The 140,935-nt window shown below is 43.1% G+C and overlaps 3 protein-coding genes, 1 long non-coding RNA gene and 1 pseudogene across 6 annotated transcripts; 4 read left to right on the top strand and 1 right to left on the bottom strand.

Annotated features, from left to right (window-relative positions):
* The first annotated feature begins 3,865 nt into the window (after positions 1–3,865).
* LOC115208372 (ubiquitin-conjugating enzyme E2 C) lies at positions 3,866–6,133 on the top strand. 2 transcript variants are annotated; one of them, XM_029776379.1, is made up of 7 exons: positions 3,866–4,021; positions 4,596–4,703; positions 4,898–4,925; positions 5,042–5,128; positions 5,326–5,530; positions 5,730–5,789; positions 5,957–6,133. In XM_029776379.1, exons 2-7 carry the CDS (start codon positions 4,603–4,605, stop codon positions 5,992–5,994), a joined length of 519 nt encoding a protein of 172 aa, XP_029632239.1. In that variant the 5' UTR covers positions 3,866–4,021; positions 4,596–4,602; the 3' UTR covers positions 5,995–6,133. The 2 variants fall into 2 exon arrangements, with proteins under 2 accessions (XP_029632239.1, XP_029632240.1); XM_029776380.1 differs by having other exon boundaries at positions 3,887–4,021; positions 4,599–4,703.
* A 14,089-nt stretch (positions 6,134–20,222) lies between these two features.
* On the bottom strand, positions 20,223–92,521 carry LOC115208370 (E3 ubiquitin-protein ligase RNF182). 2 transcript variants are annotated; one of them, XM_029776378.1, is made up of 2 exons: positions 92,432–92,521; positions 20,223–22,341 (listed from the first exon to the last, which is right to left on the bottom strand). In XM_029776378.1, exon 2 carries the CDS (start codon positions 21,337–21,339, stop codon positions 20,527–20,529), a length of 813 nt encoding a protein of 270 aa, XP_029632238.1. In that variant the 5' UTR covers positions 21,340–22,341; positions 92,432–92,521; the 3' UTR covers positions 20,223–20,526. The 2 variants fall into 2 exon arrangements, with proteins under 2 accessions (XP_029632238.1, XP_029632237.1); XM_029776377.1 differs by lacking the exon at positions 92,432–92,521 and adding an exon at positions 50,908–51,223.
* On the top strand, positions 58,384–76,012 carry LOC115147834 (probable ATP-dependent RNA helicase DDX27; annotated as a pseudogene).
* On the top strand, positions 80,499–84,095 carry LOC115208371 (uncharacterized). The gene is made up of 3 exons (XR_003881154.1): positions 80,499–81,004; positions 83,887–83,980; positions 84,073–84,095. It is a non-coding gene; the product is annotated as an uncharacterized LOC115208371 (long non-coding RNA).
* On the top strand, positions 84,369–101,540 carry LOC115208369 (NFX1-type zinc finger-containing protein 1; the record flags this gene model as incomplete). Its single annotated transcript, XM_029776376.1, has 13 exons — positions 84,369–85,334; positions 85,522–85,808; positions 86,144–86,382; positions 87,853–87,978; positions 88,201–88,349; positions 88,567–88,710; positions 92,452–92,569; positions 92,966–93,195; positions 93,414–93,553; positions 94,140–94,440; positions 98,058–98,168; positions 98,281–98,376; positions 98,579–101,540. Coding segments are annotated over 13 exons (5,298 nt in total), but the record flags the coding sequence as incomplete, so codon positions are not given.
* Positions 101,541–140,935: the final 39,395 nt, after the last annotated feature.

Here is a 140,935-nt window from a genome sequence, read left to right as displayed (position 1 = left end):
AACTTTAAGTGTCTCTGTCCCTCTCTCTCTTTCTAGCACTCTCTGTCGTTTGTAACAAGCAGTCATATCATTGTCAGTCCGCTAGGGACCTGTTTGTAATGTATTAAGTGTGTATGTTTATCCTGTGTTACCATTTAGTTAGCTAGTAAATAAATAATTAAACCAATTTGTGTAGGACTGAATCATAAGTAAGGCTCAGGGTTTTGCAGATGCAAGGTTATAACTGTTCAGAATGATGATATGATACAAGGTTATAATTAATAAGTTTACTGTTTATGGATGTGATAATTATGCAGTGTATTATCTATAGGGAAAGAGGGATACCTAGTAAGTTGTACAACTGAATGCATTCAACTGAAATGTGTCTTCTGCATTTAATCCAACCCCTCTGAATCAGAGAGGTGAGGAGGGCTGCCTTAATCAACATCCACGGCGCCCGGGGAACAGTGGGTTAACTGCCTTGCTCAGGGGTAGAACGACAGATTTGTACCTTGTCAGCTCAGGGATTCGTTCCTACTCGCCAGGCTACCTGCCACCCCCATACTGTCTTTAGCTGCAATTTAGGTGCTATTTATGAACTTTTTAATAAACATTACACATCAAAAAGCCTAACAATGAGGAAACAAGTAGTTGGCTTGAGGATAAATTCAGCCACTATTTAGGCATATTCTTGTCTGGCTAATAGCCTACATAAATGGCCTGCAAATTTCAAGGTTAATTAAAATGGGCCTAAATCAAATTCCATCAAATTCAAGTCCAACTTGAGAGACTCCCCTTGTGTCCTGAAGTACTCATTTTTTGTGTGCAAATGTTTTCACCACAATCTGTAGGTCCAGGTTGTGGGCCCAAATGTTTTCTATACTGTGTATTGCCAACCCAGGCAGTCTTTCCTGAGACATTGGGCATTATATGTTCATTGCACTGCAGATGTAGTCTTGAAAGATGCATGCCAAGATATACCAGAGATAAGGGACTTGATATTGCAACCACACAACTTAAAGCCGGTTCACCAGTATGCATAGTCACTTTACCCCTACCTACATGTACAAATTACCTCTAATAACCTGTACCCCCGCACATTGACTCGGTACCGGTACCCCCTGTATACAGCCTCATTATTGTTATTTTATTGTGTTACTTTATTTTTTAAAAATGTAAAAATGTTTTACTTTAGTTTATTTTGTAAACATTTTCTTAACTCTATTTTCTTAAAACTGCATTGTTGGTAAGGGCTTGTAAGTAAGCATTTCACTGTAAGGTCTACGCCTGTTGTATTTGGCGCATGTGACAAATAAAATTTGATTTGATTTGAACGGAAATCGCAAACCGCTATTTTTGTTCAAGCCCTCAAAAACTGTTATATGCTAAATATGATCATTTGTTTGCATATGCCACTTTATTGTCTGTCCAGTATCCAGACGACCTGTCCCTGGAGCTTCTTATACAGTTAATCTCTTTCTGTAACATGTTGAGGCTGGCAATTAAGGAGAATGAGAGGCTCAATTAAAGATGTTGCTGAACTGTTGTATTTGACGCACTCCTCCTTTCTTCCCAGTTTCCCTGATGTTGCTACGGCACTCAAGCTGTTTGTAACCTTCCCTGTAACTGTCGCTTTTGCAGTGAGATCATTTTCTAAACTAAAGAACTATACTTAACGCAACATGCAGCAATTTCAAAGATTTTACAGTTACAGTTCATATGAGAAAATCAGTCAATTGAAATAAATTCATTAGGCCCTAATCAATAGATTTCACATGACTGGGCTAGGGTGCAGCCATGGGTGGGCCTGGGAGGGCATAGGCCCACCCACTTGGGAGACAGGCCCACCCACTCGGGAGCCAGGCCTAGCCAATCAGAATTAGTTTTTCCCCACAAAAAGGCTTTTACCCCACAGTTTCATCAGCTGTCCGGGTGGCTGGTCTTAGACGATCCCGCAGGTGAAGAAGCCGAATTTGGAGGTGCTGGCCTGGTGTGGTTACAGGTGGTCTGCTATTGTGAGGTCGTTTGGACGTACTGCCAAATTCTCTAAAACGATGTTGGAGGTGGCTTATGGTATAGAAATTAACATTCAATTATCTGGCAACAGCTCCGGTGGGCATTCCTGCAGTCAGCATGCTAATTGGACACTCCCTCAAAACTTGAGACATTTGTTGTTGTGTGACAAAATTGCACATTTTAGAGTGGCCTTTATTGTCCCCAGCACATCTGTGTAATGGATGGATTCTTTTGGCAAAGGAAAAATGCTCACCAACAGAGATGTCAAACAAATTTGGGGACAAGATTTGAGAGAAATAAGGTTTTTGGCCATATGGAACATTTCTGGGATCTTTTATTTCAGCTCATGAAACATGGGACCAACACTACATGTTGCATTTATATTTTTGTTCAGTAAACATAAGAAGCATTAGGCTCGCGGTCTGATATGAACGTTGAACACCTGCGCAAGCTCCACTCATCGCACTGGCGCCGTTGTAGCCTTGACCATGGCATTTATTCGCCGATATCCCCGGTTGCCGGACATACACTACATGACTTCGCCACGAATTTGTAACGTTTTTTTGACGTCCCAGACAACTTTTCATGATCGGGTTGAAATTCTATGAACATGTGCTAGGATCAGTACGCTGGGATTCGCGTAGTTTGAGCAGGGTCAGGACGCACCGATGACGGCCTTTCTGTTCTCCAGACCCCTGTCAGATGTCCTGATATTTTTCTGGCAGAAATGTTGGTCGTGCATCTTGTAAGAGCATTGCTATGACGCGATTGGACAAGGACTACTGCCAAGAGCCAATGAGCACTCAGCATTTGAGACGAAAACAAGTATGGCTAAGAGGAAAGCAACAACATGCAGGTTGTCACTAGTTTAAGACAGCCACAATGTCAAAATAGGCTATATCGTAAAAATGTCTGAAAACTTTAATTTAAGGTTAGGGTTAGGCATACTGTCAGCAGTGTGGTTAAGGTTAGGGTACAATTTAAAATGAGATTTTAAGAAGATAAATTGTAGAAATAGGCAGGGTTTAGCCACAATGATGACAGATTGGTGGAGTTGTGGAGAGAATGCAGCTGCCTTTTCAATATTAAAAGTTTTCACCTCCAATTCCCTCTGTAGAAAATAAATCCATATTCTCCATGTCTGCCGAATCATCTGCTGGTGCATTTCTGCGCCTAAGTCTTTTTTTTGGTGATGTTTCTGCACATAATAATGTGCACACTTATAAAGCAGCATGCTGTTTTGCGTGTCAGAATTTTTCCCCTAAAACAACCGAGAAGAGCAGGGCAGGATCAACTAGAAATCATTGTGTAACGTGAGCACCCATGTCCTGGGGTTGAGGATTTGGGACAAGGAAATAGAGAAATGTGAGTACATCCAAGTTGTTAAAATTTAAGAAATCATGTAGTGTATGCCCAGCATTATACTTTCAATCAGATTTTTTTTTTTTGGGGGGGGGGGTTCATGTCCTGGGGCACTTTTTCAGTCACACTATGAAGCCCAATAAACAAACACTTAAAAAATAAATGTAAAAAAAAACCACTTCGCTTACTAGTACATATATGGAATTTAAAAAAGGTTTATGAAAAATAACTTTTTGGAGGGTTACTGTCATGAACTATTAAATTTAATGAATTATTAATTTAAAACAATTTGACATCGGTGACAGGCGCATGGCCCCCCAGTACGATATACCAGTGGGTAGACAGAGGTTAAGATTAGAGTCGTCCCAAGGATTCCGAATAGCACAGACCTGTACAAATGAATTCGGACCAACCATTTGGCAAATCTGTCACTTCCGAATGATCTTTCCCCCAATCACATCGAAGTATTTAGTAGGCGCATTCTTTCAAATGGTTGCTACGGAGTTGCTTTGTTTTAAACATGACGTTGCGATTGGTCATGTTTGCAAACAGAGCGGTGACACCCTTTGAGAAATAACATTTAAACGGGGGCGGGATATCTACACAGTTTGAAAATCTCAGTAACAGAAAATCTGAGTTGGTGAAGACAGAACAGACACATCAGGTAAATTACATTATGGCAATATTTGAGTCTTATTTTTGTTGGGGGCGGGTGGGTTGGTTGTTCTAAGTTGGTTATTTAGCTAACGTTAGCTGGCTAAAGAAGTCATTCAACCTGTTAGCACTGTTATGCTGCAACAAGATAACACTCACTCAGCTAACCGTTAGCTTGCTAGCTAATGTAGCTTGCATTTGCGCTTTAATATAGTTTAGCTAGCTAACATTATTAGCAAACATACTCATGTGTTATTAGTTTACCGTGGTAAGTTGTGTTATGCCTAGCCCAGGATATGTGGGCTACGTTAGCCAATGCAAACATTTCTAACGTTAGCCATTTCAGCTAGCAAGGCATAGCTAACGTTAAGAGGTTAACTAGGCAATTTAAAAACCCAGCTAGCTAGCTAACTTGTTTAGCTAACTAACGTCATGACAACACCCTGGTTAGTTGCTTGCAGGCGCGAAGCAAAATGCCATGCACGACGTGCACTTGAGTATTTTCAAGTAGGTAATATTTGTTTACTAGCAAGCTAGTTTAGTTTCCAACGTTAGCTAATTATCGTCCTCGAATGTTCTTCCAGTAGAAGTATGGCCTCTCAAAATATGGACCCTGCAGCAGCTTCATCCACAGCAGCTCTGAAAGGCACTGAGACCGGTGGGAGTGCAGCAAAGGGCTCAGTCACAAAAAGGTTTGACATTTAGTTTTGGTCATCTAGATATAAGCCCATTTTAGTTCCCAGCTTTAGTAGGAAAGTAACGTTAACATATAAGTGGAGGAACGAAACAGTGTTCTGTAATTTGATTGGTGCCACTATTTGGGCATAGGCTAGTCAGGGTACAAAGTTTGGGCATCATTTCTGAATCTTTGCTTTTTACACCCTAGACTTCAACAAGAACTGATGACACTAATGGTAAGTGTTCCCCATGTAGGACCATCTCTTTATAATCACAATTGGAGATATCAATCAACATATTTTGTTAAATTGCTATTTCCTTTAGATCTGATGTTTATTTCTTCATCATGTAGATGTCTGGAGATAAAGGGATCTCCGCTTTCCCGGAGTCTGACAACCTTTTTAAGTGGATAGGAACGATAGACGGAGCTCAGGGAACAGTAAGTCGTGTTTACTTTCTACTCCGGCATGAAAAGTACAGCCTCAGTAGTTGCTCAGACTTTAAGAACAGTAACCCTATACCATATGAACATGGCCAACAAGGTCTACGGTATAACTCCTTTGAAACGCTTGCTGTGTAGTGCTTTTGCGCACACAAAAAACAGTAACAAAAATCTTCCATCGTTCATTCTCTTAGGTTTACGAAGGCCTGAGGTACAAGCTGTCGTTGGAGTTCCCCAGTGGCTACCCGTACAAAGCCCCCCGAGTTAAGTTCATCACGCCATGTTTTCACCCTAACGTCGATGATCAGGGCTTCATCTGTCTGGATATCTTGAAAGACAAATGGTCAGCCCTGTACGACGTACGGTCCATTCTTCTGTCCATCCAGAGTTTATTAGGAGGTAAGGCACTTCCCACAGAAATTAATAAATGGCACTCAGTTCATCAAGTTGACTGGAACTCACCCAACCAACTAGGTTTAACAGTGCTCTGCGATCAAATGACTGTCCAAGTTGTCACCTGTTTTTATTACATTTTTATTGTTTGGAGAGTTTCTGAACACTGTCCAATTTGTTAACTTTGTACTACACTCTGTCTTAGAGCCCAACATTGAGAGTCCATTGAACACTGCTGCTGCTGAGCTTTGGGATAACCAGGAAGGTTAGTATATGGACACGTCTGTCCCAACATGGTGCACTTCTTCTGACCAGGACCCATAGGTCATTTGGGACGCACCCTATTAATACTCGTGTCGTGAGTCAAGTTGTATGATGATAAACAAACTTGCACTGTATTAAACAAAGGATTTTTTTTTTAAAAATTTTCAGCCTTCAAAGCCCATTTGAACACAACCTACAAGAACTGACTCAAGCTCCTACAATCCTGCCATGTGTTTTATTTCTACGTGTTTTTCTATGCTTCTAATTATGTACATTTCAATACTGGGTATGTCTGTACAATGTTTGTATGACCTCTATGTGAATAAAGATGTCTAGGTTTGTTAATTGTTGCTCTATTGGTTACTTTCCACTCAACATTTGGCTTTATTTCATTTAGATAAATATATTTTTCAATCACTAACTTGAATACTTATGAAATATCACTAAGATGGATATAATGACCTTAAACATCTATCCTCTGCATAGTTCATAATGCCTTCAAAGGCTACTTGTAAATTTAGATGGGGTAACTCCTGATGATATCCAAGTATTCTACACAAAGGTGCCTTTTCTTTTTCATCTATGTGGGCTGGCACCTGTGTCTCACTGGGCCATGGCTCTGGTGGACTTGCTCACACTTGGGGCCAAAGCCAAGCCACTGGTACTTTTAAGATGACATTTTAAACTAACACCTCACAAACCAACTTTTATGTGAAGGTTGACCATTCTGCTCTTCACAAGTCCTCACTGTCAGCCCTAACTATGGAAGCAATTTCCCTTAACACGTTAGGGAGCAGTTATGCAGCTTTGACTACCTAAAGACATATCTACCAGTCATTTTATTAGCCAAATGACTTATGCCTGCATGTGTTCAACAGTTTTCTCTGCATCACTGACAACATTCAGTAACCAAGTGTTCAAGATTACACCCCAAATTTGTCAGGTACATAGAAAAGTTTGGGGAATGATACCATTTTGGGACACCACCTCTATCTCGTCCTGAGACTGGGCACCCGCCACCCAGGCTTCTTCAGTACTCCACTGCTAGCCGGGGGGGTTTGGACCGACGCCACCCTAGAGACACCATCAGAAGCCCCTGTTTTCACCAGGGCCCAGTGGTCATTCCTTTGTTTCAAGGGGAAGTGGTCTATTACGTCACTGGTTTTGACAGGTCCTGTTGGCGCTTCTCCGTGTGTGGTGTATTTGATACCCTTCCACCTATTCCGCTCCAGCCATTATCACAAGCCCGTCCTCCCCAAATGAAGATGCCACCAACCTCATGTGATTTGAACCTGAACAGAGAAACCATATAATACTTCCATAATTGGGCCATTTTCACAGATATTCTTTATTTTTTGCTGTCTCATTACCCAACCTTACACACATCTAAAGTGCCTTGCTCAAGAGCACAAAAGTAGGTATTATATGGGATATTGAAGCCGTTAACCCTCCAGCTGCCAGCTCACTTCCTGTAGGATCCCTACCAAGCATCTTGGGGATAAAATCCGGCAACCCTCTGGTTACCGGCTCACATCTCTAACCTTAAGGCTATCAAGCCATAGCATATTCATGGTACAGACTAAGTAAATGACAGTAATAAATATAAAAAAATTCACACAACTTCACTAAACCAGGGGAATGTATTGGAATTATAAAACCAATATAGCCCTGAATATTGATAGTCATCTCTGATGATGATTGGCATTTAATGTTCACTTTAAAAGTGTCAGGAAGTTGTATTTTCTTTAAGGGTTCAAGTCAAGATAGAAAATATCACTCATCTTCTCCCTTTATATTTCAATAAAAAATATTCTTAGCATTACTATCAGTATTCCAAAATCTACAATCCAAATCTATACTGTGCCACCACTAATAACTCCACCAATTTCCACCAACTTTACCATGACCACATATGAAACACAAAATACAGGAATTTGGAATCAAGAGTTATTAGCTACTTACCAATTTACCAATCACCAAACGTCAACAGACAAATAGCTAACCCACCTTCGTTTTGAAAAGACTCCTCAGGGTCTCATGCTTTCTTATAGCCTATAGCCAAGTTGACAGCCTTCGACACAAGACTGAATACAACTGAGGAACTTCAGGATTAACCCTCAGTATTCGGCTCCTCCTCCACACCCCCCTGCTTAGTCTTTCCTCGCTGGCACTGGCAGGAACTGGTCTTCAGGGAAACACTTTTCAATTAGGCCAACCCAAGGAGCTGAGGCCCATGGAACCATTTGGGCTCTTGCTCTTCTTCCAAAATAAAAGTAGTTTACATCAGTTGGGGTCAGACAACTGAATAGTTTATTTACAAAACACTTTATCCACCAATTCTTCCATTTGTATTTTTTAATCAGAAATTATTACTTGTGGGTACTTTCATGTGTGTGTAATGTGTGTTTAAAATGTTACGTTCTCAGATTTTTAATTCATACTCTAGATTTGAAATGTACATGAAAATGTTGTTGTTTTACAAAATGCTATATAGTGCAGTGCCTTGCAAAAGTATTCTGACCCCTTGGATTTCTTCCAATTTTATTGTGTTACAAAGTGGGATTAAAATTGATTTAATTGTCATTTTTTGTCAATGATACTCTGTGATGCCAAAGTGGAAGAAAGATGTGATTTAAAAAAAAGTTGAATAAGAAATTAAATAACTGTCATGAATGTGTGTAGGAACGACCAAGGCGCAGCGGAATATCGTTCCACATATTTTATAATGTGAAACTATGCAAGAGATACAATAAACAAAACAAACCGTGACGACAGAGGTGCAACATGCACTACAGTGAGGGAAAAAAGTATTTGATCCCCTGCTGATTTTGTACGTTTGCCCACTTACAAAGAAATGTTCAGTCTATAAAGACGGCTACATAGCCGTCTTTGTATCAAAGATAATTGTGTAGTTTAGAGTAATTAGAGTAATTATCGAGGTTAGCTAGCCAGCTATTTTCGTCCTCCTAACTTAGTCAACACTGCTAGCTAGCCAACTAGCCAACTTCTACCGACTAGCAGCACTGTAGAAACTATTACATTACAACGGAACGACTTGATTAGTGTAGTGTTAGCTAGCTACATAGTTGTCTTTGCTGTCTTTGTATCTAAGATAATTGTGTAGTTTAGAGTAATTATCGAGGTTAGCTAGCCAGCCACGACGTGACGCGACGCCGTTGTCCAGACTTCCAGACTTAGTCAACACACCTATGTAGCTAGCTACATAGTTGTCTTTGCTGTCTTTGTATCTAAGATAATTGTGTAGTTTAGAGTAATTATCGAGGTTAGCTAGCCAGCCGCGCCGCGACGCCGTTGTCCAGACTCCAGACTTAGTCTCAACACACCTAGTCATCACCAAACCCACTGTTAGCTAGCCAACCTTTACCGACTAGCAGCACTGTAGAAACTAATACATTACAACGGAACGATTTGACTAGTGCAGTGTTAGCTAGCTACATAGTTGTCTTTGTCATAGTTTGATAATTGTGTAGTTTAGAGTAATTATCGAGGTTAGCTAGCCAGCTATTTTCGTCCCCCGCGCAGCCATTTTTCCAAACCTAGCCAACTATTACCGACGAGCAGCATTGTAGAAACTAAATACATTACAAAGGAACGTCTTGATTAGTGCTATGTTAGCTAGCTACATAGTTGCTTATGTATCATGATAAGGTGTAGTACTGAAACTATCGAGGTTACCTAGCCAGCTACACGTTGAAACAAAGTCAACAACGCAGCCACTGCTAGCTAGCCTACTTCACCAGCCAGCAGTACTGTATTCTTTTCATCATTTTAGTCAATAAGATTTTTGCAACGTAAGCTTAACTTTCTGAACATTCGAGATGTGTAGTCCACTTGTCATTCCAATCTCCTTTGCATTAGCGTAGCCTCTTCTGTAGCCTGTCAACTATGTGTCTGTCTATCCCTGTTCTCTCCTCTCTGCACAGGCCATACAAACGCTTCACACCGCGTGGCCGCTGCCACTCTAACCTGGTGGTCCCAGCGCGCACGACCCACGTGGAGTTCCAGGTCTCCGGCAGCCTCTGGAACTGCCGGTCTGCGGCCAACAAGGCAGAGTTCATCTCAGCCTATGCTACCCTCCAGTCCCTCGACTTCTTGGCGCTGACGGAAACATGGATTACCACAGAAAACACTGCTACTCCTACTGCTCTCTCCTCGTCTGCCCACGTGTTCTCGCATACCCCGAGAGCATCTGGCCAGCGGGGTGGTGGCACTGGAATCCTCATCTCTCCCAAGTGGACATTCTCTCTTTCTCCCCTGACCCATCTGTCTATCTCCTCATTTGAATTCCATGCTGTCACAGTTACCAGCCCTTTCAAGCTTAACATCCTTATCATTTATCGCCCTCCAGGTTCCCTTGGAGAGTTCATCAATGAGCTTGACGCCTTGATAAGTTCCTTTCCTGAGGATGGCTCACCTCTCACAGTTCTGGGTGACTTTAACCTCCCCACGTCTACCTTTGACTCATTCCTCTCTGCCTCCTTCTTTCCACTCCTCTCCTCTTTTGACCTCACCCTCTCACCTTCCCCCCTACTCACAAGGCAGGCAATACGCTTGACCTCATCTTTACTAGATGCTGTTCTTCCACTAATCTCATTGCAACTCCCCTCCAAGTCTCCGACCACTACCTTGTATCCTTTTCCCTCTCGCTCTCATCCAACACTTCTCACTCTGCCCCTACTCGGATGGTATTGCGCCGTCCCAACCTTCGCTCTCTCTCTCCCGCTACTCTCTCCTTTTCCATCCTATCATCTCTTCCCTCTGCTCAAACCTATCTCCTGATTCTGCCTCCTCAACCCTCCTCTCCTCCCTTTCTGCATCCTTTGATTCTCTATGTCCCCTATCCTCCAGGCTGGCTCGGTCCTCCACCCCTGCTCCGTGGCTCGACGACTCATTGCGAGCTCACAGAACAGGGCTCCGGGCAGCCGAGCGGAAATGGAGGAAAACTCGCCTCCCTGCGGACCTGGCATCCTTTCACTCCCTTCTCTCTACATTTTCCTCTTCTGTCTCTGTCTAAAGCCACTTTCTACCACTCTAAATTCCAAGCATCTGCCTCTAACCCTAGGAAGCTCTTTGCCACCTTCTCCTCCCTCCTGAATCCTCCTCCCCCCCCCTCCTCCCTCTCTGCGGATGACTTCGTCAACCATTTTGAAAAGAAGGTCGACGACATCCGATCCTCGTTTGCTAAGTCAAACGACACCGCTGGTCCTGCTCACACTGCCCTACCCTGTGCTTTGACCTCTTTCTCCCCTCTCTCTCCAGATGAAATCTCGCGTCTTGTGACGGCCGGCCGGCCGCCCAACAACCTGCCCGCTTGACCCTATCCCCTCCTCTCTTCTCCAGACCATTTCCGGAGACCTTCTCCCTTACCTCACCTCGCTCATCAACTCATCCTTGACCGCTGGCTACGTCCCTTCCGTCTTCAAGAGAGCGAGAGTTGCACCCCTTCTGAAAAAACCTACACTCGATCCCTCCGATGTCAACAACTACAGACCAGTATCCCTTCTTTCTTTTCTCTCCAAAACTCTTGAACGTGCCGTCCTTGGCCAGCTCTCCTGCTATCTCTCTCAGAATGACCTTCTTGATCCAAATCAGTCAGGTTTCAAGACTGGTCATTCAACTGAGACTGCTCTTCTCTGTGTCACGGAGGCTCTCCGCACTACTAAAGCTAACTCTCTCTCCTCTGCTCTCATCCTTCTAGACCTATCTGCTGCCTTTGATACTGTGAACCATCAGATCCTCCTCTCCACCCTCTCCGAGTTGGGCATCTCCGGCGCGGCCCACGCTTGGATTGCGTCCTACCTGACAGGTCGCTCCTACCAGGTGGCGTGGCGAGAATCTGTCTCCGCACCACGTGCTCTCACCACTGGTGTCCCCCAGGGCTCTGTTCTAGGCCCTCTCCTATTCTCGCTATACACAAAGTCACTTGGCTCTGTCATATCCTCACATGGTCTCTCCTATCATTGCTATGCAGACGACACACAATTAATCTTCTCCTTTCCCCCTTCTGATAACCAGGTGGCGAATCGCATCTCTGCATGTCTGGCAGACATATCAGTGTGGATGACGGATCACCACCTCAAGCTGAACCTCGGCAAGACGGAGCTGCTCTTCCTCCCGGGGAAGGACTGCCCGTTCCATGATCTCGCCATCACGGTTGACAACTCCCTTGTGTCCTCCTCCCAGAGTGCTAAGAACCTTGGCGTGACCCTGGACAACACTCTGTCGTTCTCCACTAACATCAAGGCGGTGACCCGATCCTGTAGGTTCATGCTCTACAACATTCGCAGAGTACGACCCTGCCTCACACAGGAAGCGGCGCAGGTCCTAATCCAGGCACTTGTCATCTCCCGTCTGGATTACTGCAACTCGCTGTTGGCTGGGCTCCCTGCCTGTGCCATTAAACCCCTACAACTCATCCAGAACGCCGCAGCCCGTCTGGTGTTCAACCTTCCCAAGTTCTCTCACGTCACCCCGCTCCTCCGCTCTCTCCATTGGCTTCCAGTTGAAGCTCGCATCCGCTACAAGACCATGGTGCTTGCCTACGGAGCTGTGAGGGGAACGGCACCTCCGTACCTTCAGGCTCTGATCAGGCCCTACACCCAAACAAGGGCACTGCGTTCATCCACCTCTGGCCTGCTCGCCTCCCTACCTCTGAGGAAGCACAGTTCCCACTCAGCCCAGTCAAAACTGTTCACTGCTCTGGCACCCCAATGGTGGAACAAGCTCCCTCACGACGCCAGGACAGCGGAGTGAATCACCACCTTCCGGAGACACCTGAAACCCCACCTCTTTAAGGAATACCTAGGATAGGATAAAGTAATCCTTCTAACCACCCCCCACCCCTTAAAAGATTTAGATGCACTATTGTAAAGTGGTTGTTCCACTGGATATCATAAGGTGAATGCACCAATTTGTAAATCGTTCTGGATAAGAGCGTCTGCTAAATGACTTAAATGTAAATGTAAATAATTTTAATGGTAGGTTTATTTGAACAGTGAGAGACAGAATAACAACAAAAAAAACAGAAAAACGCATGTGAAAAATGTTAGGTTTGCACACATCTCAGGAGGGATTTTGTCCCACTCCTCTTTGCAGATCTTCTCCAAGTCATTAAGGTTTCGAGGCTGACATTTGGCAACTCGAACCTTCAGCTCCCTCCACAGATTTTCTATGGGATTAAGGTCTAGAGACTGGCTAGGCCACTCCAGGACCTTAATGTGCTTCTTCTTGAGCCACTCCTTTGTTGCCTTGGCCGTGTGTTTTGGGTCATTGTCATGCTGGAATACCCATCCACGACCCATTTTCAATGCCCTGGCTGAGGGAAGGATGTTCTCACCCAAGATTTGACGGTACATGGCCCCATCCATTGTCCCTTTGATGCGGTGAAGTTGTCCTGTCCCCTTAGCAGAAAAACACCCCCAAAGCATAATGTTTCCACCTCCATGTTTGACGGTGGGGATGGTGTTCTTGGGGTCATAGGCAGCATTCCTCCTCTTCCAAACATGGCGAGTTGAGTTGATGCCAAATAGGTCCATTTTGGTCTCATCTGACCACAACACTTTCACCAGTTGTCCTCTGAATCATTCAGATGTTCATTGGCAAACTTCAAACGGGCATGTATATGTATTCTTGAGCAGGTGGACCTTGCGTGCGCTGCAGGATTTCAGTCCTTCACGGCGTAGTGTGTTACCAATTGTTTTCTTGTTGACTATGGTCCCAGCTGCCTTGAGATCATTGACAAGATCCTCCCGTGTAGTTCTGGGCTGATTCCTCACCGTTCTCATGATCATTGCAACCCCACGAGGTGAGATCTTGCATGGAGCCCCAGGCCGAGGGATATTGACAGTTCTTTTGTGTTTCTTCCATTTGCGAATAATCGCACCAAATGTTGTCACCTTCTCACCAAGCTGCTTGGCGATGGTCTTGTAGCCCATTCCAGCCTTGTGTAGGTCTACAATCTTGTCCCTGACATCCTTGGAGAGCTCTTTGGTCTTGGCCATGGTGGAGAGTTTGGAATCTGATTGATTGATTGCTTCTGTGGACAGGTGTCTTTTTTACAGGTAACAAGCTGCGGTTAGGAGCACTCCCTTTAAGAGTGTGCTCCTAATCTCAGCTCGTTACCTGTATAAAAGACACCTGGGAGCCAGAAATCTTTTAGATTGAGAGGGGGTCAAATACTTCTTTCCCTCATTAAAATGCAAATCAATTTATAACATTTTTCACATGCGTTTTTCTGGATTTTTTTGTTGTTATTCTGTCTCTCACTTTTCAAATAAACCTACCATTAAAATTATAAACTGATCATTTCTTTGTCAGTGGGCAAACGTACAAAATCAACAGGGGATCAAATACTTTTTCCCTCACTGTAACTCAAAATAATCTCCCACAAACAAAGGTAGGAAAAACAACTACTTAAATATGATCCCCAATTAGAGACAACGATGACCAGCTGCCTCTAATTGGGGATCATCCAAAACCCCAACATAGAAAAACAGAAACTAGAACCAAACATAGAAAAATAAAACTAGAATAAACGTCCCCAGTCACACCCTGACCTACTCTACCATAGAAAATAAGAGCTCTCTATGGTCAGGACGTGACAGTACCCCCCCCCCCCCAAAGGTGCGGACTCCGGCCGCAAAACCTGAAACCAAAAGGGAGGGTTGGGGGGGTGTCTAGTGTTGGTGGCGGTTCTGGTGCAGGACGAAGAAGCTTCTCATCCCGCGGATCCTCCCGCATCGGAGGCGGTTCTGGTGCGGGACGAAGAACCCTCTCATCCTGCGGATCCGCCAGCATAGGAGGCGGCTCTGGTGCAGGACGAAGAAGCTTCTCATCCCGCGGATCCTCCCGTATCGGAGGCGGTTCTGGTGCGGGACGAAGAACCCTCTCATCCTGCGTATCCGCCAGCATAGGAGGCGGCTCTGGTGCAGGACGAAGAACCCTCTCATCCTGCAAACCCGCCAGCATCGGTGGAGGCTCTGGACCGCAGACCGTCGCAGGAAATTCTGGACCACAGACCGTCGCAGGAGGTTCCGGACCGCAGGCCGTCGCAGGAGGTTCCGATCCGCAGGCCGTCTCAGGAGGTTCCGGACTGTAAAACGTCGCCGGAAGCTCTGGACTGGGAACTGTCGCCGGAAGCTCTGGACTGGGAACTGTCGTCGGAAGCTCTGGACTGGGAACTGTCGCCGGAAGCTCTGGAACGGGAAGGCGCACTGGAGGCCTAATGCGTGGGGCTGGCACAGGTGGCGCCAGACTGGTAACACGCACCTCAGGGCGAGTGCGGAGAGTAGGCACAGGACGCACCAGACTGGGCAGGTGCACTGGAGGCCTAGTGCGTGGAGCCGGGACAGGTGGCACCAGACTGGTGACACGCACTTCAGGGCGAGTGCAAGGAGAAGGCACAGGACGTACCTGACTGAGGACACGCACTCCAGGGAGAGTACGAGGAGGAGGCATAGGACGTACTGGGCTGTGGAGGCGCACTGGAGACCTGGTGTGTAGAACCGGTGCAGGATATACTGGACCGTGGAGGTGCACTGGAGGTCTGGAGCGTAGAGCTGGCACAACCCGTCCTGGCTGAACGCTCACTTTAGCCTGGCAAATGCGGGGCGCTGGCACAGGACGAACAGGGCTGTGAATGCGCACTGGCGACACAGTGCGTAGAGCTGGCGCAGGATATCCTGGACCGAGGAGGCGTACTGGAGACCAGGAGCGCTGAGCCGACACAACCCGCCCTGGCTGAATGCTCACTTTAGCCCGGCAAATGCGGGGCGCAGGCACAGTGCGCACCGGGCTATGAATGCGCACTGGAGATACAGTGCGCATCACCGCATAACACGGTGCCTGACTGGTCACACGCTCCTCAGGGTAAGCACGCCCGCTCTGCAGCGCTTTCAACACCAACACCTCTCTCCGGAATCTTTCGTCGAGTTCCTCACTCGACTCCCTGACTGGCTCACCCCTCGGCTCCGCCGACCACTCCGTGTGTCCCACCCCCAATTTTTTTGTTGGAGCTGCCTCTCGGGCTTCCGTTGTTGCCGTGCTAAATCCTCGTAGCGTTGCCGTTCTGCTCTCGTTGCCTCTTATCTCCTCCTTTGGACGACGATACTCCCCTTCCTGCCTCCAGGGTCCTTTCCCGTCCAAGATCTCCTCCCAGATCCATTCCTCTTGACCACACTGCTTGGTCCTCTGGTGGTGGGAGATTCTGTCACGAATGTGTGTAGGAACGGACCAAGGCGCAGCGTGAATATCGTTCCACATATTTTATTATAATGTGAAATTATGCAAGACATACAATAAACAAAACAACAAACCGTGACGACAGAGGTGCAACATGCACTAACTCAAAATAATCTCCCACAAACAAAGGTGGGAAAAACAACTACTTAAATATGATCCCCAATTAGAGACAATGATGACCAGCTGCCTCTAATTGGGGATCATCCAAAACCCCAACATAGAAAAACAGAAACTAGAACCAAACAACATAGAAAAATAAAACTAGAATAAACCCCCCCAGTCACGCCCTAACCTACTCTACCATAGAAAATAAGAGCTCTCTATGGTCAGGACCTGACAATAACTAAAATATAGTCGTTGCATAAGTATTCAGCCTCTTTGTTTAGGCAAGCCTAAATTATTTCAGGAGTAAAATTTGCCTTAACAAATAACATAACAAGTTACATGGACTCACTCAGTGTGAAATAATTGGGGCTGACATTATTCTTTAAATGAAAGGGAAACTGCCTTGCTCAGTGGCAGAATGACATATTTTTACCTTGCCAGCTCAGAGATTCAATCCAGAAACCTTTCAGTTACTGACCCAACGCTCTAACCACTAGGCTGACTAACCCTTCTTATGTCCCGCATACATACAACCTCTGTAAGGTCCCTCAGTACTGAATTTCAAGCACAGATTCAACTACAAAGACCAGGGAGCTTTTTGAAAGTCTCGTAAAAAAGGGCAGTGATTGGTAGATGGGTAACAATAACAAATCAGACACTGAATATCTCTTAAAGCATGGTCTAGTTAATAATTATGCTGTGCATTATCTATTAAACCACCCAGACACCCCAAAGATACAGTCATCCTCCTGAACTGAGCTGCAGGACAGGAATGAAACTTCTCAGGGATGTTACCATGAGGCCATTGTTGATTTTAAAACAGCTACAGGGTTCAATGGCTGTGATGGAGGGGAACTGAGGATGGATCAACAACATTGTAGTGAAAATACAAATATTCCAAAACAACAATTCACTAAAGTAATACTGCAACAAAAAAAAACATGTCAAAGGAATACACTTGTTGGTCTAAATGCAAAGCCCTATGTTTGGAGCAAATCCAACACAACACCACTGAGTAACTGCTTCCTTATGTTCAAGAATGGTGGTGGTTGCATCATGGTATGGATATGCTTGACATTGGAAATTACTGGGGAGTTTTCAGGATAAAAAGAAATGGGCACAGGCAAAATCCTAGAGCAAAACCTTCTTCAATCTGCTTTAAACCAGACACTGGAAGAGGAATTCACCTTTCAGCAGGTCAATAACCTACAACACAAGGCCACATCTACACTGGAGTTGCTTACCAAGAAGACAGGGAATGTTCCTAAGTGGCCAAGTTACAGTTTTGACTTAAATCGGCTTGAAATATGATGGAAAGATTTGAAAATGGCTGTTTAGCCATGATCCCCAACATCTTGACAGAACTTGAAGAATTTTTCAAGAATAATAGGCAAATATTTCACACACCAGGTGTGCAAAGGTCTTACACTTACCCAAGAAGTCTCTCAGCTGTAATTGCTGTCAAATGTGTTTCTAACATGTATGGAGTCAGGGGTGTGAATACTTAGGCAACAATTATATTTTATGTATTAAATGTATGTTAATACTAATAAAAAACGATTTCTTCCACTTTGACATTACTGAGTATTTTGTGTAGATTGTTGACAAAAAAAATACAATTAAATCCATTTTAATCATACTTTGTAACAACAAAATGTGAAGAAATCCAAGGGTTCTGAATACTTTTGCAAGCCATTGTTTAGCTGACATGGAATGTTCGTATCCTGTATATTGGACTGTGATATGTGGTTGTCTCACCTAGCTATCTTAAGATGAATGCACTTACTTACTAGCAGTACTACTTATTTCACTGAGTGAGGCGGATATATAGCATTTTGCATTAAAATAACATGGTTCTTTGTCTCTCTGAAATTAAACCATCAAGTAATAGATTTTAAACAAATGCATGTCTGTCATTGAACATGTCTGCCATGCCATGATAAGATAGTGAAAAAACACACCAATCTTTAACTAAAAAAAGCTAATTTACTAAGATTTCGGAAAAACTGATATATAGCGTTGTGGAATAAAACTCTGTCTGTTTGCCTCAACTTTTGACAGAGGTTCATTATGTTTCCCTAATCAAATCTAAAATTGTGTTTTTGGAAAGTGTTTAATTGAAACAGTAAAAGTGGTAACGTAAAGGTAGAAAGATCAAGAGGGGAGAGTAGAAAGGATGGACACGGAGAACGAACCCCCGGTCTCCAAGGTTGACATAATCTAATGCTATGTGAGGTTTCTTATAATTAGCAGCATATGATCGTGCTAGACAGGTATTCCTTCAAGTTGCGCTCCAGTGATAACTAACTATAAGCTTTGAAGAGCTGAGGACTTTCGATGCCACACGGGTGTTTCCATGTGCCAAGGTCTTTGGAGCAAGGTCATAAAAATTAGCTCATCGAGTTAGCAAAATGTCAGGAATTTAGCAAAATGGGTCTGTGGGTCTGGAACTGAATCCAGTGATTCACACATCACCAAATGGTACACTTTTCACTGGGGGTAAATCTTCAGCATAAACAGCTACACCTACTGTGGGATAATCTTTTGATTTCTCCAGTCTCCTGAGGGTAGTTTAATTCAAGCAATGTATGTAGCTATGTCTTGTCTTCCATGTCTAAATAAATGACGCAAGAACCAACATATATTGAATTTTTTTTTTGGTGCTTTTTATATAATACTTATTCCATTTTAATTTTGAAGTATAAGTAATGTGATTGTAGCCTATTAAAACTGCAGATTGGATAGTTGCCCATGAAGTGTGGGTTATGGGAGAAATGTAAAAAATAATGGCAAAGATCACAAAAGTGTCTTTAATCTTTATTGAAATATCTAGTAACAGTTTAGGCGTTAGGCGGTTTGTCCATTCCAAATGCAATAACACAGACAAGTTCATATTACAACGTTAAGTTACTGCAGGGGCACAGACAGACATGCCTTACAAAGGCAACTAGGAACTTCAACAGTATACATGGAGACTGTGCTGTATGTCTGAATACATCCTTAAAACTATGGGTTTTCATAGTCCGTTGCCCATAGGTCGAGCAGATAGGTATTCTACCACGATAAGGTTAACAGTGTATGTGCAGTCACTGCCATAATAGAACATGAGAGGGTCATATTATTTTTGAACAATACAGTTTAGTGATCGTCACAATAACTAAAGCCCATTCCGGTGAGCCGTATGAACACAAACAACAGAAATCTGATGCAGGTTGAGCTGTGTAATTAGAAAACCATTCATCAGGCTGTGGGCGTTGCACAGGTTGGCTTGTCTCGAATGTTCCAGTGGAAAGCCCTACATCCAAATCCAAGTGATCACTCTGAATTTTTCGTTTTAGTGCTGGTATTATCTGAAGTGGGAAATAAGAAAGAAAGGGGTGGGTAGGGGTGTATTTTACAAAGGAGAGGGGATATACACTGCAGTGAAAAAGTATTTGCCCCCTTACACTTTTGAATCATCTGTCCATAGAACATTATTCTAAGAGTCTTGATCATCCATCTTCCAGGTGCTTTTTGCCAAACTTGAGTCAACTTTTTGGACGACATGGGTCCAATTATGCCTGGCAAAAACCAAACACTGCATTCCACCGTAAGAACCTCATACCAACGGCCAAGCATGGTAGTGTGATGGTTTGGGGATGCTTTGCTGCGTCAGGACCTGGATGACTTGCCTTAAAAGAAGGAATCATGAATTCTGTTCTGTATCAGATAATTCTAGAGGAGAATGTCAGGCCATCTGTCTGTGAGCTGAAGCTGAAGAGCAGCTGGGCCATGGGGCAAGACAATGATCCAAAACACACAATCAAGTCTACATGAAAATGGCTAAAAGCAATACATTTGAAGTTTTGGAATGACCTAGTCAAAGTCCAGACCTAATCCCAATTGAGATGTGGCAGGACTTTAAACAAGCAGTTCATGCTTGAAAACCCACATATGATGTCACTGAGTTACAGCAGTTCTGCATGGAAGAGTGGGCCAAAATTCCTCCACAGCGATGTGAGAAACTGATCAACAACTACAGGAAGCGTTTAGTTGGAGTCATTGCAGCTAAAGGTGGCACGACCAGTTATTGAGTGTAAAGGGGCAATTACATTGTTTATGAAATAAATATGTAATTGTTGTGTTATTTTTTCACTCAGATTCCCTTTATGTAATTTTAGGTTTTGGTTGTAGATCTGATAACATTCAGTATCAAAAATATGCAAAAGTAGGGTTAAATCAGAAAGGGAGAAAATACTTTTTCACGGCACTGTAGATATGCATCAGTGATTTGGTTTAGTCTTTTACAGGTCTCGCTGTCATATCCACAGGTAGACAGACATACATTGGTATTAGGGGGTCGAGTAGGGGAGGGGAGTAAAGTGGGGGCGTGACTATGTAGCTATGGACTGCATGATCTCATGGCAAAGGCATTGACAGAAGCCGTAGAACACACACAGAACTAGGGTGGAGGGCACCAGGCTGACCAGGATGACACCCAGGGTGAGCTGCTGGATCATCAGCAGGTAGATGCCCAGCGGCAGCGACGAGAAGAAGACCAGACACAGGACACCGATTAGGAAGCTGGGAAAGTTGCGCGAGGTCCAAGCGCTGCACTTCTGCAAGGGCATGTTGCAGGGCAGCGAGGCCAGGCTTGCGGGCCGGTACAGGCGCACCATATTGAGCATGCTCATGGAGTCCGATGACTGCGATTCGCCCGGCACCTCCATGATGGTGATGACCAGGCAGTCGGAGGAGCTATGCGACTGCTCACCGGTTGTGACGCAGTCACCCCCAGAATCACCACCACAGCCGTCCCCTCCACCTCCGCTCCCGTTCAGGCTGCTTGGGGTGAGCAGTACCTCCCCGCCAGGGGTGATGGAACCGCCACTCTTCCTGGCCCGGTCCTGATAGGTGAGGATGGCCAGAATGTTGCTGTCGTCCTGCAGCAGCCAGATCTCCTCGTAGGGCACGTGCGTCTCGTGGCGGCAGAAGGGGCAGCTGACGATGCTGGGGGACGAGTTCTCCACAATCTTCTTCAGGCATTTGGCGCAGACGCGGTGGAGGCAGCCCAGCACCTTGGGCTTGCGGGTGCGTGTGTCGTAGCGGTTATAGCAAATCTTGCACTCCAGCTCCTCCACGGTGTAGACCAGAGGCTGGCAGCACTGGTCCGTCTCCAAGTCCAACTTCTCCAACTTCTGGTTCATCCTGAGAGAGGCAAGGGAGGGCGGAATGCCCAGATTGCCAGGAATGCAGGTGCTGATGCAGCAGCGCTAGCCAGGAATGGTGAGTCTAAATGTTCCAAGGCGTCACCCTGCACTGATTCAACAGCAGCTGCCCGGTAAAGTTTTGTCCCTGATTCAAGATTTGTATTATTTTTTCTCAAGTGTGAAGATAGTGAATGTTATTTTTAGACTGTTATTTGTTATTGTCCACATTATAGCTCACAAGAAGTTGGGTAAGAATAATGATTTAAGACACCGATATGATGGCACAAATATACTTTTTTTTACACCTTTTCACAGTAAAAATACATTCACATATGGTATTACTTCGCAAATATTGACACCTACGTTGCACAGAGAACAATCAGGCCCTGATATATATTTTTGTCTGGTCCTGAATACCCTAAATAACTGAGTTCGTATAGTCACAGTTGAGCATGCTGATTGGTTTTACTTTCACAACGATGTACAGTATAGTGCTAAATTAGTGTTTGAGGGCATAGGATTGGGGAAGACAGGTTTGGACTGGTCCCTACCCTAACATAGTGCAGGCAGACTTCGGATCAGAGGGGTTCTTTTGCAGTTATCTACTGCTATCACACAATGCAATGCGCTCATGGTTACCCTGCACATACAATGTCTGTCTGCAGATTTGGTACAAATTCAGATCTGCAGAAGAGTTTCCAATGACAAAACCATTCCAACAATTTACTGAGAGAACCTACTGGTTTTGAAAGTTCCTGTGATGTGTAAAGTGCGTAAACAGAAAACATACACAAGTGGACAGGGAGCTGGAACCATTTTCAAATTTCCCTGTGCCACTATTGCCTCGATCGGAATATCCAAAATATGGAGGGATGAATTGGATTATATCCGTCAGGAAATCTTGTGTGAGTGGTCGTTGAACAATCAAGCTAGAGAGGGTTAGTGGTATTGCCAGTATTGGTATTCTCAGGACACTGGTACAGCAGCACGGTCACTCCTCTGTGGAAAGAACACAAAGGAATATTTGTCAGTGAACATTTGGGAAACAAAAACAAGTATAAAAACCACACAGTAGAGGCCTAGGACGATCTAGCGGTCTAAGCTGTTGCCTCCTGTGCACATACAGTACCAGTCAAAAGTTTGGACACGCCTACTCATTCCAGGGTTTTTTCTTTACTATTTACTATTTTCTACATTGTATAATAATAGTGAAGACATCAAAACTATGAAATAACATATGGAATCATGTAGTGACCAAAAAAGTGTTAAACTTCTTCGGGATCGGTGTCCCTTCCACGGGACGGTTGAGCTAACGTAGGCTAATGCGATTAGCATGAGGTTGTAAGTAACAAGAACATCTCCCAGGACATAGACATATCTGATACTGTCAGAAAGCTTAAATTCTTGTTAATCTAACTGCACTTTCCAATTTACAGTAGCTATTATGGTGAAAGAATACCATGCTATTGTTTGAGGAGAGTGCACAATTTTGAACATGAAAAGTTATTAATAAACAAATTAGGCACATTTGGGCAATCTTGATACAAAACATTGATCAGAAATGCAATGGTTCATTGGAGCAGTCTAAAACTTTGCACATAGACTGATGCCATCTAGTGGCCAAAATCGAAATTGCACCTGGGCTGGAATAATACATTATGTCCTTTCTCTTGCATTTCAAAGATGATGGTACAAAATAATTACAAAAGAACAGTTGGTTTTTTCTATGTATTATCTTTTACCAGATCTATCGTGTTATATTCTACTACATTCCTTTCACATTTCCATAAACTTCAAAGTGTTTCCTTTCAAATGGTACTAAGAATATGCATATCCTTGCTTCAGGGCCTGAGCTACAGGCAGTTAGATTTGGGTATGTCATTTTAGGCGAACATTTAAAAAAAAGGGGCTAATCCTTAAGAGTGCTTAAACAAATCAAAATATATTTTATATTTGATATTCTTCAAAGTAGCCACCTTTTGCCTTGATGACAGCTTTGCACAGTCTTGGCATTCTCTTAACCAGCTTCATGAGATAGTCACCTGGAATGCATTTCAATTAACAGGTGTGCCTTGTTAAAGTTAATTTGTGGAATTTCTTTCCTTCTTCATTTGTTTGAGCCAATCAGTTGTGTTGTGACAAGGTAGGGGTGGTGTACAGAAGATAGCCCTATATGGTAAAAGACCAAGTACATATTATGGCAAGAACAGCTCAAATAAGCAAAGAGAAATGACAGTCCATCATTACTTTAAGACATGAAGGTCAGTCAATGCGGAAAATTTCAAGAATTTTGAAAGTTTCTTCAAGTTCAGTTGCAAAAAAACATCAAGAGCTATGATGAAACTGGCTCTCATGAGGACCGCCACAGGAAAGGAAGACCCAGAGTTACCTATGTTGCAGAGGATAAGTTCATTAGAGTTACCAGCCTCAGAAATTGCAGCCCAAATAAATACTTCACTGAGTTCAAGTAACAGACACATCTCAACATCAACTGTTCAGAGGAGACTGAGTGAATCAGGGCTTCATGGTCGAATTGATGGAAAGAAACTCCTACTAAAGGACACCAATGAGAAGAAAAGACTTGCTTGGGCCAAGAAACACGAGCAATGTACAGTACATTAGACCGTTGGTAATCTGTCCTTTGGTCTGATGAGTCCAAACTGGGTGCGTTCCCAGTCATCAGCACTATCTGTGTCTGTATTGCCTCTATTCAAATGACTCTCTCCTAACACACACACACCAGTATGTTGCTGCTACTATTAGTATTTTTTGATCCTGCATATAACTACCTCATTGTCAGGTCTACTCCAGCTCTTCCCCTCCGGCGTTCAACGTCGCCGGTATACTAACCACCGGTCCTGGGATCCATCATGATACTCACCTGGACTCCATTACCTTCCTGATTACCTCCCCTATATCTGTTACTCAATTGGATTCCTTCCTCATTAAGTATTGTTCCTGTGTTCATGTGTAAACGCCACTGTTATGTTGTCTCGTTTCATGTTTGTTGTTTTATTAAACGTTTCATCTGCACCTGCTTCTCGACTCACAGCGTCTCCGATACAGAATACTGACTCAAACAATGGAAGCTGCAGGAAAACCGAAAATCTCTCAGACGGTCGACGAGCAGGGTTACCTTCTACGTCAACACCATGACCAGCAGGCACAACTGGGGACGGATATGGAAGAGGTTCTTCGCAGCTTGCAATGTTTCGAACACACCCGGGAGGTGTTGCCTTCAACTAACGGAGGATACTCTACAACCAGCCGATCCAGCGAGCCAGCACAACAGCCCATTCAGCAACCTGCTCAGGTCAGCGATGCCCGTTTGTCCCTCCCAGATAAATATGACAGTACCTCATCCAAATGCCATGGCTTCCTACTTCATGTGCTCCCTCTTCTTTACGCATCAGATGGGAGCTCCCACCACAGACAGGACCAAGGTTGCCACGGTTATTTCTCTGATGACTGGGCGGGCGTTGGAACGGGCTACGGCCGTATGGGAGAGAGGAGGAGCTAGAATCCTATGAAGGGTTCATGGCTCTATTTGAATGTATCTTCGATCATCCCCCGGAGGGCAGAGAGGGGGATGAGCATCTACTTCTATTACAGCAGGGGCACCAGACGGCTGCCGAGTATGCGCTCACCTTCCGGACAGTAGCAGCATCCAGTGGATGGAATGAGCTGGTGCTTCATACGCTATTCAGAAGAGGTCTGCACGAGGAGGTCCAGACAAAACTGGCCTGTCGAGACGACGACCTCACCTTGAAACAAACTCATTGCGATGGTCATCCGTCTGGATAACCCACTTCGTGAGTGTCGGTACTCGCATCACATCTCATCACTCTCATCTTATCAGCTAACCTTTAGCTCGGAAAGCTCTCGCCAGTTGGAACAACGTGACTCAAACCAGAGCATAACGGACCTATTCTTCTTATTTCCCCCCCCCCCCCCCCCCCATATCCCCAGATTCCTACCTCAAACTCTGAACATTTTCATCTGGATCTTCGCAACTAGCTAACCGCAATCCCGGGTGACTACTCCTGGCTAGCGTTTCCATCCTGGAGCAAGCACCAATTAGCCTGAAGCTAGCTCGGCCAGGGCTCCTGTGCTACCACCGAAGCCCACTCCTGGGCTACAATATCCGGACCCCTTCTACTGCCGGTACGGGGCACGGGACCCCGCCGATCCTCTACGACTGGAATACCGACATATTCTGCCCGAGGATTCCAACAGGCCCCTCAGGCGCGACGTCCGCTGAAGGCCTATTCTGCTAACCGGCATGCAAGCTATCTAGAGCAACTTGGAACCCTAGCCCCGGGCTGCCAACTGCTTGCTTGCTAACCGGCTAGCTTGCCAGCCCCGGTCTGCTAATTGCTAGCTTGTTTAGCCCCGGCCTACTAACTGTTAGCTTGTTAGCATCGGCCTGCTAACTGTCTGAATCACCGTGTCCCCAGTCAGGCTAACCAATCACTGGACCCATATGTTCACTTGGCTACGCATGCCTCGCTCTAATATCAATATGCCTCGTCCATTACTGTCCTGGTTAGTGATTACTGTCTTATTTCACTGTAGAGCCTCTAGCCCTGCTCAATATGCCTTAACCAACCATGTTGTTCCACCTCTTACATATGCGATGACATCACCTGGTTTAAACATCTCCAGAGACAATATCTCTCTCATCATTACTCAATGCCTAGGTTTACCTCCAATGTACTCACATCCTACCTTACCTTTATCTGTACACTATGCCTTGAATCTATGCTATCGTGCCCAGAAACCTGCTCCTTTTACTCTCTGTTCCAAACGTGCTAGACGGCCAGTTCGTATAGCCTTTAGCCGTACCCTTATCCTACTTCTCCTCTGTTCTTCTGGTGATGTGGAGGTTAATCCAGGTCCTGCGTTGCCTAGCTCCACTCCCACTCCCCAGATGCTCTCATTTGTTGACTTCTGTAACCGTAAAAGCCTTGGTTTCATTTATATTAACATTAGAAGCCTACTCCCTAAGTTTGTTTTACTCACTGCTTTAGCACACTCTGCCAACCCGGATGTCTTAGCCGTGTCTGAATCCTGGCTTAGGAAAACCACCAAAAACTGCAAAGATAGCCTGCAGAGTTCTGTATTACTATCCAAGTCTGTACCCAAACAATTCACGCTTCTACTTCTAAAAATTCACCTTTCCAGAAACAAGTCTCTCACTGTTGCCGCTGTTGCCGCTTGCTCTAGCAAGACCGCTTGCTAGAGCACCTCCTCCCAGCTGCCAACAGCTCTGAGGCTAGGAAATACTGTTACCACCGATAAATACACTATAATTGAGAATTTCAATAAGCATTTCTCTACGGCTGGCCATGCTTTCCACCTGGCTACCCCTACCCCGGTCAACTGCCCGGCACCCTCCACAGCAACCCGCCAAAGCCCCCACCATTTCTCCTTCACCCAAATCCAGATAGCTGATGTTCTGAAAGAGCTGCAAAATCTGGACCCACACATATTAGCCGGGCTAGACAATCTGGACCCTCTCTTTCTAAAATGATCTGCCGAAATTGTTGCAACCCCTATTACTTGCCTGTTCAACCTCTCTTTCATATCGTCTGAGATTCCCAAAGATTGGAAAGCTGCTGCGGTCATCCCCCTCTTCAAAGGGGGTGACACTCTAGACCCAAACTGCTAAAGACCTATATCTATCCTACCCTGTCTTTCTAAGCTCTTCGAAAGCCAAGTTAACAAACAGATTACCGACCATTTCGAATCCGCTATGCTCCGCTATGCAATCTGGTTTCAGAGCTGGTCATGGGTGCACCTCAGCCACGCTCAAGGTCCTAAACGACATCCTAATCGCCATCGATAAGAGACATTACTGTGCAGCCGTATTCATCGACCTGGCCAAGGCTTTCGACTCTGTCAATCACCACATTCTTATTGGCAGACTCGACAGCCTTGGTTTCTCAAATGATTGCCTCACCTGGTTTACCAACTACTTCTCTGATAGAGTTCAGTGTGTCAAATCGGAGGGCCTGTTGTCCGGACCTCTGGCAGTCTCTATGGGTGTGCCACAGGGTTCAATTCTTGGGCTGGCTCTTCTCTGTATACATCAATGATGTTGCTCTTGCTGCTGGTGATTCTCTGATCCACCTCTACGCAGACGACACCATTCTGTATACTTCTGGCCCCTCTTTGGACACTGTGTTAACTAACCTCCAGACAAGCTTCAATGCCATACAACTCTCCTTCCGTGGCCTCCAACATCTCTTAAACGCAGGTAAAACTAAGTGCATGCTATTCAATCGATCACTGCCCACACCTGCTCGCCCGTCCAGCATCACTACTCTGGACGGCTCTGACTTAGAATACGTGGACAACTACAAATACCTGGGTGTCTGGTTAGACTGTAAACTCTCCTTCCAGACTCACATTAAGCATCTCCAATCCAAAATTAAATCTAGAATCGGCTTCCTATATCGCAACAAAGCATCCTTCACTCATGCTGCCAAACATACCCTCGTAAAACTGACCATCCTACCGATCCTTGACTTCGGGGATGTCATTTATAAAATAGCCTCCAACACTCTACTCAACAAACTGGATGCAGTCTATCACAGTGCCATCCGTTTTGTCACCAAAGCCCCATACACTACCCACCATTGTGACCTGTATGCTCTCGTTTGTTGGCCCTCGCTTCATACTCGTCGCCAAACCCACTGGCTACAGGTTATCTACAAGTCTCTGCTAGGTAAAGCCCCGCCTTATCTCAGCTCACTGGTCACCATAGCAGCACCCATTCGTAGCATGCGCTCCAGCAGGTATATCTCACTGGTCACCCCCAAAGCCAATTCCTCCTTTGGCTGCCTTTCCTTCCAGTTCTCTGCTGCCATTGACTGGAACGAACTGCAAAAATCTCTGAAGCTGAAGACTCATATCTCCCTCACTAGCTTTAAGCACCAGCTGTCAGAGCAGCTCACAGATCACTGCACCTGTACATAGCTCATCTGTAAACAGCCCATCTATCTATCTACCTCATCCCCATACTGTATTTATTTATTTATTTATCTTGCTCCATTCATCTTCGGAACATCTACCATTCCAGTGTTTAATTGCTATATTGTAATTACTTCGCCACCATGGCCTATTTATTGCCTTAACTTACCTCATTTGCACTCACTGTATATAGACTTTTTGTTTTCTTTTGTTCTACTGTATTATTGACTGTATGTTTTGTTTATCCATGTGTAACTCTGTGTTGTTGTATATGTCGAATTGCTACGCTTTATCTTGGCCAGGTCGCAGTTGCAAATGAGAACTTGTTCTCAACTAGCCTACCTGGTTAAATAAAAGTGAAATAAAAAAAAATAATAATAATAATTGCTCCCTCCCTCAGCGAACACTCGGGATCTGAGCCTGAACCCTTGGAGGTAGGGGTCACACGCCTCCCCGCGGCAGAGCACAGCAGACGGATACAGGTGGGGCTCTGTCTGCACTGTGGGCAAGGAGGGCACAAGCTCCAGCTTGTTCCGGGATCCACAAGAGCAGAGGGACGGTCACGTGATCTTCCACCCCCTGGGGCAGCAGTGAGTATTCCATCTTCATCACTTTCTGCTAGGCTAATTTTGGTGTCCATCACACTAATTGACTGTCCCTCATGTACTGTGTCTACAGCATTAGTGGATTCCAGGGAGATGCGGCTAACTTTATTGACCAGACCCTTGCCTCCTCTCTTAATATCATCTCATACACGCTCTCCTCTCCTTTTCTGGTTCAAGCCCTCAATAGTCGACCATTAAGATCTGGAACCATCACACACATTACCCAACCACTCACCCTCACCGTGGAGTCCATTCATCACGAGAACATCCCCTTCTGCATTACCAGTGAACCAGTTCACAAGATCATCCTTAGCCTCCCTTGGCTTCAACGCCATAACCCTACCATCTTATGGTCGAGGATGAGAATCACAGACTGATCACCCGAATGCCGGAGCACCTGCTTCCCTGTCCCCTGTGGTTCCACGTCGGTTGAGAGTCCTGTGGTTGCCCTGCAGCCCAACATCCTGGAGGTATACCAAGACCTGCGGGAGGTATTCTCAAAGACCTGCGCCACCTGTCTTCCTCCTCATTGCCCCTGGGACTGTGCCATCGACCTGCTTGCAGGTTCAGCACCTCCGTGCAGACACCTCTACCCTCTGTCAGTGGCTGAGACCCAGGCCATGGAGGATTACATCCAAGAGGGGCTCAAACAAGGTTTCATCCACACAACCACTTCTCCTGCGTCGGCTGGTTTCTTCTTCGTGTCCATGCATTGACTACAGTGGACTCAATGAGATTACCACAACGTATCGGTACCCTCTCGGGTTGGTGTCAGCAGCCATCGGACAGCTCCGCGGGACCCGGTTTATTACCAAACTGGGCCTGTGGAGTGCTCACAATCCCATCCGTATCCGGAAGGGGGATGAGTGGAAGACTGCGTTTAGCACGATGTGTGGTCACTACGAGTACTTGGTGATGCCATTTGGCTTAGCCAATGCTCCGTCAGTGTTCCAGGCATTCATTAACAAGGTGTTCAGGGACATGCTTGGACTCTAGCTGGTTATGTATATCAAAGACATCTTGATCTACTCAGCTACCCTGGAGGATCACATCACTCACGTTCGAGCAGTCCTGGAACGCCTCATGACTAACCACCTGTAGGTCAAGGCTGAGAAGTGCCAATTTCATCAGAGGGCTGTCTCCATCTTAGGCTAATCAGCACACAGGAAATGAGGATGGACGACAAGAAGGTAGATGCGGTCAGGTCATGGCCAGTCCCAACCTCCATGAAGGGGTTACAATGGTTTTTTGCGTTTGCCAACTTCTACCGCCATTTCATCAGGAACTTCAGCTCTGTCGCCAGTCCTCTCACCTCTCTCCTTAACCTCTCTAGGGTATGGGGCAGTATTTGCACGTCCGGATAAAAAACGTACCCGATTTAATCTGGTTATTACTACTGCCCAGAAACTAGAATATGCATATAATTATTGGCTTTGGATAGAAAACACCCTAAAATTTCTAAAACTGTTTGAATGGTGTCTGTGAGTATAACAGAACTCATATGGCAGGCAAAAACCTGAGAAGATTCCTTACAGGAAGTGGCCTCTGACCATTTCTTAGGCTTCTACACTCTCTTTATTGAAAACTGAGGATCTCTGCTGTAACGTGACACTTCCTACCGCTCCCATAGGCTCTCAGAAGGCGGCAAACCGGTGAATGATGCCTTTGGAGCCCCTGGCTGAAAAACAGTAGCGCATTTGGATAGTGGTCGATCAGAGAACAATGAGACTGAGGCGCGTGCACGAGGCGACACCATGTTTTTATTTTTTCATCTTTGAACTAAAACAGGGTTTCCCGGTCGGAATATTATCGTTTTTTTACGAGAAAAATCCATAAAAATTGATTTTAAACAGCGGTTGACATGCTTCGAAGTACGTTAATGGAATATTTAGATTTTTTTTGTCACGAAACGCGTCGGGCGCGTCACCCTTCTTTACCCTTCGGATAGTGTCTTGAACGCACGAACAAAACAGAGGATATTTGAACATAACTATGGATTATTTTGAACCAAACCAACATTTGTTATTGAAGTAGAAGTCCTGGGAGTGCATTCTGACGAAGAACAGCAAAGGTAATCAAATTTTTCTAATATTAAATCGGAGTTTGGTGAGGGCCAAACTTGGTGGGTGTCAAATTAGCTAGCCGTGATGGCTGGGCTATCTACTCAGAACATTGCAAAATGTGCTTTTGCCGAAAAGCTATTTTAAAATCGGACATAGCGATTGCATAAAGGAGTTCTGTATCTATAATTCTTAAAATAATTTTTTTTTTTTTGTGAACGTTTATCGTGAGTAATTTAGTAAATTCACCGGAAGTTTGCGGTGGGTATGCTAGTTCTGAACGTCACATGCTAATGTAAAAAGCTGGTTTTTGATATAAATATGAACTTGATTGAACAAAACATGCATGTATTGTATAACATAATGTCCTAGGATTGTCATCTGATGAAGATCATCAAAGGTTAGTGCTGCATTTAGCTGTGGTTTGGGTTTATGTGACATTATATGCTAGCTTGAAAAATGGGTGTCTGATTATTTCTGGCTGGGTACTCTGCTGACATAATCTAATGTTTTGCTTTCGTTGTAAAGCCTTTTTGAAATCGGACAGTGTGGTTAGATTAACGAGAGTCTTGTCTTTAAAATGGTGTAAAATAGTCATATGTTTGAGAAATTGAAGTAATAGCATTTCTAAGGTATTTGAATAACGCGCCACGGGATTTCACTGGCTGTTGAGTAGGTGGGACGATTTCGTCCCACATACCCTAGAGAGGTTAAGTGAGGCCCCCGTAGGTTGGTGTGGAGTCCAGCAGCCGACGAGGCCTTCTGTCTACTCAAGGGATGTTTCATCTCCGCCCCATTGCTCAAACATCCAGATCCCACAATATCCTTTGTGGTGGAGGTGGACACTTCAGAGGTAGGCATGTGGGCAGTTCTGTCTCAACGACAGGGTAATCCATAGAAGTTGTACCCGTGTGCTTTTTACTCTAAGAAACTGTCCCCTGCAGAGAGGAATTATGACGTCGGTGATCGTGAGCGCCTGGCGGTGAAGTTGGCAATAGAGGAGTGGAGACACTGGCTGGAGGGCGCCGAGGAACCATTTGTCATTCTCACCGACCATCAGAACCTGGAGGACATACGGACAGCGAGAAGGCTGAATCCACACCATGCAAGGTGGGCCCTTTTCTTCACAAAGTTTGATTCACACTGACCTATCACCCAGGTTCAAAGAACACCAAGGCCGATGCCCTGTCCCGCCTCTACGATTCGGGAGAGGGTCCTGTCCAGAAGGTGCCTATAATCCCATCCTCTAGAGTTGTAGCTCCTGTGTTCTGGGATGTAGATGTGGACATGGTAAACCAGGCTCTGGAGAGGGAGCCCGCATCCAACTGTCCTCCCGAGCGCATTTACATTCCTACAGGGATAAGGGTCCGGCTGCTGACCTGGGCACACACAGCTGTTGTCACTGGACATCCATGTATTTCTTGCACTACCCAATCCATCTCTGGGAAATACTGGTGGCCACCTTAGCAGAGGATGTCACTCACTACGTCAACTCCTGTTCCGTCCGTGCCCAAACCAAATCCCCCCGGAACGCTCCAGCAGGAAAGCTCTTTCCCATTCCTGCGCCTCAGCGTCCCTGGTCCCATCTATCCATTGACTTTGTTACTGATCTCCCCTCCTCTAATGGTTTCACCACCATTTTGGTGGTTGTGGATAGATTTTCAAAATCCTGTCGTTTAATCGCTCTTACTGGTCTCCCTACTGCTCTCCAGGTCACTGAGGCACTCTTCCAGCAGGTCTTCCAGCATTATGGCCTTCCCGGAGGACATTTTCTCTGACCGTGGCCCCTAATTCACATCACGGATATGGAAAGCCTTTATGGAGAAGCTCTGTATCACGGTCAGCCTCACTTCCGGGTACCGACTTCAGTCCAACGGGCAGGTGGTGAGGATAAACCTGGAGCTGGGGAGGTTCCTGAGGAGTCACTGTCAGGACTGGTAGGGAGAGTGGGCATGATTCCTTCCAAGGGCAGAGTACACCCAGAACTCGCTACGTCATTCCTCCACTGGGTTGACCCCCTTGCAGTGTGTTCTGGGCCCTGGCTCCATGGACCCTGGGCCAGACCGACACTACTGCGGTTGATGAGTGGTTCCGGCAAGCAGAATAAGTGTGGAGCGATGGTCACGTGAGAATCCAGTGCGCTGTCCACCATCAAAAGGAGCAGGCAGAACGCCACTGCAGTGCGACCCCTGTGTTCCACCCTGGGGATCGTGTCTGGCTTTCTACCAGGAACCTGGAACCCTGCAAGAAACTGAGCCCCCGGTTTGTGGGGTCATTCAAGGTTCTCCGGAGGGTCAACGTGGTGACTACCGTATCTCACCTTCTTTTCATGTCTCCCTTCTCAGGCCGGTGGTTCCTGGTCCCCTAGCTGATGCTGTCCCCCACGACACCCCTCCACACCCCGGGACATCGAGGGGAGTCCGGCATATGCCGTCAGATCCCGACTGGACTCCCGGCGTCATGTAGGGCGGGTCCATTACCTGGTGGACTGGGAGGGGTTTCGCCTAGAGGAGCGGTGTTGTGTTCCAGTGGAGGACATTCTGGATCCCAAAATTATCCATGATTTTTACCTTCGCCGCACAGACCGGGCCGCTCCTCATCCTTGGGGTTGTCCCTCTGGCTGGTGTCATCCTGCGGCAGGAGCCGCACGTCGGGGGGGTACTGTCACGTCTGCTCCTGCTCCTCCCCTCCGGCGTTTGATATCGCCGGTATACTAACCACCGGTCCTGGGATCCATCATTACGCACACATGGCATCCATCATTACGCGCACCTGCAGATCATCATGATACTCAACTGGGTTAGAAACGGGTTAGAAAGGATGCACCTGAAAGGGTACACACAGTTTTGGCTGCACATATGTAAAATCTCTTGATAAGAAATCTTTAAATGTCTGCGTTACAAGGAAAGAAAAGGGAAATATACTCACTTAATGGGGTTGAATGACCTCTGACCTCTGTTCTGACTTTCTGGTAAGGCCTGATCATCCTCAATAGAAGGGCTAGAGACATTGGGTGAGATTTAAATGTAATATGTAAACACTAATAATTAGGAAGAAGTTCATAATTTATCAGATAGTCCTATGTGTGATTTGGACCACAAGAAGGACAGAGAGAGCTCTGCCCCTGAATGAGGGACACCTGTCTCTAGTCTAATTCCTTATGGATTTATCAAGGGTGTATTTGTTATTCTGATTTGTTTATTATTTATTTAATCAGAAGTGTTGTTGTTTTTTGGAACGCATGAATCATGATATGAGTCATGTGTCCAAAGGAGGATAACGAGTTTTGTATGAAGAAGTGTAATGCTGTTGTTGTTTTGTTTTGTTATTGTCTTGCTTCAATACAAATCTCACCAGATTGGGTCTGCTAAGTGGTCGGGATTTCTCCCTAAGTATTAGCCCTCTAACTTCCTGACCCTGTAACTCTGCGGTGAGATCGCCAAGATGATAGGGGAGTATTAGCCAATTTTTAAAAAAGGGTTTCAACTGTGTGTTGTTATTCTCTTTGACGTTTGTCTTACAAATCTGTTTTAAGAATATTGGTAGTAGTAATCATTTGTCATACAGTGAATAATTTGTCTGGACTTCCTGAATCAGAAATGCCATAAACTAAACTGTTCTGGTCTGTCCACTCTCAAGGTTATGGCGAAGGTGACCACAGATGGTATCTAGATGCATGGAAGGGTTCATTTGACCAAGAACAGTTTGAGCCTCACGCCCTCTAACCGGCTGAAGTAATGGCGACAATGGCGTTCACTATGGTCCTTCACCACTTCTACATTGAAACCTGAGTCCGAGCCATTAACCTGTACACAGCATCCAGTCGAAGCTATCAACTGCCTTTTCTCTTATGCCATTTCTATCAGCAGTGCAACATGAGTCCACATGGAGTGAGCATGGAGAGAGATCCCGTACAAACTTCTCTCATGCTGCAGATGTACTGGTCGGAAAATGGACAAGACATGATGGACCATAAAAGATGGTGGCGATTCAGGTGAGAGATTCATGTGCTTGTGAAAATCTAATTATTCCCCAGATATTGAAATTGGGACATTATCAAGGGCCATCCACTTTGAACATGTGCCTATTTAAACGGTTTAGACAGTTATTGTATTTTCATGACGGTCTTCATCAATAACCGTCAGTTACATGGTTATTCAATTACCATCACACCCCTAGTGCCTAGTCCTATCCGGCAGGACAGACAGGACAGATCGGCAGAGCAGCGATACAAGGTGGGATCCAGTCCTTGCGTTGGTCTGGCCGAACTACAGGGGGAGCTGATAGCCAGTGTCACTTTAGAGGATAATGGGGGCCAGGATGGTGACAGATCCAGTGCATGTAAAGGGGTTAAAACCTCTTGCCGCTCCGATCCCGTTAGCGGGATCAACAGCCAGTGAAAAAATCAGAGTGCCATATTCAAAACCAAATCTAATAATTTCTATTTCTCAAACATAGGACTATTTTACACCATTTTATAGATACACTTCTCCTGAATCGAACCACGTTGTCCGATTTCAAAAAGGCTTTACAGCGAAAGAAAAACATTATATTATGTTAGGAGAGTACATCGACAAAAATAACCACATTTTCCAAGCAACTAGCATGCATCACAAATACCCAAAACACAGCTAAATGCAGCACTAACCTTTGACGATCTTCATCAGATGACACTCCTAGGACATCATGTTACACAATACATCCATTTTTTGTTCGATAAAGTTCATATTTATATATAAAAACAGCATTTTACATCGACGCGTGACGTTCAGAAAATATTTTCCCTCAAATACTGCCAGTGAATCAGCGCCACAATTTACAAAAATACTTGTCATAAACGTTGATAGAAAATTAAACTGTCATTCAAAGAATTATAGATGAACATCTCCTTTATGCAAACGCTATGAAAGATTTCAAAAAAGCTTTACATGGAAAGCACTCTTTGTAATAATCTGAGTACTGAGCTCAGAAAAAAACACTAGGCTATACAGATAGCAGCCATCTTGGAGTCATCTAAAATCATACATTGCATTAGAAATATTCCCTTACCTTTAATGATCTTCATCAGAAGGCACTTCCAGGAATCCCAGGTCCACAACAAATGTTGCTTTGTTCGATAAAGTCCATAATTTATGTCCAAATAACTCCTTGTTGTTCGCGCGTTCAGTAAGCTACTCCAAATGTAGGAAGCGCGCGGACGATGTCGCGACGAAAAGTTAAAAAAAGTTGTATTTGCGTTCGTTCAAACATGTCAAACGTTGTAAAACATCAATCTTTAGGGCCTTCAGAATGTGAAGATTCAGTAATATTTCAACCGGACGGTTCCTGTGTCTTGAAAAAGGTTTTGGAACGGAGGATCCACTCTCATGAACGCGCGCCAAGAAGTGATGTCATCCCCTGCCTCAACAACTTCCCCTCCTTCTCATTCGGTCTCTGTTCATCATAGACGCTTCAAACAACTTTGTAAAGACTGTCGACATCTAGTGGAAGCCGTAGGAAGTGCACAATTATTACTACGTCACTGTGTATTCAATAGGAAACGACTTGAAGAGAGCCCATGCGTCCAGATTTCCACTTCCTGGTAGGATTTCTCTCAGGTTTTTGCTTGCCATATGAGTTCTGTTATACTCACAGACACCAATCAAACGGTTTAGAAACTTCAGAGTGTTTTCTATCCAAATCTACTAATAATATGCATATCCTAGCTTCTGAGTTTGAGTAGGAGGCAGTTTAATATGGGCACATATTTTTTCCGAAATTGTCAATACTGCCCCCTATCCTTAAGGAGCTGTAAGAACTGACTTGCCTAGTTAAATAAAGGTTAAATAAATAAAATAAAAAACATGCCACGGGTGTGGCAGAGGATTCTCAAACTCAGTTACTGTAGGGCCAGTGGGGCCCTTTCGTGGGCGATGAGTACGATGCCGGAGGATGGCCAAGGCTGGAGACGGTGGCTCGCATGCTGTGGCGGAGGATTGTGGCATGCCGGCCACAACTTTCGTTAGCAGCTCATTGGCCTCTGCTGAGGTTGGTGACTCATTCACCACTGCTGAAAGCAATGGCTCCCATTGGTGGAGCAGATGGGGACCCTTGGGTGAGGCTCATCAGAGTTCTGGAGGCAGGGGCCGGCTGGGGCCCAGAGACGAGATCAGGTGGTTTCCCAGGTGCAAGAGCCGGAGTGCAGGAGGCGGGCGGCCTCCCAGAACTGAAGACAGCAGGCCCCCTGGGTCAGGGAACAATGGGTCCCCCAGGTCAGGGGGCTGAGGGCCTAGCAGTGCAGGAAGCCAAGAGCCTGACAGGGCAGGGGACTTGGAACCTACTACTAAGGCTGAGGACTGCAAGCCAGGTATGGCGGGATGCTGCAAACCTAGCTGAGCAGGGAACTTGTAGCCCAGCACTAGTATAGCCTTCTGTGATATCAACATTGTGAACAGAGTGCCCCATGGTGGCGGTTGGGTTATGGTATGGGCAGCCATACACTACGGACAACGAACACAATGGCTTTGTTAACAAAGGCAATTTGAATGCACAAAGATACCGTGACGAGATCCTGAGGCCCATTGTCGTGCCCTTCAGCCGCTGCCATCACCTCATGTTTCAGCATGATAATGCACGGCCCCATGTCATAAGGATCTGTACACAATTCCTGTAAACTCAAAATGTCCCAGTTCTTCCATGGCCTGCATACTCAGACATGTCACCCATTGAGCGTGTTTGGGATGCTCTGGATTGATGTGTAAGACAGCGTGTTCCAGTTCCGGACAATATCCAGCAACTTCGCACAGCCATTGAAGTAGACAACAACATTCCACAGGCCACAATCAACAGACTGATCAACTCTATGCTAAGGAAATGTGTCGTGCTGCATAAGACAAATGGTGGTCACACCAGATACTGACTGGTTTTCTAATCCACGCCCCTACCTTTTTTTAAAGGTATCTGTGACCAACAGATGCATATCTGTGTCAAGGCTCAGAAGCAGACCCAGAAGCAGACAGTTTCGAAGTAACAAAAGTTTATTACAAAAACGGGGGTGCAGGCAAACGACAGGTCAAGGGCAGGCAGATGTCAGTAATCCAGAGCAGAGTCCGAAAGGTACAGAACGGCAGGCAGGCTCAGGGCAGGCAGAGGTCAGTAATCCAGGGTGGTGTGACATGGTACAGAACGGCAGGCAGGATCAGGGTCAGGGCAGGCAGAATGGTCAAAACCGGGAAAACTAGAAAACAGGAAATAGAGAAAGACAGGAGCATGGGAAAAAAACTGCTTGACAAAACAAAACGAACTGGCAACAGACAAACAGAGAACACAGGTATAAATACACTGGGGATAATGGGGGAGATGGGCGACACCTGGAGGTGGGTGGAGACATGCACAAAGACAGGTAAAACAGATCAGGATGTGACAATCTGCATTCCCAATAATTTGAAATTCATAGATTAGGGCCTATTGAATTTATTTCAATTGACTGATTTCCTTAAATGAACTGTAGCTCAGTAAAATCTTTGAAATTGTTGCGTTTATATTTTTGTTCAGTATAGAACGGCTGAGGGCTGGGAGCCTAGTGCTGATAATTTAGGGCCTGACAGGAAAGCGACTCTGAACCTGACAGGGAAACTGGCTCTGGGCCTGACAGGGAAACTGGCTGAGAGTTAGGAGAGTGGTAGAGCTCTGGGCCTACAGGAGGAACTGGTAACTCTGAGCCTAGCCGGGCAGGACCCACCTGGGCTAGGGACTGAGGAACGCGTAGTGCTGGAGACAGCAGACCTAGTATAGCTGGAGACTGAGGACCTAGTGCTAGGGACTAAGGGCCTAAAAGGGCTGAGGACTGAGAACCTAGCACATGTAACTTGCCTAGTAGAGCAGGAGGCTGAAAGCCTGGCAGGCTAGGGGCTGCAGGTTTACTATGTCTGGAGACAATGAGTCTAGTGCAGCGAACTCTGGGCCTTGTAGGGCAGGAGGCCCTAAATCTGTTGGGCTAGGCAACTGTCTACCAACTATTGCAGAGGTCTGAGATCTGAGCAGGGCAAGAGACTGCAGACCTGCAAAAACGGGGCAGGTAATTTAGGGCCTAGCCTGGCGGGATAGGGAGCTGTATACCCGATAATCCATGAGGCCGCGATCCGAGCAGGGCTGGGTGGGACACCTATGGCCTGACAGAGCAGCAAACTTAGAGGTTGCTAGTGCAGGGGACTGTGGACTTAGTACTAGGGCCCCAGTTCTCTGCTGTTCTAAGGCAGCAGTCCAGGTACCAGAACCAAGGAGTGGCACTCTGACCCTACCGGGAAGGAAGGGAACTCTGAGCCAACCGGAAAGAAAGGGAAATCTGACCCTACTGGGAAGGAAGGAATATTGACCCTACTGTGGTGCAGTGTTCATTTTGGCAGTCTTTTTAGATTTAGTCTAGTCTTAGTCAATAGCTAGATTTTCATTCAATTCGAGAAGGATTTTCATGCGAATATTCTATAATCTGTCTAAAACAATATGTGCATTTTCTCACCAGAGATGTGTTTCCATAAAACGGACATATTGCGGATAAAAGGCTGTGCGTAAACGACGTAGTGCACATAAAAATAACTTTTGCAGTTAAATTCCTATGTACCGAATGAAAAATAAAAGTTTCGATAGCATTTTCATATGCGCTCTAGCCAACGGTTTGCAGCTACGTTGTGGGTAGGCTACCTACGTGATGAGATTATTATGGATAAGAGTAAGATTATTTTTATTTGTCAAACGGAAGCTAGGTATCATTCATCAGGTCACCAGAATAAGACCCTGGATATTTATTGGAAAGGAGCATCAAGCGTGTCACCATGCACTTTCACCACCCTGTGAAGTTCATCATAATTTATTTAATCTGTAGCCTAATAAACTGCATGCTTTCCACAAGTGATAGTGGGAGGACCACACAACATATCGTTGCATGACTCCAAGTTTACTTCGACATGATGGTTATTATATCAATACTTCCTTATCATCGCCATTTCTCGCATAATTAATTTAATTGACACAAAAAGGTCCGACCATGTCGAACAAACAAACTGTCTCTCTGCATTTGTATATTTGTAGTGGCATATCCTGTTTCCATCAGCCCGGTCGTTACTTTTTTCATTCTTCAGGAAATACGTCCACATTAAATGGTTGGATAGAAACCTGGTTATTTTTACAAAAATGTCATCAAGTCTTAGTCACATTTTTGTCATTTCAATAAACATTTAGTCTAGTTATTGTCAAAATGAAAACAGTGGGCCATTTTAGTCAACTAAATGTAGTTTTATTTTAGTCACATCACATTTGTATTGCCTCATTAATCTATAGTAAACATAAATAGCTGACTTCCATGTGCACAAACATACATAGCCGTGTCCTACCAAGATATTTTTCTGCATGACATCTTGTTCTCTTCCCAACAGCAAAAATATAACATATACTATATATACAAAAGCATATGGGCACCCCTTCAAATGAGTGGATTCGGCTATTTCTGACAGGTGTATACAATCAAGCACACAGCCATGCAATCTTCATAGACAAGCATTGGCAGTAGGATGGGTTTACTTAAGAGCTCAGTGACTTTCAACGTGGCGCAGTCATAGGATGCCACCTTTCCAACAAGCCAGTTCGTCAAATTTCTGCCCTGCTAGAGTTGCCCCGGTCAACTTTAAGTGCTGTTGTCTTTGAGAATTTTTAGGGCCTTCCTCTGACCGCCTGATGTAGAGGTCCTGGATGGCATGGAGCTTGGCCCAAGTGATGTACTGGGCAGAACGCACTACCCTCTGAAGTGCCTTGCGGTCCAAGGCTGAGCAGTTGCCATACCAGGCAGTGATGCAACCAGTCAGGATGCTCTCGATGGTGAAGCTGTAGAACTTTTTGAGGATCTGGGGACCCATGTCAAATCTTTTCAGGCTCCTGAGTGGGAATAGGCTTTGTCGTGCCCTCTTCATGACTGTCTTGGTGTGTTTGGACCATGTTAGTTAGTTGGTGATGTGGACACCAAGGAACTTGACGCTCTCAACCTGCTCAACTACAGCCTTTTCGATGAGAATGGGGGTGGGCTTGGTCCTCATTTTCCTGTAGTCCACAATCATCTCCTTTGTCTTGATCACGCTGAGGCAGAGGTTGTTATCCTGGCACCACACGGCCAAGTCTCTGACCTCCTCCCTATAGGCTGTCTCATCATTGTCGGTGATCAGTAACTTTCACTGTTGTGCCGTTGGCAAAATGAATGCTGGTGTTGGAGTCGTGCCTGGCCATGCAGTCATGGGTGAACAGGGAGTACAGGAGGGGACTGAGCATGCTTTGCTGAGGGGCCCTCGTGTTGAGGATCAGCATGGCAGATGTGTTGTTACCTACCCTTACCACCTGGGGGCAGGCCCGTCAGGAAGTCCAGGATCCAGTTGCAGAGGGAGGTGTTTAGTCCCAGGGTCCTTAGCTTAGTGATGAGCTTTGAGGGCACTATGGTGTTGTACGCTGAGCTGTAGTCAATGAATAGCACTCTCATGTAGGTTTTCCTTTTGCCCAGCTGGGAAAGGGCAGTGTAGAGTGCAATAGAGATTGCATCAGCTGTGGATCTGTTGGGGCGGTATGAAAATTGGAGTGGGTCTAGGGTTTCTGGGATAATGGTGTTAATGTGAGTCATGACCAGCCTTTCAAAGCACTTCATGGCTACAGACATGAGTGCTACGGGTCAGTCGTCATTTAGTCAGGTTACCTTAGTGTTCTTGGGCACAGAGACAATGGTGGTCTGCTTGAAACATGTTAGTATTACAGACTCAGTCAGGGACAGGTTGAACATGTCAGTGAAGACACTTGCCAGTTGGTCAGCGCATGCTCGGAGTACACATTCTGGTAATGCGTCTGGCTCCACGGCCTTGGGAACGTTGACCTGTTTAAAGGTCTTACATCGGCTGTGGAGAGCGTGATCACACAATCGTCCGGAAAAGCTGATGCTCTTATGCATGCTTCAGTGTTGCTTGCCTCGAAGCGAGCATAGAAGTAATTTAGCTTGTCTGGTATGCTCGTGTCACTGGGCAGCTCACGGCTGTGCTTCCCTTTGTAGTCTGTAATAGTTTGCAAGCCCTGACACATCCGATGAGCATCGGAGCCGGTGTAGTATGATTCAATCTTAGTCCTGTATTGCCGCTTTGCCTGTTTGATGGTTCATCTGAGTGCATAGCGGGATTTCTCATAAGCGTCCAGGTTAGAGTCCCGCTCCTTGAAAGCAGCAGATCTAACCTTTAGCTCAGTGAGGATGTTGCCTGTAATCTATGGCTTCTGGTTGAGGTATGTACGTACGGTCACTGTGGGGACGACGTCATTGATGCACTTATTGATGAAGCCAGTGACTGATGTGGTGCACTCCTCAATGCCATTGGAAGAATCACGGAACATATTCCAGTCTGTGTTAGCAAAACAGTCCTGTAGCTTAGCATCTGCGTCATCTGACCACTTCTTTATTGACAGAGTCACTAGTGCTACCTGCTTTAGATTTAGCTCGTAAACAGGAATCAGGAGGATATAATTATGATCAGATTTGCCAAATGTAGGGCGAGGGAGAGCTTTGTACGCGTCTCTGTGTGTAGAGTAAAGGTGGTCTAGAATTTTTTTCCTTTGGTTGCACATTTAACATGCTGGTAGAAATGATGTAAAACGGATTTAAGTTTTCCTGCATTAAAGTCCCCAGCCTCTAGGAGCGCCGCCTCTGGATAAGCGTTTTCCTGTTTCCTTATGGCCTCATTGAGTGCTTGGTCTTGTAAGTTAACCTTAGGATCTACAGTATATGCCTAGAATGATGCTTTGTTATTGTCAGTGCTGCCTTGTAACTTAAGCTTTATCGCTTGTATTTGAATCCATTAATTTAAAAAAAGTTAAATAATACATTTAAAAAAAAAATAATACTTGCTTTGATATTTGCTTCTCATGACCATCCCTTGATCTTAGTCAGCTAAACGCAAAATACTTGATTGCACATGGTTTTACTATAATGCTAAATGGAGTCAGATAATTTAATATACTTTGTTTGAACATATTAATTGCATAGTCTTATCACAAGTCGCATGTGAGGTATATATAATATACATATCAAAGATTACCCCACTACACTTACATGCTGACCACACCGCTCGCGTGAGTTACAAAATAGTGTTACAAAATAGATTTACACATACATGTTATTCAATTATTGCACCCACACTGCTCACGAGCGTCTGCGTAGCCAAGCGCTAAAGCAGAACTTGGTTCTATTTGTGATGCTTGACGCGCTACAAGTCCCGCCTCTCCCATCTCATCATTGGTTTTTAGGAGCATATACCTATGTGCCATCTCCTCGTTGGTTTTTAGGAGCATATACCTATGTGGGTGATTGAAAGATGAACTGAGGTCCACAGTCCAGTCGGTAATGGTAATGCACCTTAAAGTTGGTTGCCAACCGCGATATAAAGTCCAAAGAAGAAGAAGCCTGAAGGAGGAGACATTACTAGAAACAAACTTTACCCTTTTATCTGTGGATTAATTGTTGGAGTAGAGGACCTTGTGCATTTCAGGAAAAATTTGCTAGCAACAGCAAGCTTGCTAGCTAAATTGCCATGAATATTTAATGCTTTTTGACCTGTCCCCAAATTAATATAGCTGGTTATAAGTTTTCTTTATATTTCAACCTGGGTGTCCTGATCGCGTCTGGTGTGGGTGGACAAAATCAACATGCTCGCGATGGCAAACGCACGTGCGCGAGCGGTCTGGTCAGCATGTAAGAATGTGGACTAAGAGTATATATATTAAGATTGTTTCACAAACACACTGGGAGTAGGCTATATGTATTTTTATTTTTTTTTAATCAAAACTGAAATCAAATCCTCTAGGCCACTGAAATTCAGTCTCACTAGGCCATTATTGTATCCCACCAGAGCTCTTTGTGAAACAGAGAAACTCAGCGACAAACAACAACAGTTAACTCTGCCCAATGCTGTGGGAACTGTGAATATCATGCTACCACACAGAGACAGATACTACTGTTTGAGGTACCCAGAGAAAATAGACCACTGGTGTTGTGTGCATATCCCCAGGATTTCTATTGACTTCAACTCAGTAGAAAATGGAGCTCTTCTCGTGGCCTTTAACGATTTCCACTTGGTGTCAGTTTGGTTCTTTGCATAATCATTAACACGCTTGCTGACATAGCATAGTGTGTTTCCCTATCTGATCAGCAACAATAAATCCAGGGTGGGTTGGAAATTAACTGGTGGGTAAGGCATCACTGTTCACCAGAGATAGAACTATAAGCAAGACAATAGCCAACAGACACATTTGATGGATATCGATAACGAAAGTAAACAGGCTATCATATGGCAAAGCTAATAAACCCATAAGCAGGTCAGGCCTACCATTTCCTTAATTGAATGTCAACCTGTCGAGCAGTATTGCTTTTAATGCTAGCCTATTTATGCCTTTTGTAGTAGACAAAGAAACAGCAAATAATCTGCTAGAACATTTCACACTCGTATGCTGTCACGTCCTGGCCAGTAAAAGGGGTTATTTGTTATTGTAGTTTGGTCAGGACGTGGCAGGGGGTGTTTGTTTAGAGTGTCTCGGGGTTTGTTGTTCTATGTGCTTATGTAAGAGGGGTGTTTGTTTAGAGTGTTCCGGAGTTTTTGGTCTACGTCCTATGTTAGTGTATTTCCATGTTCAGTCAAGTCTTTCTATTTCTATGTTTAGGGTTTGTTGATTGACCTTCAATTGGAGGCAGCTGTTCCTCGTTGCCTCTGATTGAAGGTCCTTTGTATAGGGGTGTTTGTGCTATGGGGGTTTGTGGGTAGTTGTCTCCTGTTTTGTGTCTGTGCACCTGACAGGACTGTTTAGTGTCGTCCATTGTTTTGTATATGTGATTTGTTTGTTTTTCCTTCTTTTAAATTAATAAAGAAGATGAGTATACACGTTCCCGCTGCACCTTGGTTCAAGCCTTACGACGCCCGTTACATATGCATTGACTTTTTTCAAATGTTGTTGTGTTACAGCCTGAATTTAAAATGGATTAAATGTAGTATTTTTTTCACTGGCCTACACACTAATACCCCATAATGTCAAAATGGAATTATGTTTTTCATATTTTTTTACAGATTTATTAAAAATGAAAAGCTGAAATGTCTTGAGTCAATAAGTATTCCAGCCCTTCGTTATGGCAAGCCTAAATAAGTTCAAGAGTACAAATTTGCTTAAGTCACATAAGTTGCATGGACTCATTCTGTGTGCATATATAGTGTTTAACATGATTTTTGAATGACTACCTCTGCACCCCACACATACAATTATCTGTAAGGTCCCTCAGTTCAGCAATGAATTTGAAACACAGATTCAACCACAAAGGCTAGGGAGGTTTTCCAATGTCTTTCAAAGAAAAGCACCTATTGGTAGTAATGTAATATCCCTTTGAGCATGGTGAAGTTATTAACTACACTTTTGATGGTGTATGAATACAACCTGTCACTACAAAGATATACGAGTCTTTCCTAACTCAGCTGCCGGAAAGGAAGGAAACCACTCAGGGATTTCACCATGAGGCCAATGGTGACTTTAAAACAGTGGCTGTGACAGGAGAAAACTGAGGATGGATCAAAAACATCGTAGTTACTCCACAATACTAACCTAATTGGCAGAGTGAAAATATTCCAAAACATGTATCCTGTTAGTAACAAGGTACTAAAGTAATACTGCAAAAAATGTGGCAAAGCAATTAACTTTTTGTCCTAAATACAAAGTGGTTATAAAGATGTTATACTGTTGGGCATTGTTTTCTAGGAAATGTAGGATTAGCTAACATATGGAATTGTTATATATCATTTAGCTATTTGATTTAGAGTTTTAGGACCCCTTTAGGTGTAAAAAAAATATTTTAAAGTATAAAATATTGAATTTGGCCTTCAGTAATAATCTGTCCAGTGTCTGTGTTCATTTGCCCATCTTAATCTTTTCTTTTTATTGGCCAGTCTGAGATATGGGTTTTTCTTTGCGACTCTGCCTAGAAGGCCAGAATCCCGGAGTCGCCTCTTCACTGTTGACGTTGAGACTGGTGTTTTGCGGGTACTATTTAATGAAGCTGCTAGTTGAGGACTTGTGAGGCGTCTGATTCTCAAACTAGACACTAATGTACTTGTTCTGTTGCTCAGTTTTGCACCGGGGTCTCCCACTCTTTCTATTCTGGTTCGAGACAGTTTGCGCTGTTCTGTGAAGGGAGAACTACACAGTGGTGTACCAGATCTTCAGTTTCTTGGCAATTTCTTGCATGGAATAGCTTTCATTTCTCAGAACAAGAATAGACTGACGAGTTTCAGAAGAAAGTTCTTTGTTTCTGGTCATTTTGAGCCTGTAATCGAACCCACAAATGCTGATGCTCCAGATACTCAACTAGTCTAAAGAAGGCCAGTTTTGTTGCTTCTTTAATCAGAACAACAGTTTTCAGCTGTGCTAACATAATTTCAAAAGGTTTTTCTAATGATCAATTAGCCTTTTAAAATTATAAACTTGGATTAGCTAACACAACGTGCCATTGGAACACAGGAGGGATGGTTGCTGATAATGGGCATCTGTACACCTATGTAGGTATTCCATAAAAAATCTTCCGTTTCCAGCTACAATAGTCATTTATAACATTAAGAATGTCTACACTGTATTTCTGATCAATTTGATGTTATTTTAATGGACATAAAATGTGCTTTTCTTTCAAAAACAAGGACATTTCTAAGTGACCGCAAACTTTTGAACGGTAGTGTATGTATCTTTTTTTACCCCCTTTTTCTCCCGAATTTCGATCTTGTCTCATTGCCGCAACAGACTTGGGAGGCAAAGGTCGAGTCATGCGTCCTCCGAAACATGACCTGCCAAACCGCGCTTCTTAACACCTGTGCGCTTAACCCGGAAGCCAGCTGCACCAATGTGTCGGAGGAAACACCGTTCACCTGATGACCAGGGTCAGCCTGCAGGCGCCCGGCCCGCCACAAGGAGTCGCTAGAGCGCGATGAGCCAAGTAAAGCCCCCCTGGCCAAACCCTCCCCTTATTCGGACGACGCTGGGCCAATTGTGCATCACCCTATGGGACCCCCAATCACGGCCAGTTGTGATACAGCCCTGGATCAATCCCGGGTCTGTAGTAACATATCTAGCACTGCGATGCAGTGCCTTAGACCGCTGCGCCACTCGGGAGGCCCTAGCGGAGCAATGCTTAATATTATCAGCTGAGAAATAAATATAGTAGCAGTAGAAGGCTGGGATCCTCCTCTTTTTAATGGCAACCATCAAGACTCTGCTTTCACACAGGATTGCATATAGGAATGTTTGGGCTTATAAGAACACTTATTTCACTCCATGCATCGACCACTGTTTGAGGTGCATGCAGCCTCATGGATAGAACGTTTGGAGTGTAGCATAAGGTAACCAGTCCATCCAGTATGCATGATACTGTCCACACTCAAAGGCGATTGCTCTACCAAAGACATCTTAAATCTAGGTTGATATTTTTGTAATGTTTTTCTGCCATGTGTAATATGCGGTAGGCTATTAAATCAAAATTAAATCACATTTTATTGGTCATGTACACATTTTGTAGATGTTATCGCAGGTGCAGCGAAATGCTTATGTTTCTAGCTCCAACAGCAGTAATAACTAACAATACAAACAATACACAACTTAAAAAATGTAAAGAAAAAAGGCTAAAAAGACTATACTATCGACTACACTACTTTGGATTTTCAGGCAGTTAGATCGCATATTTTATCACAAATAACTACACTCAGACTAGCCTACTACACTTTTATACACTGTCCTACTAGAATACCACAGTATATGCAAGCTGTAATAATAGAGCACAGAAGACAATGAGGCATAGTTGAAGTTGAAAACACATTTAAAAACATTATTTTATCCCAAGTGTTTATCCCTTCAACCATACTTAAATTTCTTAATAAAAAAATATAGCTATAAATGATCTTATGACTGGATAGATAAATAAATAGGATATAGAAATATATGGATATATTAACAGGGATGGAAGTCCTAATAGATGTAGGGATTAAAGAAGGTTAAATTGGACAGATTGGTATGATAAAGGAATGATGGGAGGTTCAAGGTGGATGGGTGTGTGTCTGTATTCGGGTTGATTATTTTCCCTGTATTTTACAAATGGTCTATCCTGAGAATCAATCACTTTTCTCCCAGTTAACCAAGGAATTTCCCACAAAAACCGGATGTGTCATTCAAAAGCATTATATGTGTGGATTTGATTAGGGCTTTGATCTGCATGAAAATTCAAACCTGATGCTACCTGAGCCTGATTAACCATATATTAAATACATCTTATGAGCCCTACATTAACAACATTTAATGAGCCCAAATGATTGTGACATTACATATATACAGGTACAGTATTCTGTAACAAGTGTTGTTTTTGCGCTCAATGGTGGATCTATTCATAATTATTTAAGAGATGCTTAATATAGGGGGTTTATATACACTATCTATTAATAAATGCGCTACAAAATGTTGTCGTCAGGTAAATAAGCCCAAATCTATGCAATGCCTAGACAGCATATTTATGCACAACATATTTACGCAGATTACGCACAACAAAAAACCTGCGAGGACCCAAAAGATCAGGTTACAGTGGATCAGCTCTGCAAAGCTGGAATGCTGGATGTGCTGTTTGTAGAGAGAGGCTCTTGTCTAAAAACTTTAACATCAAACAATGGACATTGAAACAATATTTCTAACAAAGAATGTTGAGAATGGCTTTCAACCCATACCAAAGACCATAACTAAATCGACAAAATATACATAACCTAACTATAAAACGTGGGCGAGCATCCACGAGTATCCACACTGGAAAAATGTTTATCGTTCTACAGTAGGCCTACATCTGTCAATCAACTGATGTCCTAAATCAATTTAGCCAGGGAAACACAAACAAATCAAATAAAAAAATCTAATCAAATTATTCACATGCACCAAATAAAACAGGTGTAGACCTTACCGTGAAATGCTTACTTACAAGCCCTTAATCACACCTTTATTTTGTGACAATGGATAGGCTAATGGGTACCCTACAGAATGTAGCCTGTTGGAATATAGTCAAATAACATGGGGCTTATTGCAAACATCGATGGTGCTAGATTAATGCCAGCTGATGTCTCGTTAAACCATCAATCCCCGCTAAATTCACCCGCACAGCTGATCTCCATTGCAACCATTATTGGTCACCTCATTACTGCTCCCTAAAAGATGTCGGTGTTGCCTAGCCCTGCTTGCGTACCGGATATGAGTCGATCATGGTCACGTGATGAGGTAACCCCACTTGCGAACTTCAAAACCAGTGTCTGCCCTCGGCCCAAGAGTCTAATGGTCTAAGATGCTGAGACCCGGGTTAATATCCTGCGTGTTACACTTGCAACCGAAGTCTGTCAAGAAATGTTCGCCCTCTGGTTGGTGTTGTCATCAGAACAACTTAGTCCTTTTTGAACAGACTAAAAGCGATTGACAAGCATTCCGTACAATAGAAAAAATGATTTCCTCGTATACCACGGTAAATCTATTGTGGCAATTTACCAGACACTTTCATGAATGGAAACTCATATTGTTATTATGGGACAGAATCTAACCCACGCCTACATGGTAGCCCTATACTGTATGTGCGCACTGAACGTAGCGTGCCTAATCGCTAGATCACCCCAGGCCGCATTTGAATTTCCTGGTGCAGCAGGAAAATCCTCAGCAACAAAAGAGTGATCAAGTTAAGAGCCGACATCTGTAGATGCGTGTTGATTCACAACATTGTGAGACATGTACTGTTGGACCTGTATACATTCATCAAATTCACTTGTTGTATATAATGCTGCTATATATAAAATAATCAATAATTCAGTGATTTACTGAGTCCACCCTCTCCTCCAACACATTGTTTTACGGTTTTAGATACTCTAGTTATTGGGGATACATTTTTCAAACCTGTCCAAGTATTTACATAAATACCAGTTGACATTTCTCTAAGACATTGAACTTTTTATATTTAACCATGTTAAAACAATTTAGGCACTAATGAAACTACTACTTTGTGATTGAAAACATGTCCAATGAAGGCTTATGAAGATTTAAAACAATAACCTATTCCAATTAGGTGGGCATGTGTGTCAAAATTGTACAATCCGACACCCAGTTTTGATCAGAAGCAAGCTTCTGGAACTCCTGTTGCAATATAATTTCACTATATTTACTTCAGGAGATTTTAAAACGCCTTTTAAAATGGACCCCATATTTAGTTTTGGCAACTAAACTGACCAGGCTGATTCTAACCTATTGATAGGCTACATATTTATTTCAGCATAAACATGTTTTACAGAAGTTGTTGTTGCTGTGGTTCTTTTTATTAGCCTGTTGTGTTGCATAAATTAATGCATTATAATTCCCAGCAAGAAAAACAAATGGCAGCCCTGTTTATTTGGAGTAGGCTGTATTTGAAAAGCCTCGTTTGAATTCAGTCTTAATATCATTCACATAGTGGTCCTTTGTAGCTCAGTTGGTATAGCATGGTGCTAGTAACGTTAGGGTAGTGGGTTCGATTCCTGTGAACACCCTTCGTAAAATATATGCACATATGACTTTAAGTCACTGGATAAAAGCACCTGATAAATGACAGATATTATGTAACCTATACTCATGTATAATAACCTATAGGCCTATAATAGAAAATGTAAATGTATTTGTTAGATAGAACATAGGCCTATACTACGTGTGACAATTTGTTATGCATATTGAAATTGAATATAACCTAGTTGCAACAAGCCTCATTTACATTCAGTAGCCTACATTAGACTAATCCAACAATCACATATCGCCGCAGTCATGTGCACTCGCCTTTGATAGGAAAGTGTAGGACGAAAAACCTGGCTCACCGTATGACGGTCTTCCCAGTGTCTTCCCGTCAAGGTCCAAGGTAACCGAGGATTATCGCCATCACATTTCTTCTTCCCTTGTTATCTAGTGTCGCGCCCTGTCGGTGAGTCACTGTGGATCTTGAGGTCCCATCTGCCCGTGTCGGACTGCTATCTCCCCTTCAATGCAGTAGCGCGAGCACCGTAGCATCAAGACTTGCACAGATTTATCTTCAGTGGTTGCTGTGGCAACAACACCAAGTGCAAGCTGCATGCAGCTGAGCTGCGCAAGATTCAACGGTCAAGCGTGGCTGTGGTCTGTTATGGCTGGAGACAGCAGAATCTGTGGCAGAACCATTCAATTTCAATGTCAATCAGTGGTAGGCTGTATAAATCTCTGCAATCAAATATATGTTCTGTTTGCAATTTAAATGCTCATATCACAATTTGTTTTTGTCCAGGATATGTATATTGATGAATAAGCCTGTACACCAATAGCCTACACAGGGCAGTAACCAGGGTAAAAGTTTTTGGAAGTTGAAGCTCATTTACTGCATTTCTATACAATTAATGAGTCATGACCTCAGTACAATTACACGTGACTGTTTGAGTCACATATCTCCTCTTATGCCCCCTGGACATACGTTGGTAGTACCCAACTCTCTAACGACCAGTGCATCATTTGTAAAACGGGAGGGGGGTTCCCAAACACAATGTAGCAGCGCAGCAGACAGATTAAACAGTCGAATAGTCTACTGTCTATGGTGGTGAAATGGACAGCACTCTCCAAGGTGCTGATTCAATCAAAACACTTTAGACGACACTGCAGTATGCCCAAATACTTGAGTGTAGCTGCGGGGCTTACACAAGTCCGCATTTCTTATAGCTTAATTTTCTAGACACTAGTGTACAGCAACAATTTCAGATGCCACTGCAGAACACCCTCCATTTGCCAATGCACACATACTCAGCTGTTGGGCTTACAAGACCTGAATTTCATATCATTTTCAAGACATCAATGTAGAAGTAGAACAAATATCACAACATTTGAATATAACTTCAAATAAAATAAATAAATGTAGGCTACACCAGAACACACATATGATAATATATAGGCCTCCTGCCTATGTGATAATATGAGGCACATATTCCGATTAACTTCACAGTACATAGGTTTTCAAAACCTCCCACAATGACTCTCCCCATGCCAAGTCCATTTTACTCCTGACAGTCACTTTCTTGCTCATAGCCATGAACGGGCTTGTGGCTGTGACGTTTAGTCTCCTAAGGCTGTCCGGAAGACTCTGGCTTTTTCCTAAGAGCTCTTCGTTTTTTTTTATGTCGGAGGCAGAGGATGAGGTGGCAGGTAGCCTAGGAGTTAAAGTGTTGGACTAGCAACCAAGAGGTTGCAAGATCAAATCCCTGAGCTGACAAGGTAAAAATCTATTGTTCTGCCCCTGACCAAGGCAATTAATCCACTGTTCCTAGGCTGTCATTGAAAATAAGAATTTGTTCTTAACTGACTTGCCTAGGTTAATAAATATAAAAAAAATGTTACTGTACATTCCACCCACACCTTTGATCCCTCCCGTTGTTTCTAGACCCAAGCTCCCTACCTTTTTGCATGTTGAATTCTGCATGACTAGCCAGGGGTTATATGTTTGCTTGTTCTTGAACTGTAAAGTGCACCTGCTCCGAGCACTTCGTCGGTGGATGCACTGTCCCCTGTCTCAAATCAAATCAAATTTTATTGGTCACATACACGTTTAGCAGATGTTACTGCGGGTGTAGCGAAATGCTTGTGTTTCTAGCTCCAACAGTGCAGTAATATCTAACAAGTAATATCTAACAATTCACAACAATACACACAATACACAAAAATCTAAAGTAAAGGAATGGAATTAAGAATATATAAATATTTGGACCAGCAATGTTGGAGCGGCATAGACAAAAATTCAGTAGAATAGAATAAAGTACATACATATGAGATGAGTAATGCAAAATATGTAAACATTATTAAAGTGACTAGTGTTCCATTATTCAAGTGGCCAGTGATTTCAAGTATATGTATATAGGGCAGTAGCCTCTAAGGTGCTAGTGATGGCTATTTAACAGTCTGATGGCCTAGTGATAGCTGTTTTTCAGTCTCTCGGTCTCAGCTTTGATGCACCTGTACTGACCTTGCCGTCTGGAAGATAACGGGTTGAACAGGCAGTGGCTCCGGTGGTTGTTGTCCTTGATGATCTTTTTGGCCTTCCTGTGACATCGGGTGCTGTAGGTGTCCTGGAGGGCAGGTAGTTTGCCCCCGGTGATGTGTTGGGCAGACCGTACCTTCCTCTGGAGAGCCCTACAGTTGAGGGCAGTGCAGTTTCCGTACCAGGCGGTGATACAGCCCGACCGGATGCTCTCAATTGTGCACCTGTAAAGGTTTGTGAGGGTTTTAGGTGCCAAGACAAATTTCTTCAGCCTCCTGAGGTTGAAGAGGTGCTGACGCGCCTTCTTCACCACACTGTTTGTGTGGGTGGACCATTTCAGTTTGTCAGTGATGTGTATACCAAGGAACTTGAAGCTTTCCAACTTCTCCACTGCGGTCTCGTCAATGTGGATAGGGGGTGCTCCCTCTGCTTTCTCCTGAAGTCCACGATCAGCTTGTTTGTTTTGTTGACGTTAAGTGAGAGGTTATTATCCTGGCACAGTGCCCTCACCTCCTCCCTGTAGGCTGTCACGTCATTGTTGGTGATCAAGCCTACAACTGTTGTGTTGTCTGCAAACTGGATGATTGAGTTGGAGGCATGCGTGGCCACACAGCCATGGGTGAACAGGGAGTACAGGAGAGGGCTGAGCAAGCCCCCTTGTGGGGCCACTGTGTTGACGATCAGCGAAGTGGAGGTGTTGTTTCCTACCTTCACCACCTGGGGGCGGCCCGTCAGGAAGTACAGGACCCAGTTGCACAGGTCGGGGTTCAGACCCAGGGCCCCAAGCTTAATGATGAGCTTGGAGGGTACTATGGTGTTGAATACTGAACTAAGAACAGATACAGATATAGCCCTATAACTCCAGACTTGACTGCCCTTGACCAGCACAAAAACATCCTGTGATGTACTGCATTAACATTGAACAGCCCCCGTGATATGCAACTTTTTTTTTATCTTGGCCAGGCCGCAGTTGTAAATGAGAACTTGTTCCCAACTGGCCTACCTGGTTAAATAAAGGTAAAATAAAAAATAAAATAAAAATGTCAGGGTAGGCAACCCTGTTCCTGGAGTGCCGCAGGTATGGGAGGCATAGCAGGGAATATAAATATGATTCAAATGTATTTAGCCTGTTGTGCATGTTATTTGGGCATTCATACATATCACATATCAGTTTGTAAACAATATAATAAAAAAATTATAATTTAGTTAATAAAGCCGCACACAAACATGGTCTATTTTTTGCTTTCTTGAGTAAGGCATCTCCAAAATGCAGGTGTTTCAGCCTAGCTTTGTGTGCTGGTGGGGCAGCCAGCGGAAAATACAGAGCATAGGGGTTGGTAATGTTCTCTAATTGCGCCATGATTGGCTCAGTGTTCTGGCACTCATGGGGACATTACGTGCAAAATCTACGGGAGAGCTCGAAAATTCAAGCTCCTTGGGTGCTGCCATAGACTTACATTAGAAGTGCTCATCAAAGAAGTCTCAAGGTCATTGGGCACAGATAAAATAACATCAAATCACATTATCTACTGTAGCTTGATTGGACTGATCATGTCAAAATCATACTTTCAAAATCTTAGCTAGCGAGCTAGCAGTCATCATCATGAATCAAGTCGATAATCTACAGGCAAATCCTTCTCAATTCTTGTCATATGAAGAGAAATTATGAAGAGAAATTATAGATAAAATGTGTCGGTGCTCATCTGCAATTGGACATAAACAAATTCAACAATGAGTTGTTTGGAATGAATCAGTGGCTAACTGCAAGCATTGCAAAGCAATTACTAGCCTGCTATTTAGTGGAGTGGTGTGTGGTCCAAGTCTGGGTTTAAGGGTCTCTTTCCAAGTGTCGTGTCTTGACTATCATTAAAAGTGAAGACTGATATATTATCAAATCAATTCTCTAGGTTTAATTATTACGTGATTAAACTAATCATGTAAACATTAACTAGAAATTCAGGGCACCACGGGAAAATGTCGTTACAGAGTTACTATTTCCTGAAAATAACTGTCACGATATTCTCCTTCGTCTGAGGATATCTCAAAATCACTGTCAGAAAAAGTGGACCAATACGCAGTGGATTGCGTGCTCAACATCATTTTTAATAAATTATGATGTACACGGACAAAACAATAAACACGAATGAAACGGTGACAGTTTTACAGGCTATACATAAATCTAGCAGTGTAAAATAAAACAACCCACAACCCCAAGAGAAAAACACACACCTAATATATGACTCCCAATCAGGAACAACGATATCCAGCTGTTCCTGATCGGGAGTCACAAGACTAACACAGAAACAGAACAACTAGAAACTACATACAAACACACAACTTCTGCCACGTCCTGACCAAATACTAAACAACTACTCCCTCTGCTGGTCAGGACGTGACAATAACTCTTCTGATATTTTTGTATCTTATCAAAACAGTCGCTTGTTAATTAATTTTTCCTCGATCAGTTTCGTTCTTGAACATCGTAATTCCTTCGTCTGCACGAATGCAGACTTTACTTGATGAATCATCCATACACAAATTGGCTCAATTATTTATTTACTAGCTAATTAAACAATGACAGAAGATATAAAACATCCTAACATTATACAGTAAATACTGTCCCTAGAGGACTTAACAAAACATGACAGTTTGGTTATAACATGATAGATACAGAGAGAAAAGGGGGTGGAAGGAAGGGAGACAAATAATTTGGTCTTTAGGACAATGGGGAAGCTACTCTCACGGAAATGCAAATACATATGCCACTAATAAATCACTAATTCGAAAAAGTAATGAAATGTTTTTATGTGAAGCTGGCTTCGATAGTTGGTCGATGAGGTAAGATTCTGGTTTGTCCAGTAGAGATCGCCATTGTCCTTTGTAGAATCTTCCAGGTCGTAGTGGTGTGAGAGGTTCATCTCACTTTTTAGATGCTTTCATGATGTTGTCAGTGTTCTCGGACTAGACTTGCACAAATTTTCAGCTCCAGATTGATATAGGCTGTAGTCTAGGATTCACTTCTTTTGTGATCAATAGTTCAGAGTTCATACCATTTCCAGCCGTGTAGCTCATGCTCCACGCTGTCTGGTCTTTTGGTAGAGTTGTAGTTTCAAACCATTTGTAACACCCGGCTTACAAATGGTTTGCATGGTCTGGTGTGAATTGCGTCACGGGGGCTTTTATACTTGGGTAGAAAAGGGGCCGTCTCATCATGTTTGTGCCCACATGGGCATGGCTATTGACTGTGCATAAGTTACCATAAAACTAACTAGCTAGCTTGCCTACTCCGACAATTAATCCACAGATAAAAGGGTAAACCAAGTTCATTTCTAGTAATCCCTCCTTCAGGCTTCTAATTCTTCTTTGAACTTTATATGGCAGTTGGCAACCAACTAAGGTGCATTACCACCACCAACTGGACTGGAGTGTGGACCTCAGTTCATCTTTCAATCACCCACGTGAGTATATGCTCCTAAAAACCAATGAGGAGATGGGAGAGGCGGGAATTTCAGCACATCAAGCGTCACAAATAGAACCAACTTCTATTTTAGCGCCTGGCTATGCAGACCCTCGTTGACGCGCGCAAGTTGTGTGGGTGCAATGATTGAATAACATGTATGTGTATATTTATTTTGCAAAGCTCGCGCACATGACGCATGTGGTGTGGTCAGCATGTAAGTGTATGTTGTGTAGTAAGCTGTTAGTAGCCCATGTGCCTCACCCTAATAATATGGTCCCTTTTCCTCTTATAACTAATCCTACAGTTCTGACTTGGTGTACAGGGAGAATACTGTAAGAACAGCCCATGTTCTGAATTCTGTCGCTGTACATTTCAAAAGAGCTGAACAAATATTTATATTGACTACGTCCGTCCTAGCTCGCTCATTAATGACTTAATCGATAGCCTCTTATCCGCTCATTTTGTTACATTACAGCATTATCGTGCTGAGGGGATGTTTTTCAGCGGCAGGGACTGGGAGACTAGTCAGGATCAAGGGAAAGATTAACAGAGCAAAGTACAGAGAGATCCTTGCTGAAAACCTGCTCCAGAACGTTCAGGACCACAATCTCTGGGGAAGGTTCAACTTCCAACAAGACAAAGACTCTAAGCACACAGCCAAGACAATGCAGGAGCGGCTTCCTTAAGTGGCCAAGTCAGAGCCCAAACTTGAAGCCGATCGAACATCTCTGGAGAGACCTGAACATAGCTGTGCAGCGACACTCCCCATCCAACCTGACAGATGTTGAGAGAATCTGCAGAGAAGAATGGGAGAAACTCCCCAAATAAAGGCGTGCCACGCTTGTAGCGTCATATCCAAGAAGACTCGAGGCTGTAATTGGTGCCAAAGGTGCTTCAACGAAATACGGAGTAAAGGGTCTGAATACTTATGTAAATGTGATATTTCAGGGGGGGGGGGGGTTTATACATTTGCAACTCTGTTTAAAAAACTGTTTTTGCTTTGTCATTATCGGATATTGTGTGTAGATTGATGAGAAAATTAAAACAATTTAATCAATTTTAGAATAAGGCTGTAAAGTAAGAAAACGTGGAAAAGGTAAAGGGGTCTGAATACTTTCCAAATGCACTGCAGATAGGACCCATTATTTATGGACTGAATATATTTTCACCCAAAGATAATTGCTTTTTAAACGTAGAAATTCGGGGTCTTGTTCATTAGGCACCAAACAGAAGAAAAACAAACAGAGATGGAGTACCTGGACTTGTCCTATAAGAAATGATCATTTTTGTTTCTGTTGCAAAACATTTTAAAGCATTTTCCGTTGTGTGAATGAATACGGACAGATTTCAGACTTTCACTTGTTTTTTTTCTAGTGAAAAATAAGTGCATTCTTTGGCCTCCCGGGTGGCGCAGCGGTCTAAGGCACTGCATCGCAGTGCTGAGGAGCCACTACAGCCTTGTGTTCGATCCCAGGCTATGTCACAGCCAGCCGTGACTGGGAGCCCTATGGGACGGCGCACAATTGGCCCAGCGCTGTCCGGGTTTGGTTCGGGGAGATTTCCTTGGCTAATCGTGATCTAGCGACTCCTTATTGGCGGTCCGGGCGCCTGCAGGCTGACGTTGGACATGGTTTCCTTCGACACATTAGTGCGGCTGGCTTTCAGGTTAAGCAAGCAGTGTGTCAAGAAACAGTGCAGCTTGGCAGGTCATGTTTCAGAGGACGCATGCCTCTCCCGAGTCCGTTGGGGGGTTGCAGCGATGAGACAAGATTGTAACTACCAATTGGATATCATGAAATATTTTGTAATTTCCGCACCGTAAAAGTGTCCATAATTTGCAGGATGCTGGATGAGTACTTTGAGGAGCAGATGAAGGAGATCATCAGGATGTGTGCCTACCAGAGACAGACCATGCTCTTCTCTGCCACCATGAGCGAGGAAGTAAGGACACAACCTGTATTCCTTTATTATCACATTGGTCACCAAACCTGGTCTTGGGGAGCTACAGGGTGTGCAGGCTTTTGTTCCAGCTCAGCATTAACTCACCTGATTCGACTTGTCGCCGTCATCTTGATGATTGGCTGATGAGTTTAGTCATGTGTGGTAGTGTCTGGTGATGGTATGCCATTATGGTTTGTGTTGACAAATATGGAATATTGTTCAATTAGATTCTGATCATTGTTGCTTTGTTTTCCATTACTTTACCCTCCAGTGGCTGTATTGTTTATTGAAATGGTGTTATCTTTCTCTCTCTTTGTCCTCCAGGTGAAAGACTTGGCGTCGGTCTCTCTGAAGCAGCCAGTGCGTATCTTTGTGAAAAGCAACACAGACGTGGCGCCCTACAGGAGTTTGTCAGGATCCGACCAGCCAGGGAAGGAGACAAGGAGGCCGTTGTGGGCGGTGAGTTGTCTGGACAACTATCACAATCCAGTGCTGAGTTATTGTGAAGTAAAGTACAACATGTAGCAGAAAGTTTACTGCTCACCTTTTTCAACTTCGTCATTTTCCATTGAACAGAAATGGAAAACCATGAGGTTGAAAAAGGTGAACATTGAACTTTCTGATACATGTAGCAATCTTGACTAACTGTTTGTGTGTCACCAGTCTGTGCATGTGTGTCTCTTGTTGTGTCTCCTGCCTGTGTGTGTTTTGTGTTTGTCTCCTGTGTCTATGTCTGTGTCTCAGCCCTGCTGACACAGACGTTCCAGGACCACGTGATGGTGTTCACTCAGACTAAGAAGCAGGCCCACCGGATGCACATCCTCCTGGGCCTGATGGGGCTAAAGGTGGGGGAGCTGCACGGGAACCTGTCCCAGACCCAGAGACTGGAGAGCCTCAGGTACCTAGACACTTTCCAACTAACTGGTCTTTCACCTGGGCTTGCGCTGCTCCGCAAAGAATTACACTCTGTTTTTATTTACAACAATTGAACGTGTGGCTCATGCCCAAGAACACTTGATAAAGTGCTATGCAAAAGCTATGCATCCCGTGTAGCAGCTTAAAACCTACTCTTTTTGCGATGCCCCAGTGTAGCTCCCCTGTAACACTGTCAGTGTTACACACTATTACCTACTTACACACCGTTGCCTAATTTACACTATTGGACCAAATGAAGTCGAGCTGTAGTGAGCTGGCCTGGTTACGCATCCACCATAGTTGCGGCTGTCACGACTACTGCCGAGGGAGGTTCCTCTCCCTGTTCGGGTGGCGCTCGGCGGTTGTCGTCACCGGCCTACTAGCTGCCATCGATCCCTTTTTCGTTTTTCTGTTAGTTATGTCTTTGTGAGTTACACCTGTTTCCCATTAGTAATTAGTTTTATTATTTAAGCCCGCCTCTCCACCTGTTCTGTGTGCGGGCTTGTTACGTGTCATAACTTTGTATGTTTTGTGGTACATGTATTTTGGACTTCGGGGTTATTGTTTCGCCCTGTTGTGTTTGGACATATTTCCTCGGTTTTCAGTACTTATTAAATTACATATTGTACCAAACATTTTCCTGCTTCCTGCGCCTGACTCCACACCCACGAAGCCCAAAGTGTTACAGCGGCAACCGTGCTGAAAAGGACAATGTGAAATGAAACAACGTTCTGTGTGTTTTTTTTGTGTCAATCAGGCATTTGACATTGCTAAAATAATAAGTATGCATAATACATACCCAGCCATCTTTTCCCAGAAATTAATTGAGTAGCTGGTGCAAGATTTTTGTTCTGTTGTGCTGAGATAAGTGAGTAGTGGTCAGGGTGGGAAATACATTTTTGGGTCAGACAGCAAAAAAATCTACCAGCAACTCAATATTTACCAGCCAAAATATATAATTTTACATACATATTTTTTTTAATCAATGGATGAGCATGCTTTGTAATGTTTCTAAAGCAAAAATGTATTACTAATATGTATTACATTCTCAATCAAGCACAAACATTTCAGCTGCCCCTTTAAAGGATGGGACGTTACCGTGGTAACTGGGCACACTCTTGTCTTCCTAGCAGCAAACTCAAACTAACATTGAAAAACAACCTAGTGTGTGAACAAAACTATGTAACTGGCCAAGAAACACAAGGACAAAGTCACACTTTAGTAGCTTTTCTTGTCAATTGTGACCAACTTCTACAGTTCCCAAATGCTCTGTGTGACTACCCACCAACATGGCTAATGAAATAGTCATTCTTACCCACCAATGACAAAATCTGCCCGCGTTTGGCGGGTGTTCATTTTCCACCCTACTAGTGGCTATAGTTTATATCAAAGCTGCCCTTCACTGTAGAAATGAACCATTTCTCCTCAGATGATCAACTTGACCATGCCGAGGAAGCCATTTTCAGATTGAGATGCACCCGCTAACATTGTCGTTCTCCTCCACAGGTGATCAACTTCACCATGCCCAACACGGTGGAGCACTACGTTCACAGGGTGGGCCGCACGGCCTGAGCCGGCATGGTGGGTTGCTCTGTGTCCCTGGTGGGCGAGACAGAGAGGAAGATGCTCAAGGACATTTTCAGGAAGGCCAAGATCCCCTGTGAAAGCCCATGTCCTGCCACATGGAGTAAATGGTGTATTGTCTATATCTTTAATAGGCAGTTCAAAGATGAGCAGATTGACATCCTGGTGGCCACTGACGTTGCGGCTAGAGGTCTGGATATCGACGGAGTCAAGACGGTAAGGGCTCAATAAAGTGTTTGTTTATGTGCTAGGAAATGTAAATGTAATCCCCCAAAAACATTTCCAAGGCATTTCAGCCTTGCCACAAAAGGACCAGCTGACATCATGTCAGTGATTCTCTCATTAACACAGGTGTTGAGTGTTGACGAAGACAATGTTGGAGATCACTCTATCATGCTGATTGAGTTCGAATAACAGCCTGGAAGCGTCAAAAGGAGGGTGCTAGGAATCATTGTTCTTCCTCTGTCAACCATGGTTACCTGCAAGGAAACACGTGCCGTCATCATTGCTTTGCACAAAAAGGGCTTCACAGGCAAGGATATTGCTGCCAGTAAGATTGCACCTAAATCAACCATTTATCGGATAGTTAAGAACTTCAAGGAGAGCGGTTCAATTGTTGTGAAGAAGGCTTCAGGGCGCCCAAGAAAGTCTAGCAAGCACCAGGACTGTCTCCTAAAGTTGATTCAGCTGCGGGATTGGGGCACCGCCAGTACAGAGCTTGCTCAGTGAGGCGAAGACCTTTGGAGGATGGCCTGGTGTAAATAAGGGCAGCAAAGAAGCCACTTCTCTCCAGGAAAAACATCAGGGACAGACTGATATTCTGCAAAAGGTACAGGGATTGGACTGCTGAGGACTGGGGTAAAGTCATTTTCTCTGATGAATCCCCTTTCCGATTGTTTGGGGCAACTGTTAAATAAATGTCTCATGAAGCCAATACGGTTGGTTTCTCCACTGTATAGTTTGGGTGAACAGGGTGAACAGTGCAATGCTTCAGAGGTTAAGAGCTGTGTGAGGGTGAATGTTTGTCCGGAGAAGACAAGGTGAGCGCTACCATCAGTCCTGTGTCAAGCCAACAGTAAAGCATCCTGAGACCATTCATGTGTGGGGTTGCTTCTCAGCCAAGGGAGTGGGCTCACTCACAATTTTGCCTAAGAACACAGCCATGAATAAAGAATGGTACCAACACATCCTCCGAGAGCAACTTCTCCCAACCATCCAGGAACAGTTTGGTGACGACCAATGCCTTTTTCAGCATGATGGAGCACCTTGCCATAAGGCAAAAGTGATAACTAAGTGGCTCGGGGAACAAAACATCGATATTTTGGGTCCATGGTCAGGAAACTCCTCAGACCTTAATCCCATTGAGAACTTCTGGTCAATCCTCAAGCGGCGGGTGGCAAACAAAAATCCACAAATTCTGACAAACTCCAAGCATTGATTATGCAAGAATGGGCTGCCATCAGTCAGGATGTGGCCCTGAAGTTAATTGACAGCATGCCAGGGCGGATTGCAGAGGTCTTGAAAAAGAAGGGTCAACACTGCAAATATTGACTCTTTGCATCAACTTCATGTAATTGTCGATAAAAGCCTTTGACACTTATGAAATGCTTGTAATTATACTTCAGTATTCCATAGTAACATCTGACAAAAATATCTAAAGACACTGAAACAGCAAATTTTGTGAAAATTAATATTTGTGTCATTCTCAAAACTTTTGACCCCGACTGTAGTCCTCCAAAGTTGTACAATTTGATGTTATTCTTAAAGTATTATTCAATTTGATGACAACAAGTTAAATTTATTTTTTTTCTTTCTGGTTGTGCTTTTTTTGATGACTGAGCTGTTCTCTCTCTCCGTCATAGGTGATTTTAAAGTTCTGAGACCTGATTGAGAAGCTGGAGAAGGACGTGTGAGAGGGCCATGGCCTACACGGAGGCTCAGGTTAAAAGCAGCATATTGTGTGTATTCAAATAGATGGTAGTGTGTTCCTGTGGTCATATGTGTGTATGTGTATTTTGTGTGTGTGTGTGTGTGTGTGCGCACGTGTCATTCAGATCAGTGTGGCACAGAAGCAGCTAGCACAGAACGCAGACGAGACAGACCCCCAGAGGACGTGGTTCCAAATGCACGATGAGCGCAAGAAAGACTGCAGTGAGTACCACAGACCAACACTTATTATAGGCTTGCCAACCTCCCTACCATGTTCCTCGCTGCTACTAGATGGCATCTTCATATCACAACATCCTGCCCTTTCGATGTTATATATACAGTACATGCAGTGCATTACCATGGACAGCATAGCTCATCTCACTGCAACCAATGCCCACGACCTCAACTACAGCTCAACTAAAACAGGCCCTTGACTAAGACCCAGCTATGGTCAGCACTTTGTTGGTCTCTCTTGTATGTACATTGAAATTAGCCTTTTGAGGCTTAACTGTCTGTGTGCAGATGTATCTGTTTTCTTTGAGCCGCTCTCTCCACTGGCTTCCATTTGAAGCTCGCATCCGCTACAAGTCCATGGTGCTTGCCTACGGAGCTGTGAGGGGAACGGCACCTCCGTACCTTCAGGCTCTGATCAGGCCCTACACCCAAACAAGGGCACTGCGTTCATCCACCTCTGGCCTGCTCGCCTCCCTACCTCTGAGGAAGCACAGTTCCCGCTCAGCCCAGTCAAAACTGTTCGCTGCTCTGGCACCCCAATGGTGGAACAAGCTCCCTCACGACGCCAGGACAGCGGAGTCAATCACCACCTTCCGGAGACACCTGAAACCCCACCTCTTTAAGGAATACCTGGGATAGGATAAAGTAATCCTTCTAACCCCCCCCCCCCAAAAGATTTAGATGCACTATTGTAAAGTGGTTGTTCCACTGGATATCATAAGGTGAATGCACCAATTTGTAAGTCGCTCTGGATAAGAGCGTCTGCTAAATGACTTAAATGTAAATGTAAATGTTGTAAAGCCCAAAGGCAGCAAAAAGCTCTATCTGCATAATTCATGATTTAACTTTATTTCACCTTTGTTTCTGCCAGTGACCAAAGCTCTGGCGGACTTTGACTTGGCCCTAAGGGGAAAGAAGAGTGAGAAGTTCATCAAAGAGGGGAAAAGGAAAGATTTATCGGTACGAGTGCTCATATTAGTTCTCTGTTTGACTGGTACCATGTTTCAATTTTGTATGTTTTTTTCCAAGATTTCTGTCTTTTTTTCTGTATAATTAAAATTAATGTTAACAGAATTCCCCATCAACGGTGTTTCCACTCAGGAATATTTTACTTAATCATTTACATACTTTATAGCATCAAAACCATTACATTTGACTACCGTAATTTCCGGACTATTAAGCGCACCTGAATATAAGCCGCACCCACTGAATTAAAAAATATATATTATTTTGAACATAAATAAGCCGCACATGTCTATAAGCCGCAGGTGCCTACTGGTACATTGAAACAAATGAACTTTAAATTGGCTTTAACGAGACACGGCTTGTAACAAAAATAAATAGGCTTTAACCAACCATGCTATTTTTTTTTTTTTGCGTTGTTCGTAACTTGTTTTGTACATAATGTTGCTGCTACCGTCTCTTATGACCAAAAAGAGCTTCTGGACATCAGAACTGGGATTACTCAGCTCAAATTGGACAAAGAGTTCTTCTTCAATGAGTCGGACGGGAGAGATACACTACTACAGACACCCGACCAGGCCCAGATCGCCGTGATTCGATGGAAAAGGAAATGGAGGTTTCGCGGAAAGAGATCAGGGTGCCTTGTTAGGATCAGACAACAAGTGGCTAATCTGCCCTTGCCTTCCATCCTGCTAGCTAATGTTCAATCGCTGGAAAATAAATGGGACGAACTGAAAGCACGTATATCCTACCAACAGGACATTAAAAACTGTAATATCCTATGTTTCACCGAGTCGTGGCTGAACGACGACATTAAGAACATACAGCTGGCGGGTTGTACACTCTATCGGCAGGATAGAACAGAAGCCTCTGGTAAGACACGGGGCAGGGGCCTATGCATGTATGTAAACAACAGCTGGTGCACAACATCTAAGGAAGTCTCAAGGTTTTACTCGCCTGAGACAGAGTATCTCATGATAAGCTGTAGACCACACTATCTACCAAGAGAGTTTTCATCTGTATTTTTCGTAGCTGTCTACATACCACCACAGACTGAGGCTGGCACTAAAACCCCAATCAATGAGCTGTATTCTGCCATAAGCAAACAGGAAAACGTTCATCCAGAGGCGGCGCTCCTAGTGGCCGGGGAATTTAATGGAGGGAAACTTATTATATCAGTTTTACCTAATTTCTATCAGCATATTAAATGGGCAACCAGAGAGAAATAAATTCTAGACCACTTTTACTCCACACACAGCGATGCGTACAAAGGTCTCCCTCGCCCTCCATTTGTCAAATCTGACCATAACGCTATCCTCCTGATTCCTGCTTACAAGCTAAATTTTAAGCAGGAAGCACCTGTGACTTGATCTATAAAAAAAGTGGTCAGATGAAGCAGATGTTAAACTACAGGACTGTTTTGCTAGCACAGACTGGAAAATGTTCTGGGATTCTTCCCATTGCATTGAGGAGTACACCACATCAGTCACTGGCTTAGTCAATAAGTGCATCGAGGATGTCCTCCCCACAGTGACTGTTTAAAAAAATATATTTCACCTTATTTCACCTTATATGTCACCTTTATTTAACCAGGTAGGCTAGCTGGTTTGCAATTTGCAACTGTGACCTGGCCAAGATAAAGCAAAGCAGTTTGACACATTCAACAACATAGAGTTACACATGGAATAAACAAACATGCAACCAATAATACAGTAGGAAAATCTATATACAGCATGTGCAAATGAGTTAGGATAAGAGAGGTAAGGCAATAAATAGGCCATGGTGGCAAAGTAATTACAATATAGCAAATAAACACTAGAATGGTAGGATGTGCAGATGAATGTGCAAGTTGAGATACTGGGGTGCAAAGGAGCAAGATAAATAAATAAATACAGTATGGGGATGAGGTAGATTGGATGAGCTATTTACAGATGAGCTATGTACAAGTGCAGTGATCTGTGAGCTGCTCTGACAGCTGGTGCTTAAAGCTAATGAGGGAGGTAAGAGTCTCCAGCTTCAGAGATTTTTGCAGTTCGTTCCAGTCATTGGCAGGAGAGGCGGCCAAAGGAAGAATTCACTTTGGGGGTGACCAGTGAGATATGCGTGCTACGGGTGGGTGCTGCTATGGTGACCAGTGAGCTGAGATAAGGTGCGGCTTTGCCTAGCAGAGACTTGTAGATGACCTGGAGCCAGTGGGTTTGGCAACGAGTATGAAGCGAGGGCCAGCCAACGAGAGCATACAGGTTGCAGTGGTGGGTCGTATATGGGGCTTTGGTGACAGAATGGATGGCACTATGATAGACTGCATCCAATTAGTTGAGTAGAGTGTTGGAGGCTATTTTGTAAATGACATTGCCAAAGTCGAGGATCGGTAGGATGGTCAGTTTTACGAGGGTATGTTTGGCAGCATGAGTGAAGGATGCTTTGTTGCGAAATAGGAAGCCGATTCTAGATTTAATTTTGGATTGGAGATGTTTAATGTGAGTCTGGAAGGAGAGTTCACAGTCTAACCAGACACCTAGGTATTTGTAGTTGTCCATATGTTCTAAGTCAAAACAGTCCAGAGTAGTGATGCTGGACAGGCGGGCAGCGATCGGTTGAAGAGCATGCATTTAGTTTTACTTGCATTTAAGAGCAGTTGGAGGCCACGGAAGGAGAGTTGTATGGCATTGAAGCTCATCTGGAGCTTAGTTAACATAGTGTCCAACGAAGGGCCAGAGGTATACAGAATGGTGTCATCTGCGTAGAGGTGGATCAAAAAATCACCAGCAGCGAGAGCGACATCTGTACGTACATACCCCAACCAGAAGCCATGGATTACAGGCAACATTTGCACTGAGCTAAAGGGTAGAGGTGCGCTTTTAAGGAGCGGGACTCTAACCTGGAAGCTTATAAGAAATCCCGCTATGCCCTCTGACGACCCATCAAACAGGAAAAGCATCAATACAGAAGAAAGATTGAATGCACTACACTGGCTCCGATGCTCGTCGGATGCGGTAGGGCTTGCAAACTGTTACAGACTACAAAGGGAAGCACAGCTGAGAGCTGCCTAGTGACACGAGCCTACCAGACGAGCTAAATAACTTCTATACTCGCTTCGAGGCAAGCAACACTGAAACATGCATGAGAGCATCAGCTGTTCCGGACGACTGTTTGATCACGCTTGCCGCAGCCGATGTAAGACCTTTAAAACCTGTTGGGGATAGGGGGCAGTATTGAGAATTTTGGAAAAAATATGTGCCCATTTTTAACTGCCTCCTACACCAACTCAGAAGCTAGAATATGCATATTATTGTTCAGGTTTGGATAGAAAACACTCTGAATTTTCTAAAACTGTTTGAATGGTGTCTGTGAGTTTAACAGAACTCCTATGGCAGGCAAAAACCTGACAAGGTTTCAAGCAGGAAGTACCCTGTCTGACAAGGAGTCGTGCGTCTTGCATCTGTTTATTGAAAAGTAAGGATCTTAGCTGTAACGTGACAATTCCCAGGGCTCCGATAGGCTCTCAGAACCCGGGAAATACCTGAAGGTTGACGAGGGAGCCTCAGGCTGAAACACATTATCGGCTTTGGTAAGTGGCGGCTCAGAGGACCTTTGAATGAGGCGCGTGCACGATTCGCTCCTGAGGAGAAATTTAATTCGGCTGTTTAGGCTCAATGCATATTCCCGGTCGGAATATTATCCCTTTTCTACGAGATAAATGGCATAAAAATTGGTTTTAAACAGCGGTTGACATGCTTCGAAGTACGGTAATGGAATATTTAGACATTTTTTGTCACGCCAATGCGCAAGACCGTGATGAAGCATTCTGATAGTGTCTAGAACTCACGAACAAAACGTCGCTGTTTGGATATAACGATGGATTATTTGGGACCAAACCAACATTTGTTATTGAAGTAGAAGTTCTGGCAGTGTATTCTGACGAAGAACAAGCAAGGTAAGAACATTTTTCTTATAGGAAATGTGATTTTGGTGGAGGCTGACCTAGGTGGGTGTCTAAATAGCTAGCCCTGTGATGCCGGGCTATGTACTTAGATTATTGCAAAATGTGCTTCATCCGAAAAGCTATTTTAAAATCGGACATATCGAGTGCATAGAGGAGTAATGTATCTATAATTCTTAAAATAATTGTTATGCTTTTTGTGAACGTTTATCGTGAGTAATTTAGCAAACTGTTAGTAAATTCCCCGGAAGTTTGCGGGGGTTATGCTAGTTCTGAACGTCACATGCTAATGTAAAAAGCTTTTTTTTATATATAAATATGAACTTGATTGAACAGACATGCATGTATTGTATAACACAATGTCCTAGGTGTGTCATCTGATGAAGATCATAAAAGGTTAGTGCTGCATTTAGCTGTGGTTTGGGTTTATGTGACATGATATGCTAGCTTGAAAAATGGGTGTCTGATTATTTCTGGCTGGGTACTCTGCTGACATAATCTAATGTTTTGCTTTCGTTGTAAAGCCTTTTTGAAATCGGACAGTGGGGTTAGATTAACGAGATTCTTGTCTTTAAATAGCTGTAAAATAGTCATATGTTTGAGAAATTGAAGTAATAGTATTTCTAACGATTCAAAAATCGCGCCACTGGATTTCAGTGGCTGTTACGTAGGTGGGACGAGTTCGTCCCACATGCGCCAGAGAGGTTAAACAGGTCAACATTCACAAGGCCGCAGGGCCAGACAGATTACCAGGACGTGTACTTGAACCTGACCGTGTGGTGCCAGGACAACAACCTCTCCCTCAATGTGATCAAGACTAAGGAAATGATTGTGGACTACAGGAAAAGGAGGACTGATCGTGCCCCCATTCTCATCAATGGGGCTGTAGTGGAGCAGGTTGAGTGCTTCAAGTTCCTTGGCATCCACATCACCAACAAACTATCATGATCCAAGCACACCAAGACAGTCGTGAAAAGGGCACGACAAACCCATCCCCCTCAGAAGACTGAAAATATTTGGCATGGGTCCTCAGATCCTCAAAATGTTTTACAGCTTCACCATCGAGAGCATCCTGACGGGTTGCAATCACTGCCTGGTATGGCAACTGCTCGTCCTCCGACCGCAAGGCACTACAGAGGGTAGTGCGTACGGCCCAGTACATCAACGGGGCCAAGCTTCCTGCCATCCAGGACCTCTATACCAGGTGGTGTCAGAGGAAGGCCCTAAAAATTGTCAAAGACTAGGCACCCTAGTCATAGACTGTTCTCTCTGCTACCGCATGGCAAGCGGTACCGGAGCACCAAATCTAGGTCCAATAGGCTTCTAAACAGCTTCTACCCCAAGCCATAACACTCCTGACCAGCTAATCAAAGGGCTACCCAGACTATTTGCATTGCCCCCCACTCTTCTATGCTGCTGCTACTCTCTGTTATTAACTATATAAAGTCACTTTAATAACTCTACCTACATGTACATTATGTCACACCCTGATCTGTTTCACCTATCCATGTGATTGTCTCCACCCCCTCCAGGTATCACTTATTTTCCCTGGTGTATTTATCCCTGTGTTTCCTGTCTCTCTGTGCCAGTTCGTCTTGTTTTGTCAAACAGCGTGTTTTTCCTGTGCTCCTGCTGTCACGTCCTGACCAGTAAAAGGGGTTATTTGTTATTGTAGTTTGGTCAGGGCGTGGCAGGGGGTGTTTGTTTTGTGTGTTTTAGGTTTTGTTCTATGTTATTCTATTTCTATGTGTTTATCTAGTTTTTCTATTTCTATGTTGGGGTTTTGGAACAACCTCCAATTAGAGTCAGCTGGTTGTCGTTGCCTCTAATTGGAGGCCATATTTAAGTGGGTTAGTTTTCTCTTGTGTTTGTGGGTGGTTGTTCCTTGTATAGTCTGAGCACCTTACGGGACTGGTTTCGTTGTTTGTTTTGTGTAAGTGGTTTGTTGTTTTTCCTTCAAATAAAATTAGATGATAAATATACCCGCTACAGTTTGGTCCACTCCAAACGATGAACATTACACCTGCTTTTTCTTATCTCTCTTTTTCTAGTCCTCCTAGTTTTGACCCTTGCCTGCCCTGACTTTGTACCCACCTGCCTAACTATTCTGCCTGTCCTGACTTCGAGATTGCCTTCCACTCTGTATCTCCTGGACTCTGACCTTGTAATGAACATTTTGCCTGTACACGACCATTCTCTTGCCTGCCCCTTGGATACTAATAAATATCAGAGACTCAAATCATCTGCCTCCCGTGTCCGCATCTGGGTCTCGCCTTGTGCCCTTATAGTACGAACTGGCCATGATAGACCCAGCAGACTTGGACCGGCTTCGCCACGCTGTCTCCCTGAGACTACTGAACCTTTTGGAATGGCTTTGTTCAATGTGTACTGTGTACATGTGCACTGTAGTAATCTTTTGAAATGTTTGTTCTGTTTCAGGTTTAGGAGAAAGTAAGGGTCATATCGATGGAAAAATGACAAGACAAGCAGTTTGGATGGATCTATTCACCTTCAGTGTATTTTTTCATTGACGTTAAAAGTTTCTTTCTTCATAAAGCAGTGCTTTCCCACTTTTCAGTGAGGGCATGATAAAAAGACACTCACACAGGTTGTGTGGTTGCGGTGTATAACCATACCAGGGTTTCATGTAACCTGTTGAAGCCTCACTTCAAAAATACGGTGCTGAGAAAAATGGCCTCTGTGTTAATGAAGATGTCAATTTTATAAAGGTTTAATCTGTATTATTGTGAGATGGGTTTTCGAATGGCCATCAACATCCTTGCAGCAGTGAAATCCATGTAGGTATTATCTTGGTTATAGCTGCAATAATTGGTATCAATAAAGTACAAAACGGTGACGCATGGCCTGTTTTAAATGCTGAAACAACTAGCCCGCTATAACCTCCGCCCCATGCTCAACACAGAGAAAAAGATACGGCTGGGTGGACGGGTTTAGCCCACTGCATTGGCTATCTTCCAAGGTCTTCATGATTAGACATACTGATGAAAGAAGAGTACACCTTAGTATTGCTCAATATCAACCTATAGGGCTTCAACTAGGGGTTCCGGACGTGGATTCTCAATCCTCCAAACCCGTGGTGATATAAAATACTAGCGATAGCGATATTACTGTGCAACGTAGACATTGTACTTTCTACTGAAATTGCAAAACAATTTGTTATGAACGTTTCAACCATTGAGAATGATAAGCCTCTAGTGGCCAAAAGGCAGTTTTAGCATGGGCAGCGCCATTGAGGGCTTCCACCATGCTTCTGCCATTTTAAAGTAGTCAACTGGGTGGGGATTCCTATGGGTTCAAATGATATTTTATTTGTCACATTCACCGAGTACAATTAACGTGAAATGCTTACTTACGAAATTAATGAGGCTATATACAAGGGGTACCGAGACAATGTGCAGGGGTACGGGTTTGTCGAAGTAATTGAGCGGTGGAGGCTCCTCAGAGGAGGAAGGGGAGGACCATCCTCAGTGAATTTCATAAAAATAAAGATCTAAAAGTTATCCTTTTTAGATAAAACTATACTAAATATATTCATGTCACCAAATAATTGATTAAAACACTGTTTTGCAATGAAGGTGGACAGTAGCCTCAGCAGCACTCCGTAGGCTAGCACCATGGTGTAGCCGGAGGACAGTTCGCTTCTGTCCTCTGGGTACATTGACTTCCAATAGAAATTGTTGCTAATTCATTAAAAATAAAAACCTTGATAACATACAGTACCAGTCAAAAGTTTGGACACCTACTCATTCAAGGGTTTTTCTACTATTTTATACATTGAAGAATAATAGTGAAGATATCAAAACTAGGAAATAACACATATGGAATCATGTAGCAACCAAAAAAGTGTTAAACAAATCAAAATATGTTTTAGATTTTAGATTCTTCAAAGTAGCCACCCTTCGCCTTGATGACAGCTTTGCACACTCTTGGCATTCTCTCAACCAGCTTCATGAGGAATGCTTTTCCAACAGTCTTGAAGGAGTTCCCACATATGCTGAGCACTTGTTGGCTGCTTTTCCTTTATTCTGCGATCTAACTCATCCCAAACCATCTCAATTGGGTTGAGGTCGGGTGATTGTGGAGGACAGGTCATCAGATGCAGCACTCTCATCACTCTCATTCTTGGTCAAATAGCCCTTATACAGCCTGGAGGTATGTTTTGGGTCATTGTCCTGTTGAAAAACAAATGATAGTCCCACCATGCGCAAACCAGATCGCTGCAGAGTGCTGTGGTACCATGCTGGTTAAGTGTGCCTTGAATTCTAAATCAATCACAGACAGTGTCACAGCAAAGCACCATCACACCTCCTCCTCCATGCTTCACGGTGGTAACTACACATTCGGAGATAATCCGTTCACCTACTCTGCGTCTCACTGAGACATAGCGGTTGGAACAAAAAAATCTCAAATTTGGACTCCTCAGACCGAAGGACAGATTTCCACAGGTCTATTTTCCATTGCTCGTGTTTCTTGGCCCAAGCAAGTCTCTTATTATTGGTGTCCTTTAATAGTAGTTTCTTTGCAGCAATTTGACCATAAAGGCCTGATTAATGCCGTCTCCTCTGATCAGTTGATGTTGAGATGTGTCTGTTACTTGAACTCTATTAAGCATTTATTTGGACTGCAATTTGAGGTGCAGTTAACTCTAATGAACGTATCCTCTGCAGCAGAGGTAACTCTGGGTCTTCCTTTTGTGTGGCGGGTCTCATGAGAACCAGTTTCATCATAGCGCTTGATGGTTTTTACGACTGCACTTGAAGAAACCTTCAAAGTTCTTGAAATTTTCCGTATTCCTGACCTTCATGTCTTAAAGTAATGATGGACTGTCGTTTCTCTTTGCTTATTTGAGCTGTTCTTGCCATAATATGGATTTGGTCTTTTACCAAATAGGGCTATCTTCTGTACACCACCCCTACCTTGTCACAACACAAATGATTGGCTCAAACGCATTAAGAAGGAAAGAAATTCCACAGATGCACACCTGTTAATTTAAATGCATTCCAGGTGACTGCATCATGAAGTTGGTTGAGAGAATGCCAAGAGTGTGCAAAGCTGCCATCAAGGCAAAGGGTGGCTACTTTGAAGAATCTCAAATATAAAATATATTTTGATTTGTTGAACACTTTTTGTTTACTACATGATTCCATATATGTTATTTCATAGTTTGGATAATTTCACTATTCTACAATGTAGAAAATAGTAAAAATAAAAAACCCTTGAATGAGTAGGTGTCCACACTTTTGACTGGTACTATATATGCTTGTCAACAACAGTCAGTGTTTATTAATATTATATATATTTTTTACCTGCACCCTAATCTGACTGACTGTTACCATCAATCAAATGCTTTTTAACAACTGATCACGGTGTGGTGGGGGGACTAAATAGCCTATCTAGAACTGCTAAAAAGTTGTCATGACGTGCGGGCCTCTCTCACTCACGTGATTCATCCAATAGTGGATTAAGCTGCCTGCTGCAGCCCTCTGAACACACACACACCTCCCCACAGCCTGATAGTCAGCAGCAGCAGGTCACAGTGAAATATATATAAGCCTATATTTTTTTTAAATGTAACAAGGCAAGTCAGTTAAGAACACATTCTAATTTACAATGACAGCCTACTGGGGAACAGTGGGTTAACTGCCTTGTTTAGGGTTGGAAGGACAGAATGACCTCATCAGGTCAGGAATTCGATCCAGAAACCTTTCAGTTACTGGCCCAACGTTCTAACCACTAGGCTACCTGCCATGGCGGCAGCAATGCAACTTAGAAGTAGCCCAAAAACCTGCAACCCGCGACCAATACATTTTCATCCACGACATCGTTTTCAAAGTAGACCAATTTCGGGAAAACCTAGAACATGGCAACCGTGTGCGTACTTGACGTATAGCAAATGTTTATAACTAACCCAAGACAGACCACAGCCTGCCATTCCCATGGGAACAAATGAGTCATAGGGCAGAACAAGCTGGGAGGGGGGCGGAGCCAAGAACGAGCTAGCTAGCGGGACCCTGCTTGCTCCTTGTAGCATGTATTTGCATATTTCTGTTAGGGAACGCCTTCGCTGTGCTAAAACTCACTTTGTCCTTGTGCTCCTAAACAACAACTTTTTATAAACGTTTACAAAGGATACAGTCTACAAAACTTAATTCACTCTGTTCGTAGCAGATTCTAGTTTTGGGAATAGAAAACTGTATTGACATCAAATATTTAATCAATGAGAACATTTGCAGAATGGCCTGGGATTACTCTCACCATCATATTTACTATTTTTTTGAAAATGTAATTTAACCTTTATTTAAAAAGGCAAGTCAGTTAAGAACAAATTATTATTTACAATGATGGACTACACCAGCCAAACCCTGATGATGCTGGGCCAATTGTGCACCACCCTATGGGACTCCAAACCACAGCCAGTTGTGATACAGCCTGGATTTGAACCAGGGTGTCTGTAGTGACGCCTCTAGCACTGAGATGCAGAGCCTTAGACCGCTGCGCCACCCGGGAGCCCTCTTAGTACTAAGCAGAACCGCTAAGCAGATGCTTCACATTTATACATCCAGTGAAATATCTGCCTCATTGTTCTATTTGTGGTATAGGCTTTGTTGGCATTTAAAGCGCACTTCCGACTTTTCTATCACTAAATCCTATTACGAGTTTCAAGTGTGATAAAACGAATACGACGAGTTCGGCACACGCCTACTGTATATTGCCGCATTCAAAACAACTGGGAACTCCGAAAAATACGAGGTCAATTCATGACTTCAGTGATTTTCAGGTCAGAAATTCAGAGCGCTAGAAAGAGGCCAGAATCCCGAGTTGAAATTCCAAGTTGTGTGACCGTTCAAATCGATTTTTCCCAGACAGAAGCAATTTATTTCCCGAGTTCCCAGTTATTTTTTCGAACACTCGGAAGTCGAACATTTCCGACTTCCCACTGGAACGCAGCATATCATTTGGAAAACGAAACTAACAGGAAACGGCCAGGGCCCATTTGAAGAGCGCCTCATGGAATCAGTGTTGCCAACTATTTTTATGTGAGAATCGCTATTGGCTCCTTGATTTGAAGCTAGATTACGTTTCGATGCCGCGACGACATCACAACACCAATTTGGTTTGCTGTCGCACGACCGCTGGACGAAAAAGGTATTCAAATGTATGCAATCACTACTGTAACTCGCTCTGGATAAGAGGGTCTGCTAAGTAGTACATTTTTGCCCGACGTTAAGCTGTGAAGCTGTGAAGCTGGCCACAATAAGGATTATTTTGCCACAATAGCGGAATTTGCGTGTTGCCTTCAAAATAAAAGTTCCCAATTGAAAGTGATTCCAACGGCAAATAGTAGAATCATGTCATATTTGAACTAGACGATGATAGTCAAGGTCAGAATATTGTTACATAAATTCAACAAAAGTCAATAACTAGATAATTTGACAAAAAAAAGATATTGAAATTGCACTGTTGATGAGACTTTAGAATAGCATTGGGGGCATACTTATATACACTATACAGCCGCCCTAACCTATGGATGTTGGACCCATGAAATGGGGTATCAGCCTACTTCGTGATACTCACAGAACACAACTATGTAGAGTTTACACAAATATTAGCATCTTAGTGTAACAGTCTTATTTCCATCCCTCGCTTTGCCCCAATCTGGGCTCGAACCAGGGACCCTCTAACAAATCGACAACATTCACGCTCGAAGCATCGTTACCTGTCGCTCCACAAAAGCTGTGGTCCTTGCTGAACAAGGGAAACAACTACTTCAAGGTCTCAGATCGAGTGACGTCGCCAACTGAAACACTGCTAGCATGCACCGCTAACTAGCTAGCCATTTCACACTGGTTAGCCTCACAACCCTTTGACCTCCTGCAATAAGAGCTAAGATGCTACTATTTGTGTAAACTCTACACAGTTGTGTTCTGTGAGTGTCACTGAGTAGGCTGATCTCCCATTTAATGGGTGCAACATCCACAGGCTGTACAGTGCTATAATACAGTTCAAACGGCCCAAAACAAACCAATGAGAATTATTCTCAAGCTCAGCTCTAGGACAGCATTGGTCCTAATAATTTCAGGGAACTGAACAAACTGTTGATGGTCATGGCCTTGCCCCCAGTTAGCTGTCTGGTTATTTTAATTTCATTAGAGGCTCAAGCCATGGATTACAGGCAACATCTGCACTGAGCTGAGCTAAAGGGTAGAGCTGCCACTTTCAAGGAGCAGGACTCTTTTATTTAACTAGGTAAGTCAGTTAAGAACAAATCCTTATTTTTAATGACAACCTAGGAACAGTGGGTTAACTACCTTCTTCAGGAGCAGAACGACAGGTTTGTACCTTGTCAGCTCAGGGATTCGAACTTGCAACCTTTCGGTTACTAGCCCAACACTCTGGCCACTAGGCTACCCTGCCGTCCCAAGCTCTAACCCGGAAGCTTATAAGAAATCCTGCTATGCCCTCCGACGAACCATCAAACAGGCAAAGCGTCAATACAGGGCGAAGATTGAATAGTACTACACCGGCTCCGACGCTCGTTGGATGTGGCAGGGCTTGCAAACTATTACAGACTACAAAGGGAAGCACTGCCGCAAGCTGCCCAGTGACACGAGCCAACCAGACGAGCTGAATTATTTCTATGCTCGATTCGAGGCAACTAGCACTGAAACATGCTTGAGAGCATCAGCTGTTCCAGACGACCGTGCGATCACGCTCTCCATAGCTGATGTGAGTAAGACCTTTAAACAGGTCAACAATCATGGGCCGTAGGGCCAGACAGATTACCAGGACATGTACTCTGAGTATGCACTGACCAACAGGCAAGTTTCAACCTGTCCCTGACTGAGTCTGAAATACCAACATGTTTCAAGCAGACCACCATAGTCCCTGTGCCCAAGAACACTAAGGTAACCTGCCTAAATGACTACCGACCCATAGCACTCACGTCTGTAGCCATGAAGTGCTTTGAAAGGCTGGTCATGGCTCACATCAACACCATTATCCCAGAAACCCTAGACCCACTCCAGTTTGCATACTGCCCCAACAGATCCACAGATGATGCAATCTCTATTGCACTCTACAATGCCCTTTCCCAGCTGGACAAAAGGAACACCTACGTGGGAATGCTGTTCATTGACTACAGCTCAGCATTCAGCACCATAGTGCCCTCAAAGCTCATCACTAAGCTAAGGACCCTGGGACTAAACACCTCCCTCTGCAACTGGATCCTGGATTTCCTGACGGGCCGCCCCCAGGGGATAAGGGTAGGTAACAACATATCCACCACGCTGATCTTCAACACGGGGGCCCCTCAGTAGGGCGTACTCAGCCCCCTCCTGTACTCCCTGTTAACTCATGACTGCATGGCCAGGCACAACTCCAACACCATCATTAAGTTTGCCGATGACACAACAGTGGTAGCCCTGATCACCAACAATGATGAGACAGCCTATAGGGAGGAGGTCAGAGACCTGGCTGTGTAATGCCAGGACAACAACCTCTCCCTCAACGTGATCAAGACAAAGGAGATGATTGTGGACTACAGGAAAAGGAGGGCCGAGCACACCCCCATTCTCATCAATGGGGCTGAAGTGGAGCAGGTTGAGAGCTTCAAGTTCCTTGGTGTCCAACAAACTGTCATGTTCCAAACACACAAGAGAGTCGTGAAGAGGGCACGACAAAGCCTATTCCTCCTCAGGAGACTGAAAAGATTTGGCATGGGTCCTCAGATCCTAAAAAGTTATACAGCTGCACCATCGAGAGCATCCTGACGGGTTGCATCACTGTCTGGTATGGCAACTGCTCGGCCTCCGACCGCAAGACACTACAGAGGGTAGTGCATACGGCCCTGTACATCACTGGGGCCAAGCTTCCTGCCATCCAGGACCTTTGTACCAGGCAGTGTCAGAGGAAGGCCCTAAAAATTGCCAAAGACTCCAGTCACCCTAGTCATAGACTGTTCTCTCTGCTACCGCATGGCAAGCGGTACCGGAGCACCAAGTCTAGGTCCAATAGGCTTCTAAACAGCTTCTACCCCCAAGCCATAAGACTGCTGATCAGCTAATCAAATGACTACCCGGACTATTTGCATTGTCCCCCTCCTTTTAGGCTGCTGCTATTCTCTGTTTATTATCTATGCATAGTCACTTTAACTGTACCTACATGAACATATTACCTCAATTACCTCGACTAACCGGTGCCCCCACACATTGACTCTGTACCGGTACCCCCTGTATATGGTTGGATACTTATATTTTACATTTTTTACTTATCTATTTTTTACTTAACACTTATTTTTATTAAAACTGCATTGTTGGTTAAGGTCTTGTAAGCATTTCACTGTAAGGTCTACCTGTTGTATTCGGCGCGTGTGACAAATAACATTTCATTTGATAGCCATCACACCAGAGCTAGTGTTGCCAGTATCAGACCGCTGCGCTATAGGAGCATGGCAGTAAAACACTTTTTCCTTAACACTGGTGCAGAGGAATGGGATGGTGTACCAAACCATATAAAATCCATCCCTACGCTAGAGAGTTTGAAGATACAGTAAACCTTAAGTAATGGTTTATGGGCAAAATGCTTAATACAGCACAGGTTTAACCTCTTATGGCTAGGGGGCAGTATTTTCACGGCTGGATAAAAAACGTACCCGATTTAATCTGATTATTAGTCCTGCCCAGAAACTAGAATATGCATATAATTATTAGCTTTGGAGAGAAAACACTCCACAGTTTCTGAAACTGTTTGAATGGTGTCTGTGAGTATAACAGAACTCCTATGGCAGGCAAAAACCTGAGATGCTTCTGTTCAGGAAGTACCCTGTTTGAACATTTCTTGCCCTTGTTGATTCTCTCTATCTATTACAAGGGATCTCTGCTGTTACGTGACACTTCCCACGTCTCCAATGAAGTCTCAGAGCCCGGGAAAAACAGGAATGACGTAATTCAAAGCCCTGGCTGAAACAAGGGAGAGCAAAAGCTAAGTGGTCACTCAGTGGACTAAGCCTTACGCTCGCGACCCGCCCCGTCCCCGGCTTTCGGTTTTTCCCTCAGTATACAGACAGGCAGATTCCCGGTCGGAATATTATCGCTTTTCTACGAGATAAATTGCATAAAAATTGGTTTTAAACAGCGGTTGACATGCTTCGAAGTACGGTAATGGAATATTTAGAATTTTTTTGTCAAATTCTGCGTCATGCTCGTGGCCGAGATTTAGCGTTGGGATAGTGTCTAGAACGCACGAACAAAACGTCTTGATGGAACATAACGATGGATTATTTGGGACCAAACCTACATTTGTTATTGAAGTAGAAGTCCTGGCAGTGTATTCTGACGAAGAACAAGCAAGGTAAGAACATTTTTCTTATAGGAAATGTGATTTTGGTGAAGGCTAAACTGGTTGGGTGTCTAAATAGCTAGCCCGTGATGGCTGGGCTATGTACTTAGATTATTGCAAAATGTGCTTCATCCGAAAAGCTATTTTAAAATCGGACATATCGAGTGCATAGAGGAGTTCTGTATCTATAATTCTTAAAATAATTGTTATGCTTTTTGTGAACGTTTATCGTGAGTAATTTAGTAAAATCACCGGAAGTGTTCGGTGGGAATGCTAGTTCTGAACGTCACATGCTAATGTAAAAAGCTGGTTTTTGATATAAATATGAACTTGATTGAACAGACATGCATGTATTGTATAACATAATGTCCTAGGTGTGTCATCTGATGAAGATCATAAAAGGTTAGTGCTGCATTTAGCTATGGTTTGGGTTTATGTGACATGATATGCTAGCTTGAAAAATGGGTGTCTGATTATTTCTGGCTGGGTACTCTGCTGACATAATCTAATGTTTTGCTTTCATTGTAAAGCCTTTTTGAAATCGGACAGTGTGGTTAGATAAAGGAGAGTCTTGTCTTTAAATAGCTGTAAAATAGTCATATGTTTGAAAAATGGAAGTTTTTGGATTTTAGAGGAGTTTGTATTTCGCGCCCCGCCCATCATTGGATATTGGAGCAGACGTTCCGCTAGCGGAACGTGTAGATGTAAAGTATAATTATTTCAATGAATGTTACTTGGTAATCTATTTTATTTCTTGTACGGTTTCCTCCCTATTGATGAGATGTATTTTGTTTTCATGTTATAATCTTGTTTAGGTTTTCTTTTCATGAATTTTCATGAGGACCATAATGGAAATGCGTCTTAAATTTTTGTGTCATCCTTGATGATTTTAATGGCATTGTACTGTATCCACATGTGTGGTTTCATTGTGCCTAAAATTGTTAATATATATATATATATATATATATATATATAATAATAATATGAATGTCCAATACATACAATAGACTGACTGGAAAGGTGATTTCGCACAGTCAAAGTCCTGCAATGAGAGCTAAGATGCTAATATTTGTGTAGCTCTACACACAGTTGTGTTGTGTGAGTGTCACTGAGTAGTCTGATACCCCATTTCATGGTTTCAACATCCATAGGTTAGGCTGTACAGACAGTGCTTATAAGTATGGCCCCAATGCCATTCTAAAGTTTAATACATCGACAGTGTGATTTCAACTGCAAATTTTTTGTTGTGTCAAATTAACAAATTATTGTCTCTTGTTGGATTTATTTAACAACATTATGGCCTTGTTTAGCATTATTTACTCCAAATATGGCATGATTCCACTATTTGTATCCATTTGATTCACTTTCAATGGGGCTTTTATTTTGAAGGCGACCTGCAAATTCCACTATTGTGGTTTATCCTTATTGTGGCTAGCTTCACATAGGTGAATTCACCAACACTGACCCGCAGAGAAGGACTAAACTGATCATTACTGTCAACCAGACAAGGACAACTGAAATCCACATATTAAAACGTTTGATGTAGTCTGAAAATTGGGACAGGAATCACAAAAACAATCACAAGTTCATAACAAGGTATGTTTTTCATTTTATATCGCTTTGTTTTATCGAACGCTCTAGAATAGAAAATGTATCAGGCGACCACACTTTCGGCTCTAGTAAATAACAAGTAAATATATTGAATAAAAATATAAACACAACATTCTGAGTTACAGTTCATATATAAACACATAAATATAAACACAAGTTTTACTGAGTTACAGTTCATATAAGGAAATCAGTCAATTTAAATGAATGCATGAGGCCCTGATCTATGGATTTCACATGACTGGGGAGGGGTGCAGCCATGGGTAGGCCTGGCTCCCATGTGGGTGGGCCTATGCCCTACCCAATCAGAAGGAGTTTTTCCCCACAAAAGTACTTTATTACAGACAGAAATACTCCTCAGTTTCATCAGCTGTCTGGTAGTCTGGTCTCAGACGATCCCGCAGGTGAAGAAGCCGGATGTGGAGGTCCTGGGCTGGAGTGGTTACACGTGGTCTGTGGTTGTGAAGCCGGTTGGACATACTGCCAAATTCTCTAAAACGACGTTGGAGACGGCGTATGGTAGAGAAATGAACATTCAATTCTCTGACGATAGGGCCGGTGGAAATTCCTGCAGTCAGCATGCCTATTGCACGCGCCCTCAACTTGAGACATCTGTGGCATTGTGTTATGTGACAAAACTGCACATTTTAGAATGGTCTTTTATTGTCCACCACAAGTTGCACCTGTGTAATGATCATGCTGCTAAATCAGTTTATTGATATGCCACACATGTCAGGTGGATGGATTATCTTGGCAAAGGAGAAATGCTCACTAACAGGGATGTAAACAAATTTGTGCACAACATTTTTGGGAAATAAGCTTTTTGTAGGTATGGAACATTTCTGGCATCATTTATTTCCGCTCATGAAACATGGGGACCAACACTTTACATGTTGCGTTTATATTTTTCTTCAGTACACAAAATTGTATGTAATATCACAATCACTTGGTTTACACACTTGGCAAATTTTGTTTTTAATTTCAAAATTAGCAAAGCATTCACTATTTGCATCATTGCATAACTGTCATAAAAAGACAGTCCATGCTGAAACTGACATTTTGAGGGTGAAATCGTCACCTTTGGTTTCGAAGGTATACAGATTTAGTTTGACAACAGACTGTTATATTGTATTATGTATTCACTGACTGTATCCAAGTGATGAAATTTCTGTAGAAATTAAACCTATGCCATTTCAATGTAATCTCTTGCTGTATCCATTAGATGGCACCAGGGGCGAAAATCTGATATCAACTTTGGAGGGGACAATTACATGAAATTTTCTCAAGAGCAATTCCTGAGGGGGACACCAAAAGTAGTGCTGTAACACATAGCCTACATTGTAATATGGTAAATGTATATTGAGGAACCAAAGAAATAAGGTGTTTGCCGTACTCCTAACTACCGGTACCCAAAACTACACAACTAATCACAACAGCAATACCATTGCCTTTAACAAATCTTAGTTCAGTCACCAGTTTAAGTTGAGAGTGGGTGTATCCATGGCATTTTCCAATTATGTTCCTATTTTACAAGTCAAAAAAATTGAGAACCTTTCATAATGTTGCCAAACAAAGACTCAACAAACTTACCTGAGACTCCCTGTCTCTGCCAATCTGTCCCTGCATATCTGTCCCCAACTCTGCTGTCTGTGTGCCATCTGTTGCCTGCTCTGCCTAATGACATCATTGTGAAACATTTCCATTAGAATTTCATTTCTTTCTTATGAACATTTTATCAACTAGTCTTTGAGATATTAGGCTACTAGGGTTCTTACTATGCGTTTTGGTGTATTGAAAAATACTCTGATGTCCGTCTTTTATTTTTCTGCCATTTTTCTACCTGGCTGGCTGGCTGTTACAGTAGGAGATGGGCTTCTATCATCTTCAATCATTCTATTTGGGCTTCGATCTAAAAGGTAGCTAGCAAATGTGAAACGGATTAAAATGACAAGAGTTGACAGCTGTATGAGTTCACCATTTACACAACATATGCTGCAACCTTTTGTAATTTTAATAGTTTGTTTCATATTGGCTGGCTTCCAACAATAGCTGAATTTGCAAAGCTAGCAAGCACCAATTCAGTTTCAGTGGTGTTTGCTATAATCTTTGCTACCCGGGTTAAATAAAGGTGAAATAAAATAAATAAATAAAAGTTCACTTGCGACAATTTAGCTTTTGCAACGAGACCATTAAATATATTTAAGACAATGGTAGAAGAGAGTGTAGTTCTGTTCTGGATTTCAGTTTATCGCTAACCTTATCACAGGGACTTTGAAGCACTAACTTGCATCATCTGCATGCTGATTCCATATTTGACGACGCCACATAAATGGAATAGGTACTAGCTAGCTTAATAGTTAATATTTGCACGCTAGCTCTGCATATTCAGCTAGTGTGTGTGCGCGATTGACTGGATTAGCCTCACGTCAGTTACGTGCATTGAGTGCCTTTCAGACAGTAGATACGACCTCTCTGTTACCTAGCAAGCTAAGGAACTGGCAGTGGATCAAACCATTGTGAGGCAAAGGGTGGGGGGGTTGCAATCTTTTGAAACGTAAAAACGCGCTATTAAGTGTCTATTATCAGCACAATTGCTTTCATTGCGTATTATTAATATTATTTAAATTACATAGTTATGTTTCAGTGGTATATTGGGGGGGACAAAACATATTTTTCCCAGGATGGGGGGGTTGTGTCCCCCCCGTCCCCCCCGGGATTTCCGCCCCTGGATGGCACACATAATCCACCACAATATAAAACAATCATGCATAAATATCAAGTTTGCCTCTGTTTTGGAATCCATTTTAAGAAATTGTAAATTTCATTGTTATAAACATTAAAATTGTGTTGGGTTTCATTACTTGTCTTAGAGGACCAATAGTAAGTCATCCTGAATGGATCCCCCAAACAGAGGGGGGCAACGGAGAGGTAGAGGAGGAGCCAACCATGTCGATCACAGAAGAGGTAAGGAAATTTCTTTTTTCTTTTGGAGAAGCAAAACATGATTGGCATTTCCTTCTTTAAATTGATATAGATTTCCCTGTTGTTTGCCTCAGGTGCTGAGGCTGGTCAGAGAGAAGAGGAAGGGATAGCCAACCAAGGGAGAGGGGGAAGAGGTAGGGGGGCCAGGGAAGAGAGGAGAGGGGTTAATGGGGGGAATCCGAGGGAGGATAGGAGAGAGCGAGATGACAGAGCAGGGAAGGGAAGAGGAAGAGCAGGGGAGGATGCCAGGGGTAGGGATGGTAGAGTGGGAGGAGGAGGAGGAGGAAGGGAGATAGTGGGAGGCAGAGAAGATAGAGGGGGAGGGAGAGGCAGAGGAGGAGAGAGAGGGGGAGGTAGAGGAAGGGGTGGTAGAGGAAGAGGGGGAGGGAGAGGAAGATCTATAGACGGTGGCACCCCTCAGGTTCATCCAATAGAGTACAAAACCTTGGAGGAGCTGTCAGGGAAAGACCCTTCAGAGGTAGCCATCACTCTGGCCTCCAACGATGGACTGCAAGATCTCCTCGACGAGAGAGAGATGCGACAGGACCTTGTTCAGCTTCTCTGCCAAGTATTATGCAAGGCCTTCTTGTCCAAAACCGACCGCCAAACCGTACAGTACTTGACTGGCTTAATCAAGGATTCCGGATTCCTCCGAACCATCCTGCCCCATTACGTGATGGGAATGGGATCCGAGTTTGACCACACTCGCCGGGAACAATACCCCCAGCACTTGGACAACATCATGACCCTTCTCTCCAAGGTGCTCAGCATCTTCCCAGCCAGCTCTATAAAGGGCGTGTCCATGATAGTGGCCCTCTTCAGACCAGTCATCAACAGCCTGCGAGCCGTGGGGGTGGACGTCCTGGAGCAGACGAAGGAGAACCTGGATAGGATCCAGGGCCTGGTCGAGCACCTCCAGGAGAGAGCCAGGGAGGGCACTCTGAGGTCTGACAACTACTCCTTCATCACCCCCCAGGAAGACGCCCCACCTGGGGAGGCCGACTTCAGGACCCTGCCCATCTACCCCACCCCCAAAGAGTTCCACCAGGACCAGAGATCCTACCTCAGGCCCAACCTCATCTCCCAACGCTACGCCAGCGGACTGCTCTACCTGGACACGCACTTCCGGCTCATGCGAGAGGACTTTGTGAGGCCTCTTCGAGAGGGCATCCAGCAGCTGATTCAGAGCCAGCAGGACCTGGGCAATAAAGACATCCCTTTGAGAAAGTGCCGCTTTGATGACATCAGAGTGTACTTTGACACTCGACTGGTGGTTCCATTGTGTACCCCGTCTGGTTTGGCCTATAAGGTCCAGTTTGACTCCCATCCTCTTAAGGTCAGTGAGTTTGATTAAGAGTATTTGAATAGAAAAATGATTACTTACCAACATTGTGTAGTTATATAACTTAAAATATAGTGAGATTATACAATACTCTTTGAAATTACATTAATACATACAATGTTTTTCCATATCCGACGAGTGTATTCAAATATATGTTCATGTTCTTCTCTGTCCCGCACAGTTTGTCCGCTGGCAAAACTCCAAGCGGCTGATATACGGCTCCCTGCTCTGCATGTCATGTGACAACTTTGACACCGTCCTGTTTGCTACTGTGTCGGATCGGGTCCCCAAGGAGCTAGAGAAGGGCTTTGTCCAGCTCAGTTTCTTAGGGGAGAGCAGGCGAGCCCTGGCCGGAGTGGAGGCCCACCAATCCTTCCTCATGGTGGAGACCACAGCCTACTTTGAGGCCTACCGTTACGTCCTCGAAGGGCTGCAGGAGCTGGAGGTAGAGAATCTTCCCTTTCAGAGGTCGGTGTACTGTCTGTCTGTCGTTCTTAATTTCAACAATTAGCTTGTGAATGCACCAGTGTTGTTGATGCTATGAGATAGAGAGTCGGCTAATCAGCTTTGGGACAAGCTTAAGACTAAATATTGGGTTTTCATCATGCTTTTCTGACAATGAGAATTACAGATTGTATTGATACAGTTCCATGCTTCTGATCTTAAAGTGCTTAACATGGTTTGTGAGTGACTTAATTCTTCCACCAGCTGCTAGATGAATTTGGCAGAAATTATGTTCACCACATGTCAATTCTTGTAATGAAGAATGACATTTATGATTTATGACGACATGTAAATTACAGGTATATAGTGGAATGCAGCTCAGACGTCGAACCTCCTGCCTACCTGCCCAGGGCAGATATGTATGACCTGTCTGCTATTGCGGTGCCTGAGTTTAAGAGCAGTATCAAGAGCTTCCACACCCTGGAACCTGAAGCCTGGCCCCCCATGACGCAGCTGGGATTGGACGAGTCTCAGATGAGAGCCCTTCAGCTCGCACTCACCAAGGAGCTGGCTATCATCCAGGGACCCCCAGGCACAGGTGGAATACATTTTGAATAAGTCATACATATTGAATAGATCATGTTTACGTAAATGTACAGTACCGGTCAAAAGTTTGGACACACCTACTCATTCAAGGGTTTTTCTTTCTTTATTTTTTTACTGTTTTCTACATTGTAGAATAATAGGGAAGACATCAAAACTATGAAATAACACATATGGAATCATGGAGTAACCAAAAAAGTGTTAAATCAAAATATGTTTTATATTTTAGATTCTTCAAAGTAGCCACCCTTTGCCTTGACAGTTTTGCACACTCTTGGCATTCTCTCAACCAGCTTCATGTGGAATGCTTTTCCAACAGTCTTCAAGGAGGTCCCACATATGCTGAGCACTTGTTGGCTGCTTTTCCTTCACTCTGCGGTCTAACTCATCCCAAACCATCTCAATTGGGTTGAGGTTAGGTGATTGTGTAGGCCAGGTCATCTGATGCAGCACTCCATCACTCTCCTTCTTGGTCAAATAGCCCTTACACAGCCTGGAGGTGTGTTGGGTCATTGTCCTGTTGAAAAACAAGTCCAACTAAGCGCAAACCAGATGGGATGGCGTATCGCTGCTGAATGCTGTGGTAGCCATGTTGGTTAAGTGTGCCTTGAATTCTAAATAAATCACAGACAGTGTCACCAGCAAAGCACCCCCACACCATTATACCTCTTCCTCCATGCATCACGGTGGAAACCACACATGCAGAGATCAACCATCCACCTACTCTGCGTCTTACAAAGACATGGCGGTTGGAACCAAAAATCTAATTTGGACTCACCAGACCAAAGCATAGATTGCCACCGGTCTAATGTCCATTGCTCATGTATCTTGGCCCAAGCAAGTCTCTTTTTATTGTTGTCCTTTAGTAGTGGTTTCTTTGCAGCAATTGAACCATGAATGCCTGACTCACGCAGTCTCCTCTGAACAGTTGATGTTGAGATGTGTCTGTTATTTGAACTCTGAAGCATTTATTTGGGCTGCAGATTCTGAGGCTGGTAACTAATAAACTTCTCCTCTGCAGCAGAGGTAACTCTGGGTCTTCCTTTCCTGTGGCGGTCCTCATGAGAGCCACTTTCATCATAGCGTTTGATGGTTTTTACGACTGCACTTGAATAAACGTTAAAATTTCTTGAAATTTTCCGCATTGACTGACCTTCATGTATTAAAGTAATGATGGTCTCTCGCTTCTCTTTGCTTATTTGAGCTGTTTTTGTCATAATATGGACTTGGTCTTTTACCACTATTATTATTCTACAATGTAGAATAGAGTCAAAATAAATAAAAACCCTTGAATGAGTACGTGTGTCCAAACTTTTGACTGGTACTGTATACACATAAAAATGTCCAGGCCAAAAGCTGAGAAATTGTGCCACGTTGCTTCATGTAACATAGTCTTTAGTGCAACAGCTCTGCAGGAGTGTAACACTTTTAGACATTTGTTTTCTTTCCTTACTCATAATCCCAGGGAAGACCTACACAGGACTTAAGATCGCCCAGGCTCTGCTTACCAATCAGGAGATGGGGAGAGGTTTCACCTCCCCCATGCTGGTGGTTTGTTACACCAACCACGCTCTGGACCAGTTCCTAGAAGGTAGTCCTCCTTTTTTCTCAACATTGCACTATGGATGCAATGCACACATCTCACGCTACTTTTGCTTCTCAAATTAAGTTATTTTCCACCTCAAGCCATTCTTGAAGAATTTCAGATGCTACATACCATAATTTTGTGTTTGACCAAACATAATTCTGAAGGGCACTTTTGTTGTATGTACTATGAGCACCTTTTTAATTTGTTAAATAATGTGCACCATAGGCATCCACAAGTTTTTACCAGACGGTATTGTGAGAGTGGGTGGGCAAAGCAACAGTGAGGTCCTGAAGCGTTTCACCCTGAGGGAGCTGAAAAGCTCCCATTACTTCCGCCGCAAACTACCGCAACATCTTCGCCGTGCCAACAGTGAGGTGAGGCCCAACTTGAAACCTGAAAGTTACACTGACCAATATGTGAACATTTTAGAAATAGTCTTCAAATGTAAATTGTAAATGTAGCTATTGAAGTGAATGTAGCTCAGCTTTCATTTTTGTCAGGAATGTAACAGTCAGGTTGGCTATCTTTTGGGAAAAGTCAATCAGCGAAATAATATCACATAGTGATGTTCAGAATATTGTTTCCCCTCAGATCTATGATGCATTGCGGACAGAAGAGACTAAGATCCAGACTCAGTCTGTGCAGCTGGAGTGCAGTCTTCGGGGCGTCCTAAGGGAGCAGTACCTCCAAAAGTTCATCTCAGAGAAACACTGGGATAGCCTGACGCTACAGCCAGTGAGTCTTTGATAGCACTATAAAATATAAAGATTTTTAGCCTCTCTGTCCGACCTTTATAATTACAACTATCAGGCTGGTGACTACTTCTACAACTAATCATTTGTTACATTTTACATTTTAGTCATTTAGCAGACGCTCTTATCCAGAGCAACTTACAGTAGTAAATGCATACATTTCATACATAATTCTTTTACGTACTGGTCCCCCGTGGGAATCGAACCCACAACCCTGGCGTTGCAAACACCATGCTCTACCAACTGAGTCACACGGGACCACTAATAGTTCCATCACCATAGCTACTACTAGAACTATGTACCCGCAATCGCGCGCATGTTGATTTTGTCCACCCACACCAGACGCGATCAGGACACGCAGGTTGAAATATCAGAACAAACTTTGAACCAGCTATGTTAATTTGGGGACAGGTCGAAAAGCCTAAACATTTATGGCAATTTAGCTAGCTTGCTTGCTGTTGCTAGCTAATTTGTCCTGGGATATAAACATTGGGTTGTTATTTTACCTGAAATGCACAAGGTCCTCTACTCCAATAATTAATCCACAGATAAAAGAGTAAAACGAGTTTGTTTCTAGTAATCCCTCCTTCAGGCTTCTTTGGACTTCATATGGCGGTTGGCAACCAACGTTAAGGTGCATTACTACCACCAACTGGACTGGAGTGTGGGCCTCAGTTCATCTTTCAATCACCCACGTGGGTATATGCTCCTAAAAACCAATGAGGAGATGGGAGAAGCAGGACTTGCAGCGCATCAAGTGTCACAAATAGAACCAACTTCTATTTTAGCACCTGGTTACGCAGATGTGTGCGAACAGTATGGGTGCAATGATTGAAAAACATGTATGTGTACTTTTATTTTGCAATGCTCTCGCATTCGACATGGGCGGTGTGGTCAGCATGTAAATGACTACTGACCCGTAGCACTCTGTAGCCATGAAGTGCTTTGAAAGGCTGGTTATGGCTCACATTAACACCATCATCCCAGAAACCCTAGACCCACTCCAATTTGCATACCACCCCAACAGATCCACAGATGACACAATCTCTATTGCACTCAACACTGCCCTTTCTCACTTGGACAAAAACAACACCTAAGGGAGAATGCTGTTCATTGACTACAGCTCAGCGTTCAACACCATAGTGCCCTCAAAGCTCATCATTAAGCTAAGGACCCTGGGACTAAACACCTCCCTCTGCAACTGGATCCTGGTCTTCCTGACGGGCCGTCCTCAGGTGGTAAGGCTAGGCAACAACACATCTTCCACGCTGATCCTCAACACGGGGCCCCTCAGGGGTGAGTGCTTTGTCCCCTCCTGTACTTCCTGTTCACACATGACTGTGTGGCCAAGCACGACTCCAACACCATCATTAAGTTTGCCGACGACACAACAGTGGCAGGCCTGATCACCGACAACAGTAAGACAGCCTATAGGGAGGAGGTCAGAGATCTGGAAGTGTGGTGCCAGGACAACAACCTCTCCCTCAATGTGAGCAAGACAAAGGAGATGATCGTGGACTACAGGAAAAGGATGGCCAAGCACTCCCCCATTCTCATCGAACGGGGCTGTAGTGGAGCAGGTTGAGAGCTTCAAGTTCCTTGGTGTACACATCACCAACAAACTATCATGGTCCAAACACACCAGTTGTGAAGAGGGACGACAATGCTTATTCCCCCTGAGGAGACTGAAAAGATTTGGCATGGGTCCTCAGATCCTCAAAAAGTTTTACAGCTGCACCATCAAGAGCATCCTGACTGTTTGCATCACTGCCTGGTATGACAACTGCTTGGCCTCCGACCGCAAGGCGCTACAGAGGGTAGTGTGTACGGCCCTGTACATCACTGGGGCCAAGCTTCCTGCCATCCAGGACCTCTATACCAGGCAGTGTCAGAGGAAGGCCCTAAAAATTGCCAAAGACTCCAGCCACCCTAGTCATAAGACTCTTCTCTCTGCTTCCGCACAGCAAGCAGTACCGGAGTCCCAAGTCTAGGTCCAAAAGGCTTCTAAACAGCTTCTACCCCTAATATGACTGCAGAACAGCTAATCAAAGGGCTACCCGGACTATTTCAATTGACCCCCACCCCCCCTTTTTTTACACTGCTGCTACTCACTGTTTATTATCTATACATACAGTGGGGGAAAAAAGTATTTGATCCCCTGCTGATTTTGTACATTTGCCCACTTACAAAGAAATGATCAGTCTATAATTTTAATGGTAGGTTTATATGAACAGAGAGAGACAGAATAACAACAAAAAGTTAAAGTAAAACGCATGTCAAAAATGTTATAAAATTATTTCCATTTTAATGAGGGAAATAAGTATTTGACCCCTCTGCAAAACATGACTTAGTACTTGGTGGCAAAACCCTTGTTGGCAATCACAGAGGTCAGATGTTTCTTGTAGTTGGCCACCAGGTTTGCACACATCTCAGGAGGGATTTTGTCCCACTCCACCAGTTGTCCTCTGAATCATTCAGATGTTCATTGGCAAACTTCAGACGGGCATGTATATGTATTCTTGAGCAGGGGGACCTTGCGGGTGCTGCAGGATTTCAGTCCTTCACGGCGTAGAGTGTTACCAATTGTTTTCTTGGTGACAATGGTCCCAGCTGCCTTGAGATCATTGACAAGATCCTCCCGTGTAGTTCTGGGCTGATTCCTCACCGTTCTCATGATCATTGCAACCCCACGAGGTGAGATCTTGCATGGAGCCCCAGGCCGAGGGATATTGACAGTTCTTTTGTGTTTCTTCCATTTGCGAATAATCGCACCAAATGTTGTCACCTTCTCACCAAGCTGCTTGGCGATGGTCTTGTAGCCCATTCCAGCCTTGTGTAGGTCTACAATCTTGTCCCTGACATCCTTGGAGAGCTTTTTGGTCTTGGCCATGGTGGAGAGTTTGGAATCTGATTGATTGATTGCTTCTGTGGACATGTGTCTTTTTTACAGGTAACAAGCTGCGGTTAGGAGCACTCCCTTTAAGAGTGTGCTCCTAATCTCAGATCGTTACCTGTATAAAAGACACCAGGGAGCCAGAAATCTTTCTGATTGAGAGGGGGTCAAATACTTATTTCCCTCATTAAAATGCAAATCAATTTATAACATTTTTGACATGTGTTTTTCTGGATATTTTTGTTGTTATTCTGTCTCTCACTGTTCAAATAAACCTACCATTAAAATTATAGACTGATCCTTTCTTTATCAGTGGGCAGACATACAAAATCAGCAGGGGATCAAATACTTTTCCCCCCCACTGTAGTCACTTTACCCCTACCTACATGTACATATTACTTAAATTACCTCGACTAACCTGTACCACCGCACATTGACTCGGTACCGGTACCCCCTGTATATAGCCTCATTATTGTTATTTTATTGTTGCTCTTTTATTTTTTACTTTAGTTTATTTAGTAAATATTTCTTCTTAACTATTATTTTTCTTAACTGCATTGTTATTTAAGGGCTTGTAAGTAAGCATTTCACGGTAAGGTCTACACTTGTTGTATTCTGCGCATGTGACAAATACAATTTGATTTGATTTGATGTTATCGTCGGATAGGACAACTAATATGAGTACGCTGACCCCAACTGCCTCTACAAGGCTTGAGATTCAAAAAGTAGGTCTGGCATTCCCAGAAAAGCTTTATGAAACAATGTTGAACTGTGATAATCTGTCATTGGCCAGTGAGGAGACAATACTTACTATTAATATGTAATCCTCAGGCACTGGATGGCTTTGAGAGCTATGGTGGGAAGAAGCCGTCTCTTGTTATGGAGTGGCTGGGATTAGGTTTCACTGTCTTCCAGCAGAGGACGCCACATCCTCAAAATTGCAATGCAGGTGAGAAGACACTGCAGTACCACAGAGAGAAGACAAGACAATATGATCAGACAGATAATAAACGGAACAGGTGCAGAGAAATGCTTCTCTTTGTGGGATTGTATTTGTCAACCTTGCTTGTGAATATATTATTCATGTAGCTATCAACACAATCATTTCGCTGCTCCTGCGATAACATCTACAAATCTGTGTAGGCGACCAATAAACTTGATTGATTTTATTTGGTATTATTTAGTCTCTTTGAACTCTTTTTGTTTAATTTAAAACTCCCTTTGATCCTAACTGAAACTATATGGGGGAAAAAAAGAGTTCAGTGCTCATTTTCATGTTGAGAGAACTACTAGGAAGTTAGAAACTCTGGTCCTCACCCATTTTCACCTCTCTATTTTATGATAGATGGGGAAATGGACGAAGCTGAAGAGGAAGAGGACGACCTGATCGAGATAGCGGAGGAGGCAGACCTGATCCAGGCGGAACGCTTTGTAGAAGCCTCAAACATACATCATGGTCGGGAGGAAGATCTTAGAAAGACTGAGGAGATAGTCAGAGATATGGCGAAACTGATGCTGGCCATGAACCTGGAGAACACTGAGATACAGGCAGAGCAGAGTGAAGAAGGCTGGGAGGTGAGGACCAATAATTAACCTTGATCCAACAATATAACCAAAAGACATTGCATCATAAATCATGTGAATCATAAACCAATTGAGCTGCTTATTTATTTAAAATGACAACCTCCTGCTTTAAAGTATTTAGCTTAGGAGTATTGTAGAAAGACAGGTGCTGAGTTAAAGTGTTGTTAAAGTTATTTGAAAAGCCTGCGTGTCTCTCTGTATGTGTGCAGATGCAGCGGGTACAGAAGAAGAAGATGAAACATCATATTAGGAGGGAGCTGGGCAGGAGCTCAGCCGTGAGTGAGGATGAGGAGGACACCATTCTGGATGTGTGGACTCTCAGTCTGCCAGACAGATGGAGACTGTACCGGTAATACTCCCCCTCATCCCCTAGGCAACGGCATTCTGCAAGAGCGTTTATTCCCATTGAGCATAATTATGTCAACTAATTACAGAGAAAATGTATGCACTAATCCCCTCACCTCAAAGGCAAGATTTTTGCTCTATAAAACTTTCTGTCACCGTGGCAATGTAATTGTGCTTAGCTTGTGAATGCAAAGACATCATGACCACACAGGTGTAAAAAAAAAAAAAAAAAAAAAAAAAGACCACACAGGTGGCTTGATCTGACTGGGGAAAAGACTAGTGCAAGGCTCAGTTGTGTGCCGGCCAAAAAGATATCTTGGATTAAACCCAAAAATGTAATGGTAAGTCACAGCTTCAGCCTGTTTGATTGATTCCGTAAGTCACACAAGTAATAAAGGACTCTGCTCAATGCATTATTACGAATCTCAGATATTCTGATTTTGATTGTGCTGTATAATTATGTCTGGTAAACACACCTGTTCTATGGGTTTTATATAATTGTTATGACATACTTATTTCGACTATATAAAAGTGGTCTTGCAGTGAAATGCTACTCAATGACGTAATCTACTGCTGCTCTGTGTCTGCAGGTTATGGGTGAGGCGTTACCGGACTGAGCTGCGTATGCGAGCCCAGCAGGCTGAGCAGGACTATCAGGACGCAGCCGAGCGTCTGGCTGAGATTCGTCTCCGTGAGGACTTATTTGTCCTGAAGCATGCCAAGGTCATCGGCATGACGACTACGGGGGCTGCTAGATGCCGCAAAGCTTTGCAGGAAGTGAGTCCCCGCCTGGTGATCGTGGAAGAGGCGGCGGAGGTACTGGAGGCCCATACCATCACCACTCTGAGCCAGGCTTGCCAGCATCTCATCCTCATTGGAGACCACCAACAGGTACAGGACACTCATTGGTCAGGCATGGTCAACTCCCTCTTAAAGATTTCACTGTTATTCCAGTAAATCCAGGAATCCAACTGGACATCGTGCTTGAACATTTTTCAAGTTCCTAATGTAAACTGGGCTTTTTTAAAATTGAAAGTCCATGGTCATTTTCATTTCTTAATTGGCTGGGATTGAAATGCAATCAACATCCAACTCTGCTTGGAGCTAAACTACGAGTTCATTCAGCACACCCAGCTATAAGGTCTTACATAACTTGACTTAATTCCTTTTAGCTCTGAGTGAATACAGTGTCGTCAGTAAGTATTCACACCCCTTGACTTTTTCCATATTTTGTTGTGTTACAGCCTGAATTTAAAATGGTTTAAATATACATTTTGTGTCACTGGCCTACACAATATACCCCATAATGTCAAAGTGGAATTACGTATTCAACCACTTTGTTATGGCAAGCCTAAATAAGTTCAGGAGTAATAATTTGCTTAACAAGTCACATAAGTTGCATGGACTCTGTGTGCAATCATAGTGTGTAACATGATTTTTGAATGAGTACCTCATCTCTGTAACCCACACACACAATGATCTGTAAGATCCCTCAGTCGAGCAGTGAATTTCAAACACAGATTCAACCACGAAGATCAGGGATGTTTTTCAATGCCTCGTAAAGAAAAGTACCTATTGGTAGATGGGTAGTGCTGAACAATTTTTTTAAACAACTAATTGATCAACATCAGTTCAATTATTTGAATTCAATTTAGTTCATATTTTTTCTGTGAGCTCAATGTGCACGTTGCACAGAGATAAATCAGATCCAGTAGGAAGTTGTAGTTTCCAACAGGCCAATATTCTACTTAGTATTCACATAAAACGTGGAAATTAACTACAGTGACCATAATTCATTGTGCATCTACTTATCCATTCTGCGTTTCTTTTACGTCTGCTACGGAATAGACAAGAATGCGCAATCGTGACGGTATATAGAGAGCAGCTGTTGCTTTGTGAGGTACGCTACATGACCAAAAGTATGTGGATACCTGCTTGTCGAACATCTCATTCCAAAAACATGGACATTAATATGGAGTTGGTCCCCTCTTTGCTGCTACTGTATAACAGCCTCCATTCTTCTGGGAAGGCTATCCACTAGATGTTGGAACATTTCTGCGGGGACTTGCTTTCATTCAGCCGCAAGCGCATTAGTGAGGTCGGGCACTGCAGTTGGGCAATTAGGCCTGGCTCTCAGTCGGCGTTCCAATTAATCCCAAAGGTTTTTGATGGGGTTGAGGTCAGGGCTCTGTGCAGGCCAGTCAAGTTCTTCCACACCACTCTCTACAAGCCATTTCTGTATTGACCACGCTTTATGCACGGAGGCATTGTCATGCTGAAACAGGAAAGGGCCTACCCCAAACTGTTGCCACAAAGTTGGAAGCACAGAATTGTCTAGAATATCATTGTATGCTGTAGCGTTAAGATTTCCCTTCACTGGAACTAAGGGGCCTAGCCTGAACCATGAAAAACAGCCCCAGACCATTATTCCTCCTCCACCAAACTTTACAGTTGGCACTATGCATTCGGGCAGGTAGCGTTTTCCTGGCATCTGCCAAACCCACGTTCATCCATCGGACTGCCAGATTCATTCCAGAGAACGCATTTCCACTGCTCCAGAGTCCAATGGCGGCGAGCTTTACACCACTCCAGCTGATGCTTTGCATTGTGCATGGTGATCTTAGGCTTGTGTGTGGCTGCTTGGCCATGGAAACTAATTTTATGAAGCTTCCGACTAAATTTTCTTGTCCCAGTCCTGTTCTGTGAGCTTGTGTGGCCTACCATTTCTCGGCTGAGCCGCTATTGCTCCTAGACGTTTCCACTTCACAATAACAGCACGTACAGTTGACGGGGCAACTCTAGCAGGGCAGAAATTTTACCAACTGACTTGTTGGAAAGGTGGCATCCTATGACGGTGCCATGTTGAAAGTCACTGAGGTCTTCAGTAAGGCCATTCTCCTGCCAATGTTTGTCTATGGAGATTGCATGGCTGTGTGCTTGATTTTATACACTTGTCAGCAATGGGTGTGGATGATATAGCTGAATCCACTAATTTGAAGGGGTGCCCACATACTTTTGGAGATGTAGCGTATCTCTACCTGAAAATACATAAAAGTATGAACTCCAGAATAGTGATTTTGTCAGACAGCATAGGCAGCAGCTCAATAGAGATGTGATGATGACTTGGAATAAAATAATAAAGTCATCAAATAAAACAAATGAAATATAAGCAACTGAAATATTTTAGTAAAGTAATGTGAATAAATTATGGTTAATAAGTGATAAGCAGTAATAGGCAGTCACTACCACCAACACAAGGCCAAATCGACACTGGAGTTGCTTACCACGAAGACAGTGAATGTTCCTTAGTGGCCAAATTACAGTTGACTTAAATCTGCTTGAAAATCTATGGCAAACATTTTTTGTTGTTGTCTAGCAATGATCAACAACTAATTGGACAGAGCTTAAAACATTTTGAAAACAATAATTGGGCAAATGTTGCATTATCCAGGTGTAGAAAGCTCATAGAGATTTACCCAGAAAGACACAGCTGTAATCGCTGTCAAAGGTGCTTCTACAAAGTATTGACTCAGGGGTGGGAGACCCATGAGGCGGGGTCATGTTTCGGAGGACGCATGGCTCTCGACCTTCGCCTCTCCCGAGTCCATACTGGAGTTGCTGCGATGGGACAAGACTGTAACTACCAATTGGATATCACGAAATTGGTGAGAAAAAGGGGTAAAACGTACCCCTAAAAATAAAAAATATACAAAGATTTTACTCAGAGTTTATTTGCATATACACTGAGTATACAAAACATGACATGGTGAATCCAGGTTGAAGCTATGATCCCTTATTGTCACTTGTTAAATCCACTTCAAATCAGTGTAAATGAAGGGTAGGAGACAGGTTAAAGAAGGATTTTTAAGCCTTGAGACAATTGAGACATGGTTTGTGTATGTGTGCCATTCAGAGGGTGAATGGGCAAGACAAAAGATTTAAGTGCCTTTGAACGGGGTATTGTAGTAGGTGCTAGGCGGACCAGTTTGTGTCAAGCGCTGCAACGCTGCTGTTTTTTTAATGCTCATCACTTTCCCTGTGTATCAAGAATGGTCCACCACCCAAAGGACATCCAGCCAAATTGACACAACTGTGGGAAGCATTGAAGCCAACATGGGCCAGCATCCTTGTGGAACGCTTTCGAAACAGTCCATGCCCCAACTAATTGTGGCTGCTCTGAGGGCAAAAGGGGGTGGGGGGGGGCAAGTCAATAATAGGAAAGTGTTCCTAAAGCTTGGTATACTCAGTGTATATTTTCCATACTCTTTACTTTATTACATTTATTTGACAGGGACAATGCACATTAAAATCAACATTTCTGCAAATGTTTCAGGTTTAGTCGAAAGCCTAATATTCATCTGTAGTGAGCAGCATATTAAAAACAGTGATCTCTTCGACTCTATTGTTTGTTTATATTGTCTAAAACTGTTGAAATGAGGTGGTCCATGCCATCCTCTCTTGAGGTTCAGGGGTACTTATGTAGCTTGCAACCTCCATTGTCCCCCTAGCTCCGGCCCAGTGCAACAGTGTTTGACCTGGCCAAGAACTTCAATCTTGAAGTGTCCATGTTTGAGAGGCTGATCAAGATGGATTTTCCGTATGTCAGACTTAACTACCAGGTATGTGTGGGAATCTGTAGGGAAGTTTATATGGACAAACCAGATAAACCAATTACCCTTGCTCTTCATTCTCCAATGACCAATCCTCTCACTCTGGGTCTATCCTACACAGCATCGTATGAGGCCAGACATTGCCCGTCTCCTGGTCCCTCACATCTACTCTGAGCTGGAGAACCACCCCTCAGTGATGGACTTTGAGAATGTTAAGGTAAATTAATGCATACATAGATTTTTGACATGGTAGTTTCCCTCCTAGCAGGAGTACATTTGAAGCTGTTTATCAATGAATTTCCCCATGTGGTCAATTCAATGTACCATTAATAAAGCATGATAAACTGTCCATATGTGTAGGCTTTAGAAGTTAGTTGCGGTCCAATATACATTGTATTCAACCTCCTGTTGTCTTGCAGGGGCTTCACTCAAACATGTTCTTTGTGGAGCATAATTATTATGAAGAGGAGATCAAGGATGGAAAAAGTCACCAGAACCGCCACGAGGCCCTCTTCGTGGTAGCGCTGTGTCGCTACCTCCTGTTACAGGACTACCAGCCGTTCCAGATCACCATCCTCACCACTTACACAGGCCAACTCCACTGTCTGCGCAACCTCATGCCAGCCAAAGAGTTCAATGGGGTCAAAGTTCATGTTGTTGACAAATATCAAGGGGAGGAGAATGATATTGTCCTACTGTCCCTGGTTCGAAGTAACAAACAGGGGAAGGTGGGTTTCTTGAACATCCCCAACCGTGTCTGTGTAGCCCTGTCAAGGGCTAAGAAGGGCCTCTACTGCATTGGAAACATGGACATGTTGAGAAAGGTCAAGCTTTGGAGCAACATCCTGCACATGCTGCGAGAGAAAGACCAAGTGGGCCCTGCAATGACTTTGTGCTGCCAGAACCACCCTGAGCGACACATTAAAGTGTCCTGCGGAGACGACTTCAAACAAGCTCCCGAGGGAGGCTGCAACCTGCCCTGCGAGTTCCGCTTGAACTGTGGTCACGTGTGCTCCAGTGCCTGCCACCCGTACGACCAAGAGCACAAAAAGTACACATGTAACAAGAAGTGCCAGAAGGTCCTTTGTGTGCTGGGGCATCGATGCCAACGTCAGTGTTACCAGGAGTGCCCTACTGACTGCCTTAAGCGGGTAGAAAAGATTGTACCACAGTGCCAGCACAAGCAGATGGTACCCTGTCACCAGGCTCCGGAGAAGTTTGTGTGCCAGGAGCCCTGTCAGCAGAAGCTCATGTGTGGGCATCCATGTGCCTTGGTGTGTGGGGAGTCCTGCACCACCACCTGCATGGTGATGGTCACATTGGAGCTCAAATGTGGACACAAGCAAGAAGATCCCTGTCATTATAAGACATCTACCATACAGCCAGAATGCAGGACACAATGCAACCAGATGCTGAAGTGTGGCCACTCCTGTCCTGGTTCCTGCCAGAGGTGCCACCAGGGCCGCTTCCACATGGGCTGTTTCCACCAATGTGATCGCCTCCTAGTCTGCTCCCATAAGTGTCGGGAGCCCTGTACACGTGGATGCCCACCCTGTCAAATGCGCTGTGAGAATCGCTGCATCCATAGTGTCTGTATGAAGCCATGCGGCCAGCTCTGTGCCCCCTGCATAGAGCCTTGTGCCTGGAAGTGCCCTCATCAGCGCTGCAGCAAGCTTTGCCATGAGCCTTGTGACCGTCCACCATGCACCCAACCCTGTACCAAAACCTTGCACTGTGGGCACCCATGCATCGGCCTGTGTGGAGACCCCTGCCCCAACAAGTGTCGTGTTTGCCACCACGAGGAGGTAACAGAGATCTTCTTTGGTACGGAGGATGATGTTGAGGCTTGTTTCATTCAGCTAGAGGACTGCGGACACTTGTTTGAGTCCACGTCCATGGACACATACATGGGAATGGATGAGAACCAGCAGGCTACCGGAATAAAGTTGAAGGAGTGCCCCAAGTGTCGCACACCCATCCGCAGGAATCTCCGGTACGGGGCTCATGTCAACCGGAGTCTGGTGGAAATTGAAAAAGTGAAGGAGAAGATTAATGGAACACAGTCAGATATTGAGGCACAGAAGGTGGTCCTTAAGCAGCAATGGATTGACAAGGAGGACTTGCTAAGGTATCTACCTATGGAGTACATACAGATTAGAGATACACTGAGAGCCTCCGACCTCACAGCAAAGGAACTATGGATCACTGAGAACAAGATGGCCTTACTTGAGAGACTGAACAAGCTGCTGAAGATTCGTAGGGGGCACATGTCAAGCGTAGAAACCTTTTACTTTGACGAGAAGGTTCCGGAGTTCCTGAGGTGGCTGATGGATCATCACCAAAAGTTCTCAGAGCAGCAGGCATCTGATCTGCAGAGCGAGCTACAGAGGCTCTTCTTTTTGGCGGAGCTTAACGCCCGCTGCAAGATGGCTAATGGAACAGGCCGTAGGGTCCACGTTCAGGCTGAGGTCACAGCCATGAGGAAGGTTCTGGAGAGAATGCAGCCATTCACTCAGCAAGACAAGGACTTGGTAAAGCAAGCACTTAAAGAACTGGATAAAAAGCTACCAAGCACTGGCCTGGGGATCACTGATGAAGAAAGGATGATGATTGTTAAAGCTATCAACCTGAGTGTTGGACACTGGTACAAGTGTCCCAACAATCACATCTACGCCATCGGAGAATGTGGACGGGCCATGGAGCATAGCAACTGCCCAGAATGCAACGCTACGATTGGTGGAGCAAGTCATGTTCTGGTTAGTGGCAACAGAGTGGCATCAGAGATGGATGGGGCGCAAGAGGCTGTGTGATCCGAAGTCAATAATGTGCTGAACTTTGATCTGATGCACCTTGATGATTTAAAAACAGATTGTTTTCAGTTTAATTGTGACTTGTCATAACTGATGTGACAGTTATCCCAATTGGCACTCCAGAAAGCATAGCTGTATTAAATTGATATATTTAATTCTGAAATTACAGTAAATGATTCATTGAATGTGATGAAATTAATCTGCTTCGCGAAGTATAATACTTCTTCATTTTTATTTTGCAGAGGTGTTGTTTAATAATGTCACCCCAGAGTACAATACTGAAATTATATGTGACTTTTTGCTACTGTATCTGTGTGATCTTGAAAGTTGAAAATGAACGATTGATCCAAAAGAAATCATTACACACTGAACAATAATGAATTATGCAAACAATTAGACTGGATTTTTATGTGTGATGATGGGCCTACATTTTTAGACAACTGAGTGTGTTTTTTCCAGTCACACCAATGGATGGCAGCAGTGTATTGTTCATTTAACAAAGAGTTGGCTTGATACTTGCAATTTTGGCCTTTTACACATATGTAATACAATTATCTGAGATGATCCAATATGTTTGCAAAACGATTTTCTAACACACACATTCACACATTAATCATTCAGCTGACTCAGTTCATATAATATGATAAAGGGGCTGAAAAACAACTCTGGCATGAAAAGAAAACACTGTAAAAGTAAGTAATATTCACACACTTGTGCACAAACCAAGTGTTCAGGATACAAAGTGCTGGATACTGTATGTATTTTGTGGGAACCCATATTATTTTTTCTACTGTCTGCAACTTGATATGGAAAATTGCTGTTATTTGAATAGCACTGGGAAAAGAGCAGAGATGAGATGTGGGCAGGGTGAGCATCCACAACATCCTTGCATGGAGTAGATTAGGGTTAGTGTCTCTCCCATTTTGACCTGGTTAATTATGGAGATAAACTGCAACTCCACTTTGTGTCTTGGACATCGGCCATTTATTTAAATTAGGATAGGCCTACTTTATGTATTAGTTGAAAACATTTACTGAACATTTTGTTAACTGAGTTATAGCGTATTTGACCCTAACCTGTAAGTGATGGTCAGGTGACTAGGTGGCAGGGCGGAGGGGTTTGACTTGGTGTGGACCCATCCAGAGACAACCCTTACTCCCTAGGCACTTAAGGCACTGGCAGATCAGTGTAAGCAATATATAATGAACAATGGTCCAATGTTTCATGAGCTGAAATGAAAGATCCCAGAAATGTTCCATATACACAAAAAGCTTATTTCTCTGAAATTGTGGGCACAAATTTGTTTACATCCCTGTTAATGAGCATTTCTCCTTTGCCAAGATAATCCATCCACCTGACATGTGTAGAATATCAAAAAGCGGATTAAACAGCATGGTAATTATACAGGTGCACCTTGTGCTGGATACAATAAAAGGCCACTCTAAAATGTGCAGTTTTGTCATACAACACAATGCCAAACGCCTCAAGTTTTGAGGGAGAGTGCAATTGGCATGCTGACTGCAGGAATGTCCATCAGAGCGGTTGCCAGAGAATGTAGTGTTCATTTCTCTACCATAAGTTGTGTCTCTGTCGTTTTAGAGAATTTGTCAGTACATCAAACCGGCCTCACAACCGCAGACCACGTGTAACCACGCCAGCCTAGGACCTCCTCATCCGTCTTCTTCAGCTGCAGGGTCGTCTGAGACCAGCCACCCGGACAGCTGATGAACTTGTGGGTTTGCACAACCGAAGAATTTCTGCACAAACAGTCAGAAACCATCTCAGGGAAGCCCATCTGCGTTCTCGCCGTCCTCACCAGGGTCTTGACCTGACTGCAGTTTGGCGTCGTAACTGACTTCAGTGGACAAATGATCACCTTCAATGGCCAATTTCGCAAGAATCTGTACCCAATTCCTGGAAGCTGAAAATGTCCCAGTTCTTCCACGGCCTGCATACTCACCAGACATGTTACCCTTTGAGCATGTTTTGGATGCTCTGGATCGATGTGTACAACAGCATGGGACAACATTTCAGCCTGATCAACTCCATGTGAAGGAGATGTGTCGCACTGCATGAGGCAAATGTTGGTCACACCAGATACTGACTGGTTTTCTGATCCATGCCCCTACCTTTTTTGTTAAGGTATCTGTGACCACAGATGCATATCTGTATTCCCAGTCATGTCAAATCCATAGATTAGGGCATCATTTATTTATTTAAATTGACTGATTTCCTTATATGAACTGTAATTATATGTAACTATTTATATTTTAGATCAGTGTAGTAGTAGCTTTACCTTGCTCTCTGATAGGTTGGGAAGATTTTGTACCATATTTCTTATACCTATCCAATCTTCTCAGATCTACACAAGTTCATAGGTTTAGGTGCGAAGGGTTGATTCTGGATGGGGCCAGGGTTCTTTGTATGTAGCCTTATTTTTTTTCATCAGCTGCAGATGTGGTTGCCGAGCACCAGGACCGTGAGTCAGATATGAGACACATACACACACAACTACACCTGAAAGTTTGAAGTTATAAAGATGACCGAAACACCCTTTATGCATCATTTAGAAAGGTACTCAAGGCTGCGTGGCAGGATCAGCAGATTTCTCGCAAAACAGATTTCTCAGTCAAAACATGACACACGGCTAGCTGGCCAATAATAAAACATTACCGGAATTTCAAACAGAACATTCTTGGCAGAGAAGCAGCAAGACCTAAACTGACATTTGTTTTCTCCTATTCATAGGATTCAGGGCTGACATCCATTTTGGGTGTTTTGCAGCAGCTTGCATCACTTTATTACATGATGAATGTAGCCCTGTCACAAACCCAGATCTAATGCAAACATTTCTAAAAACCTGTTTTTGCTTCGTCATTATGGGGTATTGTGTGTAGATTGATGAGGAAAAATAATAATTCAATTCATTTTAGAATAAGGCTGTAATGTAACAAAAAGTGTAAAAAGTCAAGGGGTCTGATTACTTTTCGAATGCACTGTAGAACAGATCTGATTCTTCAACTTACTTTCAATGATAATGACAGATCTATAACTCACATTTCTATTTGAATTTGGGCAGGTCAGGGCCTACCTGGTGGCACAGTGGTCTAAGCCACTGCATCATTGTGCTAGCTGTGCCACTAGAGATCCTGGTTCGAATCCAGGCTCTGTTTGAGTTTAATTAAGCCTATGTTACGGGACTGTGCAGCCATGGCAGATTATTTTGTTTATTAAACAGACAAGACACACCTACCAGATCACAGTCAACAAACATATATTTTGCAGTAAGAATATAATGGAAAAGGCTTTAACAGAATAAAATACAACACATTTTTCCAACACAACTTGTCACAAGAACATTTGTAACCACTGGGAGGCGCATGCTCGTACCGATAGGATGCATGGGGTGTGAGGATCTCCATTTTGTACCGACAAAACTGTGGTTATATGTAGAAACCAGACAAAGTTTAAATCAAGCCTCTAAACTTGATAAATCAACATTTTCCCAAGAAACTTGGGTGTGAGCGATCAGCTTTGTACAACAGCTAACCAACAATTTGTAAATCAGAGCAGAGACACGAATCCAACAGACAATGGCTTCCTTCAAAAGGAAAAGCCAAAGAGCAACTTGGAGATGCAAACAGGAGTAATTAATAGTTAAATGCTATCTAGGAAAACATAGCTAAACTACTCTCAATGCACACCAAAACAAACAAACTGCTCAAATCTGTTTGCTCGAAAAGACAGTAGAGGCTATCGTGTCAGACACGAACAAACAAGACAGAACAAGATAACAAAATGTGCCTTTTGGAAACAAAGTTTCAAACTTTAGAAGAGGAATAGGACCAGCAAGAAAACTGAATGAGACGTGAGAATATTGTCCTTACCAGAAGACGCAGAAAAAGGAGACCTTTCCGGCTACATAGTCAAACTGATATCTGAGGAACTTGATGTAGGTATATCACCAGAGGATCTGGAATGATGCCGAAGAACGCCAAATACCCACACATGGTTATCTTCAAACTATGGAACTATCAGACCAAAGTCAACATTCTGAAGGCAAAAGGGGGAAAGGAGATAAAATTCCAAGGCTAGACCAATTGATTTGTCCAGGAACTGTCTGCTAAGCTGAAAAAAAACGCAAGTCACTGGAGGAAAAGGGGACCAAATCTCAACTCTGCTTCCCAGGAGTGCTGTGGGTATGGAAGGGAATGCAAAGGATGGAATTCACAAGTGCCGATGAAGCCCTAATCAAGCTGCAAGAAACCTTTCCAGTCAAAGGCCTACAAACATTGCTCGTAATGGAGACTGGCAGAGTGGGATCCCCTGCACAAAGTGGGAAAAAGCAAAGGGTGCACTGTAAGCTACATACAGTGATGCCTAAGACCAGCTTATCGTAAATTGTGACAATATTATTTTCCCCTCCCCAATACAATCTATACTCTACCTTCCCCAAGTAACTGTTCTTCTCTATGAAGTAACGATAGAAGTAGCTGATGCCAGCGGGCTACATGGACACTGATAAGACATTTGAAAGGGGGAAATATAGAAATGTATGTCATTAACTGTTCGAAATGTAACAAGTACTTTTGGTTTTCAGGGAAAATGTACAGAGGAAAAATACATTATTTTCTTTAGGAATGTAGTGGAGTAAAAGTAGTCAAAAATATAAATAGTAAAGTACAGTAGTACTTTAAAGTATTTTTACACCACGGTGTGTGTGTGTGTGTGTATATGAATGGGTGTGTGAGAGAACAGTGGGAGAGAATGGGTGTGTGGACGCACAGGGTATAGACTGAGTCAACAAAACATTAAAAACATCTTTCTAATATTGAGTTGCAACCCCCATTTTGCCCTCAGAACAGCCTTAAATCATTGGGGCATGGACTCTACAAGGTGTCGAAAGCTTTACACAGGGATGCTGGCCCATGTTGACTCCAATGCCTCCCACAGTTGTACCAAATTGGCTGGATATCCTTTGGGTTGTGGACCATTTCCAGCTACAATATTACAACATTAATAATGTCTACACTGTATTTCTGATCAATTTGATGTTATTTTAATGGCAATTTTTTTTGCTTTTCTTTCAAAAACAAGGACATTTCTAAATGACCACAAACTTTTGAATTGTAGTGTATGTATACAATAACTATGTATTCATACTATGACTCTCCCATATCCATGCCCTCTTATGCTTTGTCTGGTTCTTCGATGATAGACAGAAAAGACAAAGTTAACTTTGATTCTATACAAGTAAAGGCCAACAAAATCCAATTTATTACATGAAATATGCACAAGCGCCACGATGGCAAAAAAAAGCATAACGTTCTTGAACAATTAACGAGGTTGTCAGCAGATGTGGTTTTCCTGCCAGAGCTACACTTCAAAAAAGGAGAAATTTTATATTTAAAGAGCAGCTGGGTTGGATAGGCCTATGCCGCCACATCCTGCAGTAACAGCAGAGGTGTAGGCATCCTGATAAATAAGAATACACCATTTTACCTTATATCATAGTACATGTACCAAGAAGGCCGTTTTCTAATTTTGAATTGTACAAGGTGAAAAATACAGTCAGGTCCATAAGTATTTAGACAGTGACACAACTTGCATCATTTTGGCTCTGTATGCCATCACAATGGATTTGAAAGGAAGCAATCAAGATGTGCTTTAAGTGTAGACTTTCATCGTTAATTTAAGGGTTTTGTCAAAACTATTGTATGAACCGTGTAGGAATTACAACCGTTTTTATACATAGCTCCCCAATTTTAAGAGCTCAAAAGTAATTCATCATAAATTCAATTGTGAGTTTTAATACTTGTTTGCAAATCCTTTGCAGTCAATGACTGCCTGAAGTCTGGAAACCATAGACATCACCAGATGCTGGGTTTCTTCCCTGGTGATGCTCTGCCAGGCCTTTACTGCAGCTGTCTTCAGTTCCTGCTTGTTCTTGGGGCGTTTTGCCTTCAGCAAGTGAAATGCACGTTCAATTGGATTCAGGTCAGGTGATTAACTTGGCCATTGCACTTGGCCACTTTGCCTTAAAAAAGTATTCACAGTATATTTTGGGTCATTGTCCATCTGCACTGTGAAGCGCTGTCCAATGAGTTTTGAAGCATTTGGCTGAATCTGAGCAGATAATATTGCCCAAAACACTTCAGAACTCATCCTGCTGCTTTTGTCAGCAGTCACATCATCAATAAATACAAGGGAACCAGTTCCATTGGCAGCCATACATGCCCATGCCATAACACTACCTCCACCATGCTTCCCTTCTCCATACTCTTCTCATCCCATCATTCTGGTACAAGTTGATCTTTGTCTCATCTGTCCATAGGATATTGTTCCAGAACTGTACAGGCTTTTTTAGATGTTTTTTGGCAAACTCTATTCTGGTCTTCCTGTTTTTGAGGCTTACAATTGATTTACATCTTGTGGTAAACCCTCTGTATTTAGTCTGGTGAAGTCTTCTCTTGATTGTTGACTTTGACACAGATACACCTACCTCCTGGAGGGTGTTCTTGATCTGGCCAACTGTTGTGAAAGGGTTTTTCTTCACCAGGGAAAGAATTCTTCTGTCATCCACCACAGTTGTTTTCTGTGGTCTTCCGGGTATTTTGGTGTTGCTGAGCTCACCAGTGCGTTCTTTCTTTTTAAGAATGTACCAAATAGTTGATTTGGCTACACCTAATGTTTTTGATATTTCTTTGATGGGTTTGTTTTGATTTTTCAGCCCAATGATGACTTGCTTCACTGGCAGTGACAGCTCTTTGGGCTTCATATTTAGGGTTAACAGCAACAGATTCAAAATGCAAATGCCACACTTGAAATTAACTCTAGAACTTATCTGTTTACTTGTAAATTAACTCATGAGGAAATAACACACACCTGGCCATGGAACAGCTGAGCAGCCAATAGTCCAAATACTTTTGGTCCCTTAAAAAGGGGAGGGGCACATATAAAAAGTGCTGTAATTTCTATACCGTTCACCCGATTTGGATGTAAATACCCTCAAATTAAATATTCATTATTAGACAGCTAAAATAATAATAACTTGGTCAATGTCCAAATATTTATGGGCCTGAATGTACACATTGATTTAATTATATAACCCCCCATGGGCAAATCTGGAGTTTTTAGAGCTATATTAGATCAAACCCAGACAGGAACTATTATTTTAGCAGGCAACCTAAATCACACACTCGGTAAGTTAGACAGACATAGTGTGGTTGCTAATTTCTGTATTACCAAATGAGGAGAGACAAACTTCACACACACCAGTCAGAGTTTATACTTAAACTACAATTTTTATTATAAGAGCTATGAAGTAGCAGTTGACTTTCAACGATTCACCATTTCTAATGGCCCGTTGAGAGTGTTGAACACATTGACTTCTGAGATCTTTATAGTAAGATCCAACCCCTTTTGACATGACAAACCACAGATAGTTAGGAACGGTTCACAAAGAAAGACTGTTTACTTTAGAGAGGAGTATCCACAGCTAGATAACATTCACTATAAATTATCGTTCCGTTTGATCCCTAATGACGAGGTTCTAATCTCGTCCCTGGTACTTCATAGAACAAAAACACCATTTCATCCAATGGCATATATCAATTGTCAACTCTAAATACTCCCATCTCAAGCAAACCCCCTCTTGACCCCACTCCTGGAAAGGCTCACTGGGGTGAGTGAGCCTCTAGGCCATATACTACCACAGGATAAGTGTGAGATCTAAGAGACCATGGTCCCAGACACTGCCATAAACCTCCCCACAATAAGGAAAAGGAGGGTGTGACTTGCTCACAGACATTGTGGAGACAAGTCATTGGTTCCCCAGTAATCACGCCATCCCTTCACATGGTTTAAGCATAGGTAAAGAGACATTCACATATGAAGACAATATTTCATTCTGTCCTCCTCTCTTGCTGATATTCTGCAGAGCAACAGAGACAAGTAAAAGACAAGTCTGACCTCTTCCCCTCTCTGGGCCCCAAGTGTCTGAGCCCCAGCTAAGGGAAATGTGTAACTGAAACATTCCAGAGTCAAAGGACACTTTCTAATGACAAGTATCTCACATAAGCATATTATACTAATAAAACATCTTAATTATCTATGTTACCCAACTAATTCTGATTCATCCCCCACAATAGCAATAAAAAAGGCAAATTCAAAAGCTATTTGAGAATTGGGTTTAAAAAAATCCATGACATAATGGTATTGGATCATTCTCCTGTATCATGCTTCATTACACCAACAGAAAATACACTTAGCGACAGAATATGGAGAATGAACAGAGTGTATCTTCAAAACCCGAAATGTATTAAATGCGTGAACTAAAAAATAAAGACTTTAACCATCACAAATGAGGACAGAAAAGCCGACCCCGACATAATTCGGGATGCTTTTAAGGTGTGCATAAGGGAAATGACTCTGCAAAAGCTAAATCTGAGTTAGAAAAAAAAAAAAGTAATCACTATCTTAGAAAAATAAATAAAAAAGTAATCTGTAATGGCTGTCGTCTGAAGTTGAAGGAGTGGACCAAAGCGCAGCGTGGTAAGTGTTCATATTTTATTTACTATGAAACACACAAACAAAAAGCCAAACAGTTCCGCCAGGTACAGAATCACTAAACAGAAAACAACTACCCACAAACACAGGTGGGAAAAGGCTGCCTAAGTATGATTCCCAATCAGAGACAACGATTGGAAACAAAGAAATACATCACATAGAATGCCAACCCCACACCCTGACCTAACAAAATAGAGAAATAAAACGGCTCTCTCAGGTCAGGGCGTGACAGAATCACTATCTTAGAAAAAGGCCATACAAATCTTTACAAGGTAAAAAATCTAATTAAATGTAGGAACTTAAGCAGGAATATGATGTTTGTCTTTTGAAGAAATCCAACAACTGCAGGTTAAACTCAAATAAAGCATACTATTTAAATGGCAAATAAACAAGGTAAACACCTCGCAGACCTCACAAAACAAATACACAACAAACCAGTTAATTAAAAAAAATAAGAATACAAATGCTTTAATTAGAAACAACAACGCTATTAATAGCAATTTTAAAAGTTTCTATGAAAATCTATATAAATCAGAATTAAAAAACAATTCGACTGCTCCTACAGCCTTCTTAGCCCCAATAACCCTGAAGCAACTATCAACAGACAAAAAAATAATCACTAAAAATAGAAATTACCCAAAAATAAATATTAGACACTGTTAAAACATTTCCGAGGAGAAAAGCACCAGGTATGGACGGCTTTACAATATACTTTTTATTTGACATTCTGGGACAAAGTAGCACCCCTATTTATGCAAATGACAACACGTCACTCAATTCAGTGCTTCAGAGTTCCATGAATCAGTTATTTCAGTTATATTAAAACCAGGAAAATCTAGTCCCCTGAAGATTACAGACCCATACGTGTCACGCCCTGACCATAGAGAGCCCTTGGTTCTCTATGGTATAGTAGGTCAGGGCGTGACTAGGGGGTGATCTAGTAAGTCTATTTCTATGTTGGTGCTAATATGGTTGCCAATTAGAGGCAGCTGTTTATCGTTGCCTCTGATTGGGGATCATATTTAGGTAGCTATTTCCCCACCTGAGTTTTGTGGGATATTGATTGATTGTTAGTGTGTTTGGGCACTACATGCTCACAGTATTTGTAAGTTTTGTTATTTTGTTTTGTTAGTTTCACTTAAATAAATATGTGGAACTATACTCACGCTGTGCCTTGGTCCACTCATTTTCAAGAACGTGACAATACGTTTAATAAACTGTGACAAAATAATAAAACTCACAAGCAACAGAATGGCAAAAGTCTTACCATATTAATCAATGGTTTATAAAAAATAGACATAAACAAATACAAGAACATGTTTCAGTATAGTAAACTCAGCAAAAAAAAGAAACGTCCCTTTTTCAGGACCCTGTCTTCAAAGATAAGTCGTAAAAATCCAAATAACTTCATAGATCTTCATTGTAAAGGGTTTAAACTCTGTTTCCCATGCTTGTTCAATGAACCATAAACAACTAATGACCATGCACCAGTGGAACGGTCGTTAAGACACAAACAGCTTACAGACGGTAGGCAATTAAGGTCACAGTTATGAAAACTTAGGACACTAAAAAGGCCTTTCTACTGATTCTGAAAAATACCAAAAGAAAGATGCCCAGGGTCCCTACTCATCTGCGTGAATGTGCCTTAGCCATGCTGCAAGGAGGAATGAGGACTGCAGATGTGGAAATGGCAATAAATTGCAATGTCCGTACTGTGAGACGCCTAAGACAGCGCTACAGACGGGCCGCTGATCGTCCTCGCAGTGGCAGACCACTTGCAACAACACCTGCACAGGATTGGTACATCCGAACATCACACCTGCGGGACAGGTACAGGATGGCAACAACAACTGGCCGAGTTACACCAGGAACGCACAATCCCTCCATCAGTGCTCAGACTGTCCGCAATAGGCTGAGAGAGGCTGGAATGAGGGCTTGAAGGCCTGTTGTAAGGCAGGTCCTCACCAGACATCACCGGCAACAACGTCGCCTATGGGCACAAACCCACCGTCGCTGGACCAGACAGGACTGGCAAAAAGTGCTCTTCACTGACGAGTCGCGGTTTTGTCTCACCATGGGTGATGGTCGGATTCACATTTATCGTTGAAGAAGTGAGCGTTACACCGAGGCTACTCTGGAGTGGGATCGATTTGGAGGTGGAGGGTCCGTCATGGTCTGGGGCAGTGTGTCACAGCATCATCAGACTGAGGTTGTTGTCATTGCAGGCAATCTCAACGCTGTGCATTACAGGGAAGACATCCTCCTCCCTAATGTGGTACCCTTCCTGCAGGCTCATCCTGACATGACCCTCCAGCATGACAATGCCACCAGCCATACTGGTCGTTCTGTGCATGATTTCCTGCAAGACAGGAATGTCAGTGTTCTGCCATGGCCAGCGAAGAGCCCGGATCTCAATCTCATTGAGCACGTCTGGGACCTGTTGGATCGGAGGGTGAGGGCTAGGGCCATTCCACCCAGAAATGCCTGGGAACTTGCAGGTGCCTTGGTGGAAGAGTGGGGTAACATCTCACAGCAGGAACTGGCAAATCTGGTGCAGTCCATGAGGAGGAGATGCACTGCAGTACTTAATGCAGTTGGTGGCCACACCAGATACTGACTGTTACTTTTGATTTTGACCCCCCTTTGTTAAGGGAGACATTATTCCATTTCTGTTAGTCACATGTCTGTGGAACTTGTTCAGTTTATGTCTCAGTTGTTGAATCTTGTTATGTTCATACAAATATTAACACATGTTAAGTTTGCTGAAAATAAATGCAGTTGACAGTGAGAGGATGTTTCTTTTTTGCTGAGTTTACAATATCAAATCAAATCAAATCAAATTTATTTATATAGCCCTTCGTACATCAGCTGAAATCTCAAAGTGCTGTACAGAAACCCAGCCTAAAACCCCAAACAGCAAGCAATGCATGTGAAAGAAGCACGGTGGCTGGGAAAAACTCCCTAGGAAAAACTCCTGAGAAAGGCCAAAAACCTAGGAAGAAACCTAGAGAGGAACCAGGCTATGAGGGGTGGCCAGTCCTCTTCTGGCTGTGCCGGGTGGATATTATAACAGAACATGGTCAAGATGTTAAAATGTTCGTAAATGACCAGCATGGTCAAATAATAATAATCATAGTAATTGTCGAGGGTGCAACAAGCACGTCCGGTGAACAGGTCAGGGTTCCGTAGCCGCAGGCAGAACAGTTGAAACTGGAGCAGCAGCATGGCCAGGTGGACTGGGGACAGCAAGGAGTCATCATGCCAGGTAGTCCTGAGGCATGGTCCTAGGGCTCAGGTCCTCCGAGAGAAAGAAAGAAAGAAAGAGAGAAAGAGAGAATTAGAGAGAGCATATTTACATTCACACAGGACACCGGACAATACACTAAAAAAGAAGATGTAGATGTATCAGTAATGGCTGTTGATGCTGAAAAGGCTTTCAAACGTTTTGAATGGCCTTTTCTATTCCAAACTTAAGCCTTCAACCTTAAATATTATATACACTGAACAAAAATATAAACACAACATGTGAAGTGTTGGTCCCATGTTTCATGAGCTGAAATAAAAGATACCAAAAATGTTGTTTACATCCCTGTTAGTGAGCATTTCTCCTTTGCCAAGACAATCCATCCACCTGACAGGTGTGGCATATCAAGACGCTGATTAAACAGCATAATAATTACACAGGTGCATGCTCATCATCCTCACCAGGGTCTTGACCTGACTTCAGTTCGGCATCGTAACCAACTTAAGTGGGAAAATATGAAATCGTGTGCTCTTCACGGATGACTCCCGGTTTCAACTGTACAGGGCAGATATTGTGTATTGCGTTGTGGGCAAGCGGTTTGCTTATGTCAATCTTGTGAGAGAGTGCCCCATGTTGGCGGTGGGGTTCTGGTATGGACAGGCATAACTACGGACAATGAACCCAATTGCATTTTATCAATGGCAATTTGAATGCACAGAGATACTGTGACGAGATCCTGAGGCCCATTGTCGTGCCATTCATTCGCTGCCATCACCTCATGTTTCAGCATGATAATGAACGGCCACATGTCACAAGGATCTTTACACAATTCCTGTTAGCAGAAAATGTCCCAGTTTTCCCATAGCCTGCATACTCACCCAACATGTCATCCACTGAGCATGTTTGGGATGCTCTGGATCGACGTGTACGACAGTGTGTTCCAATTCCCGCCAATATCCAGCAACTTCGCACAGCCATTGAAGAGGAGTGGGACAACATTCCACAGGCCACATGTTATACTGCATGAGGCAAATGGTGGTCACACTAGATACTGACTGGTTTTCTGATCCACGCCCCTACTATATTTGTATTCTCAGTCATGTGACATCCATAGATTAGGGCCAAATGTAACAGGTATCAGTATTGGTAAACATTAATATAAAGTGAACTTATTTGCCGAAGATCTTCTGATATACCAGACTAATATTGAAAACTCAATGTTCTGTAATTTCAGAATACTCTAAAATGTCAGGATATGAAATGTAAGTGGAAAAAACTGAAATAATGGCAAAAAAAAATAACTCATGAACTACAGCGATCCTTTAAGTTAAATAATTAGTATGCTTAATAAGTGACAAACACCAAATATATAAAGATAACTTTATATCATTCCTCAACAACATGAAAGCAAATTAATTAATTCATTGGAACAATATTCCCATAAATATTACAGGAAGAATAAACCTTGTTAGAATGGCATGGCTCCCAAAGGCTTTATATATTTTTTTCTCAGTAATACCAATTACCTTACTGAAGATATTCTTAAAAAAATATTACTTGGCCATTACAGATTTTATATGGGAAAATAAAACTCACAGAATAAATAGGAAAGTTTTACATCTCCCTAAGTCTAAGGGTGGATTTAACCGTCCAGACTTGGAATTGTATCAACTCACCACCCAAGGCTTTTATTTGGGACATTGTTAAAGGCATTAAAGAGGAACAATGGGTACATATTGAAGATGTGCATGCTCATCCCCAGTATCTTTTCATGTGTCTGTTTTCAAAGGATGCAGCTAAGAACACTATAACAATATGGAAGAAAATTAAATAGATTCTACAAGAACCAATATCACTTCCAAAAAAAAACCCCTATGGAACAATCCATGCATAGTTTTCAGAATTCACAGATAAATTGGCCCACATCAAAAACTAAAGGCTTAGAAACCGTAAATGACTTGGTAATAGTAAATAAAATAATTTCCATGACAGAATTAAAAAGCCATTTTGGACTGGCCAATATAGAAATCATGAAATTTCGATCTGAAATCTTTTGGACATCAGAGCAATGTTGAGGGAATTCTATTTGAATCAGAAAAGGATACTCATATTATAGGTAGGGCTGTTGCGTGACCATACTGCGACACCAGCAGTATGGTCACGCAGTCAAATTCCCTGTGACCTTTGGTCATGGTAATCTCAATCTAAGACTTCGCAAATGTATGACGCTGATGGGTAGCCTACCAAACTTGCTAATGACCCTTGCTAATGATCTGGTACTCAGTGCTCTATTGTCCCTCTAACCACTCTCTAAAGACATCATGATTGAATTTGAATAATCTGAATGATGAGGACAAAACTTGTATGATGGGAGTTAGATTTCCCATTAAGAAATGGACAATGGAAAGCCCCGGACCCAACATGCATACGTTTTTAAAACCTGTTCTGAAAGGACAACTGGTCCGATCTGAGTGAAGGAAGCAGCAGAAAAGCCAATTGTTTTGATACTTTATTAAACCGGAGACATGGAGAAAGGGCGTGCGAGAGAGGCAAAGAGCGAGCAGCTGTAAACTATTTGGAAGCGGAAGATGTGCGGTGTGTGAATGTGAGTAAAAGGCAATTTATGCTTGATCTGGGTATAGAAAATGTGGTCGGATGCGCCATATGGATGGTGTGATGCAATTGAGGAGCCTTCGGAGGCATGTAAAGGCCTAATTGAGCTCCATACTGCATCGCTGTGCGCTTCTAAAATGTTATAACAATGCAGAGGGCTCAGTATTGCTCTGCATTGACATGATTGGTTGACGTTAGGTGAGGACGGGAGGTCCTGTATAAACACAAACTCACTTCCTTATCAACTTCCTCCACAACATCTCTGCGCTGCTCCGCGAATAAATATAAATGCCCTGACTTCTGCAGAAGCCATTATCACCGTAAATGCTGCATGGCCAATGCAGAGGTCGGATTTGACCATGCAGTGCCTTTTAGACATGGGAGGCTCATATGGAGAGACTGCAACCACTGTTATCTTGCGCTAGACTAAGTTCTTGCTAGTTATTTATCATCCCATCCGATTGCATTGTACCTGTCTTGACTGCATCAAACCAAGAGAAGCTAGCTAACTAGGCTAATTGAAGCTAGCCATAATGTTACTGTGTTTCTCATCGTCCTTCAGTTAAGCCAATTTATGCTTGATCGCAAATGTGGTCAGATGATTCCTATGGAGGGTGTGACAATTATAGAGCCTCCAGAGGCATGCAAAGGCCAAATCAAGCTCAGTACCACATCGGCATGTGCTTCTCAAACTTTGTAACAATGCGGGTGACTCTGTATAGCTCGGCATTGACATAATTGGTTGATGGTAGGTCGGGACGGGTGGTCCTGTATAAACACAAACTCACTTCCTTGACAACAGCTCTGCGAAGTGCAAAAAGTATGTTTGCTCTCTCTTCTGAGGAGGCTGCATGCAGTAAGGCCACTGCAGACCACGGATTGACCATGCAAAGTCTTTTAGCCTACACATAATTCCACTCAGATTATAGCCGAAGTAGCAGCCTTCCTGTTGGAATTTGGTCGTTGTGTTGTAGCCTTTCTTTCTCATTTCACTTTTAAATCTGTCATTTTAATTCCATTTTACATTAATTAGATACCCCTTAACCTTCTTGCTACACAAGAATAGCAGCAATGCAATTGTCTCTCTCTCTCCACTGGAAGTGCAAGGATCAGAGCACATGCCTTTTTTTGCAACTTTTTCCAAATCATCAATATAGAGTTGCATCATGCAGCCCTTATGTTTTGATTTCTAAGACATTCCCAGGTTTATAGGCCTATCACAACTAAATAATGGATTTTATTAATGGCTATATTAAATGGATTTATATGACTTTTTAAAATGTAAATGTTTCAAAGGAGAGCTAAACATGTTTAAATTAATTAACGGTCAATTACCATGAGACTGGCAGTCATTTGCATGACAATTGCCATCTGACAAAATGTCATGACGATAGGTAAGATATACAAAACCTTGCAGCAAGTGTCACGACTGTCTGAAGAATGGGACCAAGGCGCAGCGTGTGTATCGTTCCACATTTTATTTTAACTGAAACTATGCAAGACATACAAATAAACGAATAAACAAAACAACAAACCGTGACGAAGAGGTGCAACATACACTAACTCAAAATAATCTCCCACAAACCCAGGTGGGAAAAACAACAACTTAAATATGATCCCCAATTAGAGACAACGATGACCAAGTGCCTCTAATTGGAGATCATCCCCCAAAAAAACCACATAGAAATACATCAACTAGACAAAACCTCAACATAGACATAAATAAACTAGACAACACCCTCTGTTACGCCCTGACCTACTCTACCATAGAAAAATAAAAGTTTTCTATGGTCAGGACGTGACAGTACCCCCCCCCCCAAATGTGCGGACTCTGAACGCACAACCCCAAACAACAACAAAAAAACAGGGAGGGTTAGGGTGGGTGTCTAATGTCGGTGGCGGCTCTGGTGCAGGACGAAGAACCTTCACATCCCGCGGATCATCCTGCATTGGAGACGGTTCTGGTGCGGGACGAAGAACCCTCACATCCTGCTTATCCGCCAGCATAGGAGGCAGCTATGGTTCGGGGCGTAGCCCCCGCTCCGCTAGCTGATCCCTCCGCTTTCATGTCACCGGACTGTGGGCCGTCGCTGGAGGCGCTGGACTGTGGGCCGTCGCTGGAGGCTCCGGACTGTGGGCCGTCTTAGGAGGCTCCGGACTGTGGGCCGTCTCAGGAGGTTCCGGACTGTGGGCCGTCTCAGGAGGTTCCGGACTGTGGGCTGTCTCAGGAGGTTCCGGACTGTGGGCTGTCTCAGGAGGTTCCGGACTGTGGGCTGTCTCAGGAGGTTCCGGACTGTGGGCTGTCTCACAACAACAAACCGTAACGAAGAGGTGCAACATACACTAACTCAAAATAATCTCCCACAAACCCAGGTGGGAAAAACAACCACTTAAATATGATCCCCAATTAGAGACGATGATCAGCTGGCTCTAATTGGAGATCATCCCCCCCAAAAAACATAGAAATACAGAAACTAGAACCCCACATAGAAATACAGAAACTAGACAAAACCCCCATTATAGAAAAAATAAACTAGAACCAACATAGACGTAAATAAACTAGACAAAACCCTCTGTAACGCCCTGACCTACTCTACCATAAAAAAATAAAATCTTTCTATGGTCAGGACGTGACAGCAAGCTTATCAAATTTCTAGAAAAAGAGATGAACTAACGAAATTACAGTTTATGAAAATGTATGCTTAATCCAGTATAAACTAATTGTAATAACGGAGCTGTGAGTCTGGAAGCAGGTGCAGGTGAAACGTTTAATAAAACAACAAAACCTGTAATGAGACGATTCAAGGCTACACAGCGGTAAACAAGAACAATACAAACTGGTGAGAAAACATAAGGGAGTGACATAAATGGGAGGAAATTATGAAGATAATGAAGTCCAGGTGTGAATCATAATGATTAATAGGTGCACGTAATGATGAGTGCCAGGTGTGCGTAATGTTGAATCCCAGGACCGGTGGTTAGTATTCTGGAGGGGAGGAGCAGGTGAAGATGTGACACTAATGTACAGAATTTATTATATAAGAGACAAAATTCACACATTTTACAGCACAACGGCAGGGTCATGTTTTAAATGTAAAACTAACAGTGATTAATGATTCATGATATAAAGTCCAAAAGTTATGGGCGTTAGAAAGTTGGCTGTCAGAAATGTTACTATATAGATTTAATTTGAATCCTTCTATCTACATATTTCAAGACATGTTATATGAAGGTGAGATACCCAATGGAATCAAGTGCATTATTATCAGAATATTGAAAAAATGTGGGCTACATAGAAAAACAAATAGTCGGTCAATGCCAATGCCAATAACAATCATACTGTACTGCAGGTAAGTACAATAAATATTCAATGTAATTATTTATATAGTTTCCACACTACAACACTTCTCCCCCCTTAATTTCAATTCCCCCAGCTGTTCCACCTGAAAACATGGTATTTTCTTTGTCATAGTGGGATGTGGTACTGGTGTCTGCGAATGACTCAGGACCATCAGTCAGTTTGACCACAAAGGAGACCGGATCACTCTGACTCAGAATAATACCTGGCAACCACCATTGTAGACAGTGTCATTGGGTTTTAACTGTCGCTCCCTCGCGTGTTGGTCATGTCTCTCTTTTTGTTTCTCCTGCTTCCGTTCCACTTGTGCTTTGATGTCCGGACGCAGTAGATCCAGGTGAGCTTTTAGCTTTCTGCCCATCAACATCTCAGATGGTGCCTGTCCTGTTGTTGTTTGTGGCTTGATGTGGGACTGGAACAAGAACCGAGAGAGCTTAGTTGTGATGGTTCCCCCAGTCATCCTTTTTAGCCCCTCTTTCAGTGTCTGAACGGCCCACTGCACTAAGCCGTTTGAGGCAGAGTGAAACAGAGCGCTGCAGACATGGCAAATCCCGTTTCTCTGCATGAATTCTTGGAACAAGTCACAGCTAAAGGTTGTTGCGTTGTCGGACACAAGAGTCAGGCAGACCATGAGTTGCAAAAACCTGCAGAAGCTTTTTGATGGTTGTGGTCGCTTGATGTTGCTCATGATGTGAGCCTCCAGCCATTTGGAGTGTGTGTCCACCATGACAAGGAACATGTGGCCCACAAAGTCTATGTGCAGCCTGGACCATGGGCGGTCAAGCCACCCCCACAGATGTAGTGGCGCAGGTGGCACCATCTTCTGGTTGATCTGGCACTCAGAACATGATTTCACTTTGTTTTCTACGTCCTGATCCATGTTAGGCGAAATGTAAGATCTGGCTAAACCTTTCATCCGGAGGCACCCGGGTGAGCTTCATGGACTTCATCCATGACTTGGGAACGGCCAGGGGGCGGAACAACCACTCTGGACCCCCAGAGCATGCAGCCATCCTGCGCTTTTACGCTTTGCTTTAGGTTTCAGTCCATCATCCTCTATGACAGGAGGCCAACCCTGCATAAGGAATCTTTTCACTTGGACCAGGATAGGATCCTTGTCTGTCCACTGTTTGGCATTCACAGGTGAGTTTGACAATCTCTCCATTAGGAAAATTGTCTCGGGAGGTACCACAGTTGTGGCGGGCATCTCTGATAGCGGGAGACTGCTGAGCGCGTCTGCGTTTGCATTGTCCTTCCCCACTCTGTACACGATGGTGTACTGGTAAGCTGACAGTGTGAGGGCCCAGCGCTGTATCCTTGCTGAAGCCTTGAGAGGAATGCATCTTGATTCACTGAAAAAAGATCAGTGGTTTGTGGTCAGTGCATATGATGAAATGATGCACGTAGAGGTACTGATGAAAACGTTTCACAAAAAAGACTATGGCCAGACCTTCCTTGTCTAACTGTGAATAACCCTTCTCAACACTTGTCAGCGTGCGTGATGTGAATCCAATGGATTTCTTTGACCCGTCCTCCATCTGATGAGAGAGTACTGCCCTGATACCATAGGGTTAGGCATCACATGACAGAATGATATCTTTGTCTTGGTCAAAATGAACCAGCAGTTGTGCTGATTGTAGTAGTGCTTTCACTTCCTTGAAAGCTTTCTCTTGTGCTGGCCCCCACTTCCATTTACAGTCTTTGAGGAGCCATCACTATTGACAGCTCAGGGAGGAACTTACCATGGTAGTTCACCATGCCCAGGAACAACCTCCACAAGACACAAACCCTGCGCTGTGATTTTGTGACCTAGGTATGTCACAATCTGGGCTTGGAATGTGCACTTGCTACGCTTCAGGCGCAGCCCTGCCTTGGAGAATTTCTTTAACACTTGATCCAGATAGTGGAGGTGCTCCTCCTCCTTCTCCCCTGTAATGTCGTTCAGGTACACTGCTACATGAGGGGATCCCCTGCAGCAGATAGTCTATTGTCCTCTGGAAAATGGCTACACTGGACGCCACTCCAAAAATCAAGCGGTTGTACCTGAACAAGCCTTTGTGCCTGTTGACTGTGACATTCTCTTTTGAGTCTTCGTCCAGGAGGAGCTGTTGGTAAGCGTGACTCATGTTAAGCTTTGAGAACGTCTTGCCTCCTGCAAGCGTCGCAAACAGGTCCTCCACCCGCAGCAGTGGGTAAGCGTCCAGCTTACCTCTTGCATCTAGACGTTCCGCTAGCGGAACGCCTCACCAAATATCCAATAGAAGAACGTGGCGCGAAATACAAAAACCTCAAAAATGCAATCATTTAAACTTTTCAAACATACGACTATTTTACACCATTTTAAAAGACAAGACTCTCGTTAATCTAACCACATTGTCCGATTTCAAAAAGGCTTTACAGCGAAAGCAAAACATTAGATTATGTTAGGAGTACACAGCCAAAAATATCACACAGCCATTTTCAAAGTAAGCATATATGTCAAATAAACCCAAAACACAGCTAAATGAAGCACTAACCATTGATGATCTTCATCAGATGACACTCCTATGACATTATGTTATACAATACATGCATGTTTTGTTCAATCAAGTTCATATTTATATCCAAAAACAGCTTTTTACATTAGCATGTGACTAGCATGTGACTAGCATTTTACATTAGCATGTGATGTTCAGAACATGCATTCCCACCCAAAACCTCTGGTGAATTTACTAAATTACTCATCATAAACGTTGACAAAATACATAACAATTATTTTAAGAATTATAGATACAGAACTCTTTTATGCAATCGCTATGTCAAATTTTAAAATAGCTTTTCAGCAAAAGCACATTTTGCAATATTCTTAGTACATAGCTCAGCCATCACGGCTAGCTTTTTTGACACCCGCCAAGTTCGGGGCTCACTAAACTCATAATTACTATAAGTAAAATTGTATTACCTTTGCTGATCTTCGTCAGAATGCACGCCCAGGACTGCTACTTCAACAACAAATGTTGTTTTTGTTCCAAATAATCCATAGTTATGTCCAAATACCTCAGTTTTGTTCATGCGTTCAGGTCACTATCCAAACGCGCGAGTGCTTTTCGAGACAAGAAAATTAAAAATGTTCCTTTACCGTACTTAGAAACATGTCAAACGCTGTTTAAAATCAATTTTTATGGTATTTTTCTCGTAAAATAGCGATAATATTCCAACCGGACAATAGTGTTTTCATTCAAAGAGGAAAAGAAAAAACAGCATGGTCGCGGGACCGCGCATCTCCAATCTCTTTGTCACTAGGCAGACCACTGACAAACTGTGCTAGTATATTCTGCCCAGAGACAGGAGACGCCTCAATCCGCTTTCTGAAGGCTTTAGAGATTTGGTTTGATCTAGTTTGAAGTCCCCACATATACGCACCGAGCTGTCACTTTTCAGAACGGGAATGATTGGAGCTGCCCAGCAAGAGAACTGAATGGGAGTAATGATGTTTATTTCCTGCAGCCGCTCCAACTCATCCTGAACTTTCTTTTTTCATGGTGTAAGGCATTCTCTTGAGCTTGAAAAAGCGAGGCTCGGCCTGAGAATCCACAAACAGCTTAACTGAAGAGCCCTGCAGTGTGCCCAGTTCATCTTTGAAAATGTCAGGGTACTTTTGAATGACATCCTGTCACTCGTGTGTGTTATATCTCACCCCAGTTCAGTTGTATTTTGGTGAGCCAGTCACGCCCTAGTAAACTAGGCCCATTCCCTTTCACCACCAGCAGCCATGCTCTCGCTTCCTGGCTGTTGTATGCAATGTCCACCTCTAGAGCCCCCAGCAATGGTATGGTCTCCCCGGTGTACGTACACAGTCTGATCCCTGCTGGTGTGAGGGCTTAAGCCTGTTTTGAGCCCCACATTTGTTTGTTGGTCTCAATGATAACCAAGGCAGAGGCCCCCCGTGTCAGCTTCCATCTTCATCTGCTTTCCATCTACCTCGACTTTAGCATAGATAGGCTCTGCACACGGCTCACTCACATTAAACATGTTGTAGGAACAATGCTCTTCCTCCTTTTCTATGCTATCTAGGTGGTGCGCTGCTGACTGCGGCTTCTTTGCTGTAAACTTGCCCTGCCCAGTCTGCCCACTCTCTGTCTTGCTCCTAGGACCCCTGCATATTTTAGCTAAATGTCCCTTTTTATTGCAATTGTGACAGACAGTATCCTTGAACTTAGTTGTTTGCATGTGTTCCCTCACATCTGAAACATTCCATTGCTTTTCCCCTTTTTCCTGCCACCTCTTCTGTCACTTGATGCACTGCACAATTTCCACTGTTGGCCTTTTGAATATTTTTAGCATTACTAGTGGCCATCTCCATCCCTTGAGGTAGTTCCAATGCTCTCTTGAAAGTCAGTGTGGCTTCCCCCAGCAAACGGCGCTGTATGCTGTCCTCATTAATGCCAGACTAATCTGTCACGGAGCATGTCCTCTAACATAGCCCTAAACTCACAATGTTCAGAGAGTTCACGTAATTCAGCAACAAATTTAGCAACAGACTGACCTGTTTTCCGAAAGTTAAACTTGAAATTAAACTTGAACCCCTGGACAATAACTGAAGCCTTTTGATTGTGGTGATACTGAACGAGAGCAACTACATCCACAAAAGGAATTTCACCCAGTCTCCGTGGTGTAACCAAATGCTTTATTAGCTTGTAGGTTTTAGCCCCACACACACTCAATAGAATATAGTGCTGTTTAGCCTCATCTCTAATTCCATTTGCGAAGAAAGTGTCCCAACCTTTCCACATCGTCTGTCCAGTCCTCGTTCTCTTCCACAAACTCAGTGATAGTCCCAAACATTGCCATTATAACACCAACTTGTCCTTGATCCTCTTTAGCGATTTTCACTTGCTGCTGATTGTCACCATCGGCGTTTCCCTCCAGTGGTGGCTGCTCTCTGTCACTCATTATTAAGGATCAGTGTCCCGCTAGTGGGACAACTTCCGGTGAAACTGGACGGTACGTACTTCAAATAAATTCTAATAAATATTATGGATTTTAAACATTTAGGTACATAAGTGTCTTATATCGGCTGAAAGCTTAAATTCTTGTTAATCTAACTGCACTCTAACTGTCTGATTTGCAGTAGCTATTACAGCGAAAACATGCCATGCAATTGTTTGAGGACGGCACCCCACATCAAAATATTTTTACACAGGGAAAGGTTTCATACATTCACATATAAAGATTAAATATTTACTTACTTTTTGAAAATCTTCCTCTGATTTGTCATCCAAAGGGTCCCAGCTATAACATATAGTGTCGTTTTGTTAGATAAAATCTCTCTTTATATCCCAAAAAGTCTGTTTAGTTGGCGCCATCAATTTGAGTAATCCACTCATTCAACTTGCAAAGGAATCCAAAAATCTACCCCCAAACTTTGTTTCAACAAGTCAAAATACGTTTCTATTTACTCCTCAAATACCCTAAAATGTAATCAAACAATAATATTAATTTCGGAAAGATGTTCAATAGGAAACCGATTAAAAAAATATTCTGGTTGGTTATCTTTGGATTTTCTCCTACCATATCTATTGTGTTATATTTTCCTACATTATTTTAGCATTTCTACACACTTCAAAGTGTTTTCTTTCCAATGGTACCAATTATATGCATATCCTGGCTTCAGGGCCTGAGCTACAGGCAGTTTACTTTGGGCACGTCATTCAGGTAGGAAGGGGAGAAAAAAGGGGCCTAGCCCTAAGAATTAAACAAGGCTGCTATACTTAACCTACTAATGATAATGACATTACTTATAAAAATAAGAAAGATATCAAGAAAAAGGAGTGTTATTATTATTGTAAATATAACTTTTCTGACAATTTGGAACAGTGTAAACACTAAATAAATTATAAATAATACCAGAGGCTGTTCTAGCGAAAAAGTCTTTATTACAGCAAAACAAATATTAAAAACAGCCGAATATGTGAAATTGTTTACTTGACATGTCATTTCATGAGGCTTGGCTTGGAGTTTAAGGTATGCTATGGGTATGGGTGCACCCTAAAAAACTCACTAGGAATACACCGATCATAGCACATACAAATGTACAAGGCTAGACACACAAAACAATTAGCCTACACTTTTTAAAAAGAGAATGAGATATACAGAGTTAGCTGAAATGTTCAAGTGATTATCTTCATATTCAAGCATCAAGCATATGAAAAGTATCAAAAAACTTCACACATACACATTCACTGAACTTGAACATAAGCTACAACAATGTAATGTAAGTAAGTATAATACAAAAGTCAAAAAAGCACTCCTCTACAAAAAAATGTAGATTACAATGTTCACTCACTGGTGTCCATAAAGCAAACAGCACAAAAATAAACACATCTATACACTGAGTCAATGAAATTGAACATTGGCTACATAACTGCAAATATAATATGAAAGTATAAAAACATGTCGCTGTACAAAAGCTTAAAGCTCACAGCAAGAAATGTTTCACCATTGTCAGCCTGTTAAGGAAGAGTCATAGCATAGCTACTTCAGGGTAACCAGTAAGTAATTACCACTAGTAAACCAGTAGGCGGCGCAGTAACTCACTGCTCTCTGCCATCTTGTCAATGATGTCATCTTTGTCAAGTCCCATAAGAATCTCCTCTGTTGCCATCAAAAGGAACGCTTCAAGGTTCTCTTGAGTGAAGGAGATATTTAGGCGGTTCTTCACGAATTTCAGGGTGGAGAAGTTTCTCTCACAAGCCACCTGAGTGATGGATAGGGTGAGGAGGAACTTGTAGCCAAAACCAATGATGTGATACGCATCCGTGAGCAGATTGTACTGAGACAGGTTAAGATAGCAGCATATCGGGCAGTTTTCACAAGTGGAATAACTTCTGCTCACCAACTCCACTCTTTCATCAGGATCATCAAAGCATTTCCCTGATTCATCACTGGCGGCAGCGGCCCTGGTGTTGTACTCCTCCAATACTGACGGTTTCAGTCTTACCCACTGTTGTGCAAGGCTGATCAGTTCAGCCTGCAATGCCTCAACAGTGGCATGTTCATCAAATTCCAGTAAACATTTGCTGAGCTCCTTCATGGCTGTCTTTGGAAGACCCTTTTCTCTGATCTCAGGAAAATGCTTTGGATTCATGCAGGAGACATCTGCACACAGCACTGCATTTGCTGCATAACGGCGATGAATACTTTCAACAACAGTGTCCAGTACCACATTGTGTATTGTGATTTTGTAATCCATGTCTGCATTAGCAATGGGCTCGTCTTCTGCCAACTCACCTGGTTTTCTCTTATTTTTTTGTTCTCTTCTCTGGGAGAGCAGTCTGAGCTTCAGCATCACAGTCCTGCTGCTTCTCCAGAATGCCATTGGCCCGCTCAACAAAGTTGTCTGCTGCCCTCTTCACACCCTCAAAGTCTCGGGCACACTTTCTCAGTTTATCCTCCGTTCCCGTCACCAAGTGCTATGCTGTTACAATATCCATGCCACTTGTTTGCAAGTATTTAGAGAGAGGGGACATCTGCTCAAAAATCCTGAGAAAAACCTCAGCTGTAAGTATGGTTTTATACTTTAGGAGAGCATCCTTGTACCTTTGGGCCTTGCTTCGGATGGCAGGTTTTATGGTCACATCCTTTTCAATTCTTTCCATAGTGATGACCACATCCATGTAAAGTGCATGGTCAGGCTTTGCGAAGCTTCCAAATACTTTCCTCGAGGCCTCATCTTTGGCCCACCAGCATGTTTCACCAATTACATCAAGCCGTCTGTGTCTCCTGTCCTCACTGGTTTCCTCCTATAGCTTCATGCGCTTGTAGGAATCTCGAATGAGTACTGCAATGTCATTCAGTAGTGAGAAAAGGGATTCACTTGCCACAACAACCCCAGTGGTGTCAGTTAGCACAAGGTTGAGGACATGTGAGTAACACAATATGTGTACTTGATTAGGAGACCCTCTTGTGAGCAATGCAGAGAAGCCCCTGTATTGTCCCTGCATATTAGCTGCTCGTCTGTTGCATTACCAACACACTGTTGATATATATGTCCATCTTCTCAAGGGTCTGTTTCACAAGGCCCACAAAGTACTGTCCATTTGATGACTCACAGTCAATGACCGCAATGAGTCTCTCATAGACAACATCAGTGACATATCGCAGAACCACTGCACACTGGTCTTTGGATGTTAAATACTGTGTTGTGTCCATTTGTATTGAGAACATCCCTGCCTTTCTCACTTCAACAGCAATTGTCTGCTGAATCAACATTCTGATGACTTCAATTACTTTATTTGTTGTTGTTTGGACATCATAGTTACCAAGAACCCTCTTCCTTTATTTCCCATCTGCTTCTTGCTCTTCTCAATGCAATCACTAACATGCTCTTGTAGGCAGACATCATATTTGCTTAGCAACAATATAAGCTCAAGAAACTTGCTATGCTCGACGGCCATGTTTTCCAAGTTATATGCAGCTTCGTGTCTGTGTACTCTGTAGCTAAGCCCACATTTACCAATAACTTTAACTACATCAATGACACGTCTATGACCTGCCTCCTCTTTCTGATCTGGTCTTGTTGAACTGACATTTTCTTATCACTCAGAAAGGTACGGATGTCTGCTTTGCTGGCTCTGAGGAAAAAGGCTTCTGCACTTTCTTTATGGGTCTGGCTTCTCTCATGTTCCTATACTCTCTGATGGGCATGTTTCCAGGCCTGCATGCCTCCTTTGACAAATGCCCTATCACTGGCTGAAGGTTTTGCGAATGCAAGACATACTGAGCAGAACAAGGAGTGAGTTACTTAATTGTATTTCAGCCATTTTCTGTTTGTGCCATCTTTGGAGTGGAATACATTGGGAATGACTCTTTGAGGGGTTTGTTTTGGGTGGTACTGAAAAAATAGGTCAAAATCTTTGGACTGAGGACGGGCAAAATAATCAAATGGATTTTCAGTGCTTTCGCTGTCCCTTTCTTTTTCCCCTTGTACTGGTCTCTCTCTCTAACTTGTATTACTTGTGCAGTCATCCGTTGTATGCCCCCCGATTACAGTCCTACTGATAATCTCAAAAATAAAGCACATATTAATGTGGAATCATAGCCTACATGTTTAGGTTTGTGCTCTTAAATTGTACCTGAAGGTTCCTGCTCTGAGTCTCTCTGAACTGACCACCATCTCCAGTTCTGCAGGACCACCTGAAGCTCTAGTGCTGCTGCTTCCGCCTCCACCTTTTCAAAGAAAAGACTATTATCATACTCACTATCATTAGTGTATCAGTAGGGTACATTAATACAGCTCTGGAAAAAATGATGTTCTCTTAATTTGGAGTTGTCTCTTAATTTTTCCCAGAGCTGTGTATTATTGTAGTAACTTGTAATGCTGGTACTAATGATCTTTGTCATTGCCTGTGCTGTGTCACACAGCAAAAAAATTGTCATCTCATATGAAATCCATGTTTCACCAGGTACTTCATGACTCATTAAAGCTCTCTTGTGTTTGTTCGGATCCGTATAAGGTGGCCATAACGTTATGGATGAGTCCTCCTGATTCTATTTTTGCCGTTTGTAGGACAGTACGAGCTTGCTTTGGATGGAATTCCTTCAGCACACCAAGAAGATCTGAGAGGGTGTCCTGTGGTATATAATTTCTCAATGCCCACTCACATAACACTTTGCAGAATTATTATCTTCCTCTTCTTCCTCATCAAAGCTGTCATTTGCCTCTTTACTATCATCACTAACAAGATTTTCATCAGAAGAACTTAAGCAATCTAGATACACATCTTCTTCATGATTAGGCTCCTCGTGGAGATTCAATTCCAGATTAATGTTTTCTAACACTTGAGAATCATTAATATCCTCTAGTGATGATGATGAATTGGCAAACGATTGGAGTATTCTTAATGTGCGCCTTCATTTCGTCCAATAACTTCTGCCAGACATAACTGCCTTTGGACAGCCACTACTGCTGCAAGTCAATTATACTTCAGATAAACTGACTACATTCAGAGGATGACTGGCCTTTAACTCTGAGGCTTTTGTTCAGTGTAGGTTTCAGAAAATCTGTGAAAAAAAGAAGACGTGAAACAGTGTGCAATAAGTGAAGAATGTGGGTTAAGTATACAGGATATGGTACAGCTAAATTATGGACACATCATTTGATAGATTACTTGCCTTGCAAAATGTTAGACAGTTACACATTAAATTGACAATTTTACTGTATCCAAATGACTGTTGACTAATCCCATTCAGTACAAATTTGCGTAACCACAGCATTCAAACGAGGCTGCAATGAAAACTAATGGGACTTTAGCGACTGTATTGACAGCAAAATCTAGGAAGTGAACTACGTTTCTATTCAAGCGTTGATTGACATGGTAATGGTCCGATAGTATTGGAGAAAAGTTGAAAAAACAGACCCCTCTGACGCTTTACTTTAAATTGGGAGGTGTCATGACATAACGTACAGCATGCATAATGCAATTCATTCTGTGTCGTACATCCTCTCTCCACCAGGTGTAGCGCTTCTCTCACAGATTAAAAACAAGACAGGGACAGGGTAAGGGGGATACCTAGTCAATTGTCCAATGCATTTATTTTTTGCGTCATCACTGCAAGCCAACATGACTCTCAAAAGCCGCAACAGCCGCTGTTTACTTCTGAAGATAAAATTAGCGCCGCCCTAAAAATCTGATTCAAATTCGACACATTATATAAACTCTTTAAAGTGTTTTATTTACATTTTAGAGGTGATAAGTTGGACAGATCTGGTGAAGAAAACAGTTTCCCCACTTCCTTATCATGTATAAGGTTTCACTTCCCCACCTGTCATTTTTAAAAAGACCCGACAGAGCTCATTGCCTTCTTCAATCATGCAGAGACGGGCAGCATGAAGGTCTCGTCATTGATTTTGCTGGAAAGGGGAGAAATTGTGCTTTACAATGGTATTCATATTAAAGTTGACCTGGAAGTATTACGTTTTTTGGGCGCTAAAATAAGATAAATTGTACATTACAGTGCGATGTACAAAAGTGCGTTAGCTAACTATAGCTAGCTAATTGTTGAATATCACCACAGAAAAGAATGGTGTGAACTAACTTGCTTAGCCAGTCAAGTTAGAAGTGCACACATCTAGATGCTAGCCTGTGGTAACGTTAGCCCAAAACCAATAACCTTAAGATAGCAACCTAGTACTAGACATAGATGTATAAGCTTACTCCCTTGCACTAGATGTGTACATTTTCATCTCAAGTTAGTTATGTCCCCTTTCATAGATGTTACTTAGCTAACGACTTACATGAGTCTTATTAGCCAAGTGATCTTAGTCAATTTAGGCTTTGTAATATTTTTATGCTAACCGTGAGCTACCGGGCTAACATTGTAATTCTGGGCCACCACACCACTATAACTAGAAGCTAACTTTGGGTAAGTGACAGATTTCTGACCTATGGTGGCAGTTTAGCTTTAAAATACGTATCTGTGCGTTGAAACAGGTTGGGTTGAAACAGCGAATTATCTGATAATTGACTTACTTTTGTAAAACGGCCACAACATTAAGTAACTTCATCATAGTGCTAACGTTAGCCTAGCTAGTTAATGTTAGCTATTCTAGCTCTTGCTAAATTAGTTTGTTGACCAGACAAGCAATGTTACCATCGTTAAATATTCAAACCAGTTAGTCTAGGTAGCTTACCCATTTACAAAGTTAACAAATCACATTTTTCACAAAACAAGTAACTTAACAAATGTTATGGCTGAGCCGATTGCTTACTACCTGTCAGTTTGTGAAGTCGACCGTTCCCTCAATAAAAACCGTTTACATTTAAACGCAGGCTCGCGCTGGTCTTCAGTGAGCGCGGGTCCAATCTCAACTGCTCAGTGGTGGCCCAGAATGTTCTCCACCAAGAGGGGCCACTGATGGCTGATTTCGGGCTCTCTCAGCCCCAAAGGGCCCCGGTCAATCATGTTTGCTTGGATAATAACCATGAACACAGGAATAGCATACATACTATACTGCAGGTAAGTACAATACATATTCAATGCAATTATTTATATAGTGTCCACACTACAACAATGTGTATTAGACTAACTTGTCAAATTGCTCTCTGTGTAAAGTGACGTAAATCCACGTAATTATCGCAGTTTTGCCCTCCCTTTGAAATGTAGAGTTACATGTATTGTGTTAGTGTGTTGAAAAGGGAGGCCTACAGCCAATTTATAGAAAATTAAGATTATGAATTAATTTAATAAGGAGCTAGCTCTTTCTTCAACCTTGCACATAATAATCATATTACATACTGTAGGCTATATTAAATGGATGTGTACTCCTAAATGTAGTTCTACAATGTTTTATATGCATTTTTATAATAATCTGCTTCGCCACATATGCGTTATTTGACTCGAGGAGGAAGAGCATTACAAAGTGCAAAATAGGATTGTAGTTTGCACTCTCATTATCATCGTACAGATGGTAGAATTGCAGTTCTTTTAACTTCTTACATCTAGGCGTTCCGCTAGCGGAACCCCGTTCCGCCAGTGGAACCCCTAGCCAACAGCCAATGGGATCACATGGCGCGAGATACAAAAACAACTAAAATACCACAATTCAATTTTCTCAAACATACGACTATTTTACACCATTTTAAAGATGCACTTCTCCTGAATCCAACCACGTGTCCAATTTCAAAAAGGCTTTACAGCGAAAGCAAAACATTAGATTATGTTAGGATACCACCACAGCAAAAAAACAACAACACAGCCATTTTCCTAGCAAGGACAGCCATTTTCCAAGCAAGGGTAGCCATCCAAAAGCACAAAACCAGCTAAAATGATGCACTAACCTTTGATGATCTTCATCAGATGACACTCCTAGGACATTATGTTAGACAATACATGCATTTTTTGTTCCATCAAGTTCATAGTTATATCCCAAAAAAAACATTTTACATTGGCGCGTGACGTTCAGAAAATGTATTCACCCCAAAATTTCCGGTGAATGTGCACCATAATTTACAGAAATACTCATCATAAACGTTGACAAAATATATAACAATTAATTAAAGAAGTATAGATGAACTATTCCTTTATGCAAACGCTTTGTCAGATTTGAAAGCACATTGTTCAATATTCTGAGTACTGAGCCCCAAGCTATTCAGTTAGCCATCCAGCCACGGCATCCACAAAACGCTGAAATATGTTAAAAATATTATCTTACCTTTGCTGATCTTCGGCTGAATGCACTCGGAAGGTCTCCCACTTTCACAAGAAATGTTCATTTGTTCGATAAAGTCCATAATTTATGTCGAAATAAATCCGTTTTGATGGCACATCCAGATCACCATTCCAAGATGAAAAGTTATAAAGTTCCCTCAGCGTTTGTAGAAACATGTCAAACCATGTTCACAATCAATCTTTAGGGTGTTTTTAACGTATAATTTCGATAATATTCCAACCGGACAATAGCAGATTCATTACAGAAGAAAAATAAAAATGGCTAGCCCTGCGTGAGTGGGCACGAGGTAAGTCAATGACCCCAGCCCGACTACTTACTGTTCCGGGTATTATTCAATCAAATTGCATTGTAGAAGCCTCAAACAAGGTTCTAATGGCTGTTGACATCTAGTGGAAGCCTTAGGAAGTGCAATATGACATCACAGACACTGTAGTTTAGGTAGAACATAATTTGAAATGACTACAACCATGTGAGGTCAAACTTCCTGGTTGGATTTTTCTCAGGTTTTTACCTGCCATATGAGTTCTGTTATACTCACAGACATAATTCAAACAGTTTTAGAAACTTCAAAGTGTTTTCTATCCAAATCTACTAATATGCATATCCTACCTTCTGAGTAGGAGGCAGTTTAATTTGGGTACGTTTTTCATCCGGCCGTGAAAATACTGCCCCCTATAGTGAAGAGGTTAAAGAAGTTTATCCCAAGTCCGGAGGCCTCGAATCGGCAGTCTTAATGTAGGAAGACACTTAGCTGTCATTAGTATATTCTTATGTAGGCTACACTTAAATGCAGGCCTACAACGTTTAATGGCGCCGGATGGGATGGCTTCCGTTTTATGGGCTCCTAACCAACTGTAACTTAATATGTAAATAAAGTTTCTTATACCGCCTCTTATGACCGAAAAAAGCTACTGGACATTGGAAAAGAGATTACTCACCTCGATCTGGACAAAGTGTTTTCTTTAACCTCCCTAGGCCAGTGGGACGTTAGTGTCCCACCCTATTCAACAGTCAGTGGAATCGCGTGGCGTGAAATACAAATACCTCAAATGCTATAACTTCAATTTCTCAAACATATGACTATTTTACACCATTTGAAAGATAGGACTCTCGTTAATCCAACCACGTTGTCCGATTTCAAAAAGCCTTTACAGCGAAAGCAAAACATTAGATTATGTCAGGAGAGTACCCTGCCAAAAATAATCACACAGCTATTTTCAAAGCAAGCATATATGTCACAAAAACCAAAACCACAGCTAAATGCAGCACTAACATTTGATGATCTTCATCAGATGACACTCCTAGGACATTATGTTATACAATACATGCATGTTTTGTTCGATCAAGTTCATATTTATATCAAAAACCAGCTTTTTACATTAGCATGTGATGTTCAGAACTAGCCTACACACCAAAAACATCCGGTGAATTTACTAAATTACTCATGATAAACGTTGACAAAATACATTATAATTCTTAAAATAATTGTTGATACAGAACTCCTTTATGCAAATGCTATGTCAGATTTTAAAATAGCTTTTCGGCGAAAGCACATTTTGCAATATTCTGAGTACATAGCTCAGCCATCACGGCTAGCTAATTTGACACCCACCAAGTTTGGGACAACCTAAACTCAGAATTACTATTAGAAAAATTGAATTACCTTTGCTGTTCTGCGTCAGAATGCACTCCCAGGACTTCTACTTCAACAACAAATGTTGTTTTGGTTCCAAATAATCCATAGTTATATCCAAATACCTCCGTTTTGTTCGTGCGTTCAGGTCACTATCCGAAGGGTAACACGCGAGTGCATTTCGTGACAAAAAAATGTCAAAATATTCCATTACCGTACTTAGAAGCATGTCAAACGCTGTTTAAAATCATAATATTCCAACCGGACAACGTTGTATTCATTCAAAGAGAGAGAGAAAAAAATGGCGATGTCTCGTGAATGCGCATCTCCAGTGTCACTGTCCCCAGGCAGGCCACTTACAAACTCTGCTGCTGTACTTTGCCCAGAGACAGGAGACGCGTCATTCCGCTTTCTAAAGGCTTTAGAGAGCCAATGGAAGCCTTAGAAAGTGTCACATAACAGCACAGATGCTGTAATTTCGAGAGAGATGCAACAGAAGGACAACAAATTGTCAGACAGGGCACTTCCTGCATGGAATCTTCTCAGGTTTTGGCCTGCCATATGAGTTCTGTTATACTCACAGACACCATTCAAACAGTTGTAGAAACTTTAGGGTGTTTTCTATCCAAATCAAACAATAATTATATGCATATTCTAGTTTCTGGGCAAGAGTAGTAACCAGATTAAATCGGGTACGTTTTTTTATCCGGCCGTGGAAATACTGCCCCCTATCCTAAACCGGTTAAAACCTCTTACATCTAGATGTTCCGCTAGCGGAACACCTGCTCCAATATCCAATGATGGGCGTGGCGCGAAATACAAAGTCCTCGAAAATCCAGAAACTTCCATTTTTCAAACATATGACTATTTTACACCATTTTAAAGACAAGACTCTCCTTTATCTAACCACACTGTCCGATTTCAAAAAGGCTTTACAGCGGAAGCAAAACATTAGATTATGTCAGCAGAGTACCCAGCCAGAAATAATCAGACACCCATTTTTCAAGCTAGCATATAATGTCACAAAAAACAAAACCACAGCTAAATGCAGCACTAACCTTTGATGATCTTCATCAGATGACACTCCTAGGACATTATGTTATACAATACATGCATGTTTTGTTCAATCAAGTTTATATTTATATCAAAAACCAGCTTTTTAGATTAGCATGTGACGTTCAGAACTAGCATACCCACCGAAAACTTCCGGTGAATTTACTAAATTACTCACGATAAATGTTCACAAAAAACATAACAATTATTTTAAGAATTATAGATACAAAACTCCTTTATGCAATCGAGGTGTCCGATTTTAAAACAGCTTTTCGGTGAAAGCACATTTTGCAATATTCTGAGTAGATAGCTCGCCATCACGGGCTACCTATTTTGACACCCACCAAGTTTGGCCCTCACCAAACTCAGATTTACTATAAGAAAAATTTGATTACCTTTGCTGTTCTTCGTCAGAATGCACTCCCAGGACTTCTACTTCAATAACAAATGTTGGTTTGGTTCCAAATAATCCATAGTTATATCCAAATAGCGGCATTTTGTTCGTGCGTTCAAGACACTATCCGAAGGGTAAAGAAGGGTGACGCGCCCGGCGCGTTTCGTGACAAAAAAATTCTAAATATTCCATTGCCGTACTTCGAAGTATGTCAAACGCTGTTTAAAATCAATTTTTATGCGATTTTTCTCGTAAAAAAAACGATAATATTCCGACCGGGAAACCCTGTTTTCGTTCAAAGACGAAAAAATAAAAACATATTGTCGGCTCGTGCACGCGCCCCCAGTCTCATTGTTCTCAGATCGACCACTATCCAAATGCGCTACTGTTTTTCAGCCATGGCCTGCAGAGTCATCATTCCCCATTCTGGCGCATTCTGAGAGCCTACGGGAGCGTTAGAAAATGTCACGTTACAGCAGAGATCCCCTGTTTTGGATAGAGATGATCAAGAAGGCCAAGAAATGGTCAGAGAGGGCGCTTCCTGTTTGGAATCTTCTCAGGTTTTGGCCTGCCAAATTAGTTCTGTTATACTCACAGACACCATTCAAACAGTTTTAGAAACTTTGGAGTGTTTTCTATCCAAAGCTAATAATTATATGCATATTCTAGTTTCTGGGCAGGAGTAATACTCAGATTAAATTGGGTACGTTTTTTATCCGGACGTGAAAATACTGCCCCCTATCCATAAAAAGTTAAAGGGAGTGCTCCTGACCGCAGCTTGTTACCTGTAAAAAAGACACCTGTCCACAGAAGCAATCAATCAGATTCCAAACTCTCCACCATGGCCAAGACCAAAGAGCTCTCCAAGGATGTCATGGACAAGATTGTAGACCTACACAAGGCTGGAATGGGCAACAAGACCATTGCCAAGCAGCTTGGTGAGAAGGTGACAACATTTGGTGCGATTATTCGTAAATGGAAGAAACACAAAAGAACTGTCAATATCCCTCGGCCTGGGGCTCCAAGCAAGATCTCACCTCGTGGAGTTGCAATGATCATGAGAACGGTGAGGAATCAGCCCAGAACTACACAGAAGGATTTTGTCAATGATCTCAAGGCAGCGGGGACCATAGTCGCCAAGAAAACAATTGGTAACACACTACATCGTGAAGGACTGAAATCCTGCAGTGCCCGCAAGGTCCCCCTGCTCAAGAATACATATACATGCCCGTCTGAAGTTTGCCAATGAACATCTGAATGATTCAGAGGACGACTGGGTGAAAGTGTTGTGGTCAGATGAGACAAAAATGGAGCTCTTTGGCATCAACTCAACTCGCCGTGTTTGGAGGAGGAGGAATGCTGCCTATGACCCCAATAACACCATCTCCACCGTCAAACATGGAGGTGGGAACATTATGCTCTTGGGGTGTTTTTCTGCTAAGGGGACAGGACAACTTCAACGCATCATTTGATGTGGCCATGTACCGTCAAATCTTGGGTGATAACCTTCTTCCCTCAGCCAGGGCATTGAAAATGGGTCGTGGATGGGCATTCCAGCATGACAAGGACCCAAACACACGGCCAAGGCAGCAAAGGAGTGGCTCAAGAAGAAGCACATTAAGGTCCTGGAGTGGCCTAGCCAGTCTCCAGATCTTAATCCCATAGAAAATCTGTGGAGGGAACTGAAGGTTCGAGTTGCCAAACGTCAGCCTCGAAACCTTAATGACTTGGAGAAGATCTGCAAAGAGGAGTGGGACAAAATCCCTCCTGAGATGTGTGCAAACCTGGTGGCCAACTACAGGAAACGTCTGACCTCTGTGATTGCCAACAAGTACTACGTCATGTTTTGCAGAGGGGTCAAATACTTATTTCCCTCATTAAAATGAGGGAAATAAGTCCTTCGAAAGACAGGGTAGGATAGATATAGGTCTGTAGCAGTTTGGGTCTAGAGTGTTAACCCCTTTGAAGAGGGGGATGACCGCTATAGCTTTCCAATCTTTGGGAATTTCAGACGATACAAAAGAGAGGTTGAACAGGCTAGTAATAGGGGTTGCAACAATTTCAGCAGATAATATTAGAAAGAGAGGGTCCAGATTGTCCCGCCTGGCTGATTTGTAGGGGTCCAGATTTTGCAGCTCTTTCAGAACTTCAGCTATCTGGATTTCGGTGAAGGAGAAATGGTGGGGGCTTTGGCGGGTTGCTGTGGAGGGTGCCGGGCAGTTGACCGGGGTAGGGGTAGCGAGGTGCAAAGCATGGCCAACCATAGAGAAATGCTTATTGAAATTCTCAATTATCGTGGATTTAACACTATAACATTGTTTCCTAGCCTCAGAGCAGTGGGCAGCTGGGAGGAGGTGCTCTTATTCTCCATGGACTTTACAGTGTCCCAGAACGTTTTTGAGTTAGTACTACAGGATGCAAATTTCTGTTTGAAAAAGCTAGCCTTAGCTTTCCTAACTGCCTGTGTATATTTGTTCCTAACTTCCCTGAAAAGTTAAAGAATAACCAGGCATCATCTACTGATGGGATGAGGTCAATGTCATTCCAGGATACCCCATTGGCCTCATGGTGAAATCATTGAGCAGTTCCTTCCTCTCCGACAACTGAGAAAGGACGCCTGTATATTTGTAGTGACTGGTTGTATTGATACACCATCCAAAGAGTAATTAATAACTTCAACATGCTCAGAGTGATGTTCAGTGTCTGCTTTTTTATTTGTACATAGCTACTAATCTGTGTCCTTCTTTGCGAGGCATTGAAAAACCTCCCTGTTCTTTGTGGTTGAAATTCACTACTCGGTTGAGTGACCTTACAGATAATTGTATGTGAGAGGCACAGAGATGGGGAGTCATTCAGAAATCGTGCTAACCAATATTATTGAACACGGAAAAAGTCCATGCATCTTATTATACGATTTGTACATATGTTTACTCCTGAAGTTATTTACGCTTGCCATAACAACGAGGTTGAATACTTATTGACTCAAGACATTTCCATTTTTTATTTGTTATTAATGTCTGAGATTTCCTACAAACTAAATTCCACTTTGACATTATGGGGAGATCAGTGTGTAGATCAGTGACACAACATATCAATTTAATCATTTTTATTGAACAAAAATAAAAATGCAACATGATAAATGGTCCCATGTTTCATGAGCTGAAATAGAAGATGCCAGAAATTTTCCATATGCACAAAAAACCTACTTCTCTCAAATTTTGTGCACAAATTTGTTTAAATCCCTGATAGTGAGCATTTCCCCCATGCCAAGATAATCAATCCCCCTGACAGGTGTGGCATATTAAGAAGTTGATTAAACAGCATGATCATTACACAGGTGGACCTTGTGCTGGGGACAATAAAAAGGCCACTCTAAAAATTTGTCTCACACACACAATGTCACAGATATCTCGCTTTGAGGGAGCATGCAATTGGCATGCTGACTGCAGGAATGTTCATCAGAGCTGTTGCCAGAGAATGTAATGTTAATTACTATACCCTAAGCCACCTCCAACATTTTTTTGGGAAAATTCGTGCAACCGGCCTCACAACCGCAGACCATGTGTAACCATGCCAGCTCAGGACCTCCACACCCAGCTTCTTCACCTGCAGGATTGTCAGAGACCAACCACCCGGACAGCTGATGAAACTGTGGGTTTGCAAAACCAAAGAATTTCTGCACAAACTGTCAGAAACCATTTCAGGGAAGCTCATCTGCCTGTGCGTCATCCTCACCAGGGTCTTGACCTGACTGCAGTTCAACGTCGTAACTGACTTCAGTGGGCAAATAATCACCTTCGATGGCCACTAGCACGCTGGAGAAGTGTGCTCTTCACGGATGAATCCCGGTTTCAACTGTACCGGGCAGATGACAGACAGCGAGTATGGGTTTGTGTGTGCGAGGTTTGCTGATGTCAACATTGTGCCCCATGGTGGCGGTGAGGTCATGGTATGGGCAGGCATAAGCTACTGACAACGAACACAGTTGCATTTTATTGATGGCAATTTGAATGTACAGAGATACCGTAACAAGATCCTGAGGCCCATTGTCATGCTATTAATCTGCCTACATTACCTCTTGTTTCAGCATGATAATGCACGGCCCCATGTCGCAAGGATCTATCTGTACACAATTCCTGGAAGCTGACAATGGCCTGTTTACGCACCAGACATGTCACCCATTGAGCATGTTTGGGACGCTCTGGATAAACGTGTACGACACTGTCTTCCAGTTCCCGCCAATATCCAGCAACTTTGCATAGCCATTGAAGAGGAGTAGGACAACATTCCACAGACCACAATCAACAGCCTGATCAATTCTATGCAAAGGAGATGTGTCGCGCTGCATGAGGAAAATCGTGGTCACACCAGATACTGACTGGTTTTCTGATCCACCTTTTTTTTAAAGGTATATGTGACCAACAGATACCTGTGACCAACAGATACCTATCTGTATTCTCAGTTATATGGAATCCATAGATTAGGGCCTAATTTATTTAAATTGACAGATGAACTGTAAATCAGTAAAATCTTTGAAAACGTTGCATGTTGCGTTTACATTTTTGTTCAGTGTATAAAGAGAAGTGGCGACAAATGTCAGTGTTTTCACAGCATTACGTAAAGTGGAAAGCTGTTTTTGCAAGTAAGCTTGGCCCCTTGGGTTGTATGGTCTCCTGACAGAGTTGTTAAGGGTCAGGGGCCCCTGTTGGCTCCTGCCAACTCTCTCTGGCCCCAATTCTCGCCATCACCTATTCACCATGCAGCTCAGGTCCCAGTGGAGATAAAGAGAGCCAGAGTCTGGGAGTGAATTGGGAGGGAGTGAGCCCACTGTCACTGGTTTAATCAACTATCATCCTTCCATCACCATTTGATAACTGCTGAAAGAGGCATCACCGCCCTCCTCTTTAATTGCTCTGATTGAATTTTTTCCACTCATTTGAGTGTCCATCTATATGGTCCTCTTTGTAATTTACCATTATATTCTTCTCCAGACTCCAATACCCAATCTTTCGCTTTAGCTCTTACTGATTGAACTCAGTATCATTTGTTATTAAAGGCCAAAAGCAGTCTTTAAATTTTTTTTAAAACTTTTTTATAATTTCAGGGTAACAATTAAGTACCGTATTGTGATTGAAAGCAATCAAAAAGTACAAAAACAAACAAAAAAGGTTCTTAGCAAGAGCAATTTTGCTAGGACTGTCTGGGAGTGGTCTGAGTGGGGAAGGGAAAACTAGCTGTTATTGTTCGAGAGGTTTGGAACTCTTTCTTATTGGTATACTAATCTGATGTCACCAGGCAGGCCAAAACTCCATCCAATCAAAACACGCTGAAATGTCAGGTGTTTTGTTTTCAAACAGCTCTTACACTCAAAGGACATCATAATGTTCACAATTTCACAGTATAATTCCAACCTCAGTGTGGAAATATATATAAAATACAGGAAATCACATTTTTGACTGCACTGGGCCTTTAATAAGCCACATTAGAATTAAAAAGACATGCGTTGCCATTGTCTGGGGGAGAAGAGCATGACAGTAAATTCATGAAGCTACTAGTGCAAGAACTGGGTTTCCAGATGCAGTGTGTTATGTTCTTCTTACTGTAAAAGCTCTTGGTATGGCCCTGAGGGAAACATTGAGGGGAAGATTATCATTATTTGTTGTTTCCAAAAAGGGAATACTAGAAAACTGTAATTTGAATGTAAACCTTGGTGAGTTTAAATTGTAAAATTCTAACGCCAACCTTGGTACAGTCTCTTCTCAGAATGAAGGTACACTTTCTTCTATTTGAAAATAAGGGAGAGCCGCACACTCTAGGAGCTCAGATGCAAATTTGTTTTCTTTTTTTCCTTCTATAATCTGAGTTTAAGAATTATGATATCAAAATAATACTG

The sequence above is a fragment of the Salmo trutta genome, chromosome 14, assembly GCF_901001165.1.
Source record: "Salmo trutta chromosome 14, fSalTru1.1, whole genome shotgun sequence".
Classification (NCBI taxonomy): Eukaryota; Metazoa; Chordata; class Actinopteri; order Salmoniformes; family Salmonidae; genus Salmo; species Salmo trutta.
The sequence above is the reverse complement of the archived record's forward strand: the minus strand, read 5'-3'. Positions and strand labels throughout refer to the sequence as shown.

Coding starts and splice junctions, on each gene's coding strand:
- LOC115208372 (XM_029776379.1), top strand. CDS start 4,603: ATGGCCTCTCAAAATATGGACCCTGCAGCAGCTTCATCCACAGCAGCT. Junction 5,129..5,325: donor TAGACGGAGCTCAGGGAACA/GTAAGTCGTGTT, acceptor TCATTCTCTTAG/GTTTACGAAGGCCTGAGGTA. Junction 5,790..5,956: donor GCTTTGGGATAACCAGGAAG/GTTAGTATATGG, acceptor AAAAATTTTCAG/CCTTCAAAGCCCATTTGAAC.
- LOC115208370 (XM_029776378.1), bottom strand. CDS start 21,339: ATGAACCAGAAGTTGGAGAAGTTGGACTTGGAGACGGACCAGTGCTGC.